The 141,276-nt window shown below is 34.0% G+C and overlaps 3 protein-coding genes across 5 annotated transcripts; all 3 read left to right on the top strand.

The window, feature by feature from the left end:
- The first annotated feature begins 8,602 nt into the window (after positions 1-8,602).
- On the top strand, positions 8,603-84,093 carry LOC134848603 (serine-rich adhesin for platelets-like). The gene is made up of 17 exons (XM_063866122.1): positions 8,603-9,756; positions 35,623-35,856; positions 44,885-45,343; positions 52,730-52,909; positions 54,171-54,256; positions 54,741-54,827; positions 57,433-57,699; positions 58,264-58,315; positions 58,513-58,638; positions 59,159-59,963; positions 64,208-64,479; positions 64,649-64,842; positions 74,334-74,449; positions 75,548-75,760; positions 78,631-78,824; positions 79,918-80,272; positions 81,167-84,093. The coding sequence occupies exons 1-17, from the start codon at positions 9,697-9,699 to the stop codon at positions 84,091-84,093; spliced, it is 6,627 nt and encodes a 2,208-aa protein (XP_063722192.1). The 5' UTR covers positions 8,603-9,696.
- On the top strand, positions 23,616-24,835 carry LOC134848123 (co-chaperone protein HscB homolog). The gene has a single exon (XM_063865471.1). It carries the CDS (start codon positions 23,956-23,958, stop codon positions 24,805-24,807), a length of 852 nt encoding a protein of 283 aa, XP_063721541.1. The 5' UTR covers positions 23,616-23,955; the 3' UTR covers positions 24,808-24,835.
- A 15,230-nt stretch (positions 84,094-99,323) lies between the features above and the next one.
- Positions 99,324-107,312, top strand: LOC134848166 (uncharacterized). Of its 3 annotated transcripts, none has more exons than XM_063865526.1 (3): positions 99,324-99,532; positions 103,437-103,731; positions 106,497-107,312. In XM_063865526.1, exons 2-3 carry the CDS (start codon positions 103,502-103,504, stop codon positions 107,236-107,238), a joined length of 972 nt encoding a protein of 323 aa, XP_063721596.1. In that variant the 5' UTR covers positions 99,324-99,532; positions 103,437-103,501; the 3' UTR covers positions 107,239-107,312. The 3 variants fall into 3 exon arrangements, with proteins under 3 accessions (XP_063721596.1, XP_063721597.1, XP_063721598.1); XM_063865527.1 differs by having other exon boundaries at positions 103,490-103,731; XM_063865528.1 differs by having other exon boundaries at positions 103,494-103,731.
- The last annotated feature ends 33,964 nt before the right edge of the window (positions 107,313-141,276 follow it).

Genomic DNA, 141,276 nt, shown 5'->3' on the forward strand with positions numbered 1-141,276 from the left:
ATATAATTTCCAAAAAATTTTAAATTTTATAGGTTGATCAAGTTGACCTCCCCCTCAATACTAGAATAAAGAGGCTTCTTTAGAAAAATTTGGTGTTCTATTGCTAACGGTAGGAATTCCATACTAATTTGAATCCCAAATACCGCACTATGCTTCGCTCAGCCAAAAAGGGATGTCAAATAGTACCAAATGGTTCCCGTTCATGAATAAGCGCACAATTTCAGCAATGGAAGGTGCCAGATAAATTGTAAAAATTGTTTCAAAATCAAACACAGACTTCGCTTGTGTTAAAATCAATTATCTTTTACATTTCTGACCAGTAGTAGATTTAGAAGGGTAGGCCATTTGACCGCCAAAAGGATTCAACCGTTTGACCCGGGCGAGGGACTTTGTTTTAAACTGTGTTAAAGTTTTTCCAGTTTTGTGGCTTAGAGCGACAGTTTTCGACTCTTGGGATGACCTAGGGATCCTTGCAAAACCAACTGGATGAAAAAAAGCATGAAAAATTAGTTTTTTTTGCGTAAACAATTTAATTGTTGAATTGATTGTTCAACAATATCTCATGTTTTGCTTAAAAATAAATTTAAAGAAAGTAGCAGAAAAAGGGACTTTTTGAAAAAAAAACTTGTTTTTTTTTACGTTTAAAACATGTTTTATTAATAATTGGATAAAAAACGTTTTAAACCCCCCGCCCTGCGTTTGACCGCCTAAAGGGGATTTATTCAGTGGTCGAAAAGTCGACCCTCCGAAATCTGCTACGGCTCAGAAATGTAAAAGACAGTTGATTCTAACACACGCGGAGTGCATCTAGCACCTTCTATTGAGTTGTTTTTTGTGCCCTTTTTCATATTTTCTGCGCCTACTGTTCAAAGTGGCAGTTTGTGATAAAAAGGCATGCGTTCAGAAAATTGAAGAAGCAGTAATTTTCAAGATCATTAAATCAATTTACTTGAAAAATGTTTCGATTTCTTTTTGAAAGGTTCCGACGATTGATATTTTATGAGCTTATCTGATAAAATATTAATATTAAAATTGCTAGGGTCATGAAATGAGTTATTTTTCTGAGCTTTGAAAGAAGCGGAACATCTATACTTGGGGTGGTTTTTTATTCAGTCATTTTTCGGCGATCATAATAATATTTGTTTTCAAAAAATGTTTCAACTTCATTGAGGGTGTTAGCTCTCTGAATTCAAAAGTAAAAAAAATTGCTAATTTGTCCGTGCTCTGAATTAATTTATGCGCGCCGTGAAGATTTTATTTATGATGCTGAAAGCGAAACGCAATTTTCTATGCGTCGCGAACTATTCCGCTCTACAAAATCGTTCCAAATTAAATTGGGACAGCAAGCTTAAATTCCGTATGAATTACTGTTCTGGTCCGTCAATTTTTGTTTTGCTGAAAGAATTGCCATATTTGAATCAAAAACTTGCTTCAATTTGAGTAAGAAAAGTTTCTATGCTTTAATTTTTGACCGCCCACGGTATGCGTAAATAGTTATATGGAAATATTGCGCACATTAATTATCCTAATTTGATACTATCCAACTCTCATTTTTTCTCAAAAAATGCTGCTGCTGTAATATGTTTAAAGTTTTGAGCTCAAAACTTCAATGTCCTTCAGATGGCATGTAAAATTTAGTCATAAATTTTCACTGAAAAAGTCGAGTTTTGTCTGGCTACAAAAACCGAGCACAAATTTTCGACTTTGTTCGACTAACGAAAATGAGAATTCCGGTCTAAGCAGTGCATTAACTCCTATTTTCTCGATTACAAAAACCTCAAAGAAACGCACGGATAGTTCATTCTTTATTCGTGTTGTCTAAATGTCGAACCTTCTTATCAAGCAAAAAATCGACATTTTTGCCAAGCCCAAATATTTCAAAAAAACTATCACAACTTCCTTGTCAACATGGCAGTTTCCAAATTCTGTTTTTCAAGATCCTGTACTTGGTTTCTAGATCTTGCCTGATTTATGTGATCTGAAACTACTTATTTGTAAACATCCTCTGTTATAGTAGTATTTGTAACCTTTTATAAAAGGAATTGAAGTCTATTTTGTTGTTGTTGTTGTTGTTGTTGTTGTTGAATGAATCAGGGGCCTACATAGGGTTTTCGCAATCAGACGCGTACATAAGATCTCTGTTGAACTCTCCGTTGACTTTGAGCTCGCAAGAATTAGTAAGCAGACCCTAATTTGTCTAAAGTTTTTCATAGGTTTCAATAATAAAAACAAGACAAAAATGCAGTTTGCGTAATATTGTATTGAATTTTGTGTAAAATAGTGAGTTTTTAAAAAGTTTGTTTTTAAAAAACTTTCTCAACTACTTTCTAAACAAATGACTTGTTCAAAAAATATTAAGTTTTCTGCCAAATTAACTGCGTGAAAATAGTGTCAATTACCCAGTTGGTTTTCGCGGTTACGTCATACAATGTCTTTAAAGTACAAATTTTAAGTTAAATTGAGTTTCATTCATTTCACTCGTGCTGTTTTCAGAAAAAAATTTGATTTTTTTCGCTTCATTTTCTTTTGAAAACGCTAATAGTTTTTTCTTGTTTACCAAATTTTTAGCGGAATCAAAATGGAAGTTGCGGTCAAAAATTTTACTTTGGAGTGAAAGATGATAGGAGCATGTAATTTATTTTATTTCAAAAAATCAGTAGTTTGTTTTACGATTACTGGATCTTCTCAATAGTATTTTGGCTAAAGTAAATTTTTTTGGTGTATTACTATTTTTGGAGTCCTGCTATATTATGTTTGACCCAGTGGAAACATTTTATATTTCATACTCTTTTTCTAATGCTCGGTAATGGTTTCCTAATATTTGTGACTTTGAGCAATTTAATCGGCCGAAAAAGTGCGTTTTAGATAATTTAATTTTTTTCACGTGTTTTATTTTTGTTCTGAATGATTTGCGACGTCAAAAGGAATAATTTTAGGTTAATTAATTAGGTTCAAGCTTCGTTGATCGAAAAAGGATATTCCCAACAATTTGGCAATAACTATATTTTTTGCTACTCATTATATAAAATAAAAGAAAGCAGAACTGGTTGGAAAACTGATAGAATTCGGGTTTCGAAAGTGGATTTTAATGTTTAGTTTCTCGGCGGAATATGAAAATTACCTGTTGATCTAATTTTCTCAAATTGGGCTAGTTTTACAAAGATAGTGTTAATTATGAAATATTTTTTCGAAGACGCTTAGCATACTGGCAGGGCGTTCACTTCGTGATTGTCAGATCGTGTAATCGTTCCCCTGCCATGGCAATGATATTGTGTTAGGAAGAGTTCTCACTTGACCTCTAGCTTCATTTACCACAGCCTGGACAAGTTCGGGTGCAATTATGGTTCCACATGAAAGTTCTAGGCTAAAAAAAAACGACCTTTAGTCGCTAAAAAAGCGTCACTCAACAAAAAGAATTCAGCCTGGAATGTGGGGAACCTCTGCGAAATTTAGGGAGCAATGAAATTTAGGGAGCTTCAGCATTAAATTTTGAAAGTTAGTTTCAAAAACAGTCATTTTTTCTGTTTTACTTGATTTCATTGACACTTTTTCGGAACTATGGAATTCGCTCCTGCTTCCTGAGTGCAATGACATTTTAGACGGCTTTTCATTTAAGGGTAAGATATGAATGAAAAACTTATCTCGGTGCCTTGAATCGAATCTTTGTGATGAACTTTGCACTACTTTTGTGACGTATACAAACGAATACTGTGTATATTGAACAAACATCAGGAAACACAAGGTCATTGTGAGTTTAGTCCAACATCAAAACTTTCATTCATTCTCTTTTCTCTTGTATTTACATTCAAAGGCCTGCTTTCAACCTGAATCAAGTTTCGAGTTTTTGGTCAATCACATTATTTTATCTCGAAAAGACATTTGGATGGATCGTTTTCTGACTGGCCTAAGTTTTATGTCGGCTGTGTCAAACTAGCATCAAAGTCCACAATTGAAGATATTTCGATGCTACCAAGTAGAATTTTCCTAAGGAAGATGTTAGATTGAATTGAACTCACGTAGTTCATTGAATTCTTGCGAAATATGGTGTTTGTCAGTTCTAGATATGAAATCGCGGTGAACAATTATGAAGATATTTTGTTTGAGTGAATGTTGATTTGTGGCATGTTCGAATTGTGACCTTTAAAACATGCGAACTGATCACATTGGGAACATAAAACATCGAAGCAACGTCCTTAAAATCATGTAAAACAAGTTTTGAAAATTGTTCTGTATTGTGCTGAAAAAAGATAATTTTATCCGTAGGCATTTGCACTTAAAAAGCCAAAAAAACACGTGACGGTTAGACTTTTTCAGAAATAAAAACAAAAAACGCTATATTTTTTGCTATACATTTGTTTTGCTTTTGATGCTCTTGATACAGTTGGAATTTATTATGGTTTGACCTGGAAAATTTTAGACTGAAATCACTTATTTTAATGACATAATAATCTGTTCAGATTTTTCAATCATAGTGCACGCATTTTTTAATACAAAAGATTTTCTAAAAGTAAACTAGCTTTAATTTGTATTCAAGTTGATTAAATCTTTTCAAGATAGCATTGGCAAATATTACATTCAAGTCTTTTGTGATTTGCATTATACACCTGCGGCTGAAAAGTCATTTGCTCACTTTTTTGTTGGTACGTAGTCTGAACTAGCGAGGGGAATTAATTGCATGCTTGGTAATATCTTTTTAATGGCTTTTCTAATCACTGAAGACTGAAGGTTCTGTTGACGGACTCAGAGGAGTAATTGCTCATCTTTTATGCATAGATTCTAATCACTTCGTGAAATCAAGGCAGGGGTGAAAAGAAAACGGTTTCCTTTTAGTTGAGAAATTTAAGTAGAACTGCTTCTTTTAGTTCAAAATCTGTATTTGTGGCTTTTTTATTACTAGTTAACCTAGAAGTATAATAAAGGCTGTGTAAAAAGGCTACTTTCCTAGTTTTCTAAAGCCTGATTGTACTTGAATTTTTTTAAAAGCAAAATTAGTTTATCATCAGAATTTTTTGTCATTGAGATTCCTTAGTGAAATAACTAATTTTCAGTTTTATTTGACCTAATACATGAATCAGCGCTGCATTTGCTTCTAATTTATTTGTAATTGGTTTTGCGTGGCACCTCCATATCACTTATCGGACTTTAATTGAGATCATGTGACTATTCAAAGTTCCATAAATTCACGAAATTTTGTCGCAAGGTAAACCATGCTTAGATTTTGAGCTCAAAGCGTCCAATTTCGTAGACTGTTCAAAAATCGCATTAAAATTTCAGTTAAAAATTCGGCATTGCCTGGAAAAACGGCAAGACGGCAATTCGTAACAGGTGACAGTTCATAACAAGCAGCAATTGGTTCCAAGGCATATGCAAGTAGAACACGTTTGCTCCTTTTCGTTCCGCTGCGCTGACATCCGGCACGAGAGGAACACTAAGTGTGAATCGGTGTTCCCCGCTTAAACTATTGTTACAAATCGTTGCTTTTTACGAATTGTCGCCCTTTATAAATTGTGATCTGTTACAAAGTATCGCTTCACAGTAACAAACAGCACTATACACAAACGTCTTTTTACCATTATATCCCTCCACCAAATTTAAGCCCCTCTGATGTTGTGCTTTCAAGAAAAACAGACCAGCGCGAAAAAGACATGCGCCACAGACCAGCGTTTAAAAAATAATTTAACTGCGACCGTAGCGGCGACCAAAGCCAATGTAGCTCAGACTGATTTGACGAAAACATTTGTTGTTTTTTTTGACAAATAAAAATGGGGAGGAACTTTGTATTCGGGTTTGTTTTAGTTTTTCTTTCTTTTTTTGTTTTCCAAGCAATATTAGATACCACAGATAAACATAGGAATGGGCCGAGTGATAAATCATTTTAAGATTCTTTCAGTCGGTATTCAAATGACATTTCAAAAAAATTCAAAAATTAGTCCCCGAGTCGAGAAAAACTGGTCCGAAAATTTGAGATTTCGTCAATTTCGATTAGTAACGCAATCGAGTAACGTTTGTTATATGGATTTTTATTGTTTTTTAAAGAAATTTAGGATAAAAAACTTGTTTTTAAAATGAAAAAAAAAAACTAGTTTTGGATGTTTTATTGCGCTTGTTTGGCGAAAAAAAAATTTAAAAATAATTTATAACTGTGCAAAAATTTAGAAAACTTTTTTTAAACTTTTTGTTTATTATTGTTTTTTGGTGACAAATGTTGTCAGTCATATCTAATTTACTAATTTTCTACGCTTTCGTATAGTTATCGAATAACTACCTACTAAAAAGCACACTAATTGAAGAAAAGTAAAAAAAATAACATATTTACATTTTTTTAATGAATATGGTCGGAACATTCTGTGCTACTTGCACAACAACCGGATCAAGTTAACATCCTCCCACCCCAACCCCCCCCCCCCCCCCCATCCCCCCAAGATAAGTCCAAGTTAAGATCTTCCACCCCATTTTTTAATTCGCGTCAAATTTGCTAAGCGCTGCATGTAAAATGCTGGATTCTGATTGGCTGAGAACCAAGTCAACAATCCTTCCCCCAAACGGCCTTAGGGGGGGGGGGGGAGGGGGAGGATGTTAACTTGGTCCCAACAACCGGCTATTCTTGCGTTAGTTTTGATTATATCAATGGTTGAAAAAAAACATGCGTATGGCAGTATTGCCGAAATTATCTTGGAATAGGTGCGATTGTAACGATTGAAACGAATGGGGCAAAAAATTTCAGCAATGACAATTTTTAGTAGGTTTATTGAGGAAATTTTCTGCAGAACGGAACTAGAAATGAACGGAACTAGAACGGTACTAGACATTCAAACCATAGCGAACGAAACTCGATGTTTCCAGTTTCTGTCTGCGACTTTAACCTTGCTTAGACTATGAAACTTCGGCCAAGGAATTAACTTCGGTGCGAATTTGAAAGTTAGCCGCGGACCTCGACGCGGCTAGTTAGAGGACAGTCGAAACAAAAAAGGGGGCACATTACGGTCCTTCGCACATGAGAGATTCCCCTTTATACAAGCTGACTCGTTTTGTGTTAATGAACGAGGTGAAATATCCCCTGTAAATGGCGTCTGTTTCTGTTGGCTATGCCTTAATACATTTTCAATAAATGCATCGCAACTTTTGTTGCACTCTGAAAAACTTTATTTCTCTCCCTCAATCGATTCGGTTGGTGAAGAGAGTGTTAGCTTGGTCCTAAGTATTTTAAAGGTTGGATTGTAGTAGATGCAACGATTTCGCTGCTGTCCCATTAAATCGCGTGACCATTTCACATGTAAAATGTAAATGTAATTTTGGCCTTTTGAGTGCACGTAGCACGTAAAATAATACTATTTGCTTGAATGAAATGAAGCCGTCAAAGAGAGAATTAAATTGGAGTTACGCAACTATGTGCATGTATTTCCCTCGTTAACCAATCAGGAACGAGTGTTTGAGACGATATAGTTACGTAAGTTGCCACGCTTACAAATTGTTACTATTTATAGAAAATGAATCGCATTTTCTCTACTCTACACGTTTTATCCTCTCGTCGTAAAACACTAATTGCTTATTCTCGGCGGGTCTAGGACAACAGGCCGACGGGACTTCAAGCCGAAGGGACTTCAGGCCGAAAATTAAACCTTACAAGCACCTCAAATCATTATTTTGTCATCTGTAAAACGTTGCTTGTCAAAATCGTAGGCTAGTTTGCTGCATAATAAGCGTCATTTATGACAATGAATTACTTAGGATTGGCATTAGTTAATAATATCAGCCGTTTTTTTGAAATGCATAAATTATAAACAAGAAAATTACCTTCAACTGTGTTTTATTTTTCAACTTTCCTTAACATCATTTGGAGGTTTAAATCTTATAAAAACGCTTATAATTACCGAATAAAGATCATGAAATTGAGAAATTCTTCAAAAAAGTTTCAAATTAACCTTATTTCATGACTTAATGTGAAAATTTTCGGCTTGAAGTCCCTAATTTTACGATTCGGCTTGAAGTCCCGTCGGCTTGATGTCCGGCACCCAGGGTCTAGGACAACAGGCCGACGGGACTGCAAGCCGAAGGGACTTCAGGCCGAAAATTAAATAACGCTTATAATTACCGAATAAAGATCATGAAATTGAGAAATTCTTCAAAAAAGTTTCAAATTAACCTTATTTCATGACTTAATGAGAAAATTTTCGGCTTGAAGTCCCTAATTTTACGATTCGGCTTGAAGTCCCGTCGGCTTGATGTCCGGCACCCATTCTCGGCTACGCAAATAAAACATCGGCGTGAACTCTCGGACGTGATTGCAGGAAATTCAGACAACGAATTAAACTATGCGCATTTTGACCGCTTGATGTCGTCGCGAGTAAGTTATTACGCCAAGCCAAATTTACCTGAAAATAAAATGGAAAATGCATGAAAATCAAAAATAGCTGAAATTTGAATTGGAAATTGCAGCAGGAAATAAGTAGCTAGCACAGACCAACCAACTATTGTAGCTTGACATTTTGGGGGACCACGGACCACCACACACACAGCGGGATTGGGGGGATTTTATTATTGCTGCGTTGTTGTAAAACCGAAAAGGGAATTGGAATTGAAAACACATGGAACTGGGAATAAGAAAAATGTAAAATACTGCAGCAAAGGAGGCCGTTCATTGACAAATTCATGTGCTCTCTCTCTCTCTGTTTCCCTGCAATATTTTATTTTATAGCTATTGCTCCATGTATAAATTTTGCATTTAGTAGAGCTCCTCTCTCAGCAAGAGAGCTTAACATAATAATAATAATAGCTAGCAAGATATTTTATATCCTTTGCTATTTCTGCTTGCTAGCTTGTTTTGTTACTACATAACATACAGTTTAGAATTCAACCATTTCATTTACGCATTCGCTTCGCAGGCATTTGCTCTACTAACTAAACTGTACAAAGAAAGCGTTCTCTACTTCTTTCTCTCTTTCTATCTGAGACGAGCTAAAATTGAAAATACATGCACACACAACGCAAAATATTCTCGCGATTTTCGCTTAGTTCAGACTCGAATCTTATGTACAATTGTTCAGTTTATGACGTGTTTTTGCAAATCAGAAAAAGCTACTGAAAAAGTCAGTTTAATCGACTGTTTTTTGTCTTAAAATGGCCATTTAATCATTGGTAATAACAAAGAGCAACTCATTTTGTAGTTATGACATTTTCGGCAATAATTATGACCGACATAGTTTGAGGCTAGGATAACCTAAACCGCAGACTAATCTAAAGTTCACTGTTCTATTATCTTTTTCTCTGTTTCAGTCGATTCACATCGTCATGCAAATCTCGACATGAATTTCAAAACTTTCTTACCGATTCTTGACTGATTCGTTGGCCTCAATTTATACTCCTTCCTCCTTAGCAGCTGTTGGTTACAACGATTTCTTTTCGGATATTTTGATAAAGATTTTCTCGCCAGTCGTCAATTCAATATATGGTATCGCAATATTATTTTAATTTCAAATGAAGTCAAGCTTTTACCTTCTGGACTTTTCAGTTACTTGATTTTGCGCCCCGAAAAGTAAAAAAAACGCCCAGACGAACCCTTAGAAAGACTAGCAGTGTTGTCTGACCCCTGACCTCCTATAGCCCTGAGTGTTGGTCACGTGATTCCATTCGACGCGGCTCAACGAAGACGATTCAACCACGTCACCCCGACCCCTCGCTCCTCCGCCTTGGGACGCTATGTTATCCTCCCCCCTTCGGATGTCAGTAATCAGCCCAAGTAGCGCCCCCAACCCAAAGGTCAGTTTACTACAACACCGCATTTATTATAGTGAATTAGTTATTTTCAGTGCTTCCTTATCTTTCGCTGATATCACTTTATCTATTTCTGCATTAACTAATGCAACTTTTGTGCAGTCCTCATCGTACCTATTGTTGAAATTGCTGAGTTGAATACGGTTATGGGTTTTCGGAGGTTATTTTTGACATTTCTTTTTATGACGAATGGCCAAAACAAAGATTTCCATATGTACCAAGAATTTATATGCCTGACTAATCGCTCAGTTGGGGGAAGGGGGGGGGGGTCGATTTCGTGTATGAATAGATTATATAACAGCCAATTTGACTCCTGATTGTCTCTATGATAGGATTTCCTGCCTGAAACGCCTAAATAAACCCTCATAATTTGTTTCCATGGCAAGAAAGCTATATCCCACCTTCAGTTTAAAAATTTACGGTAAATTTACGATTCTGCAAAGAAAATCCAAAAAGTTAGCCATACTGAAAGCACTTAACCTAAAATCATATGTCATGAAATCACGATGGCTGGCCAGAATCATGACAGCTCCGTCGTAAAACATTTTTCCCTTATAATTTCTTCGTGATGGAGTTCATGAAGATTCCGATACTGTGATGATGGTAATAATAAAGTTATAAAGATAATGAAGATTGTGATGTTAATGTCATTACATTCAGTGCCGTGCCGTAGTTGCACTAGATTTTATCTTTTGAAATGTCCCTGAAACTAATGGAATATCTAAAATAGCAGCCTTTTGGCTCAGAAAGAAGGCGTTTAGTTCCTTGCTTGATTTGGCTAGCGACGAGCCCAATCTTTCACGATCTTCGGGGGCTTGTTGCGGAGAGGAACTCGAAGACCAACTTTTTTCTGATGCTTCTAACTTGTTGGGTGAAGTGAAATTATTATGAGAATACGTAAAGACAGGATTGTTCGCAACACAAGCGAATCTCAAGAGTTCGTTGAGTCAGAAGCACGCGCGGATCTTAGTGTTTCTTGAGAGATAGAATTTCCAAAAAATTTTAAATTTTATAGGTTGATCAAGTTGACCTCCCCCTCAATACTAGAATAACGAGGCTTCTTTAGAAAAATTTGGTGTTCTATTGCTAACGGTAGGAATTCCATACTAATTTGAATCACAAATACCGCACTATGCTTCGGTCAGCCAAAAAGGGATGTCAAATAGTACCAAAGGGTCCCCTTTTATGAATAAGCGCACAATTTCAGCAATGGAAGGTGCCAGATAAATTGTAAAAATTGTTTCAAAATCAAACACAGACGTCTCTTGTGTTAAAACTAATTGTCTCTTACATTTCTGACCAGTAGTAGATTTAAAAGGGTAGACCCTTTGACCGCCAAAAAACTGTTCAAAACAGAGTAAAACATGTTCTAAACAAAATGACACACATAACAAAGTTTTTCCAGTTTTGTGGCTTATAGCGACAGTTTTCGACTCTTGGGATGACCTACGGATCCTTGCAAAACCAACTGGATGAAAAAAAGCATGAAAAATTAGTTTTTTTTTGCGTAAACAATTAAATTGTTGAATTGATTGTTTAACAATATCTCATGTTTTGCTCAAAAGTAAATTTAAAGAAAGTAGCAGAAAAAGGTAGCAGTAGGACTTTTTGAGAAAAAACTTGTTTTTTACGTTTAAAACATGTTTTTTTTTAATAATTGGATAAAAAACTTTTTAAACCCCCCACCCTGCGTTTGACCGCCTAAAGGGGATTTATTCATGGTCGAAAAGTCGACCCTCCGAAATCTGCTACGGCTCAGAAATGTAAAAGACAGTTGATTCTAACACACGCGGAGTCCATCTAGCACCTTCCATTGAGTTGTTTTTTGTGCCCTTTTTCATATTTTCTGCGCCTACTGTTCAAAGTGGCAGTTTGTGATAAAAAGGCATGCGTTCAGAAAATAGAAGAAGCAGTAATTTTCAAGAGCAGTAACTCAATTTACTTGAAAAATGTTTCGATTTCTTTTTAAAAGGTTTCGACGTTTGATATTTTATGAGCTTATCTGATAAAATATTAATATTAAAATTGCTAGGGTCATGAAACGAGTTATTTTTCTGAGCTTTGAAAAAAGCGGAACATCTATACTTGGGGTGGTTTTTTATTCAGTCATTTTTCGGCGATCATAATAATATTTTTTATCAAAAATTGTTTCAACTTCATTGAAGATGTTAGCTCTCTGGATTCAAAAGTAAAAAAATTGCTAATTTGTCTGTGCTCTGAATTAATTTATGCGCGCCGTGAAGATTTTATTTAAGACGCTGAAAGCGAAACGCAATTTTCTATGCGTCGCGAACTATTTCGCTCTACAAAATCGTTCCAAATTGAATTGGGGCAGCAAGCTAAAATTCCGTATGAATTACCGTTCTGGTCCGTCAAAAACCTCAAAAAAACGCACGGATAGTTCATTCTTTATTCGTGTTGTCCGAATGCCGAACCTTCTTATCAAGCAAAAAATCGACATTTTGCCAAGCCCAAACATTTCAAAAAAACTATCACAAACTTCTTTGTCAACATGGCAGTTTCCAAATTCTGTTTTTCAAGATCCTGTACTTGGTTTCTAGCTCTTGCCTGATTTATGTGATCTGAAATTACTTATTTGTAAACATCCTCTGTTATAGTGGTATTTGTAACCTTTTATAAAAGGAATTGAAGTCTATTTTTTTGTTGTTGTTGTTGAATGAATCAGGGGCCATCATTCATAGGGTTTTCGCAATCAGACGCATACATATGATCTCTGTTGAACTCTCCGTTGACTTTGAGCTCGCAAGAATTAGTAAGCAGACCCTAATTTGTACAAAGTTTTTGATAGGTTTGAATAATAAAAACAAGACAAAAATGCAGTTTGCATAATATTTTATTGAAAATTGTGTAAAATAGTTGAGTTTTTAAAAAGTTTTTAAAAAACTACTTTCTAAATAAATGACTTGTTCAAAAAATATTAAGTTTTCTGCCAAATTAACTGCGTGAAAATAGTGTCAATTACCCAGTTGGTTTTCGCGGTTACGTCATACAATGTCTTTCAAATGCAAATTTTAAGTTAAATTGAGTTTCATTCATTTCACTCGTGCTGTTTTCAGAAAAAATTTGATTAAATTTTTCGCTTTATTTTCTATTAAAAACGCTAATAGTTTTTTCTTGTTTAACAAATTTTTAGCGGAATCAAAATGGAAGTTGTGGTCTAAAATTTTACTTTGGAGTGAAATATGATAGGAGCATGTTAATTATTTTATTTCAAAAAATCAGTAGTTTGTTTTACGATTACTGAATCTTCTCAATAGTATTTTGGCTAAAGTAATTTTTTTTTGGTGTATTACTATTTTTCGAGTCCTGCTATATTATGTTTGACCCAGTAGAAGCATTTTATATTTCATACTCTTTTTCTAATGCTCGGTAATGGTTTCCTAATATTTGTGACTTTGAGCAATTTAATCGGCCGAAAAAGTGCGTTTTAGATAATTTAAATTTTTCACGTGATTTGTTTTTGTTCTGAATGACTTGCGACGTCAAAAGATTAATTTTGACGTCGCAAATAATAATTTTAGGTTAATTAATTAGGTTCAAGTTTCGTTGATCGAAAAAGGATATTCCAAACAATTTGGCATTAACTATATTTTTTGCTACTCATAATATAAAATAAAGAAAGCAGAACTGGTTGGAAAACCTGATCGACTTCGGGTTTCAATGTTTAGTTTCTCGGCGGAATATAAAAATTACCGGTTGATCTAATTTTCTCAAATTGGGCTAGTTTTACTAAGAAATTGTTAATAATAAAATATTTTTCGAAGACGCTTAGCATACTGGCAGGGCGTTCAATTCTTGAGTGTTAGATCGTGTAATCGATCCCCTGCCATGGCAATGACATTGTGTTAGGAAGAGTGCTCACTTGACCTCTAGCTTCAAGTCTGCCACAGCAATTTCGGGTGCACATGAAAGTTCTAGACTAAAAAAACGACCTTTAGTCGCTAAAAAAGCGTCACTCAACAAAATGAATTCAGCCTGGAATGTGGGGAACCTCTGCGAAATTTAGGGAGCAATGAAATTTAGGGAGCTGCAGCATTATATTTTTTCTTCGAATTTTGAAAGTTAGTTTCAAAAACAGTCATTTTTTCTGTTTTACTTGATTTCATTGGCACTTTTTCGGAACTATGGAATTCGCTCCTGCTTCCTGAGTGCAATGAAATTTTAGACGGCTTTTCATTTAAGGGTAAGATATGAATGAAAAACTTATCTCGGTGCCTTGAATCGAATCTTTGTGATGAACTTTGCACTAATTTTGTGACGTATACAAACGAATACTGTGTATATTGAACAAACATCAGGAAACACAAGGTCATTGTGAGTTTAGTCCAACATCAAAACTTTCATTCATTCTCTTTTCTCTTGTATTTGCATTCAAAGGCCTGCTTTCAACCTGAATCAAGTTTCGAATTTTTGGTCAATCACATTATTGTATGTCGTATTTTATCTCGAAAAGACATTTGGTTGGATCGTTTTCTGACTGGCCTAAGTTTCGTGTCGGCTGTGTCAAACTAGCATCAAAGTCCACAATTGAAGATATTTCGATGCTACCAAGTAGAATTTTCCTAAGGAAGATGTTAGATTCAATTGAACTCACGTAGTTCATTGAATTCTTGCGAAATATGGTGTTTGTCAGTTCTAGATATGAAATCGCGGTGAACAATTATGAAGATATTTTGTTTGAGTGAATGTTGATATGTGGCATGTTCGAATTGTGACCTTTTAAACATGTGAACTGATCACATTGGTAACATAAAACATCGAAGCAACGTCTTTAAAATCATCTAAAACAAGTTTTGAAAATTGTTATGTATTGTGCTGAAAAAAGAAAATTTTATCCGTAGGCATTTTCACTTAAAAAGCCAAAAAAACACGTGACGGCTAGACTTTTCAGAAATAAAAACAAAAAACGCTTCATTTTTTTTGCTATACATTTTTTTTTGCTTTTGATGCTCTTGATACAGTTGGAATTTATTATGGTTTGACCTGGAAAATTTTAGACTGAAATCACTTATTTTAATGACATAATAATCTTTTCAGATTTTTCAATCATAGTGCACGCATTTTTTAATACAAAAGATTTTCTAAAAGTAAACTAGCTTTAATTTGTATTCAAGTTGATTAAATCTTTTCAAGATAGCATTGGCAAATATTACATTCAAGTCTTTTGTGATTTGCATTATACACCTGCGGCTGAAAAGTCATTTGCTCACTTTTTTGTTGGTACGTAGTCTGAACTAGCGAGGGGAATTAATTGCATGCTTGGTAATATCTTTTTAATGGCTTTTCTAATCACTGAAGACTCTGTTGACGGACTCAGAGGAGTAATTGCTCATCTTTTATGCATAGATTCTAATCACTTCGTGAAATCAAGGCAGGGGTGAAAAGAAAACGGTTTCCTTTTAGTTGAGAAATTTAAGTAGAACTGCTTCTTTTAGTTCAAAATCTGTATTTGTGGCTTTTTTATTACTAGTTAACCTAGAAGTATAATAAAGGCTGTGTAAAAAGGCTACTTTCCTAGTTTTGTAAAGCCTGATTGTACTTGATTTTTTTTAAAGCAAAATTAGTTTATCTTCAGAATTTTTTGTCATTGAGATTCTTTAGTGAAATAACTAATTTTCAATTTTATTTGACCTAATACATGAATCAGCGCTGCATTTGCTTCTAAAAAGCAGATAACCATTTGTATGTAGAGTTGACCTAATTATCCCAGAAATCTAGCCCCAATACCTTAGCAATTGAGGCCATTGCTACCTACAAAGTGTAAACCTAGACTCAGCGTTATCCTAATTGGGCAAATGGCATGTTCGAATTCGTTCGTAATGTTTCTGTAGGCTGTTTGTATTTGTGTCTCGTGTTCGTTCCTTCGTGTTTACTTTCAGGCCAATGTATTGTAAATTCGCAACAATTTGTGCTGTAATCCGTTTCTGTTGGGTTTATAAGGGTTACATCAAAGTATGTTTACGTGGCCAATGTTTGGAAACCCAATATGGTTGTGTTTTATTATCACGTCGAGAAATAGCTCATAAAATTGAACAGCTTAGTTTTTTTATTGAACGGGTCTTTGGCCCCTTTTTGAAGAATAATATGCAATAAAAAGTTTAAACAACGCATTCAGTTAGTTTGAACTTAATTTCGTTAGAATTGAAGAGCTTTTGGTTTGAAAAATGTGGGAGGAAAAAATAAACAGAACCATGGCTTCAATCAAATTTTGATTTTAGCAGGAGTTTTTGATTACTATTTTTGTAGAAATCGGTACGTGTTACTTTCCTACTAAAATAGTTAAAAGATTTTAATTGAACTCATTTGAAAAATTCCCCAATTTTTTATTAGAAAAAGAGTTTTTGATTGCTATTTCCAGAAATCGATACATGTTTTTTCCTACTAAAATAGTTAAAAGATTTTAATTAAACTCATTTGAAAAGTTCCCCAATTTGTTATTAGAAAAATCGGAAAAACAGACATCTACTTGTAATTTAACTTCAAAATAGTTTTTCAATTGAAATACTACCAACTGAATGAGATAATTTACTGAGAACATCATTAAGCATCATTAAATGTCAATGAAGGAAGTGAGTTTCCGATGATGCAGTTCGTGTAATTTGTAAGGAAAAGTTTTTGTGCATTCTAGCTCATCTTTCTGTTTATGCAAATGTGCCCAAACTAAGTTCCAATATTTTAGGTCGTTTTTCAGGAAAGAGTTAAAATTTGTTTGCGCTTATATTTATGTTTTTGCAGTTTGACATTTGATTTCTCTATAACTTCACATCGTTTTCTTTTAGCTAAGAGAAAGCAAGTTACGCTCTCGAAAAATTATTCAGTCAACTTGCGACTTTTATAGTGAAGCTATTTTCACCTGTGATCATCTTGTGTAAATTTATGAGGTTTCGAAAATTATAGTTTGGCCAATTTGAGATAATTAAAGCGCGAAATATTGCGTTCTTATAACACGCGTAAACGGCGGGTTAATGCGATGTTTACGTTAGCGTGTGAGTGAATTAAATGAGGAAAAAATGAATTTTTTTTTCGATTAATTTGTCAAATTTTTAAACAAAAAACATTTCAATGGCCCTTGAAGAGCACTCAGATCATTCAGAAGTTCGCTCTAATATATAAGCAGTCTTGATTTTCATTACGACATTATCTATCCTGAAATTTTCTTCAAATTGAAAGTGGGTCTTCCACATTCTTTCCTTACAGCTTAGTGAAAAAAATTTAGCCTTTTTATACTACATCCCATTTTATAATATGAAGGGGATGGGGAAGAGGTATACTCACTGTATTAAAAAACTGATTTGATTTTTCTAAAGTGGGTTTGTTCCATCAATAACATGTCAACACACAAAATAAGTAAACTGAGTGATTTGTGCAAAGTTTGATATGATGTGTTGTACGTTTTCTTTTGTTAAACATTAGAAGTGTTTAGGGTACGAAAAACGTGCATGACTTCTGGTTTCCAGATTGACTTCAATTTTCTGAATTTCCATTGGAATATAAAATTACCTATTGATTCAATTTTCTCTAAATAGGATAACTTTATGAAAAAAGTGACAACCAGAATTCTTGGTGATATTTGTTATTCGAAGCTGATATTTGTTATTCGAAGTTCAAAAATTTTCAATGAAGTTCAAATCTTTCACACTTCTTCAACTGTCTGTTGGCTATGTTTTAGTTAAAATTTTTCTGAGGCTAATTTTAATCTTTTTCCAAACATCTTTTTTTTTAAAAAAAAATAGATAGCATCAAATTGGGGAAAAGAGTAAAAACAGAAATGTAATCAAATATGAAAAAAATGAAGAAATAAAATTCTATTTTTCTTTCGCGTATTTTCCGTTTGAAAATACTTCAAACAAAAACAGCACTAGTTTGATGATTGGTCCCGCCTATTTTCTAAAAAGAAAACCCAGCACGGGATTCGAACCTAGGCATTGGGTTGCGTAACCGGATTCGTACCTGCTAGACTAACTTGGCAACTTTCGGCAGCATCATAGAGAAAATAAGATGCTTACTGTTTGAATTAACCACATACTGAACCTCTGTTTTTATCAGGGACGACAGCATTCTTAAGGGACCAAACAAGTAAATTAGTACCCAATAATTGCATACTGTTCATGGTAAGTGTGCATTTAGCTAAACTTGAGCTCTCGGTCAATCATCTTATCATGTATTGCGTGCTGAGACGGTTGTTTGGAGTCGGTTTTACTGACTAGCTTCAAGGACAAGATTACAATAAGCGGTGTGCATAAAAGTGTTATCAGCTGAGGTGATTAGGGGATTGAGCTAATTTTACGGTCCAACTCCGAACTCGGTTTATATTTGCTCGCAGTCCTAGTTGTAAATTCCGCAGGTAAACACAAATTCTTATTCTCCTAGGACTAAAATAGGACCTATTTGCTGTTTCAGGTTGAATTCAGAAGTAGCTAGCAGTCCAATTACATGTTTTGTCACGCTATCTGATATTTTCGGTTGTTGGGTTTCCAAACCACCAAACACAATTATTTGAGCAAAATCAACTTATTTTGAATTAGACATGGAGGCTTAAAATAGGAAAAGAACTTAAAAAATCTAATAAAAGACTGATCTTGAGTGAATTTTCATTAGACTGAATTGGTTTTTTAATAAGCAATGAAAACCATTTATTTTCCTCTGAAGATGTTATTAGTTTGGTTATCTCGTGGTTTGTAGATTTAGTTTTTGTTCCAAGATAAGCTTTTTTTAATGAAGGTAAATGTGAACAAGTGATCTAATTTAGGCGCTCATAGCAAAACCGAATTGAACGGCAGTAGCCAGTTTTGCAAAATCGTACATTTTTCCTACCAGAGAATCATGAGAGAAAATGCAACGAATTTTTCTGAAATTTTTGGCTTTCATCTTGACTTGAGTTTGTTTCGTTGGAAAAAATCTTTGAACAAAGGAAAATGATCAAAATTTTAAAAACTGAAATAGTTCATAGTTATTTTTCCTTCCCACACTAATTTATTAATTAGTGATATACTTTGGATATAGCACGCTTCTATTCATAATAGAAAGATGTCTGCGCGAGGATTAAATAAAACTCATCAGAAGTTTCGCTTACTTGGAAATGTATCTGTGATGTAATTTACGCTTCTGTGTTCTGAGATGTTTTCCACGCATACCATACCGCTCGATAGTTGTTTTGGGGCAGAGATTTAAATGAGTACTTTAGGAGGAAAAATAGTGGGTTCAAAGCTTGCATGGAACCCGTGCTTGTCCAAAATGTTCAGTAAAACTCCATCGTATCTTAAATTCGTCTGTCAATAACTCGTCATGTTTAGGCTATAAAACTTTTGCATGTTTCAGCTATATCATATGGCGACATTTTTTAATTTTAACCCATATAGCGGCTTTTGCAACAGAGCTCTGCATGCAGTTTCAAGCGTTATAGCTAAAAAACTAAGTGGGGTTTTGCTACTATTGACTTCGTATTGCATTGGTTTTGCTGAACTATATCTAGAAAAATGATACTATTGGTCTCTAAATGTTTTTGACTTTTTGTCTGTCACATATCTAGATTTTAGGGCTCCAAGATCGAACGTGAACTCTGAGGCTCACGAACAACCATTTGTTAGAAATGATTTTAAAAGTTTCAAATTTTTTTCCAAAACATATTTTTTTTTTGCAGAAAACTCCTTTTTATGTTGAAATTTCGGTTAAAATCATGAGACTGCCTCGTTCTCTAGATTCATTTTAGAGGTTTTTTAGGTTCATCTAGAGACTCTAGATCGATGAATGAAGGTTTTTCATTTTCTAAAGATTAAAAAAGTTTATGTGCATTTATTATATGTTTTAATGCGTCTGTCACTATCTCTAAATGTGTTAGCTATCAAATTTTTCCATGTTAATTCTGTTCCATATGGCCGACAACTTTAAACTAAAGATCGGTTTTTATCTCAGAGCTTTGCATGCGTGTTCAAGCACTAAAGCAAAACCAGACTGCTCCTCTTATACCTGGGCGAAGCCCAGATTATTCTGACTGCACTTTGTATGGCCAATTTAAAAGTTTTTCAGTAAAAAAATTGACAATATAATTGAATTTTTTCAAAGTTTATCCCCCTATACACTAATATAATCTACAAAGGGATGTATTTAGCGTCTTGTTTCCTAATAGTACGACCAAATGACTTAATGACTTGCCTCCATTCAATTTGGAATGCATTAATCCCCCGCTGACGCATGTTGTAAGAGCGCAATATATCGCGCGTTTATTTTTTCAAATAATCAAATTTCAAACCCTCTTAACTTTACAAAAAATTATCACAGGATATTTTTTAAATTTGAGCTCAAGAAATCAATATCTTTAAGGTGGTATAAAAATTCTGTCAAAAATGCTTGGTTAATTAATGCTAAAATAGTCTGTTAAGTCTGGTTAAAATTGACTGAATAAAAAAACACCCTAAGCTTAAAGATTGCGAACTTTGTTCGAAAGTTGGAATAATAATTGTGTACGAATTTTTCTGTTCTTGGCATGATTTCGTTTTTTTGCCGGTTACTAAACAAAATTGCAGGGCTCCAAGTTTCTTTTGTTCATTTCCTTTGTTAAAAGTAAAGCAAACTCCACCATCGCGCAGCAAAAATGCAAAGCTCACGAAAAAGCTAATGATTTCTAGTTTCGAAAAAGGTTTTTAATTTTCGGATTTCCCAGCCATGCATGAACTAATCTTAAAATTCAAAGAGCTTGAAATGGATGTATTTTTATCTTCGAAATTTGAAAGTTGAAAAACGTTCCAAAGTTTTGATCAATTTATTTTCCGGTTTCCTTGTTTCTTTTACAATTTTTCAACCATCTATTAGCTATTTACTAAAGTGTGCTTCAAAAGACAAGTCATATCTGCTTTAAAATAGTTCTTCTGATGGCAATTCGAGTTATCGACTTATTTGGCGGACATAATCGTTTCACTGTTATTGAACAAGACTGCTCGTACCAGGACAAAGCCCTGAATGTTCCCACCGACTGCCCATTAATTGGCCTCGAGTCGTTTTTGGTATATGAACTTTTGACAATTACAAGTTTTAGGCTGATAATATCAAAGTGTTATCAAAGAGTGATTTATAGAATAAATAAGACCAAATAGCTTGCCTCAATTCAATTTGGAACGATAATGAGTGCGGATAATTTGCCACGCATAAATAATTTGCGCATTGAAACAAATTATCAAAATACTTATCCAGAAGCAAAGCCGCACTTTAGTCAAGTGCAAGCATACTAGCTTGGCAAACACCAGATTTCCGGATCGATGCCCATGCGCAGTCAACTTTTCTAAAATTGGTCATAAAAAACAACCCCTTTTATAAACCAATCTTTGAAAGTCGGAACAATTAGCAGTATATTCTTTACCTATTGGATGCTCAGTTGCTACTGCGTGTGCCTCAAGTATAAAAAGTTGCGTTCCTGAAAGTAACATTTTTTTTACAATGTTGCCAAATATGAAGATGCTGCTTTGAAAAGATTCAACTGTTTCCTATAATTTCTATAGCCCAATTGATAGAAAGTAACAATAAGATTAACATTCTTCTAAAGATTTGAATTGAAAATGTTTGTAAAGAATTGCATTAAACTAAAATTGAATAGATTTTGAAAACAAGTTGAACTCGCTGAATACCCCTAGTTTTTGCTGTTTTTATTAGTTTTTCTATTTCCACGAAGATGGATAATACGCGCGATTCTCATGCAAATGTTGAACTAATATCGCTAAAAGTAATCAGCTTCCAATGATGGTTTTTTCTTGACTTATCTTCGTTGGTTTGTTTTCGCCCTCGAAGTACCTTTCAAGTCTAAATGAAAAATAAAGCCTTCTTTTTCTATGAGCTCTTTATCTTTTTCTTATTACATTTTTTTAGATTACTACCAACTTTCCTTGTACGGTTCTTCATATTCATACGCTTCCTTCTATATGCAATAAAAGGTGATTCTGCTGTATGGAATTTCATTCAACCTAACCGGATATTGCTCCATTTTTGCTAACATGCGCCCGAAATTTTTAAGTATGACGTTGTTTGACCCAGTTTATAACTTGAATTTTTTACTACCCAGCTCTGCAAATTTTTGTGCGAAAATCTTGCTCCTTGAGTTGTTCGAAAAAAATCCCCCCGAGAATTCATGTTTTTGGTTATGTTATCGCTGCTAAGACTTGAAAACTGTTTAAGCCTAACCAGAAATCGAATAACTACTTCAATAATAGAAGATTAACGCTTCTCACTGGATTTTATCTCTTTTTGACCTCAGTTGCTCTTAGCATCCAGTGAAAATCCAGCTCAGTTCTTTTAAGTTACTTGCTTCAAGGGGTTATCCTTTACCCTTTTTATCGATTACGTCACTATAAACCTATTCGCAAGCCACCGAGCAAAAATTTTAGCTGCAAATCCGAATCGCTCTGTTTTTTTTTTTCCATTTCCTACCGTCTCTAATTTCCATTAGTCCATTTCCCTCCTTTTCCTTTTAGTCGTCTTCAGTTTTTAATGTGCTTTTTTTGCTTTGATGTTTTGTAGCGCTCCTCTATTTCATAATTAAGTTTGATTTTATCGATAATATAGCGTTGTTTAGCTTTTTTGACATTTCTATGATAGCGATACATGTGTTTCAAATTTTGGTACTCACCTGAAAACAGTCAATTAGGATTTTTATGGGATTTTTTATGGCATAGTTATTATGGTTTTACAAGTAGTACAGCGTAGTATTTCAGTACAATTTTTTTTGATACTTTAAATGATTTTTTTTGCTCCGACTCCGAGCACACTCTAAGTGTGCTAATAACGTAGGGATAAGGCGGACTAGTTTTTCACGATAATTTGTGTACCTCGAAGAATCCTCTATTAGTTTTTCAACAATATAATTAAATATTTAATGATGTATGATTTGAAGTTTGATATGTTTTTCCTGACATCACATGTCTTATTTAAAAATCGAAACTTTCAAAATTAAAAAAAAAAATCAAAAAAAGGTAGCATGTTTTTCTCTCTAAATGTTCGGAAATTTGAAAAAATGGTCAAAAAATTTTGTGCATTTTGCTCAGCAACCATATACTCCTGTTAGTCTTGTTCAATTTTGCGCTGAATTTTTCATTTCAATTCATTAACGAAGCGTGAAGGCCACGCCATAGCGTGTCCCTCATGAAGTTGGTTCATACTGTCAAGAATCCATCTATGGTTCTTGTTCTGCATTTTGAGCCAAAGGCGGCGTTCATTCAAACGCAACCAAGTATTGAGTTTTATCGGATAAGAACTGCAAATATGCTTTTATTTTTTCCCATTCAATTCTTTTCAGCTCAGTCATATTAATTCAAATGGCAAAGATAGATCCCCTTTATTATTTGTTTCCACCTGCTTGGCAGATTGCATAACGATTTTTATTTTTTTTCCATTTGGCATCGGCAATGAGATCTCATCGATATGACATGCTGTTTCAAGCATCACTGAATCTATTAATCGCAAATCGATCCCCCTTCTTTCTTTGATGATAAACAGCGAAGAGCTCAGACTGAATTTTTAATGTTCAACTGCAGTCGCTGCTGCTCAAAAACCGCAAACTAGAACTTGATAGGAAGTGTCTTGTAGCTTGAAGTTTTTGTTCCATCGCTGGTCATGCTGAAAACTTCCATACAATATTTTTATAAGTTCATTTAAAAAACAAGTTCATAAAAAAAATTCGTGAACGAAGTTCGGTGAAGTTATTAAAGGAATGAAGATGTGAAGTAATATTAGCGAAATCGTCAAGATATTTTTCGTCTTAAACTATTTATGTATTAAATTCGACATTCAAACCCGGGACTTGGAAGTTTATTTTAAGTGTTGGTGTGCGGCCAAGTAAAGCAGTTTAGACATATCTAAGCTGAAGATAATTGGCCTAAACTAACCAAGTTACTAGCCCTTTTAGACCATGTTTAACAGTGGCGATTACAACCTGGAACAAATCATGCGTGAAATGTTTGTTTTTATGCTCTTTGACAGAAATGTTGACTAGCTTTTTCGTTAGAACATGGTTTTCATTATGTATTTGGTTCAGGTTTTTGAGAAGTACCCTTCATTTAAACTTCCTTAAGTTTTTGGAAAGCCTTCAGAAAATAAGAAAAATTTGTAAAAGTAGTCTAAGTTTTAATTTTCCTATTGTTACAACTTCAAGTAAAACTTTCAGTATTTCATGATAAAACGATGGCAATCATTTTAAGTCGAAGGCCGCTCATTATGAGCATCATGCTTCGAAATCTGTCTTCGAAAAGTACAACCGTATTACAATATGAAAGTCGTGGTATTGTGTCGAGTTGCTTGGAATGTGTGGCACTAAAGGGATGGAAATTCCGAACAATCTCGGCCCGAGAGTTGAATCTGAGTTCTATAAAAAACGAAAGTGAGCGAATTCAACGACATTCGAACAGTCTTTGCTGGAGCTGTAATTCAAAAGGAAAAAATTTATTTTTCTGCGAGAATTGCGGAACTGTGTTACAATTATCAGTTGTCACCTTGGACTCAAAACAATCGAATCACCAGGGATCTTTGCCGACCTACTTTGATCTTTTTAACTTAGAAGCTTCTTTTGAAGTTGACCCTGGAAAAGTTAAGGAAAACTATCGCCAGTTGCAAACTAAACTCCACCCAGACAAATTTTCAAACAGAAGTTCCAAAGAGCAGGACTTTTCTCAAGAGATCTCTAGTCTGTTGAACAATGCATTAAATGTGATCCTATCTCCATACCTGCGCGCGAAGTATCTATTGAAAGTTCTTTACGATGAAGATGTTCAAGACGAAGCGAGCAGCGCTGACAAGGAAATACCACAATCGGCTGATTTTTTAATGACAATTATGGAATGGAACGAAATTCTGGAGGAAAAAGACGGCCGCGATTTGAAATCACTTCAAAAAAAATTAGAAAAAAGCAGAAATGAAATTTTGAATAATTTGAAGCTAGCATTCACTTCGAATAACATAAAAGATGCCAAAGAGAATTTAGCGAAGTTGAAATATTTTGACAACCTATCAGAGAAACTGAAGTTTAAAATTGAATGATTCGTAATTAAGTTTTTCTGAATTTGAAACTGGTTATGATTTTTGTTCTTCGTTATACACTTCAGTTACTGTCAAAAATGAGACCTGGTTTGCCATATGAATCATAATGGTATTGCCATATGAAATGAGTTGAGATGAACATTTTCATAGTTATTTCCTTACAGAAATGTCACATTTACATGTACTTTGCTTCCTGTCGTAAGATGTGACAGGTTTTAATTTCTATTAGCTATATTCGCTATTCATTTTTTCAAATGTTCTCATATTTTCCTCATGTTGTATCGTTTCCTGCAAATATGGTATAGTAGTCATAATTGCCATTTAGCTGCAAATTATCTGAAGCTTCAGTGAGCAGTATTTAGCTGAGCTCAAGAAAGCGGAAAATTTGCAGGAAATAAGGAAAAGTAGTAGGAGTTCAAGATTTAATTGTAATATTACCTCTAATTAGCTTTAAAAAAGGAAGTGAATTGACAGATGATGGATAAGATGGTAGAAATGATGATGATTATGGGTTTACTGCTTGATAATATACCAGGGAAATGAAAACTAGGTCACGTTTGCTAACTAGTTCACGTTGCACACCTATTTCAACAAAATACGGAGAGTTTATTAATTCGCTTTGGCCAGGGGCTCTTTTCAATATATTTATGCTAACTGTATTGTACACGGAAAAGTAAATGGGGCTAATGGTATACCGTTTGTTTATTGTTAACGCCAGTTTTCAGTAGGTGCGTAGCGTTCCTTTTCTGAACGTCAAATTTTTATGGGCCGTATAGTATGAAGACTATGAAGTATGAAGAAAGGTATAGTACCTTGTGAATGTACCGTCCAAATGTGTTTCTGTATTTGCTTTTGCTATCTCTGTATGTTAAGGCGGTCTAGGTAGTAGTTGCGTATGCTGCATTGCATGGGCTTATTGACTTGGAACAAACTAGCAACTGAGCCGAGCCATTAAGGGAGAATTGAAATTGAAGGTGAAGGGGAAAGGAGAAAAGGAAAGGGAAAGACAGAAGGGGAATTGGAAGACAGAGTAATTCCATTTGCTTCCTCTGTTTTTTCTCTCTTTCTAGCTCTTCCTCCTCTCAGTTATAATAATAGCTGACAAGATCTTCTTTTTTTGTCCCTGACCTCTATCCAAATTTTAATGATTTTTTAATGACAATTATGGAATGGAACGAAATTCTGGAGGAAAAAGACGGCCGCGATTTGAAATCACTTCAAAAAAAATTAGAAAAAAGCAGAAATGAAATTTTGAATAATTTGAAGCTAGCATTCACTTCGAATAACATAAAAGATGCCAAAGAGAATTTAGCGAAGTTGAAATATTTTGACAACCTATCAGAGAAACTGAAGTTTAAAATTGAATGATTCGTAATTAAGTTTTTCTGAATTTGAAACTGGTTATGATTTTTGTTCTTTGTTATACACTTCAGTTACTGTCAAAAATGAGACCTGGTTTGCCATATGAATCATAATGGTATTGCCATATGAAATGAGTTGAGATGAACATTTTCATAGTTATTTCCTTACAGAAATGTCACATTTACATGTACTTTGCTTCCTGTCGTAAGATGTGACAGGTTTTAATTTCTATTAGCTATATTCGCTATTCATTTTTTCAAATGTTCTCATATTTTCCTCATGTTGTATCGTTTCCTGCAAATATGGTATAGTAGTCATAATTGCCATTTAGCTGCAAATTATCTGAAGCTTCAGTGAGCAGTATTTAGCTGAGCTCAAGAAAGCGGAAAATTTGCAGGAAATAAGGAAAAGTAGTAGGAGTTCAAGATTTAATTGTAATATTACCTCTAATTAGCTTTAAAAAAGGAAGTGAATTGACAGATGATGGATAAGATGGTAGAAATGATGATGATTATGGGTTTACTGCTTGATAATATACCAGGGAAATGAAAACTAGGTCACGTTTGCTAACTAGTTCACGTTGCACACCTATTTCAACAAAATACGGAGAGTTTATTAATTCGCTTTGGCCAGGGGCTCTTTTCAATATATTTATGCTAACTGTATTGTACACGGAAAAGTAAATGGGGCTAATGGTATACCGTTTGTTTATTGTTAACGCCAGTTTTCAGTAGGTGCGTAGCGTTCCTTTTCTGAACGTCAAATTTTTATGGGCCGTATAGTATGAAGACTATGAAGTATGAAGAAAGGTATAGTACCTTGTGAATGTACCGTCCAAATGTGTTTCTGTATTTGCTTTTGCTATCTCTGTATGTTAAGGCGGTCTAGGTAGTAGTTGCGTATGCTGCATTGCATGGGCTTATTGACTTGGAACAAACTAGCAACTGAGCCGAGCCATTAAGGGAGAATTGAAATTGAAGGTGAAGGGGAAAGGAGAAAAGGAAAGGGAAAGACAGAAGGGGAATTGGAAGACAGAGTAATTCCATTTGCTTCCTCTGTTTTTTCTCTCTTTCTAGCTCTTCCTCCTCTCAGTTATAATAATAGCTGACAAGATCTTCTTTTTTTGTCCCTGACCTCTATCCAAATTCATGCTTTGGTCCAAAACTAACTAATTCGAATTAGTTAAAAATAAGGAAAACAAAACTGCTCGTATCAGAGCCAAACTGCCAATGTTATGACCGTTATTTGATCTTGCTTTGACTTGGTTTTAGCGTAAATGATAAAGGCACCTCCCAGAACTTCTGAGTCTCCCTTGATTTTGTTCTCTAAATTGTTTAAGTTGTCTAGATGTGATGTATTTGGAGCATCGACTTTGCAACTCCTTGCTGATTACGCGTCGTATAGAAATTTTAAAACAGTGCGCTCTAAAAATCGCTATCAAATTTGGGAGTTTTCGATTGTCTTTCAACGAAAATGGAGAGAAAAAATTCAAAAGTATATATTTGAATAAATTCCACCAGAAAGTGCTCTCTTTTTTAAATTGTCTAGTTATGATGTCATCGAATAACAAAGTCGCAGTACATTGCTGATTCTGCGTTGTGCATAGAAAGTCTCAAACAGAGTGCGCATTAAACAGCCTCCTTCCATTCGGGCAGTTTGCAAATATCTTTTAACGAAATATGGTGAAAGAGCCATTTCAAAAAAATACATGAATAAGTTCGATTGAAAATTATTCTTTCATTCATGGAAACTTGTCTGGAAAAATATCAGTAGACTAAATTGTTCTTCAGTGCAATCCTATGAAATTTTTTTTAAAACCACACCACTCTAAAGGGGTGGAAAGGAATTTTGCCGTAGGGTTTGTTGTTTTCCGCCCAATTTTAGTTACCTCAAGAACAACTTGTACGAGGTCATCATCGTACTAGTCTTCATAATTGTCTATTATTTTTTTAAAGAAAAATTCTGAAGAGTTGTTCACTCTCAAAGTTTGTTCATTCTCTTCACTTTTGTATACTTCAAAAATTTAACTTAGTTTCCTACGCTCTCCGATTACAAAAGTGCATGATTTGGCGTTGAAAACATAGACTTAAGGTTCTGAAACTGGATTTAAATTTCTAGGTTTTCCAGCGAATTGGAAAAATTATGTATAAGCTCGGTTTTCTATTAGTCGGTTAGTTTTACGGAAAGAAGTACTGATCCTAAAAACTACTTGAACATTAAACAGCTTCAACGTGATGTATCTTTTTTCTTCGAAGCTCGAAAAATGATTTAGCTTTGTTTCGGATCCCAAACAAATTCAAAGATTTTGTCTTAGTGTCGAAAAAATCTAGTCTGAATTGTTTTATTTTAAAGACTGTCTCTTCAGTTTTTTTCCAATGCTTTTGCTATTATTAATTGATCATTCCGGCTCATTAATAGATAAGTTTCCTATTTGTGACTAAAAAACAAACGTCAATAAAAAGTATACGATTTAGAAAAAAAATTACTTCGACTTTTTGTTGTATAACTTTGCATCTTTAGAGAATTCTGTGCTATTGTACAGCATCAGACTATCTTTGATTAAATAAATTACAGGTTTTTTTCTGGCAATGATGTAGTCTACCAGAAAGTATGCCATTTAAGAAGTAAAAAGCCATCATTTAGTTCATAAACTGAAAATAGATTTTGACTCAATTTTTACGCCTATGCTGTGTTTTTAGCCATAAAATTAGTTCATTTGTTTTTTTTTTAGTTTCAAGGCTGAAAATTACGTAAACAGCACTCTCCAAATACGAACGTGGAAATGGCGCGAAAAAAATTGTGAACGATTTCTAGTTTCGAAAGGGAATTTAATTTTTAGATTTCCAGCGGAATAAAACTTCACTTATTGATCCAGTTTTTTCAAGTTGAGTTATTGTTAACAAAAAAAGCGCCAATTGTAAATTGTTCTAGCAACTCAACGAGCTGAAAGGGCATCTATTTTTTTCTTTGAAATCTGAAAGTTGAAATTTTTTCATAAAATTTTGTGTTTTTTTTCTGTTTACCCGCGTTTATTACTCTTTTTCAAATCTCAATTGGCTATGTTTTGAAATGTCATTTAAAATGTGAGAATTTTCTAAAAATGAAATATTTTTATTATTGAACGCTATTAGATCTTATTCAAAGCGAAATCAAAAATGGCATTAAAAAGTCTTTTGAAAAAACAAGTCATTTTTTGTTTGTTTGCTTGCGTTCATTGACAATTTTCCAGCGGTTTATTGGCGCTGTTTTTAGAAACTGCTCCTAAAAACGAAAAATACCTTCAGAAGTGGTTGGAACAATATTAAGGTTAATCAGTATTAACAAGATCCATGAAATTTACAATGTTCAGAAAATTACAAAGCTCCAAACAATTTACTTTTCTATTAACTATTACTTTTCTATTAATCTATTAACGTTGGTCAACAAAACCCAGGGTGTATCAGGGCAAAACCCTGAATGTTCAGACTGTCCTTTAACTTGTTTCGAATAGTTTTTTTAAATTAGATTTTGATAAACTATAAATTTTGTACTGCCAATATCAATCAAAAGGTGCTAAATTTTGAGTCCAGTTTATATGACCAATTAGTATGCCTTATTTCAGTTTGGAACGATTATGACTGTGGGATAGTTCGCCACGAATAAATAAAAGGGCGCATTAAAATTAGGAAGTAAAAAACTACAAGTTGCCAACGGCACGTAGACTAGTGCAAGCAGACCCGCCCGTGAATCCGCCGAAGATTAAAGAGTCGATCACCAAGCTAAGCTGTCAAAACTTTCTTTAAAACTGGTCTGAATAAGAAACCACCCTGCCATATCTTCTTCTTTTTCTTAAAAACTGAAAAAAATTTCTGATTAATAATTTAATTTTAAGGTTATTTTAGCGTTACCTTTTAAAAGATATGTGAAATTTTTCCTTTTTATCATGATTTAAAAAAAAAATTTCCTTCAATTTTGTGGTCAATTTCAACTGTGTGACTTTTGTTTTGTTTTGAGCTACCTCAGTAGAATTTCTTTAAGCGCTTCTACCCGCCCAGGGGAGAAATTGTGAATTGAACTCGTTGCTGTTGTTTTGGGGCAAATTGCGAAGGTCGCCACGTGATCGTCAATGGCTGGCCGCTCTTTTGCCCAACTGCTTCCCTGGAGCAATTTCCTTCCCTTTCATTTCTAATTCCTCTGCCCTATGTGGCCAACCGACCGCCACCAACCAACTGTCTAATTTCATTGGCTGCTTGTTAATTCAAGTTACATGTTCTCCCACTGAATTTAGAGTAAACGTGAATGAATTCTTGCAAATGCCTCGAAAAAGGATTGAGCAGAATGACTGAAAGGACTTTTTTGACTAAAAGGACTCATACACTTTTTCTTCAGTTTTGGCTGAAACAAATTTTAAATAGCTGACAAAAATAGCTTTTGAAATTTTTGTGAAGTTCGAATTTTTTGGTTGCCAACTAGGTAAAAACGGCATAACGCTGAATTTTCTATTTGAATTTGTAATATCTATTCCATATTTTTGTGTGTTCTGTTCTGCTAAATGGACCCCCACTGTTGTCGAAACTGCAGTGCCGTGTTTTGAAGGGCCGCCTAGTCTTGCTCTGTTTCAAAACAGAGCTAGTCGAATGAAAATGACAAGCCAGGGTAGGTACGGTTTGAAACGAAGTTGGGTTGGAAGGAAATGGAAATTGAGCAAGGGTAGGATAAATACGAAGGAAATTTCGTTCCACTACCTAGGCTTGATCGAGCCAAAAGGTGACCATTTTGAAAGCAGTGGAGCAGATTTAGACTGTAAGAGGAAACTGGCTGCAAAATTTCTACCTGCTTTTTCATGCGTTTCTAAAACAATTCGTTGTGCTCTAAAATTTTCGTTGTGCTTCTTTTTTTTCTTCGGTTTTATCAAATATCTTAATTTATTTATGAATTCTTTTAACTTGAATTCATTGACCAAATAAACAGCAGAGATCTCCATGCCTGGTCTTTTCATGGTCCAAATGGTGTGAATTGTTCTCTAGCAAGAGCAGTTAGCTTACATGTTTATATTATTCACCATTTCCTTTACGCTTTCTTTGCCCCAAATATGAGCTTAGAAAATTGCGCCCAAAGCCCGACCCATTATTACTCTGGGGACCAGAATTGCAATTTAGATGAAATCAACTGTGAAATTATAATTTTGCAGTCAAGCGAGTTTTCTCTTTGCATATTCTGAACGGGTTCTGCCTTTCTGTTATTTTCGAGGTTTGACTTGCTGCCTCTGCTGTTGAGAAAAATATTTCAGGCGATATGTTATGCAGTTCGGACTAAAATTTCCGTTAGAAGTTGTAACCTCCGGTAATCAGACAAGACAATTTGCTGTTTCTACATGTAATTTGCACGTTACAGTCATTCACTAAACAAAAAGTAATCTTAATATTTTAAAGTCGTCATGATGCTTATTATGGTTTTAAAAATTGGTAACAGCACTTCTCTAGACTTCGCTTTTTTTTCTGTCATTTTGTGGCTTTAAGCTAATTAGTAAGATAATTTAACGGTTGGAGGGAATTGTTTATAAAGATTTTTGTTGGCTTCCCAGTTAGCTTCCTAAATAAAAACATGCTTGCTTGTTACGACAGACGGTAAGATAAAGGAATATATTAGCTTTTTTTATAATGCTAATTTTATTAGTTCTACCATTTTAGCTTCTATGAAAACACTCTAAGAGCAATAATTGTTACCGGAAATTGAATCCTTGACGCCAGGATTGGCCAAAACGTTGTTTCCTAATAAACTTTTTAAAAATATTTAAAACATGTTTTAAACACCTTTTACGAGACAATCGAGTTTTTGCATGAGAAAATGAAATTCAGAATCACTATTTTACTGAATTAATTAATGAAGTAGCTGAAACGTGAGCGATTCCTGGTTTTAAAAGTGGAATCCAATTTTTAGATTTACAGCGGAATTGAAAGTTTACCTATTGATCCACTTTTCTCATATTTAAGGGCATATTTTTTTTCTTGAAAGTTCGAATATTGACGTTTTTTCTAATAAACACGTCAGTTTTTTGTCTGTTTCCTTGCGCTCATTACTCTTGTCTAAATCTCAGTTGGTTGTGTTCATTTTTCAGAAAAAAGTATTGGAAGTTGTTCACGGTCAAAGTTAGGTTTTCGCGGACTGATTTTTGATTTTTTTTTAAAATTGATTTCAAATTCATTTAGTAAAATGAAGGCAAAATACGCTCTCCAGCAGTGTTGACCATTTATATTACAATAAATTATTGCTACAATTTAAATTATTGACAAAAAAAAGTCTGAGAATTTAAATTCTTTCAAATTTATATGTCAGAACCAAAAATAATCAGTCTCTCTTTTAGATTACACATCTTCAGCTGATTTTTTCTATCTTCGGTTAAGAATGAAGCTTTTGAAAAACCACGCTCAGCGCATGCTGGTGATGGTAAAATACTGGGAACTTTTCTAGCGACTTCGGCTAACTCTTTGTACACTGCCCTGTTTCTGCGGAAAAAATCATAAGCAGTCATCTCAACATCAACCGTTTCTCTGAATTCCTTCAATTCTGACTCAATACTATGCGGAAAGACAATTCAGATGCGACGTGAAAACTATTTTCAGATGCGACGTGAAAACTAACGTTTTCAAAATCTTGATCGAACATATCAGTGGATATATTGACCTCCTGAATGATAGTTTGGACATTTTCATTAGTTTGACTGGAGAACTGCATCATATTGGCTGTAAAGTGTCTTACAGTACGCATGATATGCTTTCGAGCAAGCTAGCCGCACTATTAAACACGCCAGCTCATTCCTGGTTGGCTGACGATTGTTTAATTGATGTAAACATTACCCGCATGTCAGTGCATATAAGGCCATAAATTGTTCATGATTTTCAGTTTCAAATTGTATTTTAATTTTAAGATTTCCCAGCAAAATAAAAAAACTGTTTTGATGAAGAAGTGCCAGTCATAAAGATTCTTTAAATTCAAAATGCTTTACTGTGAAATATGTCTCTTTGAAATTCGGAAGTGTAAAACTGTTTCCTCGAGCTCATTGACAAATTGACAATGTCTGTTGGCTATGCTTGTTTCAGTTTTCCCTCCCAATAGAAGAGAAACGTTATCCATTGATCGGGTTAAAAGTTTTTTTATTCATACTAATGTAGACCAATTGGACAAAAATGTTGGTAGAGAAATGACCTAAAACAAAAAAATCAAAATTTTTTTTTAAAATTCAATTTTTTTAAATTTATTTTGCAGAAAATTTTTTAATTTTTCTGAAACTTCTGGTTCTCAAAACGGAATTTAAAAACTCCATTTTTGATTTGCTTACAACTAATTTTTTTTATTTTACTTAATTACAACTAAGTTTTTAGGCAATAATTTTGGCTCAGTTAAGCTGTTGTAAGCCTGCTCGCTCTGGCTTTATTCGCTCGAAGTAAGACGAAAAATCAAAAAATTCAAACCGATTTTTCTCGACACTGGGGAATTTTTTAAGGTGGTTCGAATCATTAAGGTAAGGGCTTGAATCTGATACATCACTCAACCCAGTCCGATGATTATTTATGGTACCTAGTTTTGCGTGGAAAAAAAAAGAAAAAAAAGAAACACCCGAATACAAAGTTCCTCCCCATTTTCAGTAGTCGGAACAAAAGTTTGAAAAAGTTTATCCCCTGCTAAAATATTTTTGATTGCTTTATGCACGTTTGGCTAAGTTCTGAATTTTGAATTAAAGGTTGTGATCAGGGGCTGGTCGACCTTGTTCTGGACGAAATTGATCTTCCGAGCTCTCAGACGACACCGACACTTTTACGAAAAAATTTATGGGGTCGGATTGCAGTTTACCGGACTGCTGGCAAATGCTAAATTGCTTTTCTTGCTTTTTTGGGTGCTGTTAACTACAAAATTGGTTATTTTTTTTGCGGGCCTATAATTTGTATGAGTATTAGTTTAATTAGGCACCGAAAGAGCCTTGAGATCATTATTTGGGTTGGTTAGCCAAAATTGGTGTCTTAAAATAGTATCAAAGAGGGTTCCTTTGGGTGGCACGGGTGTCGAATGTCTGAGTGAAGGATGCGTCCCTCTAAACCAGCCCTTGCAGCGAATCTCTACGGATTCGAAAACTGTCCTTTCTGATGGCCTTCTTACATTTTTGTAGCATCGTACCCTTTGAAACCTTCTTACATTTTTGAAATTCAGATGACCTAGCTAGTCAGAATATTTTTGGTATGGTGATCGCCTTGTGAATATTATTATGTTTTTACCGTATTTGTGCTTGCGGGTAATGTATTTTTGTCTTTTGGCTTTTGTTGCAAAAGAAAAACTTTCATTTCGTTTTCATGAAAAGGTAGCATTGGTAGCCATTGTGTTTTTAAAGGTATTTGTATGCGCGTTTGTGTAAAGGGGCATTTCTGATTAAGTCTTGCTTTCTCCAGCATGAGGGCTGAATGCAATCTAAATTTAATCTCGTCTTTGCTGTTCTTTAAGTCCAATCTGTCCCCATTTAAAGGTCTCATTTCTCATTCAGTTTCCAATTTCTCCGTACCTTCCTCCTCAAATCCGTTTTCGCCTTTTTGTTAAATTACAATTCTATTCTTATATTACGTTTAAACTGAAAAAAGAATTGAAAAAGCATGCGGTGCCTTTTGTTTGTGACTATTCCCTTAGTAATTTAGTTCCACGTCATTCCGTTTTTTTTCTGTGTCAAAAACGAATCAATTTCGTCATTTTTGTCTCAGTTCAATTGGTATAACAAATGTGAAAAAAAAACAATTAGCTTAAAATCGAACCAGTGTTTTGCTAATTTTTGGATCAAATGCATGTGAAATAGAAAATAACCGCAGTTAGTGTCATAATTTTTTTTGTATTGCCATATTTTTTGCATTGCCAATCCAAATATGACATCAGCGCGAGGCTTCAAAGGCAATGTGGGCGCCAATGTTTTTCCTGCGGCAGGAAACGCGCCAGATTGCTACACTGCGCAAACAAATGTTGCATATTTTCCTCATTTTTTTTGCGGTACTAAAAAACATGCTGCGCAACAAAAAAATGAAAGAAACAATTTTAATTTAGATAAATATTTTATTTTTCTACCACTCGTTATTTTCAAATAGATATGCCAAAAAACTCAATGTCAAAAAAACTAGGCTGAATTTTTCCGTTTTTTTTTTCAAAATGAATATAGATTTTTTAAAGATTCTAAAAATAATAATTTTGGCAACAGCAAGTGGCGACTCTTATTGTTGATCCATAATTTTGTTCGAAATACCGAAATTTAAATTTTATGACTTGGATTTTTGTAAAGTTGGAAATTTTTTGTCAAATCTTGTCTAAACTTGTATAATCACAGCTCTCATTGAATCAATTATCAATTTTTTGAATTATCGCTGCTAAATTTGGTCGCTTCTCAAGAGCGTGAACTTCCGTTGAAAAAAAATTGGATCATGAACTGTGCTGTTTTTTTTTCAGGAGAATGGACCCTCCAGCGCCATGACTAATCACTCGGTAGGGATGTCCTCCTCGCTTCCCTCGCCCATAGCGACAGGGGGCCATTCACAAACCCATAGTGCATCCATGTCCTCTCTTTCTTCATCGTCGAGCAGTAGTCATGAGACGAAAAGCAAAGTGATTTCCAACAAGCTGGCTAGTTTAGAAACTGATATTAACCAGTACGAGAGCAAGATCGCAAGACTCATGAAAAAGGTTAGATAAAAATTGAGTTTCGATTAAAAATTGAATTTCGAAGCAGTCGATAAAAAACACATTTTCAAAAAATGAATTTGCATTTCCCATTAAAACAAGATGTGGTTACCATCATATGTGATGTAAATCAAAAATCCAATTTAAAAAATGGATTTCCAGACTGCTAGCTTTAAGAATGAAGTAACCGTGTTGTTCGAAAAAACGAAAAAAAAAACATTCAGTCTGAAACAATCGCTTCTCCGTTTCAGCTCAATTGCCTCAAATTGAATCTTTACTTTTTGAACCCATCATTTCAAGTTTGAGACCTAAAACAAATTTGTTGGCATGGCTTTGATGGTGCGTGCGATAAGATCGTTTTGTGATGGGCATATCGGACATTGATTTGTGACGCAACGAATGACCTTTAACCACCAGTCACTCTTCATTCATTCATTTTTGAACAACTCTTCTATTTTTGTTCAGACTTGTTTTTTATCGTTCAAAGCGCTGCTGCGTGACTAATTTATAAAGTCGTTAGACGTTTTTATGTGCCTCTAGGGGACTTGTCAAGCTCAGATTAGAATTGAACCGAAGATGGATGGAAAATTGACTGCTCCATCCTTTGTTCTGCTCGCTGCCCTCCCCCATTCCCTCTCCCTCCACCAAGAAGCCATCCCTTGGTTGCATTTCTAAAGCATCCATGCAAGCAGATTTTTGTGACATCTCATTCCTGTTTTTTTGACCTATTAGGAAAAGAACGTTTAGGCAAGATGTGACTAAATTTTCAAAAGAGGTTCGACAGAGTTTGCCTATGCTTATTTTAGCGGCAGAAAAAAATGCTGAGGATATCTGCTTCGCATTAAATAATCTTTGGCAGTCAGTTAAAGAAGGGTCAAATAAAATTCTTCTTTTCATACATTTTTTGTAAATTTAAGATGCGGGGGGGGGGGCAGTATAATGGGCAGCATACAAAAAAAACAACCTTTCATCCATTTTTTCTGAGTTTTAAATTTAAGACGTAATTTTTTCTATAAAAATGAAACAAAAATTGAAAAATTCAATTGTTTATTTATTTCCATCAGTTTTTGAAGACATGGTTATTCATTCACACATCAATTCAACTTTTTTGAATAAATCAATACATGTGATTTAATCAATGAAAAGATTTGCTCAATTTAATCTCAAAATTGGTTTCACTTTTAACTAACGCCTTTTTGCGGTTGATTTGTTTTGTGCAACCACGTTGAATGGTAATTACAGTAGAGTTATAGATGTATTACTCAATTGAAAAGATAACACAACCAAGGTTGGAAGTCTTTTAAAACATATATCATATATTCAAACAAGGCAAAAAAAATGTTTTAAAACAGAAATCATAAAGCTGTTTTCTTTTTCAAAATTGTTACAGCTTTTAAACTTATTGTACCGCTCGATCTCTATGGGGTGGAATTCGAAATAGCGTTGGTTGATATTGCTATAGCTCTCGTTTCAGTGTTCCCAACTCAGCTAGAAAAGTGGTTCTTAACGACAGGAATGACTTTTGGAAAATTTGGCTGAAAAATGCGGAAAACTAGCATTTCTTTACCGCGAACTGAACAAATTGTGAAAAAAAAAATTCTTTTTTTTTCACAACCCTGACCACAACAGCAAATTTTTGCTGAAAACATTCAAATATATTCTTTAATACATATTTGCTTGCTTTCACGTGTTTTGCCTTCGCATGGGAAAGGAATTTCGATTACGTCTCAAATGGCATAATTCCCGAATGGCATAAAAATGAAAAAATTCCCAAATGACATAAACTTCATACAACAGTTGCATTAAAAAAAGTCGAGAACAAATTTTTGATGAACAAAATGAGAAAATTGGTCAAGTTGTCAATTAAAATGTCGATTGACTTTTTATCTTGAAAAAATTGCAGAATTTTTTTTATCAAAAGCGAAAAGCATAAGCTTTCGGTTGTTGATCAGCTTCTTTTGGTAACCTTTTCCGCTTAACATCTGTTTGGAAGCAATTAATTCCATGTTCTTCACATGTTTTGGTTCCTGGGCAAAATAACGAATCTTGCCAGGAACTGATCAAAAACGTTTGACTTACAATGAAAACTTACAATTTGCCATTTGAGAAATGTTTCTTTTTTGTGCCATTCGGGAATTATGCCGTTTGGGAAGTTACCGGAATTTCTATTGTATTAGAGGTTAAATAATTGATTAAAAAGGCAGTTTGCGTAGGATCAAAATTAATCAAATCCAGCTCTGCATGGCCTTTTTCAGATTGTTTTGCTATTTCATTTCAACAATTGGATGTTTAAAAAAAACGAAGCATGTTGGTTGGATTTTTGACATTTTGAATACAGGCGTGGTTTTTTTTAGTTAATAGACATGCCACATAAAATTTTGCTTAATTTTTTTACGTTGGTTAGAAAGGAAATTTAATGTTAATGCAATCAAAAAGGAAATTTAGTTATTTTTTATTCACATTCAACCACGGTTATTTATTCACAACAAATCACGGTAAATTAGATAAATGGCATCTGAATGTTTTGAATGTAATTTTTTCAGTGTGCTTTTGAGTGATTTTATCGGCAGTTAATTTTAATCTTTCAAATAACAAAGACAAACACAGCTCCCGAATACCAAAAAAGCAAACAGCGCGAAAAAACATAATTGACTTTCATTTTCAAAAGTGTATATAATAAAAGAATTGCCTATCGATCTGTTTTTTAACTTGAGAGCCCAAGGTATTTATCTCAAATTAGGCTTGTATTTATCAACGAAACTGTCTAATATAAAGGTGCTTTGAAAAACAAAGAGTTATAAGATGATATATTTTTTCTTGAAACTCAACTTCAAAAATGGAACAATCTTTCTTTTTTGGTTTTTCTCAGGTCTATGACATGTTTACAACTGTCCGTTGGCTAGGTGTTAGTGTAGATAAACTATTTAGATATGTATTTAGGCAGTCTGCTTTTTTTTCAGGAATAATCATAAAAGTTGTCCACGTTAAATTTCATTTTGACGCGGTTTGACTTTTCTTTGATTTCTTGTTAAGTTCTTTTTAAATAATTTGCCCAAAGGAGGTGAAATACGCTGTGCAAAAAGAAATATGCAAATGGCGCAAAAACCCAGGGTTAATTTAAGGTATAAAAATGAATCTTAATTTTTCAGAAATCTCAGCTGAAAAAAAAAATATTTGTTGATTTCGTGTTCTTTATTTGGATCTTGAGCGTTTCTGAAGTTTAACAGAGCTTAAGATAATTTTTGGGCTTTTTGTTTTCTGTCACTTTTTCAACTATCTTAATTTTTTGATCACGCTCAAATTTGACTTTACATTTCTTTGAAGTTAAATTCTTATTCAGTTAATACAAACGTGATTGACTTCCAATTTCAAAATGGATTTTAGTTTTATTACCTCTTGAAATTAACAGAGCTTTAACGTGATATTTTTTCCGAAGTTCAGATTTTTCAAAAATAGTTAATTATTTTTTTTCGGTTTTATGTAATTTCATTAACACTTTTTCAGATGGTTTGTCTGCTATGATTTTCAGTTTGAAAGAGCTGCATCATGATTTAATTTGATGCAGTATTCTATAAAAATGGGTTTTCTTGATAGCTGTTGGTTTTGTGTATCATAATTTCTTTTGAGGTAGTGAATGTTGAATTTTGTGATTTTGAAAAAAATCAAGCTCCAAATCATTTTTTGACCATTTAGCTTTGAGTTGCTTGTGAACCACGCTTCTCAAGTTTTGTTTTACACTCGAAATGATCTCCCATAACAAATTGGAGGCCAAAAGTTGCGCTCAACTTCAGTTTCAAAATGAATTTTGATTTGAATTTTTTTTTTTGCAGAATTCAAATTGTATCTGTTTTGATCCATTTTTGTCAACACTGAGACAGAAATTGTTTCTCATTCTTCGTTAGGTGTTCTCTGCCCGAAAAGCCTCCATCATGTCCTAAAGATGTTACGGCGACTCTAGACACTCGACACAATTAAAAGAGGCAGCAACCGTTAAAAACTCACTTCCAAGAAAATTAAATATACCTGATATACAAGCCTACGACTGGCGAGTTTCATGGCCCGATTGAGTTGCAATTATGCATTTGTAGTATAAAAATTTTACCGTATACGCTACGTTATGGAATTTATGCCAATAGCAATGTCTTCAAAGCACACCCCCTGCTACAAGAGGTCATCAGGGACTGTTTTTTGGGATCATTGCCTGAAGAAGGCATTTTCATGTAAAAAGTCTGAGGTATGTGTTTTGAGACATGTGATTTGGATGGAGTTCAGTTTATTTATTGTTTATGAAGTATGCTTTTGGTAATATTAGATGCAGGGTAGAGGCCTGGTCAGTACATTGTTCCTTTGTCTGTCTTTTCCCTCGGGACTTTTCACTTTTTGCAGAAATTTATATTCTGAGTTGATCCTGTAACATAATTCCATATTATGTTAGCACTGTTGCATAAACAGTTTTTTTCTTTAAAACAAAATGGATTTGTTTTTCTTTCTAATTTCGAGCGCAATAATAAACAATTGTATAGAGAACGTTTCTTCAGATTGTGTTAATTGTGTCAGTAATTTGTCAATTGTTGAAGTTTGTGGAAATGCCTGAATGTAATATATTTGTCAAATTTTGAAAAATTTTATCATATTTTGTTTTCTTGAGTCTATTTACATTTTTCTAGCTGTTTTTGGCATTGTTTTTTTTTAACATGAAATTTGTCGTAAAATTTATCTTAAGTGTAAAAGAATAAAGTCATTTTGACTTATAGGTGTTGTGTGAATATAAAGTGTAAAAGAAGTAATTTTGACTTAAATAGGTGAATTCAATTCAATTTCATTTGGTAAAAGTCGACAAAGTAGGCGCTGTTCAGGTACGAATGCAGAGATGGCGCGAAAAAACGTGATCGATTTCAAGTTTTGACAGTGGATTTCCCAACTTGACAGCAATTTCTCATTGCTGTCTGGATTAATTTTGAGAAAAAAGTTTTAATCATGAACAGTTTTTGAAATTCAAAGAGCTTTAACCTGATACATTTTTTCTTCGAAAGTTGAAAATGTTTATAAGTTTTCAGTCAACTTTTCGGTTTTCTTTGTTCTTTTGTCTTTTTTGCAATCTTCTGTTGCTGCCTCGAAAAAGTTCAATCACTAAAAGTAGCTCACAAAAACCAAATTTGTTCTTACGGCAATTCTCAAGTCGGATTATTAAGTAGCACGTATACAGCGCGGTCAAAAGTTCAACTTCTTTAAATCAACTATCGCATTTGAAGGCTGAGCTTTTCAAAAACATTAATTTTTTTAAAAGCGCGCGTCGCTTTTTTTGACTTTTTATACTTGACCTGGTTTTTAAGGAAACTATAATTTAGAAATTGATTCTGCGGCTTTTGATCTGTTGGGCCTTGCTTGTGTGTTGATCCAATCCGTGGTACAAGGTATTGTTTGCTTTCCAGTTCCATGCAACCGCGGTTGCATTTGCATTGCTTTATTGCTATTCAATTCCTAGTGGTAACATTTTGCATCTCGATTGGAACTCTCAGGTCTGATTCCAAATTTTTAAAATTCTCTTTCCGTTTGCATCATCGAGGCGCTTCATGGCCAATGGTAACAACTGGTGCCTCGTGCTAGTCTTGTTGGTTCAGCATTGGCACCAGTATTATTAAAGTAGCATTGCATTAATATTCTATTCTATATATGCTCTCGCGTTCCAACTGTGAACAAAGCGAGTTTGAAGCACGTGATAAAAATAAATTGCATAAAATTGAACCATTAAATATGTTATTAAAGTTCAATATGAAGAATGTCAAATGTGCGATTCGCTGTTTGCTTTTGCTTTTCTGTTTGCAAAACGTCATGTTGAATGGAAATAGTAAATGCAATTTTGTTGAATTACAAGCTGAATTTCATAATCATGCGTTTCATTTTAAGTCCCGTTCAGATTTTTGGACTTTTATCAGTGATTTTTGCAAGATTGTGATTTTGCAAGATTAAGATTTTTCAGCTGATTTTTGGCTCTTTTCAGCTCCGCTCCCCTATTTTCAATTTTTTTTCTTTTCATAGTTGTTTTACGTGTTTTTGGACAGAAGGGGGACCCCGTTCCCGGCCCTGGGACTCGTTTGGGGTTTTCGGATCTTGTTCTTTTCCCCCAAACTTGTTCTACAAGTAAAATTTTGTTCACATTATCGGATTGTTACAAAATTGGTATGCGGACTAATTAGGCTATGACAAACATATTTGGTCTTCATACTTAACCTTGTAAAAGCCCTCGTTACAACATAAAATTGATGCATATGTGAGGTGGGGGAAAGGAAAAGAGCAAAGGTTTCTTGTTTCGGTTCTCGTTTCCCGAGAAACAAGACAAGTTTTTTTTCGAGGCTAAGAAATTTAGCTACTTTAACGGGTTCAGTTCATAGTTCTTGTACTTAAGTGTAGTGGGAGCATTTTTGCAGTTAAAAAGATGTATCGAGTTATTTTACCCGATGTTACAATGTGATAATTACAATGTATAACTGTCCTTTTTCATTTTTGTGCGAATTCTCAATGTATTTTCTTCAGCGCTAAATCACCCATAAATGCGGAAACGTCTTTTATTAACCCGAAAATGTGGAAATTTTCTTAAATTACTCCCAAATGCGAAGCGCGGATTTGGCTCTATTTCCTTTCCCTACATGCAAAATTTTAAGTAAAATTTTTTTTTCACGTTTTTTATAAGAATTGGCAAGCGGACTATTTGATCCTCATATTTAACCTTGCAAAACCCCTTGTTACCCAATAATGGTGCTACTGCGAAAGGAGAAGGAAAAGGTGGGAGGGAAAGGAAAAATGGTGTCCTCAAATTTTCAAAACAGGTTTTCAAAATGATTAAATTGGTCATGATTTTGTTCAGCGAGTCCTTAAATTAGTTTAAAAAACACTTTTGATTGTTTTTTCTTCCTCTGTTTCCTTGCTCACCTCTTTTTGAACATAATGATTTTTCTTTTTTTTGGTCTTTTTTTTTACCAAGGGCTGGTTTTTCACGCTTAAATTTACATATTTGTGTTTGTACTTTTTTAAGAGTCGATGAACGTAGTGAAGACTCTTACATAGGTCTTGGTGATTTTTCTGGTTGTTTTTTTAGGAAAAATTCTTAAAAGTTGATCACGCTAGCATTTCAATTTTTTTGCGGTTTAATTTTGATTTTTTTTTCAATTTTAGTTCATTTCCTTTGTAAATGTCACAAAAACAGCAAAAATGTAAATGTCACAATAAATGTGAGCGTCTTTTGACTTCGAAAGTGGATTTCAATTTTCAGAATTCCCAGCGAAATAAAAACATTTGATCCAGTTTTCTCAAATTGAGTTGATTTACTCAAAAAAAGTGTCTAGCAAAAACTATCTTGAAATTCAAAGAGCTCTAAGGCCATCTATATATTTTTTGAACTTCGGAATTCAGTTTTTTTGTTTAGCTCCATTTTTTTTTACTTTTTCCAACTGTTTCCTGCAGCTATGTTTTCAAATTTACCTTAAAATTAATTTGCGGAAAATAAAAATGATGACGTTATCCAATGACAAAAGTGAAAAGGGTATGAAATTTGATTGGCGTTTATTTAAAGTTTGTTGATTCATATTTGTTGATTTATTTTTTTTGGAATCCTCATCGAAATAAAAAAGATTTATTGCTCCAGTTTTTCAGTTTTATGGTTGATTTCACAATAAAATATTAAAACAAAACGTTGTGCTTATGTTATGTTTGACTCGAAAGAGGAATTCAGTGTCTTCTCTAAAATAGAGGAATGTAATTTTTGTGTTTCGAAGTTGTATAGACAATTCGAATGATGTTGTTGTTATAGCTACACCAAGTTTCAAGAGAATGCAGAGGCATATATGTATGAGAGATAGAGATAAAAAGAGATTCAGGAAATTTTCGTTAATATCTGGCCAGGGTGATGTCGTCTCGTCAAGTCTGTCGCCGTTGTTTTACCGGGGTCGCTAGGGGCAAAATGACGTATAACGGGAACCTTTTGTCACACTGTCACCACCTGTATAGTTGAAATTGTGGTAGTCGGCTCTGTGTTCTTGGTAGCAACTTAAAAAAAAACTGTCTGGAGAGTATTTCAACATGTATTTTGGCCGGAAGCATTTTTGTTTGATGCGTCATTATTGTCTGATGTCGCTCATTCAGGAGCATCCCGTAGTTGATCGCAGTGCCAGTTTTTGCCAGTTAGTGTCACGGAGTAAAATAGTCTAAATGCCAAATGGGATCTGCATAGTTCAGGGCACAGTGAACAGGGCATAGTTCTGTAAATTGTCTTGTTAAAAGTTATGAACGTAGTGAATACTTTTATATAGGTCTTGGTGATTTTTTGATAGTTTTTTTTTCAGGTAAAAAACATTCAAATTTGTTCACGCTCAAATTTGATTTTTTTTTGCAGAAGTTGATTCCTAGAGGTTAATTGGTGGGTTTAAACCATCCAAAATAAAACATCGATTGAATGAAGAGTTTTGAGTTTGAAGTTATTTTAATTGTGATTGAAACTTCATGGAAATCACTGCTTATTTTTCAGTCTGCATGACACTGTTCAAAAAATTAAATTGGAGATGCGTCCTCATTTTTCAATTGAACGCATAGTAAAAAAATTAAGTGATTGTCGTGAGGATTTTCAAGCTACAGAAATTAAAATGAACAATGTCGGTGAAATGTTAAATTTTTTCAGCTCAAAAGTGCAGAAAAATTTCAGGGTATCAGAAATCTAGGGTATCAAAAAATCTTAGGGTATCTGAAATCTAGTCATTTTTATTAGCAGTCGGACACTCTTCTTTTCCATTTATGCTCCATGCCGAACTGTAATAAAATGAATACAGAGTCATTTTAATGAGTTTTTATTAAGTGGTGTTTGATTTGTACTGTAGTTATATTGTAAGATTAAAACAGTGTCAAGGTCATATAACTCTGAAATATAAATTTACTATGTGCAAATCTCTTTGACCTGACAGTGCAATGGCAGTTTGAAGCAGATCAAATATAGTTGATTTATTGCTTATATCCATCCAAAAATGTTATATTTTCATTTCAGCGAGAGGAACGTACACGTCACGCTTCTGCTAATAGTTCACAGCAGCAGCAGTTCATCAACCATAATAACAACATAAACAAAGCAACCTTGATCCAAATGGGAGCAGGAGTTCTTCCTCCGAATCATCTGAATTCGATCAAATCCTCACCTTCAGATGAGGTCAAAACTGAAAACAGCCAGAGTTTAACAGAGGTCAAATTGTCTCAAAGCTTACCCTCGAGCCAAGATAAATACGAATCAGTTACCATCACGGACGCATCATCGCGGTTATTACAACTACCTACAGTTGAACACGACACAGTACAATTATCGTGCACTTGTTTCGCACACACGGCAGAGGGTGAAGGCTGTCCCCGAAAAGCATCTTGCACGCGCACGGAAAACGTGCGAGACCTGGCGGAGACGAACAAGAAATTAACCGAGCAAGATTTCATATTCAAAATCTACAGTCAGAATCGGGTATGTTTTTGTATACCATTTCATTTCATTCCTCTGGCTAAATTTAAGTGTCGTATACCCAGTATGTTATCCGGTAGTTTTTTTTTACATGCGTGCATAAATTGCATAAATACATGCGTTATACCTTACTTTTAAGAATATTTCAAAAAATTCAGTACAGTCCGCTTGTCATTAGTTTATTTTTCATAAAATGATGAACGAAGTGAATTTTCACCACCTATTTTGGCCGCTTGGATCTTTTGTTTGTTCTTTGTGAGGAAAAAAGTCGGGAAATTTGTGCAATTTGTGCAGTTCACAATTAGCGGAATGGAATATTAATCATGTTTTCCATTAACAAAAGGGTAAAAGGCACAAAAACATGATTTTTTTTCCAGTTTAAAAATGAATTCTAATTTTTAGGTATCAAAGAACGAAATGAAGACACTTTGATTTTTCCTTTTTTCCAGGAAATAGCGGGAAAAATGCGATTGATTTTAGTTTCAAAAGTAGATTTAATTTCTACATTTCTCATTGGAAAAAACTCAATGAACCAGAGTTTTAAAATATGCTTAATTTTATCCAAAAAAAAGTCTATCATAAAAAAATCTATCATTTTTATGTCCGTCACTGAAATCATGTTTTTGTTCCATATATATGAAAAATACGATGTTGTTTTTGATGTTAAAATTTACTTTTGTATATTCTCAGAAGTTTTTAATCTATGCGAACTTCACTTTTATCGGAGTATATATAATACTATTTTTTGTAATTCAGAGACATGAAGCATCAAGGTTACGCTATTGGATGCATTTGGATGTTTCAAATTTTTATGGTAGGCGAGTTTTGTGCTAGTTGAGCGGTCGCTAAAAAATTTTCGTATAAGAACAAAAATTTTTTATTTTTATAATTTTTAATTCGAGTACCGTTATCATGTCAAGGCATTTCTGGGGTTTTATCTGTTCACGTCGTATTTACCAGAACATCTCAGATAGCATTTAAAAAAATTTCTTGTGATCCTAAAGGCTCTGTCGGATAGCAATCATTAGGTGCATATTCTCAAGGTAATTTTTTTTCAAAGCAAAATTACCCATAAATGCGGAGTTTAACTAATAAACGTAAAAGACAGAAGTGGTTTTCACTGATATATGTCTTGATCGTTTTTTTCCGATTCTTTTGTTTTTTCTTCTGGAAAACGTCAAATGCTCTAATAACTACAGAATTGCATTTATTTACCTAAAATACATTTTATGAATGCACCTTAGGTATATACGCGCTTTTGAGTTCAATTCATTTTCATCTCCTAAAAGTTAAATAAATTAAGATAGCTAAAATGGCGTAATTAAAACGTGATTGATTCTAATTTCGAAAGTAGATATTACTTTTTAGGTTTCCCAGCATTTCGCAGAATATAAAACTACATATTGATAAAGTTTTTTCAAATTGAGTGTAAAAAAAGTTAATTATATCAATCATAAATTTTACGTTAAATTCAAAGAGCTTGAAAGAGGTTTAGTTTTGAAATTCGTAAAAATCAATTTTTTTGCTGTTTCCTTTTAACTCTTTCGTTTTTTTCCGCTTCCAATTTTGATCACAGTGAAGTTTGATTTTTCGCGATTTGGTTTTTTGAATTGTTCTCACGTTCAGTTCAAATTCGTTTTGGAAAAGACAGACAAATTTTGCTCTCAACTAACGATAAAAGAAATGGTGCAAAAAACCTGAGTCATTTTGTTTCTAAGGTTTGCTAGCGGAATAAACAAAATCAAATGATCCAGTTTTCCCAAATTTGGATGATTTTATAAAAAAAATTATAAAAAACAAAAATTTCAAAGAGCTTTAAGTAATATATATTCGTCAATTCGGTACACGTTTTTTAAAATAAATACACTCTCTTTACGTTTGCTCAGGATATTTCAGCTTTTTGAAAAATATTTTGGGAAATCTTTTGCGCTTGGCAGGGCTTTGTGGATTACATGGCACTTTCCTTTGGGCTGAGAACACCCAGGGATTTGTGCCAACTCCGCGGAAATAAGCCTCTTTTTATGACTGCCGTTCAGAATTAATGGGCTGCCCTTTGAGAGATAAAGAAGCTTTGATGTGTTACGATTATTGTCTCCGTTATCACACGTTTGTGTTCAGCTCGGCCAGGCGGGCTTAATAGGAAAGTTATCGACATACTTGGATTTTCTTTGTTTTTCAATTTTCATTTTTTTTTGCTACACATGCTTTGGAATTTTTATTAAACATTATTTGGATTCCAATTTTTTCTGAAATTCAAAATGGTGACTAGAAAATGAAAAAAAAACTGGAAAAAATGATGAAAAAAAATTGTGCATCATAAAATGACTTGAATCATTAAAGCACTTTAATCATAAATTGGCTTGAAAACGCGAAGGTTGGACCGTCACAGTTAAACAGTTAACAAAATCATCACCATGATCAACTTAAGCAGTCCTGAAGGAATGTTACCAAAAAAGTTATTAAAAATCGTTGGGTTGTGAAGTTTTTTTCATGGACATGTGAATAATTGAATGCATGTCGCAGCATATGTTCTTTGAAGGCGATTGTCTCAATTTCCTTTTTCTTTGCACACACTCGCAAACGCAGTTAGATTCCATTGAGTTATAAGACACAGATTGGCGACCGGATTTCCCAAAGTCTAACCGGGACACCGATAATGAAATGTATCTAAAATTAGCACCATGATAAACTCCGCCACAGCTATTTTTAATTCATGCTGTAGTCGTAAACTTGATATCTACTATAGCTTGAAACCGGGGTTGAAAGTTTCATGATTGATTTTGAATGACGTTTCGAGTCACCAAGGTTCTACCCGCTACTTGAGAAAGGTTCACCAATTCAGTTCATATGAGGTGAAATTTTGAATGTTTTGATTTCTGTCCATAGTTGGCTTGTCGTGTGTCATTAATGTGTTCGTTTGTCATTTAGAACTGAATTTTTCTCGGTTTACAAAAGTTATATAAGGTGCTTTTAAACTTTGGTGACAGAAAAGAAAACACGCCACGAGGTACGCCGAAGATTTATATTTGCAAATGAATCGACGCAAGATTAAATTAAAACGACGCGAAATATGATAAATATGATACGAATTTTGAACACAGTTTGGTATATACAAGTCGCTGTAGTAATATTACGTCTTATCTCGACTCGCCAAGACTACGTTTGAGGCTACTAGATTCAATTTGGTGGAACATTTTGCTTGGTGAGCTAGAACACAATAGCAGAGAGTTCTTAAGTGCATTTGAGTGGTCTGAATCGCCAACTGAGAAACGTGCCTGAACAACAATCGAAACGAAGCCTGAAACATGAGCAAATGCAGTCGAGGTCATGAACAGATTGATTAAGCTCTGTAGTTGTAATGGTACTTTGCTGACTACTGATCTGTGTTTGTTCAGTTTTCATGCTATTTTTTCTCAATTTTATGAACACATTAGCAGTAAATCTTGAAAAATGGCAAAAAAATGACAAGCAATGAGTAAAGAACAGCATGTTTTAAACGCAAAATGTTTTTTTTTTAACGTTGAAGTCGACTGGACAAAATGCTCGCCTAAAATTGAATCGCTTCAAGTATAGAATGCGTTTCAAGCCCTGAATTGCGTTTCAATGAAGATAACACAATTATGAAGGCTGTTACTTTCAGTGAAACTGCAAAAATTTTGTTTTCTCATTCCATCCATATTACACTATCATCTCAAAGCAAAGTGCTTCAGCATTATTAAGTTCAAAAGAACAAATTGGTTGTCACTTATATCGATCTTGACCATTTTTTATTTACGAAAAATTTCTTTAAATTTGTTCACGCTCAAGTTCGATTTTTCACGTTTGGATTTTTGATGTTTCTTAAGTTCAATTTGTCTCCTCTGTTTAAATAAAGGCAAACTCAACTATCGAACAGCCCAGGTGTAAAGGTCGCAAAAACGTGATTGACTTCTTATTTCGAAAATGGATTTTAATTATCAGATTTCCCAGCGAAATATAAATTTTACGTATTGATCCTGTTTTCTCTAATTGGGTTAATTTTATCAATAAGGTGCCAATCATAAATTGTTCTAGAAAATCCAAGAGATTTAAGGCCATCTATCTTTTTTCTTTAAAACTCGAAATTTGAAGTTTTTCAAAAAACTAAATATATAGGACTTTTTCAAGTAAAAGCATGTTTAACAAAATCACCCTCAAGATGACCAAAGTATACGAGTCAACAAAAACTTTTAAAAAATGGGCTTTATTTTTATGAATGTTATCGGAATAGGAAAATTACTTATTGATCCAGTTTTATCGAGATGGGAGAACTTTAAGAAAAGTACCCATTACCACTTCTGAAAACTTGATTTGACTTGATTTTTTTGCTTTCGAAAGTTGAAAAAGGCTAAGAATTTTTCAATCAAATTTGTTTTTTTTCCTTGTTCGTTTAAGTTTTTCCAACCATCTGTTGGCTCTGTTTTCTTATATAGTTCGTATTTTTTTTCAGTAGCTGAGCTTGAGATCAAAGAGGGTTGTATTAAAAATTTCTGGGAAAGAAAGTTGTTACGTTTTCCTGTTTTCTCAAATTCGTTTAAATTGAGCAAAATTGTATCGAAAACTCAGCCTTCTTGATTTCGAAATTGATTTTATGTTATTTGAGTTAAGTTTGCAACGGCTTATTCAAAGAATTAAAAATGCAACAAAATTATGCCTATAAAGGTGAAAATCAAATGAGAAATTATTTATTATTTGACGTTAAAATTATGACTGACAAAAATAGTCTCTTCAACTTAACTGAAAATTTGTATTGATAGTTTGAGAAAAAATTATTGGCTAGATTTAGCTATATAGGCAAGTTTATATCATTTAGCTTATCTGTCGCTTAGCAAACTATACTATTTCAGAGAAAAAAATGCTTAGCATGCTTATACGGGCGTTTATATTTGGTAACAAAAAAGTTGAGTGTTTGAATTGATTCAATATTTCCAAAATAGTTTGTTTTTGATATCAAGTTTTAAAATGGGACATATTTTTCCACTGGGTTATTTTGTTTAGATTAATAAAAAATGGCAAGTGATATAACTTGTACCACCACCCCTCAGTCCTGAGCAAAAGTGTTCAAAAACTTTGAGTTTGCCACACTTAAAAATATATTACGGAACAGAGTTCGAAAAAAATTGCTGTGCTAAGTGAGAGGTGTGCTTGTCGCTCCACTCGAATAATTTTTTTAATAGAATTTAATTTAAATTCTGCCCCAGGTATATCTCTGAAATCTCTATGACGTATAATCAGTTATTTAATTTCAGGAAGCTAATTTTTACCAGCTTTTTGAGTAGTCTGAACTCCTTTTGATAATTTTATGATAATTTTTTTGACTTCCTCTTTTGACCTAATGTATAAAAATAGTATTCATGCGATTAGCAAGCGTTATCAAGCGCAACTTAGAATTTTTGCGCTAAAAATTTGTCGAACAGAATCAATGAATGGTTGCTTGCAGTAGAAGCGTACTGTAAATTGACAATTGCTGACTCTCAATTTCTGGAAACAGCAAACTACTGGTTGCTATTACAGTATAGTCTTGATATTGCAGTGCTTTTTCGAACCTGTTTTTGATTTTTTCTTGAAAACTTAGATTACCACTGATTGTTAGTTTGTTTTTTATTTAAGCAAGTTTTTTTTAATTGTTCAAAGTTTTTTTTTGGTTTGTTCCTTTAATTTTTCAAAATTGTTTATAATGTTAATTCGGCGTATAGGTTTTTTTTAAAACTATCATATCGTCTCATTCGCCTTATATCGTGTCTTTTGTAGGGTTTAATTAGAGTTTAAGGCGCTGGCAAATTTTCGCTGTTTGAAGAAGCACAAAATTCAATTATTCAAGTGTTTTCAACTCTCTTGTTTTTGCTTTGGAAGAAGCTTCAGCTATCGAATGCTCAAAAGTTAAAAACTAAATCGGAAAAAAATGAAAAATTTTGAAATTTTTTTTTGTTATTAGGTGTCAATGAAAGTAGTAAGTTAAAGGCACTTATCTAATTATTGATTATTTTCAGGAATGAGTCCTTTTCAATTTTGTGACTTTTGGCAGTTTGACTTCCGATTTTTTATTAAGTTCAATTCAAATTCATTTACTAAAAAAAGGAAGGCAAATTACGCTCGCCAATTACGGAAGCGGAGAATGCACTATAATGCGAATGTTTTTAAGGTTCGAAAGTGGAATTTTTGTATAAGAGTTTCCTATGGAATAAAAAATTAACATACTGATACAGTTTTCTCTAATTGCGCTCGTTTTATGAAAAAAGAGTAGGCCGGAAAAGATTCTCGAAATTGTTATTGACTGTTGTTAATAATATAGTTTTGTAGTTTTCATTTAATATTATGTTTTTCTGAGAAAGCGTGTTTTTTTTGGGTTTGGAAAACCTTTATTAGAACTATCTATTTTCATAATCAACAATGTTGTAACACCTTTGTCTATTTGCATAGTTACATTAGTTTTTTAATTTAACATCGTCGATTTCTATTTCTTCTACCCTCTCTATCACATCTAGTTCTCTTCTATCACTTCTTCTATCACTTCTTCTATCACATCTAGTTCTCGAATTTAACAGTCAAGTAAAGGTTTTTGAAAGTACTGAATAATCAAGCTAAAAGTCATTACTATGACAAATGTGCCGGACATTAGGAATCTTAAGTTGCATTTGGTTAAAACTATTTAAAAAAATCTTAATTCAAAATATATGCTTAGTTTGAAATGCACTGTTCAAAAATGTTCAAATAGCACTGTTCAAAAATTTCTGTGGTGCTTGTTCAGCAACCGACCTTTCTTGTTAGCTTGAAAAATAGTCGTATGTTTTAATGGATTTCGAAATTTGTTCTATTGGTGAACGTTTTCAGTTATAACGCAGAGCTTGATAAAAGCTGATTTTATTTACAGTACTCCTTGAAAACAATTAATTATGACTATTGAGCAGTATGGTTCTATCTTTATTGATTAAAATAATTTACGAAAGTTTTACATAGAATTCATGCGACAAATTAAAAATGACATGTATCTCGAGAAGTCACCTTGAAAACATGATTTTATACGCGATTATTCAGTTTTAATTTTCAATGCGCTTAATGGAATCCCGAACTTAATTCCGTTTTGCTACAATTTTATGAAAAAAGTATTATGAAAAAACCAAGTGCGGGTTTAGGGGGGCTAAATTGAATGATTAAATTTCGTTTTTTTTTATGTATATATTTTTAAAAAGCCCGATTGAACAAATAAAATGTAGAAAATTCGCATCCCTACATCAGGCCTTCTTATCGTTTTTCTAATTGTTTTTTTTTCTATTTTAGAACCTCAGTCTAGAACCAAAAATTAAAACCCCACTCAGGAAGAATGAAATATAGTTGAACATGTTTTTTTTAAAAATTTTGTACACTTTGTAGAAGAACGCAGATTTCTGGCACCGGATGTTGGGAGACAGTGGTCCCTGTCTGGCAGAGATTCCCAAGTACGCACAGCCCTGTGAAGCCCCTGCATATCAAGCAAACAGGAACAAATTTCACCTATTCAAGAGCAAATTGGTCGAGAGCATCAGTCGGCAGAAGAAAACACTGCACGAAGCGGTAAGTCAAATGGCAGTATTACAGGGTGGCTATTGTATCAGTGCGTTTAGTGCCAAACAACCACTATCAGCGCCAAAAAATTTCCACCCCATTGTTTAAGAGTCGATGAACGTAGTTCAGACTCTTATTTAGGTCGTGATTATTTTTTTTCAGGAAGTCTTAAAATTTGATCACGCTCAATTTTGATTTTTCGCGGTTTGACTTATGATTTCTTATTCAGTTCACATTCTTTCTTTTTTTTAGAAGGAAGGCAAACTCCACTATCGATCAGCGAAAGTTAAAATGTTACGGAAAACGACATCGACTTATAGTTTCAAAAATGGAATTTAATTTCCAAATTTTCCCGCGAAATAAAAATTTTACCTTTTGATCCAGTTTTCTCAAAAGGATTTAGTTTTATCAAAAATTACAATCATAACTTCTTCTAGAAATTCAAAGAGTTTATAGGCCATCTATTTATTTCTTGGAACTTCGGAAGTTGCGATTTATTCAAAAAAACAAGTCAGTATTAAGTATTTTTTTCTGTTTACTTGCGTTCATTGACTCTTTTCCAACTGTCTGTTGGCTGTGTTCATCAAAAATTAAAGCAGGTTTACACAGTGATGTTTTTTCAGTATAAAATGTGCTCTGAGAAAAATCCGGGGAACGCTTCAGTTGTTTTGCTGCAAAGTTATGAGATGATGTATTTTCGAAATATTACCTGTTTTTGCACGATCGTAGCGAAGCTAGTGTTGCTGCCTTTAGCTTTTAGTTTGTAACCAAAAAAAAAGTTGCATATAGTTCTTAAACAGGGGCACAACAGCGGTTCGCCGTGATGAGCTGTACAGCTCTTGTGTTGGTCCTTTCCCCCGTGGATAAATGGTCTTAATTTACTAATTCCAATATGTTTCATGCAAAGTTTAAATTGTTGTGCATTTTACAGCTCCTAAATCGTTGCCGCTTTCTCGCTCGTGTTGCGAAGTTGCAACTTTGCCTCTGTGTGAATTGGGCTGTTAGTTATGTCACATGGAAAAAATGTTTTTTTTTCTTAATTATCAGTACCTGAATTTATTTTGGTCATGCGAAATTCAGTGTCGCCAGTGCCAGCAATTTTTGACACTGTCCGTGGCCACACTCTATAACAAACACCTAACATTGTAAATCCACTCGTGTGCTAAATTATGCTTATTAGTGTAGGAAAAGGAAAAGGAGCCGAAACCAAATACCATGCTCGACCTTAATTGGGTATAGTTGGTTGAAATAAGGTTGATGTTTTGTCTAGGATCAGAACTGGGCTGAGCAATATGACAGCAGTTACACGCAATGGAGCAGCAAAGTTCAATCTCAGAAAAACAGCGCCAAGAGAAGGTGATTTTCCTTTAAATACTCCCCAGCGTTTCAATATCCCTTCCCCCCTCCCATTTAATCGAACTGTCAAAAGGGGATTTTGAGAAAATCTAATTTAACGCAAGCACCTCCTTAAACTAAATTTACCGTCATTCATTTGCAATCTAATATTAGATCGATTCGGGTATATTTTCAAGTTGACATGTTTGACACGTGCTAGGTCGCAATGCAACTGCAAATATTAAATTGCAATGACCAAATATCAAATAAGTAGATAGAGTATGTTTGTTCCGCTGAATTTGTCGAATATTTGGTTCAATGCTACCATAGTTTGTTTGCTGCAAAAGTTGTTAGTTTAATAATTTTTAATACTATTTGGGTAAACATCGCTGAATTATATTTGGCAACTTTGTGTTGATATTTGTTGGTAAATAGATGTTTTTGTATGCGAAGTACAATAACTGTTTGGTAGTGTTTGTGACGGCTTTGTTGTTGTTTGTTTTAGAGCGAAGGACGCTAAGAACCGCGAATTCTTCGAGAAGATTTTTCCAGACCTGAAAAAGCGACGGGAACAGGACGAACGAATTGCACGGTTAGTTTTATCATAAAGACTTATCATATGTTTGCTCTACTTTCAGCTAAAAAAGCTTTACTATTTTATCCCATGAGTTGTACAAGCCGAGCAACTAAAGAATTTTGAACGAACCAGGAAAACAGACTATTTCGGAATCTTGTAAAAACAAAATTGGCTGGCTGCTTAGTAATTTCTTCTTTCGAGAATTTCTATTTAGCCGTCCGAAATCTTCAGTTTGTTTTCAAGTGTCAATGAACAAAATGAAGACCTTTGTTCGGGCCGATTGATTGTTTGCTCGTTTTTTTTTCAGGAAAAAAGTTTAAAACGTGCTTACGCTCAAATGTATTTTTTCGAAGTTTGATTTTTGATTTTTTATTAAAAGTTCAATTCAAATTTATTTGCTAAAAAAGGTAAACTTTGCCCTCAAATAAAAAAGTGCGCATGACGCTAAAAACGCTGCATGAGTTTTAGTTTCAAAAATTGATTTCACTTTTCATGAAATATAAAATTTACCGATTGATACAGTTTTTTTCCCAAATTCTGCGAGGTGATCAGAAACTGCTTGTAGTTTAACGAGCTTTAAAGCCATATTTTTCCGACTTTTAAAGAAAGGATAGATATTTGTGTTCAATGTGCTTTTTAAGCGTCGACGAATGTAGTGAAGAGTTTTATATAGGTCTTGGTTATTTTTTTGTTTTTTTTTTCAGAAATTTTTTTAAAATGTTCTAATACCTACCGATGTGCATTCATACATATTAATGCATACACAAATGCACTTAAGTAATTATGGACACTTTTGGAGTTTAGTTTAAATTTGTCTAGAGAAAGTTAAATAAATTGCACTCTCCAAATACGAACGGGGAAATGGCGCGAAAAAAGTGAACGACCTCTTGTTTCGAAAGTGAAATTTAATTTTTAGATTTTTCAGCGCAATATGAACTTAATCTATTGATCCAGTTTTCTCAAATTGAGTTAGTTTTTTAAGAGTCATGAACGTATTGAATACTCCTGCATTTTTTTTCAGGAAAATTTCTTAAAATTTGTCACGCTCAAGTTTGATTTTTCGCTGATTGACTTTTAGTTTCTATTTCAGTTCAGTTCATATATTTTGTTAAAAGGAGGGCAAGCTCCACCGTCGAACAGCGAAGGTGTAAAATCCACCAAAAACGTGAACGAGTTTTAGTTTTGAAAATTGAATTTAACTTTCAGATTTTCCAGCGAAATAAAATTTTACCTATTGATCCAGTTTTCTCAAGCTGGTTTAGTTTTATCAAAAGTTTTCAATCATAAGTTATTCTAGAAATTCAATTGAGATTTGTTTAAGTTGAAATATAAGACGGAAGTTGAGGTTTATTAAAAAAAACATTAATGTTTTCTGTTTACTTTCGTTCAATTACTCTTTTCCAACTATATGTTGGCTATGTTTTGTCGAACGTTTTTTTGTACCGTCTGAAAATAAATGGCATCCGGAAATCAGATTTTTAGCCAGATGTAGACTCGAGACAATGAACGCGAATTTTAAATCGCACTGTGAACGCCTAAGCAGCGCTTTAAACCGGCGCAGAAGTTGTTCCATATTGAATGAAGGCGAGCTATGTGGATTTTTTTAATACGCGGCTGGACGCTTTTGCATCACTTTGTGGGGCTAATTTTTGATAGAAAATATCTGAAAAAAAACAACTTTTTTTTCATTGAACTTTCATCAGTTTTTAAATTCTTTGAATGGATTTTTCCGAAAACTATTCCAAATAAGTCTGGTATGGAAGTCTGGTTTTCTGTGAATATTCTTTAAAAAATAAAAAAAATCCATCCTTTTTTTTTAACTTTTCTTGAGTTCATCGACAATTTTTTTGTGTTTATTGGCTATGTGTTGATGGAAGTGACTTCTCACTTATTTAGCTCGTGTGGTTTTTGATTGCTTTAATCAAGAAAAGTCTGTAAAATGTTCAAGCTCAAACGCATGTTTTGGCCTTTTCAAATTCACTTCATTTTCTTTGAAAAGACGGAAAGCATTTCATGCTCTCTCGAAACGAAAGTGCAAATAGTCTTAAAATTGTGCTGGGATTTGAGTTTTGAGAATTGCTAGCGGAGTAAAAAAATAAAACACTGAAGAATTTTTTGGAAACTTATTTTTATTTTTTTGTAGTTTTTTTCTTTGCAAGTTGCAGCTGTTAAGTTTAATGGCTGCTTGCATTCTCGAACTTGTGTTAGCTTGCCTGTTGTTCTGTTACCCTTGATGATATATGAAAACCAGCCGAAAAAAATGCTGGTTACGCAATAATTATGTAACACTTGCGCAAAAATTACCTAAAGTAAAGCAAATTTCAACTCAAATGACGTAACGTTGGGCTAGTTTATAAACTCCGCGGTGGTATATAAACCAGCCAGTATAAACCAGCCGAATTATCAACCAGCCGAAAATACATAAGTGTTATATAGTAGTTGTGTAGCAATTATGTAACAGTTACGAAAGTTATGCAAATTTCATTCATATGATGTAACTTTTCGGCTGGATTATATACTCTGCGCATTTTCGGTAGGTTTATACTTCGACTGATTTTTTCACACTCATTTTGCGTGGTTTACATTCTAGTTTTTCCTTGTTCACCTTTGATGTGTTTAGGATGGGCACTCGAGGTAGTGGAAAAAGCGAGTTCGAGATAGAAGAAATAGCTTCCAGTCTCCGCCAACAGGAGTTGAGTGAATCCGAAATGCACCGCAACGCAGTCGTTCCTCCCCTCTGTGTGAACAGATTAGGCACCAATCGAAGTCGGCTGCTGTTCAAGTACTTGGATTGCAACCGCTTCGTGGAGGACCCTTTGTCGTTGCACAAACACACCCAAAACATATCTTCCTGGAGTCCCCAGCAGCAAAAGCTTTTCAGAGACAAGTAAAAAAAAATTTCTAACTAGCTTCATTCTTTTTTTTTCAATTTTTTTTTGAAATTTGTATTTTTGATTGTAGTTGGGTTCCTCGCACGAAATGAAATTTTATGATAAATATCAGTTACAATAAAATTATGTTCAAGTTTGGTTGATGTTTTGACATTTTGAAAACGACATGCGGATTAAATAGACTTTCACACCCGCACCTGCAATTTAATTCAAATCACATAAAAACTTGTTTGGATTCAGTTCAAGTAGCCTTAATCAACACGCAAACGAAAGCGAAGTGTAACACATGTCGGAAGTCTAATGAAGTTGACCTTCTTCTGATTGGCAGTTTTCATTCAGTTAATATTTCTTTAATTCTACAACTTGCAGATCACTTTTATTTAATTATGATGGTTAATAATAACTTTTTAATTGTACATACTGTTTTGACATTTGAGATGGCCAACATCAAATAAGCCCTGTTTGCGGTTTAACTTTTAGATTATTGACGTAACTTAAGCTTATGATCGCAACGATGGAATAGTTAAACATACAATCTGCATCAGTTTGGTATATTTCAGGTATCTCGTCCACCCAAAGAACTTCGCGGCTATTTCCAATTCTGTCGGAAAGGTAAGACTGATCAAATCAATTTTCTTTATTCTTGCTTCTACGATATAATCTTATTTCGGAAACAGGTGACGTATTTATGCAGGCATAAATGCAATCTTTTGTGTGATATTTCATATTTTTTTAAATTTAATTTCTTCCTAGATTTAGAATTTTGTATTACTCACCTAGTCGTTTTTTTATTATTGGTTTCCTTTTAGCCCATCGAAGAATGTGTAAAGTTCTACTATCTGAAAAAACCGACCGAGAATTACAAGAAACAGCTTCGCAGCAACTCCATCAAAAGAAAGCGAGATCCGAAAATTAAAAGCAAAACAGGCTCTCAGGTTTGTTAGATATGATTGTTCTGGAGTGCGGTATGTATTTAGACAACTGCGTATTCATACTAGTCAGTAAGCAGACAAATACTATTTTAGCCTATCAGAATCGAGATGAGCAAGCAATTTTACGAAAAAAAATATTATCCATTTATTTTTCTTTGTCTCGATTCTGATTGGTTAATATTGCATTTTTCTGCTTACTGGCGAGTATAAATACGCTGTTATCTTAATACTACTACGTAACCGATTCTTCTTTACGTTTTCGGAATTTTTGAACATAACTTATCAAAAAATATGAAACCTGTGTTCTGAAATTAAAAATTGGAAATTAGTTGGAAAGGAATTTTTGTTTTATTTCAGTAGAATTGACAATTAATTAATTCTCTTTTAAGTGCCAATGAACGAAGAGCTTCAAGATGTTATATTTTGAGACACGATTTTTTCAAAATCATTTAAATCTTATGTGTCCTTTTTTATTGATATTTTTTCAATGTCTGATGGCTATATTTATCTGAGATGTTTTTAGTTTGCACCTCAATCCTCTGAGACCGCGAGGTCCATATCACCCATTTTCGCCTCCGCCTCATCCCACTCCTCCGCAACTGCACCACCCTCAACGACAACATCAACTTCGGATCTTTCCACCAGTGCTACTGCTACTACATCGTCTCCCGCAGTCGCCGCGGTTGCCGCCGCTGACGATTCCAAGACCCTCCCGGGTAAAGCGTCCTCCTCGACAAATTCAGAGGACTCAAGCTCAACGTTTGCTGCCGATGTCAAAAGCAGCACACAAGGCACAACTACTTGTTATAGTACTGATAGTTCCGCCGCAACTTCAAAAACAGCGATACTAGCTACGAATGATTCAACGAGCAACGTCGAAATCACTGCCACGTCTAGTTATAGTAGCTCACTTGCAAAAGCTCAAATCATGAGCGAAATTGATTCGAAAACCTTGCCGTCAGTTGAATCCGGCAAGACCTCTACTCAATTGAATATAGTATCGGAGCCCAAGGTACATGCAAATGATAAGGAAAATCAGCAACAAATGTCAGCATCTAATCCGCTGCTCCAAAACATGACTTGGTCCTCGGGTGGAATTGGTGGTTCGCGTGAAGATGTTTTCACACGAGTCGTGAATTACGCACAAATGGATCTGGCACGGAACTCGATCGGGTTCACATCTGTGGGGACGAGTAATCAAAGCAGCACGAGCACCCATAGTTACTCATTGGCCAGTGCAAAGCAAGAGGAAGCGAATTCGAGTAGTTTCTTCTCGCAGCACATGTCGACAGGTGTGGCGGGTCCAATTGAACAACTTTCAAGAGCAGGTGAGATCTTTGGTCCAATGATACTAAGTTATACCACACGTTTAAAATCTTAGACTACAGCACGGATTTAAATTACCAGGACAGAATGAACCAGGCTCGAAAATTTTAAATTGGGTTAGTTAAGACAAAAAGTGAAGAGAACAAAATTTGCTTAGAATTTCACCAGAAATATTATGATGCAATTTGTTTTGCGAAATTCGGGGCTAAAATTTTCCCCCAAAAATGGGGTCATTTTGGCTTTTTTTAATCAATCAAAATTTACACTAAATCTAATTAGTCAACTGATAATCAAGCTATATCAAAGTGAGCTTCTTATACAGCCCAACAAAGTTTTAGAAAAGTATGACATCCAAAAATCTTTATAAATGAATACATTTTTGTTTGATAAACAAAAAGTGTCACTTTTTACTACATAAAATTCCAATTCTTTGCTTGAAAACAAAATTAAACGTTTTTAATACGTTGCTTAATTTTAAACGATGCTCATCAATTGACCCATTAGATTAAGCTTAATTTTTGATTGAACTAAAAGAAGCCAAAAAGATCCATATTTGGGGCAAAATTTTGGCCCCGAATCTTGCGAACACAATTGCACCATAATGATTCTGGTGAAATTCGAAGCAACTTTGGTTCTCAACATTTTTTCCTACTAATGTCAACCCAATTTGAGAAAAACCCATTTTAAAATGTCAAGTTTTGTTCATTTTGTGCGGATCATTTAAATCAGCACTGTATTCTCTCATCGATGCATTGATATGTCAGATTGAAACTGCAATAGTCTTGTCTCAAACTCCAAAATGGAGTTCCGAAAAGGGTTTTGGTGCCGGCAAAAAGGCTTAAATATTGTTTGGCACAACTCAGTTTTCAATCAGCTGCAATTTAGTTCAATCTCGTTCAATTTAGTTCAAGCTCGTGCCCCATCTCATCCAGTATTTCAAATGTATAGCTTTTTCTCTACCAGTTATTAAGAGTCGATGAACGTGATAAAAATTTTATATAGATCATGATGATTTTTTCAGGATAATTCTTGAAATTTGTTCAGGTCGAGTTTGATTGCGGTTTTCGATTCGAAAGGAAGGCAAACTCCACTATCGAACAACAAAAGTGTAAAGGTCATGAAAACGGATTCGATTTTTAGTTTCGAAAATGGATTTTAATTTCGAGTTTCCTGCGGAATGAAAAATTTACCTATTGATCCAGTTTTCTCAAATTGGATTGAATTTATCAAAAAACTTGTCAACAAAGAATTTAAGGCCATCTATTTTGTTTTGTTGAAATTTGAAAGTTGAGATTATTTCAAAAAACAAGTCAGTGTTTTTTTACTTGCGTAACTTGACTCTTACGCAACGTATTTACTTGCGTTCATTGACTCTTTTTAAACTTTCTGTTGGCTATGTTAGAGTGTATCTTAGCAAAGTAGAACACTTTAATTAAGTCGTGTTTTTCGGGAAAGTTTTAAAAAGTTGTTCTGGCTCTTTGATTTTTTAACGATTTGAATTCCGATTTCTTTTCAAGTTCATTGCAAATTTATGTACTCAATGGAAGGAAAACTACGCTCTTCAAGACCGGAAGCTTACATAAAGCGAATGGATTTAAGTTTCAAAAGTGAATTTCAATTTTTAAATGTCAAAAAAACGCAGTGAAGACTTGCTTTTATAATTCGTGTTGATTTTTTCTCTTTTGTTAACGAGAAATTCTTAAATTTGATCACTCTCAAATTCAATTTGATCACGCTGTTTGATCTTTGATTTCTTGTTAAATTCAATTGCTAAAAGGAAAGAAATATACCCGCTCGAATTACGAAAACGCAAAGAACTCACAAAACAACGCGAAAGGCCTTGTTTTAAATGAATAATGAAAAATGTTTTTGAAATTTGAGGAGCTCTGGAGTGATAAGTTTTAATTTGACTCGATGGTTAAAGTTGAAGAAATATACGCTGTGTTCCTCGATATCTTTAACTATTGACAGCTGTCTGCTATCTGTATTCAAAACAACGAATTTGAAAAGATACTAAGTTTTAAAAAAAACTGAGGTTAGCGGTGATGCAACTCGTTCAAATTCTTTTTCTTATTAAATTTGAAACAAAGTTATCAGTTTTTCAACCTTTTAAAGCTTTGATAATTGCAATTCAGACCAAAGATATATAACAAAATGAGTGATATGATGTTTGTTGCGCAGTTTTGACTACGCCAATGAGAGTTCATATAGGGTGTCATTTTAAAGACTTGTGTGTGGTGGTTTGGATTGCAAAATGATTATTATAATTTGTTTTATTGTTGAGTAAAAACGGCGTGAATGAAGTTGGTTTTCAGCGGGAGATGCATAAAATTACTTGCTCTCAGAATTCACCTCACGGTGATGTTGCATGGTTTTTACCATATTTTGCCAAAAAGTCGAAAAGTATTTGAAATTTTTTTTGAAAAATTGAAAATTAATAAAAACTTTTTAGGCTTTTTGCTACCTGTGCTTTTCTACCAACTTTTTTAAACTTATGAAGTTATTTTTTGTCTTGATCCTTTTTACTTTTTTCTTTTAGTCGTGTATTAATGTTTAATAGTCGAATAACGTAGTTCAGACTCATAAGGATCGCGATGGTTTTTTTCGCAGAAAAAGTATTGAAAATTGTACAGGCTCAAATTTACTTTTTCGCTGTTTGATTTTAGATTTTTTAGGCTCAATTCATTTCCGTTACTAAAAGGAAGGCAAGCTCCACTATCGTGATTGACTTCTAGTTTTGAACGTGGAGTTCAATTTTCAGATTTGAGCATAAATTTCAAGCATAAATTTTGTCTAGTATTTCAGAGAGCTTTAAAGACATCTTTTTTTCTTTGAAATTCGGAAATTGAGATTTTTTCTTAAAGCAAGTCGTTATTTTTTTTCTGTTCACTTGCGTTCAATGTCTCTTTTCCAAATGTCTGTTGGCTGTTTCTATTTTTCTGAAAATGAAATCCCAGTAGTTCAAATTCGGAAGCTTCTTCTAAATGCTAAATTGTTGATTTGTTTACTCTGCAGCCCTTGACATGTGCCAGTCTCTTCGTTACCTGTCCCTTTACTCTATTTTGTTCCTTTCATTTAGGAAAATAGTTCTTTTCAATTTTCTGCCGCTTTTATTATTCAATTATCCTTTTTACGAATCTCCCTTTTTCGCTTTCCTTTTTTATCATTTTTTTTGTTGTTACCTCGGCTTAAGCTGATTGTTTTAAATGTCACTAGATATATTTAAAGCAACGAAGACGACCAATTGATGTTAACGAACAAAGCTTGTTCGCATTTTGAATTTGTTCTATAAAGAATTTTAGTACTTTACTGTAATTGAAAAAAAAACAGACTAGACATGATAACAATTGGATTGATCTAGAATCTGATTTTATTTCGATTTATCTAGTTCTTATGGGTTCTTCGTCATCTGCATAACATAAACTGGGCTAATGAGTCGCCAATTAATTTCAAAGTAAGATTTGTCAGTTAATTGCTATTTCTTTCTTTCAAATCTAAGTCAATGTGAAGTTTATTTTGAGCTAAATTCACCCCGCTATAATAATCAGAGATAGAGGTTACATGGTTAACATTTAGTTCAAAAATGGGCTGGATTTCAGGAGAAAAGAGACAAAATAATTTGCTAATTTTGATTCCAGTTGTGATCATTTTTGGTATGAATTTTTGGTATGAATTTCGAGTTTCTGTTTTCAGTTATCTTCATCAGAAAAATACTCTTGAAGCATTTCACAAATAGGTTTTAAATTATTTGGATATTCAAGTTCGAATCCTGTATCGCAGAATTTTATTGGAAATCAAATTGGAGGCTGCAGTTTTTCTAACAAATGTCTGTACAAATGGCAGGTTTGTTTCAGAGCAATTTTTTCGGACATTAATTTAAATTCCTGTTTTGTCATCCATGTCTTAATTCAGTTTCGAACATCTGTCTAAATATGTTGCTTTATTCGTAACGTCTTACTTTTGAATGGGAGGCTACAGAGTTTCGGTTCTTTTTCAATTTTTGGATCAGACAAAAAAGAACTGCTGTCTGACCTCAAAGCTGAATTGGGATGAATTGAATTAGGCCTTGCCACTGGTAAGATCGATTTGCCATCTTTTATCATCTGAAAGCAAACTCCATTTAACTGCTAAAACTGTTTCACCCATTTGCTCAGCGGCGTTCTTCCTTAAATTCAGCTTGAGATGACCGAATTATGATGACTGTTTCCTTTTCCATCTAACGTTTTTCTCATTTTTGAAATTTTAGCGGCTGCTCACGAAGACTCCAAGATCTCGCACGTATCGACAGGGTCTATCAGTAATTACCCGAATCTCATCAGTGGCACCGCAACAACTGGCGGCGCTCTACCGAATCGCGCCCCATCCAGTCCGATAATCTCCCACCTGTCGGGAGGATCTGTAGGCCATTCGTACAGAGATCAACAGTTGCACTTGCAGTCGTCGTCAGGAACCAGCGGAGGACATTACCTAAACGTCCTGAGCAGGACTTCGAACTCAGTCTCACCCAGACTTCAACAGGTTCGCATTGTATTTGATTTTGAATGGCAGGAAAAAAAACAATCTGATGTTTAGGTAGTTTAGTGTTATTTTAAGATTATAATTTTGTATCGACGAGTGAAAACAAAATAAGTTATTGTAATTTTGTTGGCAACTATTATCTTTGTCCGATTAAATGATGCTGTTTCAGGTGGGAATAAAAGCCGAATTTGACCGCTCTTCTATTCAGAGCATTTCGCCAGGTGCTTCGGCTATCTTGCAACTTCACCAACAACAGCAGAATCAACAACAACAACAGCAGTTGTTTGGAGAGAACAGAACTCACTATCAGTTGCCAGAAGTGAACTCACCCCCGAATAGAGAAAGAACTTCGCTCAAAAACTGGTCAGTACTTCTGCTCTTGTCGCTTTTAAGAGTAATGAACGTAGTGAAGACTCATATATAGGTCTTGATGATTTTTTTTTTAAAAAGTTTTAAAATTTGTTCACGCTTTATTTTGATTTTTTCGCGGTTTCACTTGTGATTTCTTTGTGAGTTCGTACTGATCCAGTTTTCTCAAATTGTGTTAATTTCATGATAAATTTTGCTAATAATATCTGTTTGAGAAATTCCAAAAGGTTTGAGGCCATCTATTTTTTTCTTCGAAATTCGAAGGCTGAGATTTTTTCGAAAAAGACGTTTTTTTTTCTATTTTTTGTTACGTTCATTACTCTCTTCCAACTGTCAGTTGACTATGTTTATTGTTGTGGTGAGCAGGAAATATGTGAGAGAATTTTGTGGCCGGGAGTTTCTATTGACCCTCAGATTACGCATAAATAACCGTCAGATAGGGTATATTTAATTGAAGCCATTCGAATAATGATTCGCGCTGCAATGAGGATAAAGCGATTATTTTGTTAAGAGTCGATGTACGTAGTTCAGACGCTTATATAGGTTGTTATCTAGGTTTTTAAGAGTACTGAACGTAGTGAGTACAGTGAGTACTCTTATATAGGTCTTGCTGATTTTTTTTTCAGGAAAAAATCGTAAAATTTGTTCACGCTAATTTTGATTTTTTTGCCGTTTGACTTGAGATTTCTTTTTAGGTTCACTGCATTTCCATTGTTAAAAGGAAGGCAAACTCCACTATCGAATAGCAAAAATGTAAAAGGTCACGAAAAACGTGATCGACTTCTAATTTCGAAAATGGAAATCAATTATCAGATTTCCCAGCGAAATAAAAGTTTTACCTTTTGATCCAGTTTTCTCAAATTGGTTTATGTTTAACAAAAAAGTGTCCATCATAAATTGTTCTCCAAATTCAAAGAGTTTTAAGGCCATTTAATTTTTTATTCGAAATTCAAAAGTTTAAGGTTTTTGAAAAAACCTTAAACGCTTGTTTTCAGTTTCCTTGCGTTCATTACTCTTTTCTAATTGTCAGTTGGCTATGTTTTTTTTAGTTTATTTTCTTAGAAAAAATCAAATTGAATTCCAGTTCAGTTATTAATGGTAGACAAATTGCACTCTCCAATTATGAATGGTGAAATTGTGCAAAAATGTGAGCGATTTCTAGTTTAGAATGCGGAATTTAAATTTTATACCTTTCTCCCATTGGAATAAAAGATTTTCCTAGTAACCGGTTTTCTCAAATTGGGCTGATTTTATCAAAAAAGTTCCAATTACAATTCAAAGAGTCAAAATTTAAAGTAATTTTTTTCTGTTTTTTTTGTATCATTGACTCTTTTTCAACTGTCTGTTTGCTATGTTTTGTGTTTTAATTTAATTTAAAGCCAAGAAAGTGGCTGTGTAGTAAGACTGACTTCACTGTATTATAACTGATGAATTAATTTTTGGAATCATTATCAATCCATTACGAAGAAGTTCAATTTTCCGTTCCCTGTATCTACGGAAAAACCAGCGACAATTTGTAACATTAGCTTAAGCGTCAAAAACTGATTCACGCTTATTATACCGCTCGTGTCAAATTTAAGTGCAACGGTGCAAGCGTTTTTTCCTTTGATTGCCATTTCTCAAATTGTTGCTTGTTATAAAATTGTCATCTGTTCGTACACTGCTGATTAGGCTTTGTTAGGCATAGAAGAATTCTGCTGACTGACTCCAGGAGAAAAAATTCAACAAAAGTGAAGTTTGCCTGAAATCTCAATTTCGGTTACCTTGCTTTATATTATTTTACCGACTTTCGAATAATGTGGAATATATGTGCTTGGGGAGTTTTTTTAGACCAATATCTGAAAGACAATTGTAGAGTTGGGATTGAACCTGAAATATTTTTGTTCCCAAACGTTATGTCATGTCGAACGCATCCTAAATGCGTTTTGAGACTACATGGACTGCTTGTTTATCGTTTTGAAAAATTTATCTGTTGCGCTTAAAAGGTTACTATTCAAATTTTAATTTTAGCTAGTGCATATCGACATTCCAAAACTAATAGTTATCAAAAATTTAGGTCAAAAACTATTGGAGACGAATTAACATCTCGTTTTATAACTTATAAACACTAAAAGCTTGGTTCAAAAATAATTGATTTATTCAGCCAATCAGATTCAAGAATGAGCCAAATAATATTGATTTTGGAGTGGATGAAAAGGAACTTTTTCGAGAATGAATTGAGTTTTTTGTTCTCGAAAAGGATTAAAATTGTTCTACGCTCAAATTTTCAGTTGATAGTTTCATTTTTAATTTGAGTAGCTAAATGGAATGTAAATTATACTCTCCAATAACAATAATGCAAATGGCAGAAAAACTCATTAGTTTCGAAATTCGATTGATTTTTTAAGAATTGATGAACGTGTTACGGACTCTTAAATAGGTCGCGATGATTTTTTTAAGGAAAAGTCTTAAAATTTGTTCAGGCTCAAATTTACTTGATTTCTCTAAGTTGAGTTCATTTTCTTTGTTAAAACGAAGGCAAATTCTACTATCGAACAGCAAAAGTGTAATGTTTACAAAAACGTAATCGACTTTTTGTTCCGAAAGTGGAATTTTCTCAAATTATGTTAATTTTATCAAAAAATGCCAATCATAAATTGTTCTAGAAATTCTGAGAGCTTTAAGATAATCTATTTTTTTTTTAATTTCGAGAGTTGATTTTTAATAAAAAAAACTAGTCAGTATGTTTTTTCTGTTTATTTTCGTTCATTGCGTTTTTTCCAACTCTCTGTTGGCTATGTTTATAATTCTTAGTGAAATAAAAAAATACATGTTAATCCTGGTTTTTCAATTGTGGTTTGATTTGTCAAAAAGTCGTCGAAAATATTGAAATGCATAGAATATTAAGATGACATAATTTGTCGTTGTTGCTGAAACATTGTTGGATGCAAAAGTGGATGTTGATGGAACATTTTGTGCTCCTTGCATGGAAACTGGCTATTCTTGTTTGTCTTAAGTAATATTTGTATTTTATTTATCTAAAACTGTACTTCCCAATTTTAATCAGGGTAAACTTTTTTTGTGATTTTGTAAAATTTTTAGTTCAAAAATGACATGATTGGGCATATCTAACATTCTCTTTTTAATTTAAATTTTATTCGTTCTGTAAAAACATCTCGAATTTTTTTGTGACGCAACTGCAATTTATTGTTATATCAGCATTGTCTGGTGTGCTCATTCAAACCACAAAAGGTTTTTGTTATCGATGGTTTATATTACCTCTTTTTTTGTGACGAAATCACCAATATAATCACTCTGATCTTTTGTGGACCAGAGCATGTAGGAGCTTCGTCACATAATCCCTTTCAATTTCTCAAGTTTCTGTACTGTGACCTTTAGCTTTTTGCTGTATCCTTTATATTTTTATTATTTGAAAGTTTATTTGACCGCCAAAATTTATTTGCACCGCTGTTTAGCTTTGACCGAGTCTTTGTTTTGAAAAGTGAACATTTTATTATCAGTATCAGTTCAGTACGCATGATGGTATTTAGACCTCGAAACTGTTAAAACTCCTCCCTGAAATGTGATATAACGTTTATCTTTCGTCTACCAATATTATCCCACTTTCGTCAACGTGATACTAAATCGGCCGAAGCATAAAGCTCTCTGATGCTGCGCAATTGATCCACTTCATAAGCCGCTCAATTTTTCTACGGATTTTTTTGTTCAATTTTTGGAAAAACTGAACAAATTTCTTAGTTTTAGAATGATTAGTTGTGTTCATAAAGCTGATTATGGGATAAATCAAAAGAGATCATTGAAACGAAGTGAAAGTGTTTTTTTGTCGTATCTGCTAAGTTTACTTTCGTCTTTGTGAACTGGGCGTGTCGTGAACTGAAATGCGCCCTGCCCCAGTTTACACAGTGAGTGAAACAGGGGAGATGGTACAAGAAGCGAGGCATTGTTTGTTCACTCAATTTACCTTCTCGGTATTAACCCGAATGCGACATAATTGAAATGAGATCAAAGACACCGAACAAACAAAACAGGCGAACAGAAATACCAGAAGTGAACTGACCCTTAAAGTTACCGTCTCTTCTGAATTGACTCTAAAATTGTTATCACTGACAACTGCAACTATTTCTTGCCAACTAGTTATCTGTTTGCTTGCCATACAAACTGACATTTGTTAGGACTGTTCCGTCTCCCTCAATTACCAAATCAAGTTCAAAACACATCATATGTGACCGCCAAATCATCTCGCCCAATTTAATTTCATCAGGCCAACACTTAAAGCGAAGGCAAATGATTGTTTTTTATTTACCCAACAGACTAATACGTCTGCTCTATTCCAATAGTGCTGTGTATTCCAAGTGACTAATACGTCTTGTCAACTTAATTCTGGCCAAGTGTTTTTTGCTTAAATTATTTACGGAAATGGTTTACCCAGAAGTAAGTTCATAAGTAGTTTCATTTTTTTTTGCAAAATTTTATTCAATTTTTTCAACAAGTGATTTTTGACACGCTTAAAGACAGTTGGAATATCCATTTTTTGCTTTGTATTCATTTTTTGCTTCTGTTTGTATTAGGTTGAAAAGTGTTTAAGTGCCAACGAATGAAGTGAAGATCCTAATTTAGATCGTGTGGTTTTTAATCTATTGTGTTACGCTCAAATTTGTAAAATAGCGGTTTTTTAAATTTATTTTAAAAATAATTTCAACTTCATTTTGCGAATAAGAAGACAAATTGTGTAATAAGTTACTATTTTTTAGTTTTTCAAAAAACGTAATTAATTTTTCAAACTGATACTTTCAAAATCGCTTTCAAATTTTTAGATTTCTTAAAGCAATATTAAAATTCTTCATTGAACCAGTTTTCTTAAATTGAGCCAGTTTTATTAAGAGTCGATGAATGTAGTTTAGACTCTTATATACGTAATTTTTTTTTCAGGAAAAAGTCTTGAAATGCTCTAAGAACTATAGATGTGCTTTCATACATATTAATACATATACAAATGCACTTAGGTATATGTGCACATTTTGAGCTCAATTCATCTGCTGAAAGTTAGACTAATTGCGCTCTTCTACGAACGTGAATGTCGTGCGAAAAAACGTGATCAACTTCTATTTTTGAAATTGGAATTTGTTTTCAGATTTCCCAGAGGAAAATCTTAAAATTTGTTCACGCTCAATTTTGATTTTTCGCGGTTTGACCTGTCATTCGTTCTTTTTAAATTCAGTGCATTTCTATTGTTAAAAGGAAGGCAAACTCCACTATCGCACAGCAGAATTGTAAAGATCACGAAAAAACGTGATCGACTTCTAATTTCGAAAATGAAAATTAATTATCAGATTTCCCAGTGAAATAAAAGTTTTACCTATACATGTAGATCCAGTTTTCTCAATTTGGGTCAATTTTAACAAGCAATTTTTAGGCCATCTAAGTTTTTCTCCGAATTTCGAAAGTTAAAGATTTTTGAAAAAAAAAACACGTATTTTTTTTTCAGTTTCTTTGTGTTCGTTACTTTTTCCAACTGTCAGTTGGCTATGTTTTCTCTTTCTTTGTATTCATTGACTCTTTTCCAACTGTCCGTTGGCTACATTTTCAAAAAACAAGTCAGGTTTTTTCTTGCGTTCATTGACACTTTTCCCACTTTCTGTTGGCTATATTCAAGTTCATTTCTCAATGGGAGCTCAGGTATAATTTTCAAAAGCAAATATGGAAACTGGCGCATTGAAATTTTTAAAATTATTTATTCGAATGACATAAAAAATGGAAAAAAGGGTCGTAAGATTCGGGTTGAAGTTTTGATTTGTTTAATTACGAGTGAGTCGAGTGAGCGATTAGTCGCTATTGAAATAATAGTAAATTTTTTAAGCTTTGAAAAACTTAGTTTACGCCAAGAGAGCTAGTTTTCGCAGCTTCTTTGCCTTCTCCTGTGCAAATAAAAATATTAATTTTTTTTTCCTTTTTTTGTTTTGGTATTTTTCGAATGCAACTTGAAAAACTACTCTAGTTCGAAAAATAATGAATAGTTTTTCAAAGTTTTTTTGCACATTACTGTGATAGGTATTTTTGTGCTACGTGCACTGCAATCGCTACTCTCGGTGCGCTCAGTTTTTTCAGCATTTTTAGTTCCAACATTCTTAGTTGAAGAAAGTTGCAGGGTGTGCGTTGCCAAACTAAGCTGCCCTTAGGCATTAGTAACATCTCTCTGACTCTTCGCTCTAAAATTAATCTGAAAAGCCTAAATTTTACAACGCTTTTTCTCGACTCAGAGCATTTTTCTGGAGTTTTAAAAAATTTTATCACTGCAAATGACGCTCAAAATTTAGATGACATTTTTGTTTTCTCAACGGAATAAAAACAACTATTAATTTCAAATAGGTTTTTTTTGGGATCTCTTCAACTATTCTCCCCCAGGGTACTTAGTGAGGAAATGCCACCCCTTATACAGAGATAATTCATTGGTTAAACATATGTAATTTTTGTACCTAGTAACCAATCTCTCCCCCCCCCCCCCCCCCACCCCCACTTAGCAAAAGGGGAGGAAATAGTTAAAAAGAACTGTTTTTGTTCCTTTTTCTGTCTATATTGCTTGTGTATATTGTTTTCAACTACTGGCTAGGTTTTTACCGCATTTTTTTCTTCTGTTGGTCTTAGATATCCGTGACACTAGATCAATGGACAAGTTTTGGTCATAATTTTAACATTCAGTTGAATGCGTTTTTATCTTGCGCGAACTTTCTTTCGCTGTTGATATTTTTGTTCCGAATTGTTTTTGCTTGTATAGCTGAAGGCTCTTCAACAAAGGAATGTGCATTTGAATTGGTGCGCTTTGAATTTCTTAAAAATCTGTGCACGCTTTTAAAATTTATTTTAACAATTTTTCATTTGCGTTGAACAAATGAAAGGAGAATAAATGAAAGATAATACGTGCACATTAGCGAATGGCGGAGTATTTTCCCTTTTTTCAGTTCATTTTTAAACTTCCTGCCATTATCCCAGATGCTTGGTGGCTTTGTAGACATTAAAAGAGTTTTTAATCTGCATTATTGCGTGAAATACCAATACCAATTTCGATGCCACTTAGTTTGCAGATTTAAAAGAAACAAAAACTAATCTGTCTCCAAATCGATTTTTTTTGTCTGCTTCTTTATATTTGTACAATAATCGGAAGCCTCCGCTTATATTGAAAATTCTTCAATCATTTCTTGTCTCGCTCTGATGTGAATAATTGTAAGTAAAATCTGTGAAAGCTTATCACCCTTTCTCTTCTTTTCGACTAGTGTTTTCTCTCTTTTCACTGCCAGGGGCTGAATTTGTCTCAAATGGTGAACGGAGGAAATGAAATATGTAAACACGGACGATTTAGCCCGGCCTGTTTAAATATGCAGCTCGAATAGATTTTGAAAATTAGATTTTAGGCGAAGTGAAAGATCCGCTGTGGTGAGGAAGAATAACCACTGAAGCTTGGCTTTGTTTGCATTGAATAGTATTTTTCGACTGATTAACTTTTAAATTCTTCTTTTCTTTGGCTTAAATTTGCTTTTGTTCTATTTTTGAGACATCCACTGGTGCTTTTTGTCTGCATTGGAGCGTAAGCACCGTTGCGCCAAGCGGGTAAGCCAAACGACTTCGGGGTTAGTAGGGAAAAGATGGTCTAACTGGAGGTATATAAAAAAAACACTGCAGACGGGTAAATTCAACAGCCCGTGGAATTGGAGTAGAATTTTTTCTTTCGTATTTTAAGAACGTTGAGCGCGGAGATTATTTTCAGGTGAAGGAGGAAAAGAGGCTATCAATTTTTAAGTTCAAATCTCCCTTTCCACCAAGTGTCATTTTCGGTCTTCCGTCCCTTTCTACAGCCCACAGAGCGACGAAGCGTAGCGCGTGGGCTGAATCTTATCATGTGTGTGTGTGTGTTATTTCAAACTGCAATTGGAGGAGCTGCCTTTACCTCTTGCATAATACATCACTGTCATTTATATCAGACAGGGAAGCTCCCCGTCCGCCGCGACATTACCTGACATAAAAGCAAGATTAGAATGTTGCTTTTTAGCTTAATACCTGCCATTTGTTCCCCTGAACTGAATTGTACAAACGTTTTTTAGCACTTTACTTTTTTCGATCAAGTTTGAAAAATCCATCATCATCATCATAATCGAATTTTCATCGTTTTTTTGCCTAATTTTTGCATTAAATCAACTGATTGACTGCGTTCCACTAGAAGGAACATCAAAAACGTTGCTCACCTTTGAAGTCTATTTTTCAAACTTCATTATTCTAATTAGCTGTGCGGAAAAATTACATCGGAGCACCATTTAACTTCCTTGTTTCCCATTTTTGCCTCGGCTCCTGTAAGGAACGTTAGTCTTTGAACTAGTTCAGTCATCTGTTTCAGACTACAATTGATACGTAATACCATCATCTGAGACCGAAGAAAAAAACAGATTGTGTTAAGCTCTGAAAAACAAAGAGGCTTGAATAAACCAATAAACGCGCGGCGTGTTATCGAGATTGTCAGAAGTTTACTTTCAGATAATTTTTGCTGTTATTTGTTATAATTAGTATGACTGAGCGACGTTCTTGTGCCTTTTCGCCTGACGAAGTTATTATTTGCAGCAGTATTTTTTTTTCATTATTTTATCGCTTTTTGGTTCCGTTGTTTTTCATGATTGTTATTTGCCCACTGAAGTGGAAAAAAGTCTGACTTTGGTAAGTTGCTTATTATTTTTTATTATTTTCATACGAGACTGGTTTTTATTACTTTTTCTCCATAAAATTCCAGACCGATCAACCCTCTGATTTAGTGAAGCTTGAAAGTCTTGATTGAGATTGAATATTGCTACCCGTAGCCGACAGGCCTTATTTTTTGGCCGAGTAATTAATTTGATAATATTAACTATGATTGTTAATCTTTTTTGGGAAAGTAAACAGAAGCCTTTGGCCTTTTGTGGACATAATTGGAACATGTTTTCTTGACTAAAATTGACCCTCGTATATCGAAACTTAATCTTATTAAAGTTAAATCATACAGCTTGCAGTACGTTGATATTACTCACGCGAAATTAAATAAACTTCACTTCAAGGTACTTTATGGAAATTGATTTTTTTTCATTACCCCAAAACCAGAGAAGCACTGAACATTAATTGTCTCAATCAATGAATTTTGGATGCTTCAACTTAAAGTCAATCAAGGTTGCTATATAAATGCATTTTTAGCATTTTTGATTTCGCATCCCGGGCAGAGACTTTAAGTGTATCACAACAACACACAGCAAAAGACGACTCGCAAAATTTAAGGAAAGCGACAACTCTCGAGGTTTAAAGACTAATTTATAACTTGAAAGTTCAAGGTTCAGGTCGCCGGTGGGCTAAAAAAAATTAACGCGCGAAAAAGAACTTCTTTTAGCGCACTGTTTGTCAGTATTCTAATTGTTTCTACTTGGTTCGATTCTATATTGAATTGTTGGAGGTTAAACAAGGCTATGATGATGTTTCAGTTGTCCTGTACCTCTATGCACGCATAACAAGAACAGACATCGAAAGCTCAAGTGTCTCCACACAAAGTTCGACTCCCTCTCCCACGAACAGCGACAAGCACTACAAACTGAGCTAGGTTAGTAAGCGTTCGAAAAATCACAGGCATCTTTTCACAATCCACCCTCTTTGCTCCACCCTACACGGTACTCAGTAATGAATATCCACATCTCTTCAGTACCAGTTAAACGGTTAAGATTGTGGAATTGATTTAATTCATAAATATGGTGTCGATTATCAATTTTCCTGCGGCAGTTGGCGAAGGAGTGAAGTTAAAGTAAATCATAATTTTGTGATTTTTTTCGAAAAGTAGAAATTGTTTTGATGATTTTTTGAGAAAAAAAAATTATCGGTGTTCAAGGAAATTAACTTAATCTCAAGTCATCAAAAAGTTCTTAAAAAGAATGCTTCCAGTCATCCAAGATCATCATTTGGCGGGACCTCATTCCGATATCAAGGCTCTAGTGTATACGATCTTGTTATCTTAATCAATAAGAAACTAGGGTAGGGCTACAATAAATTAAAACCTCGTGTCAAAATAGGTATTAAAATCAAAATTTATGCTACTGTTTTTAGCAGATGCTATTTAGTTCATTTTAATTATGTATCGGCGGAAATTTGGTTCAGAATCTTGGAAATAATCATATCATAGTTGATAACATCTGCAAGCATTTGATTGTGATACCAACGTTTTTATGAAACCGAATGAAGGTGTTAAAACAGCGAAACTTGTTAAAACCCTAATTTCATAATTATTATTAAAAAGCAGAAAGTTTTTTCACACGGTCAAATCGCAAGCTCTCGACATCACTTTTCTGAATTCAAATTATATTACTTATTTATTCGGTTTTCTCGAATTTACTTAAATGAACTCGTCTCAAGAATTTTGAGTTTAAAAACTATAATACTTATTCATTCGGTTTTCTCGAATTTACTTTGCTGAACTCGTTTAAGTGTTTAAAAATTGCCGATGAATGGGTTCAGCACTGGCTGATCTCTTATTGAGACTTCACTAGATACGCAGCTAAGTGGCTTTTCGGTGTTCTTACTAGATGTTATTTTTAAAAAGTGTTAATTAAATTTGTAAATGATAGGAGAAATTGTTCCCCTCTTGAAAACTAATTTTTTAATGCAACTCTTGTGGCTTTTTATGCATTGATTTTTTTTTATAAAATAGGAATCACAGAAGGAGTAACGAAGGCCTGTGCTCATTGCTACAATAGAATAACCCAGCTGCTAGACCCAGAACACGTCATAGGCTCATCGAGCTCACAGGAGTCGCACCAACAGTCAAACTCATACCAACACCAACATCCACAGTCGGGAAGCACCTCGGTGTCGCCAAACTCATCGGCCAAGGGTGCAGCTCAAGCGTTTTCAGCTGAAGAAGGTGAGTCTTAGAACAAATAGTGGTCGGATTTAAATTGTTTATAAACGAAGTGAACTCTCATTTATTTTGGTCAAGTGGTTTTTCTGTTTTTTTTTTCGTGGAAATTGAAGCATGATTGTAAGTGAGATTTTAGATTTCTCGGTGATAAAAAATTACGCATTGTTCCAATTTTCTCGAAAAAAAGTCAATCATCTTGAAATTGTAAGCTACAAAAAATGGATAGTTTTTTATAGTTTTTTAACGGAATGCATTTTGCGTTCCAAATGTTATGTTAATAGACTTGGAATTGAGAAGGTTTTCGGTGATTTTTGAAATAAAATAGGCGACTAGATAGACATGATGAAGTTGAACGGATATAGGGATGGCCTGATTTTGCGGCCGGAAAAATTAAAAACGTGGTATTGTTTTCTTACAAAGATATTGGCTGCTTTTAAGAGATGAGGCGCTGGTTTCATGGTCATTTTACATGTATTGGATAGGTGGTCATTGAAATTCATTTTATGATAGATTTCATGATCTTAAAAACAAACATGACACGATTATATTCTGGCAAGTTAAAACGTTGGTATGAAGAAGAACCTCAAAACCTGTAGAAAACATCTACATCTACAAATTAGCTTCGCGGATAAAGGCTCAAAACTACAGCTGTGTTTCTAAGCTCCAAATTGAATTGAATTTAAGCAGGGAAACTATTTTTTCAAAGGTAGTATTATCTGACGTGAACAAAGGTTACATGGCTAATAAGCATTTCAAATTTCCTTTTAAGAGCTATGTTTCACTGTAAGCAGACGTATATCCTGACGAATTCAATTCCAACCAGGACATCACTTTTTTGCGCTTCCTTTCAAAACCAAGTAGCAACTGAAAATACTCGAACATCGAGGCTAGTATTAAAAATTTAATCAGCCAATTTCGCAGGAAGTAAATTATTGAGCGAATATTAATTGCTTTGCATTAAAAGCAGACATATCGCTGTTCCTGCTAGTTTTTTTTGGGAAAGCCTGATTTCCGCTAAAAGGAAATGTAATTCTTTAAATTGTTGAACTTTTCTTGATGCTGTGAAGATAATTTTTCGGCGATATCAGCTATTATTATAGATTAGTTTCATCTGAAGTACATGCTGCCATGGATGATTTCTAAAAATAATGGTGGAAATTTCAACAAAGGTTAATTAACATAGAGCATAAAATTTAATCTTTTTCCCAGTTTTTAATCGAATTTTTGAACTGAAATATTAAATGTCAATGAATCAATATTCTCTTATTTAGTTCGTGTGTTTTTTCGGCGGTCATTTTTTATTTGTGAGGCTCAAATTAACCTTTCTTTTTCAACTTACTTTTTGATTTATTCAGAAATGGAGGTTAAATTAACGCTCTAATAAAATATAAGTAGAAATGGTGCAAAAATATTAACTGGCTGTTTTTTTTTTCGAAAAAGCATTTTATTTTTTTGAACAATTTTTTCTCCAGGAAAAAACCCAAGTTTTGTTACTGGTCAAATTTGCCTTTTAATTTCATTTCAAATTGATTTGTTCTACGGAAGGCACATTACGCTCTTCAATAACGAAGTGTAAACAGCACTTGAAATATGATTGAATTTTTGCTTCAAAAGTAAAAAATATAGTTAAGATTTCATTAGCGGAAAACTAAATTACTTAATGATTCATTTTTTTTCAAATGAGAAAGACGAGAAAGATCTTGTAAAATTAGAAAGATTCAAGACCTTTATACTATTATCTTTTTTCATAGCAAATGCTTAAAAATCAATAGTTTTTAGTATTTTTGATCTTTTAAAAATTTAGCTATCTGTTTGCTATGTCTAGATATCCCAGCGAGAGTTAAAGAAAAATGGCTCTTAATCCAGTTTTATCCAAGATTTTAATCACTTGCTGATTACCCTAACGAGCATGCAAGAAATAGTGTATTATTGCGAATCTTACTTTTTTCCAACCTAGCTCGCAAATTAATGTGTTCATGAAAAGTGTTCAGGTATTTGGTGGAACTTTTGCTATAATCACGATCTGTTACCTTGACAAATTCATAACATACGTTCTTTGTTTTTTTGTGGTTAATGTTTGTGATTTATTAAGCGTCCGCGGCTGAGTGGTTAGTGCGTGAGACTCATAATCTCTAGATCACAGATCGAATCCGAGACATAGCCGAATTTTTTTTTAACTAAGTCGAGGCTTATTTCTATTTTTTCTTATTGCACTTTATAGAACTGCTGTTTTTCGTGTTCTCGCTTGTGTTTGCGAAGGACAGCTTCGCCTCTTTGTATATTGTAGAACTACGGTTGGAACACATTTAATAAAAAAAATCAATGCAAAAAAATCAATTTTTAAAAGAAGAGAACATGTTTTTTTAAGTGTGTGCATCTATAATGATCTAGTGATGCATTGTAAAATCATCTTACTGCTAAAGGTAGTTTGCTAAAAAGCAGGCAAATTGCGCTCTCCAATTACGAAATGGAAATGGAGTGCAACAACATGATCGATTTCTAGTTTCGAAAGTGAATTTTAATTTGAAGTTTTTTCAGCGGAGTAAGAAATATACCCATTGATCCAGGTTTCTTAAATTGGGTTAAGTTTAAGATAAAAGTGCCAATCTTAGCGCCAGTTATCGAAATTTAAAGAGCTTTAACCTGATATATTTTTAAATTTGAAAATTTCCAAACTTTCTAGTCAACTTTTTTTCGGGTTGTTTGAGTTCTTTTATCCATCCTTCTGTTAGCTATATAATTCATATTTTGGCGACGTGCGATGGGCAGAGAAATGAAAATTCTTCACTGCCGATTAACTAACTGACTGAGTATAGGGTCAAACTCATGATGATAATGATTGATTCTGACGATGAAGTTTTGTTGTATTTCAGCGGCGGCCAGTGGCAGTGTAGCGTGGACTAGCGAGGAAGAAGAAAGGTACCGGAGTGTGTTGAAGAACCACGGCCTCGACTGGGAGAGACTGGGAGCTGCCATACCCTCCAAGACAGACAGACAACTCAGGCACTTCTACCTAGAGAACAGCCACAAGTTACACCACCTAGTTTCAGAGTGGACCAAAACCACGGTATGCAACACTACATCTATAGTATAAATAAGTAGCTAATACATTTATAATATAAATAAGTAGCTAATACATTTATAATATAAATAGGTAGCTAATACATTTATAATATAAATAAGTAGCTAATACATTTATAATATAAAAATATATAAAACATTTATAATATAAACAAGTAGCTAAAACATTGAACAGACAAAACTAATTTGAAAAAGCAATATGCCAATTTGAGCAATTTTTTTGGTATGCAACTTTGAGTTTTTAGTTGTCATTGAGTCTTACTAACTGACTGAAAAGTTAGTTTTTGCATGCAAAAGGTTTCTAAAATAGGTCATTTGCTCTTTATTTTAATTAATGTTTCTAATGCATTTTTTGCTATTCTCTATAAGTTCATTAAAAAGAACCTGCATTTTGGAAATTTTTTGTTTGCAAGAGCTAATTTTTGAGACAGTTAATGTCTTAAGGTTGTCGCAAACTTCAAATTTACATGCAAAACATAGTCAAAACGGTTATTGGCACTTTTTAATGAAATTATTATATGTTGAAAAATACATGTACTGGCCCAAGATTGTGACATATGTAGTGTCTAGGACAAAATTGCTAAAATGCTGCTGCGGGGATTTTTCCGAAAAACTGTCTGTAAATCGACTTGGGAAGAGTGAAATTCACTGCGCTTTGTGAGTTTTTTTTGTCAGCTTTGTTAGGGGTGTCAATTGTAAAAGCAATCTAAATGAATAATTCTAAAAATATATTGTCTTGATGTTTCTTCGGAAGTTTCCATTAAGCAGTATAAAGGTAGAAATACTGGATGAGAATCAAAAGACTAGTTTTTTTAACATAAGAAAAACCGTCTTCGGGTAACACTTTGGCCTTAGATTCGTCTGGTTGTCATAAAAAGCCGGGTTTTGTATTACTAATTATCATTTTTAAGCCGCTAATTGACATCATTCTTCGTCATAAGTTTAAGCATGATCAATTCATGCAACCCGTCTGGGAAGAAACAAATTGTCTCTTCACATTTTTGAAGAATTGGGTTTTTCTGTCTTGGATTGTGAGTGAAATTTGACATATTTATGAATGTATTTTTTATCGATTTCAGGTCGCAAGTAGACGAAACAGGATCGGTAGTAGCTCTAACGCAACAAGAGGTTCCCATTCGGCCTCGGGAAGAAACGGAACGGGATCCACGGTTGAATCAGGAGGAGCTACCAACCATCAGGCAGGTTCCGACGATACAGACTATTTAACAGACGATGCGGACGACCCGCAGCAACTGAGCTCCGCCAATACAACGACCGCAACTGAAGGCGGCGGTAATTCTCCCGCACAAATGAAGAGTCACATTATGAGGAAGTACACGTTGGCAGACGGATCCCCTGTCGCCGCAGTTCCCAACAACAACAATATCGGCATAGTCAGCTCAAGTGTCTCCACACAACCAGTGTTTTCTAAAGGTATAATCTTTCAATTGAACTTGAATTCTCCTTTATTATGTTCCGGAGATATCTATTGTAGGAAATTATTATCGGCGGCTACCGATAAGTTTTACGTTTTTTAAATTATCGACACAAAAAACCGTCTTTGGAAAACCAAGCTAAAAATTCAAAAGTATGGTTTTGCTGAATGTCAAAATGTCTCAAAAATTTGGCCTTGACTTTTTTCTAATGTAAGATTCTGTAGAACGGGCGGATTTATGATTTTCTCGAGGGGTGCAGATTTTCAAAAAAAAAAAAATTCGAAAATTTTGTTGACCTCTTTTTAGGCGAACAAATTTGATATTCGGAGCTCTCCCAAATCACTATAAAGACCTTATTTTTACCAAATTTTGTGCGCCTCGGCCACAGGCAAATTTTTGGAAAAAAAACAGGTCAAAAAGGCGATTTTAGGCACTTTTTGGAAAATTTTGACCATAAATGGCGTTTTTTCGGCGCGCTCCCCCCTCGAAATAACTATATTTTGGCGCCCAAGGCGCCTTTAGAAAAATTTTAGGGTCAGTCAGCCAAAAATGGATATGGTAAAATAGTACAAAGGAGGTTTCCAATGGGTCGGCAGGGGTCCGATCCCTACAAAGGAAGCAAACGCCCCCGCCCCCTCCTAAATCCGCTACTGTTCTTGTGTACTTGATTCGAAGTATTTGATATTTTCACGACAAATCAGTTCAAATGATATTCATTTCAGCCTGTCTAGGCTACTACATTTTAGCCACTGTGAATTTTAAGTCTGACGTCAGTCTTAAGATGATGCTGTACATTGTGAAACTGTTTGTTAGGCGTGAATAAAAGTTGGTATGATTGATTTACCAGAAAGTATATTTGTCCAGTCATTAAGTGCATGCCTTAATGTTTCAGCTTTCGCCAATAATTCAGCCGCTTCAAATTCTGTCGGGGATAACAGTAAACAACTCACTATAGATGACATAATCAGTAAAGGAATAAACAGCAAAGTGAGCCCAGAAGATATGGACTTGACAGGAACTCCCATCTTAAAGCTATTCAGTGACTTGAATCCCAACTACAATGTGAAACACAATCATAATTTATTCCAGCGACATGTACCGTCTGATTGTCAACAGCTTCAGATGCATTCGCAGCGCAACCTAGGAGGCTCGTCGTCGCCCCCCGCCGCTTTGAAAGGGGGATGTATCGGAGGTCAAAAGCAAACAGCTCTTGACATGATGAAGTCTCAGATAAGAAGCAACTTGGCCAATGGGGAGGCGATTGAAGGTCCGATTTCAAAGCAGCTCAGAATAGATTTACAGCACAGTGGGACAAATCTGTCTGCGATTTCGCCTTCAAGCGGAGGCTCCACGCGCAACCCTCTGGACAAAACGAGTCCGATATCACCAACGCCGTTGAACAGTCACAGCCGGCCGAGCTCAAAGGGAACTTCAAACGCACCGCCGGCTCCGCCCCCGCTTCTTCACATCCCATCGCAACTATCCGCCGCCGCCGCCGCCGCCGCCGCGCACCATGATCGCAAATCGCCCTTAGTGAACAAGCAGGAGAAAATGCAACAGCTGGTTAATAACTACACAAATAACACAGCAGTGACGTTAGGCGGATCCATATCTCAGGGTATCCCAGTGCCATATCCCTCGCTCATGTCGGAAATGACACCAGAACAACAGGTGCTGGCAGTAGCCGCGCGTCAGCTCCACTCCTCAACTGGAATGATGCAGCTGAATGGACTAAATGGCAGCAATCCTCTCTTGATCACAAATGACCTTCTGAGACTGCGAGAACAACGAGCGGGCGCTCTCGACATACCGAGCACTACTACCAGCGGCGGCGGCATTGGAGCTTCGATTAAGTCCCTGACTAATGAACTATTGGCTACTGATTACATGACATCGCAAAATATGGACGCAGCTCATAAAAACAAGCATAGGACATCTCCCCCAAATGGTGCTTTGTCATCCAATGCACCGCCTCCATCCTCCACGTCCATGAATGTTTCGGGGCGAAGGGCAGAGAGCATACAAGCAGCGCAAAATGCCGCTACTCAGAACGCAAATGGAGCGCTAGCCGTAGCGGCTGCACTCCAAAACCTCCCAAATTTGCCTCCTCAGGCACTTTTAGATCCCCAATTATCCGCGTATATTCTTCAGAATCAGCAAATTCAACAACAGTTGCAGCAACTTTACCTCCCGCACCAAAATGCAAACAAGCAGCTGTTTGTTCCCCAAGCGCCCTCAAATCACCCAATAAACTGGCCGCTTCTATCATCAGTGGGGGTGGGAGGAGCTGCGCCTCCTTGGCCGTACCCTGGAACCGTCCCAGGGGCTCCCCCTCCGCCCACCACATCTTCATCGTTAAGACCACCAACTGGGTCGCATGCTCCAGCGTTTCAACATCTCGCTGCAGCTGTAAGTCAGGCATCTTTTACTAATGGGTCAGTATCGGCTGCTGATTACGCTAGACACTTGGAACTATCAGACCCGATGATACTTCAGAAACTGGCAGAATACCAGCATCTAGATCAACTTCTCAAATTGCACCCAGGGTTTGCTGGAAAAGAGCACCAGCTAACTGCAGATGTATTGTACAACCTGCATTCTTCAGTTGGAGCGAATTCCGGAAACTCGGCAGCTGCTCAGGCTGCAGCCCAGGAAGCGAATCGTCTGGCTCAACATCAGTCTGTGAATTACTTCAAAGCAAATCCGGCAGTTGTAGCATCAAAAGCAAATGCGATGGCCGCTAATGAACGAGAGAAGAGTAAAGTGCTTCTCCAACAGAGTTTGATTCAAGCAGGACACTCGAACGCAACGGCTGCGGCAGTTGCAAACAGTTACCTCAACAAGAGAAGCGTTAATGAGATGCAGGGAACTACACCTCTCACGTTGCCAAGCTCAATGAATTCAGGCAACAAGATGCACGAATCTCGACAGCCCAGCTCAGTTTTCAGTTCCAGCTTACAACGGGTTCCACCGGCGACAACAGGTGCCGCCGTGTCTTCCGCGCCGCCGGTCAATAAGGTTCCAAAACTGTCTCCTTCTGAAGTTCGAGAACATCAAAGGGCGATCGAAGAACACAATCACTCGCTTGAACAGATGCACAGGAAGAGGGCGATCTCTCCGTCTTCTGGGAAGGGCTATGGTGCCTCAATGGCAAAGAAAATGATGTCGCAATCTGAGCATCAAGGAGGCATGGATGCCAACGTCCCTAGATCGACAAACTCAAATAGTAGATTACAGTATAACTCCTCTACAACTTCATCTGGTGCTAACTCTAATATGACTCATCCAAGCCAGAACCCTTCAATCGTAGTTTCCAGTAATAACCAGGGTCTGGCAAACGGACCATCATCACAGTCGACGTTGTCCGGAGCGCACGCAAGTGCAAACGGAACGAGTGACAATGGAAAAGGCGGAGGAGGTGGAAACAGTAACAGCAACAGCAATTATCAAATGCAGAAACATTTTTCTGACAAATATGTTCCCAAGTATTACAGACCGTCACCGATGTTGAAGCAAAGTAGCAAAAAAGACGAGCATCAAAACGGGTCAAACGGTGCCCAAATTATGGGAGCCAATTCAACATCATCAGGCGCTGTAAATGTAAAGAAGCAGCCACAATTACCATCTGTGTCGAAAGAAAACGGCTGTTACACTCAGTCTAAAGATAATTCAAAAGAGAACAAAGACACAAATCAGCAACCGGCTGTCAACACGAAGCATCACAACGTTTCTAGAAGCTCCCCAGTTTCAGTACCAAGTAGTTCAGCTACCACAGCTGCCCACCCTAAACCATTGGTGCATGAAGTCTCGAAAAGTTGATGATCGGAACATTCTGACCATGCGGAAGCAGCCATTTTATCCATTTTAAGCCCCAAAAAGATTTTCCATGTTATATCGTTGTCGGTTGTATTACCGTAACATTGATGTTAAATGTTTATTATTATACGTTTGCCAGTAGTTGCAGCCGATGTTATATTCTTTTTACGACCTTAACTGGAGACTTTTTATGTCGGAGTGGAAGAAAATTCGGTAGTCGTTGTTTTCCGTTTTCTTCATGACGAATTGTAACAAATAGACGTTATAACAGCCCCTCTTGGAGTGACTCATGCTAACTTAACTTACATTTCGTTTCCTTACCATTACAGCTTGATATATTTCGTCGGTTGCTGGTCTTTTACTCAATTTCCTTCGCACGTCGTTGCCCGCCGAAAAAAACATCACTTATCCCCCCAATGTTAATCCTTAAATAGTACGATAAAAAGTCTGTATTCACCATACAACAACTGTTTATGAGTAATGGGATCTTCTATTTGTCTATTCAGCTCTTCGAAATATTTTCGGTAGCTATTGTTGGTTTTGGCTGCGGCTCAAAAATATCGAGGCGAATCTCGAATTGGAGGGCATCAGAATCAATCGATAGCCTATTTTTGACAGGATTTCAATTTACGAATCAGTTAAAGGAAGATGGGCGGGGATTTCGTCCAGGTGACGAAGAACGACGACTTTAGCGACAATAATAAAGACAAATAGCAAAACGATGAATATAAACTTGTAAACAAACTCACCTATGAATGATTGTTTTCGTCTTAGTTATCCTTACTCCTTTCATTTCATTTGTTCAATGTTTGGCTTGACGTTGCATTGCGGCAGCCGTGCCAAATTTGTGTTACACTCCAAGTGCTATGGTCGCTTTTTTACTTTTTGTTTTGTTTCAGCAAAAGTACATCTATTTTTTCCAATAGATTCGATTAAACTAAATTCTTGTTCAAAGTTAGTCAAGTCAGTACAGCAACAATAAAGATCGCGACAAATTTGATCTTAATCCGATTGTAGCTGATCTTTTTTAGCGAAGCAAATCATATATGCGAAAATTTTAAGAATTAGCGAAACCAGTTAACAGCATGAACAACTTTCAACTCGTTTTCTGAAAAAATTAAAACTACATGGCGTTAATAAAAAAAATTATCTGTTTATTGACATTCACTGAAAGAACGGCAAAAAATTAATTGAGAAGAAAAATTTACTTTACCAAGAGGGTCGCTCAGCAAAAAATCTGACCAAATTCTGATACTGGTCAAAAGCAAAGAAGCATCGCTGAGCTAAAAAAAATCCTACAAATATTCAAATAATTTCAATAACTGCAGTCTTACCTTTTGCCTAGTTTTCTACCGCTTCGCAGAATCTTTTGTGAAAATCATAACATCAAATGAGATAGTTGAACATCCAATATTGCACTTGGCTTAGTATACAAAAAAAACTCGAAATTTCGAGTGAAAAGACTCTAATATAGGTCTTGCTGATTTTTTTTTTGCTTTTTTTCAGGAAAAGTCTTAAAAGTCTATAATAACTACAGATGTGCATTCATACATATTGATGCATTTAAGAATGCACTTAGGTATATATGCACTTTTTGAGTTCAATTGAATTTCGTCGGCTGAAATTGACGTAAATAGCACTCTCCAAATACGAACGTGGAAATGGCGCAAAAAAACGTGAACGGAGATGGAACTTAATTTGTAGATTTCTAGCGGAGTGAAAATTTTATCTATTGATCCAGTTTTCTCTAGTTGGGTTCATGTTATCAAAAACGCGCCCATCATAAACTGTTCTAGAAACTCGAAGATCTGAAAGCGCATCTATTTTTTTGTTTGAATATCAAAATTGAGATCTTTTCAAGAAAGTCATTGTTTTTTTGTTTATTTGTGTTCATTAATTTTTTCCAATCTTCGATTGGCTATGTTTATTGCTTGAACTTACTTTTGGTAGAGTTCTAGAATATGATAGTTTTCTCCGTATTTCAAATTTGAAGAAAGGGGAAATTATATACTTAGTAGATAAACAACAGATCTAAATTTGCCGAAAATAATTGCTTTGTTTACTTTAAGAAACGAACAGCAAAAAATTTATTTGACTAGCTTAAATCAAACCTGCATTGTTTCAGACAACCGAAAGCAATTGCACTAAGAAGGGTTTACTGCTAATTTGGTTTATCAAGTTTCATCGATATCCCATCAGTACTTCCCAAGTTATCTATCTCATTATTAACGTCCATCCATATTTTTACGGGAAGAACTAATAACACCGGAAGGAGTCACCGGATAGGTTTTATTCACTAGAAATCTATGTAATCAAGGCCTTGGCTCATTTTTTAGCGTAAAATTTGCCTCAATCCCGAGAATACAAATTATATAGTTGTCTAAGATAGAGCTGAGCTAGAGCCTATTGGTTATTTTTCCCCGAATGTTTTTCCCCGAATGCTCAACCAATGCATTTGCTTCAAATTCTTATACATGACGTCATTTGTCATAACTTGCCTTATGCCTAAGTTTTGACTCCCTGAGTTCATTTGAGTCCGAGAAACAACTTCCGGAAATCGGGATGAACAGTATATACTTAAGACATAGCGCCGGAATCAGAGTTCAAAGGGGCTCAGGATTCTAAACTTGACCATCCCTCAACTGGGTCTGTAACATACCAAAACTTAATCCCATTCCATCCACTTGTTACCGAGTTCTAATAGGGCGAGTTGCACTTCTATGAACTGTTACTATCTGGGCCAGAGCGGTTCGAAGGATACGAGATCTTGCATGAGTCAAACCATCCCGAGTATCCGTCCTATGAGTTCAAACTATTTTCGAACTTTTTTGGACTGAACACCCGTTTGTTTGCTTTCTACCTATCGTTGTGTTTATTCAATACCAAGCTACCTACTACTTATTACTTTAACTATACTCTTAGTATTTTCCAAGGTTATGCTCTCTCAATCTAATTTTAAGTTTCGCGAAAAAGTATAAGGATTACCGGTCTTAGAGGTTTGATATCGAAAACAAGTTAAACAAGTTGTGATACCACTAACTGTGAAAGAAAAAACAGTAATCACCGCGGAACATCTTCAAGTAGATTTGACATGTCTGATTTTTTTTCTTGTCAGAGAGTTATAAGCTGATTGAGATGTCAACAAGGATCGTACTGGTCATATAAGCCAAAAATATGGACACCAGAACCGATCATTTGGCAACGCAGCAACATATTCAACGGCCATCATAACGACCACAACAAGAAATTAAATACGTTAACCTGGTTCCCGTAAAAAATCAGAGATCTCTGGGAATCGACAAAAGCCATCGAATCCAACACTACAGAACAACAGACCAGCACTAATGGCTTCGATGTGCAATCTGTCGATCGAATGTTTTCAAAATGCTCAACGCCAGTCGATCATGGTTTTCACCATACTGGTCAGAACAGCTCAACAGAATCAATCCTTTTCAAACGACCTAAAAGGTTTCAAAAATACTAATAAAAAGATTCCAAAACTCAACGGTAACCCATAGGACCCTTCAACTCTACATCTGCTATGTCTTCTCTACAATCAGTCCACTCGGCGGGAAATGTTCATGTTTGATAAAATACACATCGCAAAACCGAACCACGATTGCCGGCATATCACAAGAAAGAAAAGACTGAAAGCCCCTGTTGCCAGTCCGGATAATGTTTGCAATTTGTTGAGATAGGTTTTAATCATCCGCTAGATCAAACATCTACAGACGAGCAGTTAAACAAAGCAATCATTCTGATGGAGTTTAATTTGCTAGCAAATCAACTTGCTTTGGAAGGCGGACATAACAATGCCAAAAATTACTTTAAAACTGAAACACAACTGAGATCTCTGGAATGACGATGAAAGAATGACAACTTCATAATGAAAATTTTGTGAGATAATCGCAATATTTATGCATCCGACACTTTTACAAAAAAGGTACCCGCGACACCATCCGGTTATAATTACCAGAAACAAGGTAAAAGTTACAGTCTAAAAAGTGCTGTAGTTCAAAAGCGTTGCGTTGTTCTCCTGTTTTGAGACACGAACGCCTCTTTTTAACAAAACAGTTGATTGTTTATTGAGGCTCAGATTTAAACAAATGGCAGTTTGATTGTTTATTTAGGCTCATAGACAAACAATTGAGCTTTAAATTGAAAATCAAAGCGTACAGCGAACCTTATAACCCAGAATCTAAGAAGTTAGCAAGTATCAAAGGTTTTACTTTCTTTAGCCAAATTCGCGCTGCATAAAACAACCAACAATTTTTGCCACAAAAAGTCCAAGTTACTATAAATACTTCATAACAGCTCCAACTTGGATAACTTGATTCATTCCTTCGACAAACTGATAAAGGCCCAGAATGCTTTCAAATTGGTTTTCAGTAGAAAGCAATTCAAATTAATCACATATGTCAGGTGATACAATCTTGCTTGATGTGCTTTGACAGCTGTCATAAGCATACGGTTTTCGAACCGAGCTCATAACAAAGCCTCATTTATGAAAAGAAGATTCAACTTGCATCACTTAATCTAGAAAGCCTTACCAAGCTAGAATAGCACGCTGCTGATGTTGGAGCATTTCCCTGTGAGCTCTTTATTGAGGAAGCTCGACTCACGTTGAACTCTGCGATTTTGTGCTCCAGTGGAACAAAAGTATTTGTATAAATACTGCGGAAAAACAAATCCAAATTTTCATTGTTTAAAAAACTCATATATAACGCCCAAAACAACCTACTATACCAGATAAGTGGAATCCAGCCGCCTACACTACAAGAGATATCCCTCTGCAGAATGTTGAAAAGTTATGGTTGAAGCAAATTCATCAAAAAAAATTTTTGTGCCGTCACTCTCAAGGAAGATTAAATCATTTGTTTGAGTGTTTTTTTTTTCAAATGTTTGGCAGCTTAGAAAAGAATCCGTATCTGTTTTTGAAAGCTGCTTTCGATTTTTATATTTATTGCGCAGAAAAAAAAACATTTGGAATGGCGGTTTATTTCCCTGTTTTGTTGTTCATTTTCATTTGGACTTGTTGGACTAGTGCAAAAAATAGAATACATTTTTGATTTCTTTTTAAATTTTTTTTTCATTTTTTCAGTTTTTTTTATAGCATTTGTAGTTTTCCATCCCTATGTTATCAATCTTGATATAATTTCTTAAACATACCCCGCAGAACAAATGATCCTAATTTGAAGACTACAGAAAATTTTTATTGTACTTTTCGACAACTGTGGTCGCAAAATTCTTTGCTACTTGCACAGCAACCGGCAATCCTTGTATTGCGGCTACCCCAAGGCTCAACAACCAACAAAGGCGCCGAAAGCTTTCAATTTAGTTTTCAAAAAAACGATTCAAACTAATCACAATATCACGTGATACAAAAGTGCTTGATTTATTTTCGCAGCTGGCATATGCATACGGTTTTCGAACCGAGCTCACAACAAATCCTCTCTTTTGATACGAAAAATGAAGTAGCACCACTTAAGCAAGAAAGCATATCCGAGCTAGAATTTCAGGCTGCTGACGTTTGTGCAAGTCCTTGTGAGCTATTCATTGAGGAAGCTCGACTCACATTGAGCCAGTAGTGTTTTTTCTGCTCAAGTAGTACGACAGTACTTGCATGGATCAATACAGCAGAAAAACAAGTCCAATTTTTCAATGTTTAAAAAAAACTACATATATAACGCTCAACAGGGCAATGTTATACCAAGTAAATGGAATCTAGCTGCGTACACTACAAGAGATATTCCCCTACAATATGTTGAAAAAAATTGGTTGCAACAACCAGTGTTTATACTTTAATCGAAATGTGATTGGCCTTAGTTTTTGTGTCAACATGGCACTGCTACACAATAGATCAACTCCAATCCTCAATTCTATTGGGACTCAAATAAACCCATCAAATTTGTTTCTTGAAGCAAATTCATCAAAACTGTTTCTTGTGCCATCGTTCTCAAGGAAATTTATAAAATAATTTTTTGATTGCTCTGTTTTCCAGTGGTTTGAACGCTGAAAAAAAACCGTATCTGTTTCTGAAAACTTTACTCGACTATATTTTATAATGCGCTGAAAAATTTTATTTAGAATGGCGGTAACTAATAATCGGAGTTGGGTTAGTGATATCTCCTATTAAAAACCCTTCCGTTGCAAATTGAACAACACTAGCAAACTTTCAAAAATTTTCAGTGTTGGGAAAAACTGGTTTGAGAATTTAGCGGAGTTTCAGTCCTTTTTTGGTCGAGCAACGTTCGCTATATATGAAAGTTGAGCGCTTAGGATTGAAAAGGTGGATTTTTCAAAAAACAGAAAACGGTGATTGGAAGCTTCATCAAGCGCCTCTTAGTCCATAAAAAATTTCACTTGAATTGAAGTTGGTAGTGCAAAAACATAAAATAAACTTTAGATTTCTTTTTTTTTTCATTTTTTCAGTTGTAATTTTTGATGGCATTTTTAGTTGTTTATGCCTAAGTTACCAATCCTCTAGGCATTGGTATAATTTTTCTACCAAACCTTTTAGAAGACTCGACTCTACTTTGGATACCAAAAAAAAAATTCATTTAGTTTTATACGATTATTTTTGGAACATTCTGTGCTACTTGCACAGCAACCGGCTATCTTTGTTTTGATATAGTGTTAGAAAACTCGTCACCATAAAAAACGAGTCTTTCTTCTAATTTTTGAATCTGACAAATGCACAAAGCTTGTGCATCATTGCTGATCAAATGTGATTCCATACTTGTTTGAGACCAGTTCCTCGTTTAAGTTGCGACAATGACTATTTAGCTCTTAAACCGATTCAGTTTTTGTTTTTATTTCATGTACGTGCGACTGCCAAACGTAGAAGTTAACTGATTTTGAAATTCAACAGCAGCAGTTGCAGTATGCTCTTGGCTTGAAACAGTAACTCAAAAATTTTGTTGTCAGACTGATAAAAGTTTCAAAAAAGATTGAGGAAATGCTGATTCTCATTTTTAAATGAGATACTGTTTATTCTAATTATTCATATAAGTCATAACGGTATTGAATTGCCAATCCGTTATGATTTATATGAATAATTAGAATAAACAGTATCTCGTTTAAAAATGAAAATCAGCATTTCCTCAATCTTTTTTGAAACTTTTAAACCAAGAGCCTACTGCAACTGCTGCTGTTGAGTAGCAAAATCAGTTAAGTTCTACGTTTGGAAGTAATTTGACCACCTGTAGAGTTCCAGTATATACCGCTTAATATTGGAACGTTGTAGCTGATTCCTGGAGTAAGATAATTTACCCCAAATTTTTCAAACTTCTTCAAAACACCAAGAATATTTCGCCCAGAAAAGGGTTGTTTTAGGAGCATTTGATTGTTGAAAAAAGCTAGGTGAAAAAACCAAAAATTTCACTTAAATCTCAGTTTAGTTGCATATGATTCGTAGACCACAATTTCCCACTGCATTATTATCATTAAGTGACATCATTAAATAACATCTATTAAGTGCTAATCTTTTTCAATACTGAAAGTTTGAATGATACGAATAACTGTTTCCTCAAAGTAATTTTTGTTTTGAAACACTTATTGGCCTCAAAAAAAAATTTTTGGTCGCTGTTAAAAACTCAAAATTCAGGTAATTTTTTTCTAAACATTTCTTCTAAATCCGGGTGTTTTTCAGGAGGTCTTTTAACTACTGTTTAGAGACGGGAATGCATCTGCTCACAAACAAAATTGGTTAGTTACTGAGTTTCAGAGAGAAACTAGTTGCAGTATCTGTTGATTTAGAAGGCATGTTCATGCAGTTGAGCTCAATAAAGGACAATTAAACCGTACAATGATTCCTATGGCCGGCAAATTAGGCAATTAGTTAGTATGCGACAAGTGTTTGGAGCTAAAAATAATCTTTTATAACCATTATCTGCGCTTTATAGAATAGCCATCAATTTCTGCGACAAAAAGTCATCATACAGTAATTTGTACATAAGAGCTTCTACAAGGATGACTTATTTTCTTCGGCAATCTTCTAGAGGCTCAACAGTCAACGAGTGCCCCAAAAGCTTTTACGGTTGTACTCCGTAGAGAAGGGTTCATTTTAACCAAGTATTTATCGTGTGATCCAGACGTGCTTAATTTCCTCGCTAAAATTAAAACTGATTTTGGGAGTTAAGTGGACCAAATTCAACATTCAGCCAGAATTCAGAGAAAACCTCATGGCTAAAAAAATGGTCACTACGTGAAATCTTTGATCAGTTAGGTTTGATAGCACCATTTATAATAACTCCATCTGTAAAGCAGCATCTGTGAAGTTTTAGCGGTGCTGTCTAAGTTAGGATCAAGGAATTCCTCCGAAATACATCTCTTTTATCAAAAAAAGGGCCAAACAGTGTTAACAGTATAAAAAATTTTGTACTACCGAGATTCATAGGCTAGTTTGAGAAACAAAGCAATATAACAAGTTTTTACCACAAAAACATAACCAAACAAAGGTTTGCTGGCTGCTGAGATTGGAGCACAAATTTGTGCGTTTTTTAGGATAACTCGGCTCAATTCAAATAGTACCATATTACCTGCATGGATCAATAGAGCAGAAAAAGAAAACACGCCATTTTTGAAAGAATTATTGAAATACTGTACATATCTAAGGCCCACCAAGGGTGTTAAATACCAGGTAAGAGGAATCCAGATAAGAGGAATTACGCTACAAACATAGTTTGGTTGCAACAAACATAGTTAATGCATTAATCAAAAAAAGATCAGCCCGAGGTTTTGTATCACGATGACACAGCTACACAACCGGTACTTTCTAAGCCTTAAACACTCACTAGAAACCCAGATACATATTGAGGCATGTTCGCCAACACTGTTTCTTGAGCCACCATTTTCGAGGAAAATGATTTATTTTTTTAGTTAATCTATTTTACTTTGTAGCTGCACGCAATCAATTAATGACTCAGAAACGAAAGCTTGACAACAATGAAACAGCAACCAAGCTTCAGTTCAACCTACATCAATAGCAGATAGTTCACCCGCCTGCTACTCATTTTGATGATTGTGGTGGGAGAGAGGGGAGACACTCGTCTCTACGAACTAACCAACTTTTTTCCAAACTAAGGATCTAACAGACTCTCCGAAGAGTTTTTTGATTTGTGACGAAAGTGAAGCCCTGATTAAATTGAGACCATTTTCTCAGCTAAACTGCTACAACGGGTTTCCTACGCTCGTGTGGCTAAAACCCACTCTCAGCCAAATAACAACAAACTAATCAATAATCAATTGACGTGTTTGCTCTATTCTTGATCAAAAGAACCAAGCAGAACGTTTTAAAGAGAAAAATGACCTCCTGTGGATCCTAGAAACTTTTGGCTAGAAGGCAATTGATTTTTGGCTTTGAATGTCGACATGTTTACCGGTTCTGCTGGCAGCGCGTGCTCATGCGTATTTCAAACTAACCAGCATTGGGAAAATTTACCAAGTCCGCAGTGAAACGCCGAAGCCGAATCGAACAAAGATTTCAAGGCTCCAAATTAGTTAATTAAACTCTAACCTTTTTGATCTCCGAGAATATTTACCTCCCAGGGGACTTTGAACGCATCGCGTTCAACAGAAACACAATCAACAGAATCGCATATGATATGAATTGCATTATACATAATTTTTACAATGGTGGGTAACTCACTAGATGATTTATAGATCTAATTATAATTTATGATAAAATCATAATTTACGATAAAATCCAAGTTGATGATAAAATCAGATTGTTGACCCAAATAGACAAATAAAACTATTTGCTCACAAACACAGACAAGACTACTCGTATCAGGGCGAAGCACTGAATGTTCCGACTGCCTTTTAAAGCTTTATGGAGCATTAATAATACTAAAAATTTCAATTTTTAGAAAAGAAAATTTTCATTTTATTTTTTTACATTTAATTTTTTTTTCAAAAAATCATCTCCCCACAAGCCATATAAAGCACAAAAGGATAGATTTTGCTCCTTGTAATAAAACAATTATGGCAAATAAGCTTCTTTCAACCAATTTGGAACGATTTTAAGACGGATTAACTCTCCGCTTACGCGTTAATAGCGCGAAATATATCGCGCGTTAATTGTCCCAAATTGGCCAAAATGGCAATCTTTAAACCCCCATAACTTAATGAAAAATAATCACAGGTGAAATTTTTTTTCAAATTTGAGCTAAAGACAACAATACCTTTTGAATGATATAAAAAAACTTCCGTCAAAAATGGCCAGTTTAAAAGTCGAAATTTGTCTGAAGAAAAAAAAACTCACCCCGAGCACAAATATTCCGTTACTTTCGTATCGAAAGTCGGAACAATAACTAGGAAGAGTAACTTTTCAAATGCAAATGAAAAATTTAAACGCCAAACGTCAAAACTTTTACGTTTTGTGTGATCCGGACAAAAATGACAGCACTACATGCCTGTTTTTGAGAGCAACAAAAATATATAATCTTAAAAACCAAAAATCTATTTCAAGCAAATGACCCTCTCATTACAAAAACAGATTTTTTTCAATTTCAATTCCGGATACAATTTTTTGCAATCAAACGTCAAATTCTGGTCCATATTGAGTGATTGATGCAAAAATGGCAGCACCAAGTCCTGTGTTTTTATCCTAATTAGAAGAAAAAATATCTAACTCTCCAAACAGCAAAATTAGCGATGCGCGCTTGGTTTATTAATCAAATACGGTATAAATATTTTTTAGCCTGATAAGTGTTTCAAGACAAACATAGTTTTGTGGAAAAGTTATTCTCCTATTTATTATTCAATAATGGTTGAGAATAAGATATACCCATAAAGCAATCTTTTATACAACTATAAAACATTCTTTAACACATACAACTAACTTGAACTTTATTTGAAACGGTTAATTTTTTCACCATGCTTTTTTGCAGCCAAAAAATTTGTCGCTCAAGCGTTGTTAATGTTATATAGATGCAAATGAAATGAGTTTGCAGAAAAAACTTCGTCAATATCAAACTAAACCAATTTCATTTTAAAGTACTTTTAAACTCCATTTTAAAATCAACTTGAATACCGACTAGAGCTACAGGCCAATTTGTGTTACAAACCCACTATCAAAATTATTTGAAAGTTTGCTTTTGATAGAATATTCTAGAACAATTTGTTAAAAGTGTCTACCATCTCGGATTTATGGAAGAAATTTTGTGACAGAAGCCGTTATGTCTGTCTTTTGCCAAACTAATTTGCAAAAAAAAATTAAGAAACACAAGTAAAATTTAGTTTTGATCTTGTTAAAACTTGATCTTGCCTTTTTTTGAGAAAAATTGTGTGCATTTTGTCACAACTCATGAAAAAAACACTTGAAAAGTTGAAGAATACTATTTGCGAATTTTGTCAAAGTTACTGAAAAATACTCACCACAATTACTGGAAAAAAAATCTGCGAACTATACCGTTATCTCTGTCTTTTGCCAAACTAATTTGTGAAAACAATGAAGAAAAACAAGTATTTTTTTACTTGGTCTTAGTTTGATCTTAATCTTGTTAAAACTTGATTTTGGCCTTTTTGGTCTTAATCTTGTTTGGTCTTAATCTTGTTAAAACTTGATCTTTTGCTTTTTTTGATAAAAACTGTATGCGTTTTGTCAAAACTCATGAAAATCATTCTTGAAAAATTGATGAATAGTTTTTGCAAATGGCGCCAAAATCACTGAAATTTATGCTTGAAGTTGCATGTATAGTTTTTGTAAAAATGCGTTCAGATTTCTGAATGTCATTCTTGAAAAGAGACTAACAGTTTTAAAGCTTAAAGCATCGTTTTCAATCGAATTTTGAAAAAAAGACTGAAAACAATAGCTTAAGCTTTAAAATAGTTAACCATTGCGTACCACATAGTAAAGTTTTATTTAAAACCACTGGTTTTGGTTCTCGATGACAATGTTTTTGACGACAAAAATTAAAATAAGCAGAAGAAGCTTGACTTCAACGCAATTTGCTGTTGATGACGAACAATATTCTTTTATAAAGGAAACTCAAAACATGTTAAGAAACAGCAGCTCAAAAACAACTGAAAAACTGAAAGCTCTTGAAAAAAATAAAACAGAGCTCATTGATTTTTGGAGAAGAAATTACTTTAGACCTTTTAACTTCTAAATTTGATATGTTTGCTTATGGACTTGCAGGGTGTCTTGGATTATTAGTTGAAAAATAAACTTCGTTGAAAAAAATTTCAATCTTTCACGTTTTTCGCACTGTGTCAGAAATTAACAGGTTAAGCGAACAAACTAAACAAGGAATAAATTTTGCTATCTTTCTAGAAGATGAAATCAATCCCAAAGCTTACCTCTTAAGACTAAAAGTTTAACAACCTAACTATTCATGACTCACATATACGAGCAAAATTAGAAATGGCACGAAAAAGTACGAGTCAAACTAAATGACATAACGTAAGTATGTAATACAGCATTTACGAAAATTAATTATTTTAAAATAGGTATAATTTTTGAGAATTTTCTAGTGAAGAAATACTTTGTCAGCAATAAACATAACAAACAGAAAATCAAACACTTAAAATTGCGAAACGTTAATTGCAAACAGAATTTCAGGCTGAACTGTTTTAATTTTGGTATAAACACCCATGAGAAAATTCCCATTGAGTGTTGTTCCAACTTTCGATACGAAAGTAATGGAATATTTGTGCTCGGGGTGGGTTTTTTTTCTTCAGACAAATTTCGACTTTTTAACTAGCCATTTTTGACAAAAAAATTTTATCATTCAAAAGGTATTGTTGTCCTGAGCTTTAATTTGAAAAGATATTTCATCTGTGATCATTTTTTGTAAAGTTATGGGGGTTTAAAGATTGCCAATTTGGCCAATTTTGGACAATTATAATTCGCGCTATTAACGCGTAAGCGGAGATTTAATCCGTCTTATAAATCGTTCCAAATTGGTTGAACGAAGCTTATTTGCCATAATTGGTTTGTTACAAGGAGCGAAATCTATCCTTTTGTACTGTATATGGCGTGCGGGGGGATGATTTTCAAAACACAAAATCAAATTTTAGAAAAAAAAAATTTCGTTTTATTTTAATACATTTTATTTTTATAGGTTATTACTGCTCCTTAAACATTAAAAGGCAGTCGGAACATTCAGGGCTTCGCCCTGATACGAGCAGTCTTGTTTCATTAGCTTACAACCAGAAAACTGTTCAATTAATACAGCGATTGATTATTTACATGTATGCTGAACTGTAACATGGATTTTCTAATTAAAAATAAGTATAATGTTTAGTTTCATGAATTGATTAAAATCAAAATGAATACTAAATTAAGCCAATTTTTTGTACTTTTCTTAAATGTTCATTCAATATTATATCTAAAACACTTCAACCGGCTGCTGTGCAACTAGCTCAGAATGTTTAATTCACGGTTTTTTTTAGTTAAAAATAGATAAAAACATACATGACTGCTCGTATCAGGGCGAAGACCTGAATGTTCCGACTGCCTTTTAAGGTTTATGGAGCAGCAGTAATAACATAAAAAATTAAATGAAATAAAATAAAATGATTTTTTTTTCTCTAAAATTCGAAATTTTTTATGAAAATCATCCCCCCACACGCCATATAAAGTACAAAAAGATAGATTTCGTTCCTTGTAACAAATCAATTATGGCAAATTACCTTCGTTCAACCAACTTGGAACGATTTATAAGACGGATTAAATCTCCTTTTACGCGTTAATAGCGCGAATTATATGGCGCGATAATTGTCCCAAATTGGTCAAAATGGCCAAAATGGCAATCTTTAAACCCTCATAACCTTACTAAAAATGATCACAGGTGAAATATCTTTTCAAATTTAAGCTCAGGACAACAATGGCTTTCGAATGATAAAAAAAGTTCCGTCAAAAATGGCTAGTTAAAAAGTCGAAATTTGTCTGAAGAAAAAAAAAATCCACCCCGAGCACAAATATTCCGTTACTTTCGTATCGAAAGTCGGAATAAAAGTATATTTATGTTTTTAGATAAGGCTTTCATGCTTCTAGATAATAACATAAAACTATATTTAATTGAAAATTGAAAGAAAAGCTTTTCGATATTTTCTCTCAAAAAAACTATAATTTTTTTTCCAAAGTATAGTGTTATTTCAGTTGAGAGTTACTGATTTAGGTAAAACAATGCAAGAGTGAGAAATCCTATCAGCTAAAACGATCAAAGAAGAGAAGAATTAAACTGAAGATGCCATACATTCAGAATTGTTCACTTAACTTATTCAGACAATCGACAACTTTCAGAAAAAATTTTCTCGACTTTCTCGCTGAGACGACTTTTTTGAAAGTTTGCTAGAATTCGAATCAGAACTAAAAGGACTGTGATATGTTAAACTCCACAACTTTACCAGAGGTAGTAAAAAAAGGCTAGAAAAAAAGACAAAAACGGTGTTTTGGTTTTAGCTTCACATAAAACCATACAAGACTGCTCGTATCAGGGCGAAGCCCTGAATGTTCCGACTGCCTTTTAAGGTTTATTGAGCAGCAGTAATACATAAAAAAATGAAATGAAATAAAATAAAATGAATTTTTTTATCTTCTTAAATTTGAAATTTTTTATGAAAATCATCCCCCCACACGCCATATAAAGTACAAAAAGATAGATTTCGTTCCTTGTAACAAATCAATTATGGCAAATAAGCTTCGTTCAACCAATTTGGAACGATTTATAAGACGGATTAAATCTCCGCTTACGCGTTAATAGCGCGAAATTGTATTGCGCGTTAATTGTCCCAAATTGGTCAATATGGCCAAAATGGCAATCTTTAAACCCTCATAACTTTACGAAAAATGATCACAGGTGAAATATCTTTTCAAATTTAAGCTCAGGACAACAATACCTTTTGAATGATATAAAAAAATTCCGTCAAAAATGGCTAGATAAAAAGTCGAAATTTGTCTGAAGAAAAAAAAACCCACCCCGAGCACAAATATTCCGTTACTTTCGTATCGAAAGTCGGAACAATAAACAAAACTGTTCATAACCTTCTTTGATCTTTCTGGATAAAGCTGACTGCTTTTTTGATCGTCTAATGTTTGAAGATATTTTCACCGGTTTCGTTGATTTTAACTTCGAAGCATTTGTTGTTTAGTCTTACCAAAAACAAAAACCAAATTTTCTGTTTTGCGGGCAAATGTCACAGCTTTAGTCACCATTTGATGTAACTTGTTAGTTTATTTACTCGTGTGCAGGAAACTGTAATCCAAACAAGGTAATAACCAATAAGTTGGTTGTTTGCATCTGGTTTGCACATTTTGCTTCAGAGAGGATTGTTTATGATGTATATCTTGAATTTGATGACAATATGCATTCGCGTCATACTTTCCTGCAGCATTGATTGAAGTTTACGAATCGCTATTTTTTCTTCCAAAATTTGGATCTTATACTATAACTTTCCTTTTTTGAGAGAGTTTTTGTAGGAGGTTGCTACTAAGGTAAGTTAATTTACAAACAAAATCATTATTGATTTTTTATAATCATTTAGAACATTAGTCTTTTATAGGGTAAGTTTTTAGCGAGGGGAGTTTTTAGCCCTATTATATCTTCTTGTAATGAAAATTGAATCTTCTATTAAATCTTTTTGTAATTATTTCAATATATGAGATTTTTTGATATCATAGGGACTATATTTTATCTCTGTTTTGGAATCCACAGCTAAACTTCAGAGTGCACGGCAGGGACGGTTCTAAGAGAAGGGAGGGGGGGGGCGCTCTTTGCCTCTCAGGATTTGACCCCCTCACCAACTAAAAGATCCCACATGTTGTATTTTTTATGACGTCCAGTTTTGGCCAACCAACCCTGAAAATTTTGAAAAAAGCCCTTTAGCGCCAATCTATACTGATTTCTCCAATTTTTGACTCCAATTTTTGGTCAAGACATTTCCAAAACGGCATTTTTGACCTTTTTTCAGAAATAATTGCCTGCTGAGCAAAAAATTTCGGGAATGCTCGGAGAATCAATGATTTCCGAGACAAAAAACATCCGTAATAAGCCATTACAGATGTAAAATTCAGACCATGAAATCGATGATACCATCAATAAAATTGACAAACTGGGGGAATTGATAAAAGAGGCGGATTTCGTTCATTTACCAAGTAATTTACCCATGGGTTATTGGTTAACCATGGGTTCAACCATTGGAATCAAACCTTAAGCCCCCTTAACCTTCAACCACTGCCGGCGTTGAACGTAGGGGGGGGGGGGGGGGGGGGGGGTTGGCCGAATGACAATTTTTTTAAAAGGAAAATTAAATGAAATATTAAACTGCCATGAATTGAGGATTGAAAATGTGGAAAAATTGGACATATTAAAAATCTATTTAAAAAAATGTGAGAAATAAGAAATTATGAAACGTAATACATAGCAACTGCACTAAGCAGGAAATGAGAAAAATTGAAAACAAAATTGTAAATTTTATCAATAACCTCTCAGAAAATTTATTATGAACGATTGTCATTGATTGTAACAGGTCATATCAACAAAAAAAACGTTAGGATTAAAATCCATTTTAAATTCATTATAATTGATTGTTTTGTAATTTTGTAGATGCTGATTATAAGATTAAAAAATAATTGTTAACGAATCATGGGAAATCGGTGCGGTGTGGTTCCCATAATCAAAGCAAAATTTTGAAACTATTAATGAAGTAGATTGTTAAATTTTTGCTTAATGGCAATTTTTGAGAAGATTTACATTAAATGTTTATTTCAATTTTACCTTTGTTTCTTAAATGTCCTCGTTTTTTTGGGTAACTGATTTCTCTGAATAGTAATTTGATAAAATCGTCCCGTGCTCATAGTTGCTAACAAAAAAAAATAACTTTTTAGAACCTGTTTTTTTCCCACTCTTTTCGAATTGATTTTTCAGTAAAAAAAAATTACAGCTTTCAGTACACAAACTTTGAGTTGCAACAAGTCTGCTTAAAGATGATCATATTCAACAACCGATCGGCCAATCTATCAAATGTTTTCTCCTGAAACACAATTTTACATTCTAGTTTTTGTTACAATTGAGCTAATGATAATTTTCCGTAATAATTAGGTATAACAAGTCATAATCATTGTAAGAAAATAATCAAAATCATAATCGAAATAATTATAATAATAATCACAATCAAAATAATCATTTTAGTAAACATAATAGTAGTTGTAATAATAATAATCATAAAAATAATCGGCATAATGATAAAAACTGTTGAACAGGAATTGATCTAGGAATAACAGATAGAAAAATAGGATCATAATAGCAGATAAAAAATGTATGTATTGGCGAAGGCGCCTTCAGAAACATTTTTGGGCCAGCCATCCAAAAACGAAGGTCGAGGAAAAAAAGGGCCGTCGGAAACCCCCTTCCCCTAAATCCGCTACTGATAATGATCATAAATTCAAAAATAATCATAATAATCATAATATAAATAATCATAATGATCATAAAAATCATAAAAATCATAATAACCATAATAGTCATATTTTTAAAAATCATAACAATCTTAATAATCATAAAAACAGTTGTAATTTAGAAAAATCATAATAATCATATTAATAAAAATCATTATATTAATCATAACCATAATAATCATAGAATTATCGATAATGATAGGATTAATAGTAATTATAATAATAATATGATTAATAATAATCATATAATACTTAAAAAAGCTGCTCGTTTCAGGGCAAAAACTTGAATTTTCCGCCATCGTTTTGATTTCTGTGGAGTAATTTGAAATCAAAAATTATTGAAATTTTGAAATTTTTTTTATTTGAAGTCCAATTTGGAACGAAGTCTAATACAGACTAATTTGGAACGAAGTCTAATACAGTCTAAATCTACGCTTACGCGTTAATAGCAAGACAAATATCGTAAGTCAATTGTCCCAAATTGGCCAAACATTGAAACCTCCATAACTTTAGAAATAATGATCACATGGGATATATTTTTTAATTTGAACTCAAGACAACAATAAATTTCAAATGATGTAAAAAATTCGTCAACAATTACTTGTTAAAAATTTAAAGTTTGTCTGGAGATAAAAAACCACCCCGAGCACAAAATTTCTGTCATTTTCTTCAAAAGCCGGAAGAATAAAATTAATCATAATAAAATGTTTCGAAAAAAATTTCATCACGTTCGAACTGAATTGACCTAAAGTGAATCAAGCCTCAGGAATCAAGCAAACAAACTCAAGCATACAAGAGTTTTTTTGATCCGACTTTCGGTAGGAAAGTAACGGAATATTTGTGCTCGGGGTGGGTTTTTTTTTCTTCAGACAAATTTCGACTTTTAACTAGCCATTTTTGACGGAATTTTTTTATATCATTCAAAAGGTATTGTTGTCCTGAGCTTAAATTTGAAAAGATATTTCACCTGTGATCATTTTTCGTAGAGTTATGAGGGTTTAAAGATTGCCATTTTGGCCATTTTGACCAATTTGGGACAATTAACGCGCGATATAATTCGCGCTATTAACGCGTAAGCAGAGATTTAATCCGTCTTATAAATCGTTCCAAATTGGTTGAACGAAGCTTATTTGCCATAATTGATTTGTTACAAGGAACAAAATCTCTCTTTTTGTACTTTATATGGCGTGTGGGGGGATGATTTTCACAAAAAATTTCAAATTTTAGAAAAAATTTTCATTTTATTTTATTTCATTAATTTTTTTAATGCTTTTACTGCTGCTCCATAAACCTTAAAAGGCAGTCGGAACATTCAGGGCTTCGCCTTGATACGAGCAGTGTTGTTTGTTTTTAGTATTGATCCATTTTCACGGTTATTGTTCTGACTTTCGAAGAAAGTGCACAATATCTATGCTTGGTGTACTTTTTTATTCATTCAATTTTCGATTTGTTAACTAAGCGCTTTAGACGGAAATTTTGTATGCCATCAGAGAGATATTGTTATCCTAAGCTCAAATTTAAAAAGATATTTCACCTGATAATGTTTTCCTTAAAGTTACGGGCTTTTGAAAGTTGCTAGTTTGGCCAATTTGGGATAATTAAAGTGCGATCGATATATAGCGTACTTGTAACACGCGTAAGAAGCAAATTAATGCGTTCAAAGTCGCATTGAAGCCAGCAATATAATCCTATTATCACAATACGAGACGCTTAACACACCCTTAGTATTTTTGTATTTTACATAGCGTGTGGAGGGATAAAATTTCAAGTCTCATTTGCCATTAGAAATGATTTCTCAAATCACAGAAACTTTTTTTTGCATTTATCTTGAACACTACGACTGTTTAACAACTGGAATCGAGCTAATTGACAATTTTTTGCTTAATGCGAAATTTCCTGAAGGGTAATATTTCATTTAGTGTGGAAGAGTCTGGTTTTTTAGGTATCGATATCGGTGACAAAATTAGTGAGTTTCACTAATCATCATTTACATAGGTAGACAGGATCATGTGTTTGTGTGGCAGTCAGAAAACATGGCTGATTGGGTGGTGGATTATTCACTCAATGGCCGCAGTCATGTTGATCTTCGCCTATGCCGACAGCGACTGGCTAGTTAGAGTGCACTGGAACGAGAAGATGATGAAAGAGTGGCCAAAAAATGTGGAAGTTGGCTACCTGAAGAACGATAGTGGAGCCGAGATTATTACATACCACGCTGCCAAACTGAATTTACATTGGTAGGTTCGGTGGAATAAAATCTATAATAAAATTGTATAAAATTGGAACAGACGTAAATTAATTTTAAATCATCGGCCAAATTTGACCAGTTTTCATGCAAATTTTAAATTTCCTACAACTTGGAGACAAATTTTTGTCTGAAAAATTAGCTTCTGTATGCAAAAACTGTCTGAAAATGGTCATTTGCTCTTAATTCTATTAAGTCTGTTCAATTTTTTGGCAGCTCTCGATAGCAAAATTTAAAATTCAGGTCCGGATAAGCAATTGAGAAGAGCAAATGACCCCTTTCAGAAATTTTTTGCTTGCAAAAGCAAACTTTTCAAACGGAAAGTATGTCTCAAGCACGATTTGACTGACAATCGAACCATTTATGCGAAGCTGACAGATTACTTTTTGCGATGGATTTTATCTGGGTCATTTTTCGCAGCTATCTATATATGAAACAGGTAAAGTAAAAAACCAGCTACCATTAAAGCAAATAATAATGGGAAATTACATAATGAATAATTTTTTAAGTGAAACTTGAACTTAATACATCTTTCCGAATAATTTGTTCAATTTACATAGCAAACCTGTCAAATTAAATAGGTTCCTCAGACTCAAAATCAGTCCATATTGAACTAAATCAAGCTATTTGGTGATAATGATTTGCTTTACGACTCAAAATACTACACCTATGCGACCTATGAAACGATTTTGATTGTCAGAGGATGATAAACAAACATGATCAAAAATTTCAAAATTTTTCCTCTATCAAAACTTTTTAACATGAATTATTCGAGATATTCAATGCTTTTAGCGTCGGAGCAGCAAGCCACGATGCTAAAATTTGATACTTGATTTACTAAAAAAAATAATTAGTGATCACGTTAACGATTTCTCCTTAACAATTTTGTAACGATCTCTATCTGATTAACTTGGTCGAAAATATCAACATAATATCAAATATCAATCACAGACTATAATTTTAAGAAGTTCTTGCTGATATCAATTTTGTAAAGATATGGAGGTTACAGAAGTGACCTGATTGTATCATGCTTTATTTCGAATTATCTTTCGTCCTAAAGCGAGGATGCAAAAAATGCGCTCAAAATGATTCCGTATCTTATTGATTCAAAAAAAGCTATAATTGGTCGTATAATGCGTTACTCGTACGGAAATAAAATTTCGGTTAACTAAAAACTCATTTTTTTGGTCCGACATTGCTTAAGAAACTAGCGAAGGATTGAATGAACTGTGTTTTTCTATCCAATTTTGGCTCAAAGAAAATTTGCTGAGGGTCTATTGTGGTATCATGTTCACAATTCCTTCCTATTGTGATTTTTCCAAAAAAATTGCCTGCTTATTTCCTTTTTTTTCAGACTCAAACAAATGAAAAGGGAATGAATGAGAAGCTTACATGGTGAGCAGTTTGCGGAAACCTATTGCGAAGTTAATTAGAGAAAACTTACCTCAGTCGATTTTGCATTTTTTTCTCTAATCAAATACAGTGCTGATTTAAATTATCCGGACAAACCGCAAAACTAGAAATTTTAAATTTTTTTTTCAAATTGGGTTACTTTAGACAAAAATGATGGAGACAAAAACTATCTTAGAATTTCAGCAATTAGTATGGTGCTATTTGTTTTTGCAAGCCCAAAGTTTTACTCCAAAGAAGGATTATTTTTTGGCCTTTTTAGTCCACCAAAAATTACACTATAATTACCGGTTCAATTACTGCCAAAAACTATAGCAAAGTGAGTCTCCTACGTAGCCGGACAAAAATTAAGCAGGAGTCTCCAAAATTTTTTGGAATGAATTTAATATAATTTTGTTTGATAACCAAATGTTAATTTTACTATGTAAAACACTGTCGTTTATTTGAAAACATTTTTTAAACGTTTTTTTAACGTTCTTTGGAGACAATACTCTATTGAAAAATGTTGGGCTCACGTAAAAAGTTTTCTTTGCAATGGTTTTTGGCAGCAGTTTTTGACCCGGTAGTTGTAGCGGAATCATTGATTGACTGAAAAAACCAAAATTAATCTTTTTTGGGGTAAAACTTTGGGCCCTAGTTTTGCAAAACAATTGCATTTAATTAATTTTGGAAAATTTTTGAGCAAATTTTGTTCCTATGATTTTTTAAAATCAACTAAATTTCCGAAAATCTCATTTTAAAGTTTCAAGTTTCGTGCATTTCGTCCGGATAATTTAAACCAACACTGTTCCGTTTCCCTAACTAAAATTACATTAACAAATTAGCATAAAATTTACTTCTTCATTTGTAGAAGAATTTTGTAATTTTTTTGACAATTTTTGTTCAATAATTACTCTACCTGGATTTTTTGTGGTCAGAAGATTCTGTGCTTCGTGTTTATACTGGGAAAATTATAACAAGTGTGATATAATATTTAAGCATTCTAGGCCATGATTCATGCCCGTGATTCAGGGAATGTTTTTTTCTAATTCTTGCAATTTTGCATCTATTTGAGTAGCCCTCGAAAAAAAATTGTTCGATATTTTAAATAAACTTTCTTTATTCTTGAAATAATTGCCCTCGGGATAATATGTGCTCATTGCACAGCAACTGTCTCTGCTTGTTCGTTTTGGTTTTATTTTGGCTGACCCGACAAAAAAGTTGGGTCAGCGACTAAGTTTTCAATTAATACTAAATAATAGACAACATCGAGCATAAAAAATATAATTTTTCGATCTGTATTTCCCAAAAATAATTTTTTTTCTTAGAACTTTAGAAAAAAGCTTTACAAAGTTTGGTTATTTGTAGGAAAACGGAATGGATGAACGACCCTAAGGATCCAAAGATGCAGTTCAGAGACTGGAATCTCCTCTTCACAGAGCCAGACAGTCCCTTTTGGCTAATTGCACTGGTCGCCATGCTGGGCGCCATTCCTCTGTCTCTCATGCTGGCTTTCCTTCTTTTCCCATTGATTTTGTTCTTCGCCGGATGTTCCAACTGCTCAATTAGACTACATCGCAAACTGAACAAAATCTACAAGCCTTTCAGAATAGTGTGTCAGATTCTGAGTTTCTTGCTTGTCGTCTTGATGGCTACAATTGTATTCTGCTTCGGATATGGAGTTGAAAACGAGCTTACAACCGGTCAGGTTTACATGGATTATTTATTCTATTGCGGCCACCCGAAGCCATTCCATCCCGACCTTTGTTCGTTTGGGTTCGGTTATTGGAATATGTGTATTGCGCTTTTAATCCAACTAATAGCTGCTCTTCTCTCATTGGCTGAATGCTGCATAAACTTCCAGCCAATCAAAGCCGACAATAGACCGGAAAGCATTTTTGAAAACCTAAACATGGACGATCCTCGAGTCCAGTTCGTGTTGGAGCGACTTCGCGACATGAGAAACCGAATGTCGACTGTGAACATGTCAGTAAGACATTCAATGCGACGACAGTCGACGAGACGAGGAACTGTGCTTGGAAAAAATTGGAGGCCTCCGAGTCATGAAATGACAGACGCATGTGATGATTTGACGGGATCAAAAGTTTAGATTTGCAAACTATTATAGTTCATTAAACTTTTATTGTCCAACTTTTTTTAGAATATTGAGAAAACTTTTGAGACTACCGGATATCTTTTTTTTGGCTTTTCGTTGCAATTTTTTGTTCCGTTCTTAGTTTAGTTTCCGTTTTTGCTCAATCGAAAAAAGAAATTCGACGCTAAAAATTTTCGAGAATTTGAACAGAAAATTAGAACCGTAAAACATGAATGAGTTGGACAATAATTGGTATTAACAAAAAGTATTTGAAAGTAAAAAAAACAATAATGAGACAGTTTTGACAGTTTCGATCGTGATTGTTTCGATCTTCCAGAAGCTGCTAGGTAGGCAACTGCGAATCATAAGAAAAGATTATTTCTTGATGGTTATTTGTAACTACGATTGGCTCTGACATTTGTGACTAGCAAATTGATTAATCCCAGATCTTCATTGAGTTTTTTGTAATTCCGAAGCATTTTTGAGTTTGTGAGCTAATCCAGCAAGACTTATTAAATAGTAGCAAGGGTTCTTGCAAAACAAGATAGAAACTGCAAAAAAGTCACCTACACACTATTAATAGCATAAAACAGAAAATTATTTTGGCCAAGTTATTCAAGAAAATGAAAGTGATTCGTATTTAACTTGAAAGCACCACTCAATTCGTGGACAGAATGTTTTAATAATGGGGCAGAATATTTAAACACGGCGGTATGTTTTAGTTATGGCAGACAAAATTTTGGCGGCCAGTGAAATTTTTCGTTAATCTCCAGAGTTAAAAATAAACACCAATGGTTTTATGTAGGTCAAAATTTATTGAGCAGAATATAAGCCGACTAAATCCGGTTTTTCCATGGCAATTTGACATATTTCGTCGATCACTCTTGCATGGAGATATAAATGGCATATTCGGTTTGTTTGCCGATGTGAGTTAGATTCGAGGTGTAACTCATAGAGTAATTTCGGATAGGGTACACCGTCTGCTCGTCACGCTATCTTATTTTCGGCCGGATAGATTCGTGCAACTCCTTAGTCTAAAACAGATCCTAATCTTACTCTTATATCTACTAGTCTCAGGGTGTTTAACTAGTCTCTGCTAGGCTCAATAGATCTAGAGTATACTGGCTTATTGCGATTTCTAAAGTTCTCTGGGAGAGGTAACTAATTTCTAAATTAAATTCAAACCTCTCTGGTGCTGAAATTACAAGTAATTTCAGCACTTACAAATAAGTGGGTTGTTAGTTAGATGGATCTTGATTGGTTAATATTAAATATTTTATAGAGATAAAATATCCAATGTATAACCAAAGAATAAATATAGTTTATATCTGGTTCCAGATGGCTTGATTGAAAAAATGAAATGTTTCGGCGATCATTCGTTTATGAACGGGAATTTCGCGGAAAGTGAGGTCAAAATAGATACGTTGATTCAAAAACTTTAAACTGCGAATAACTTCAGAGAAAAACAAGAAACGCAGAATGTTCTGACCATAGTCTTTAAAAGTACAAATGAATTTTTTCGAATTAGTGTCGCTATTTCTGCGTGGTGCAATAAAAAGATCTAAACGAAAACTAGACCAAAAACAGTAGAAAAATGATTAGAAAAACTAAAAACAAATCGTAAAAAAATGAAAAAAAATTGAAAAAATTTTTCAGTTTTTTTTCAGGTACTTTTTGAATTTTGAAGTTTTTGATATACAAATGGTTCTGAAAACTTCAAAACAAACTTACTTGTTGAAACTAAAATTTCACGGCTCAGATTAAGCATAAATAAGCTATTGTAAGCATGCACGCTCACCTTATTAGGTTGAAATTAGACCAAAAATGAAAATTTTCAAACTGTTTTTGTTCCGACTTTCGATACGAAAGTAACGGAATATTTGTGCTCGGGGTGGGTTTTTTTCTTCAGACAAATTTCGACTTTTTAACTAGCCATTTTTGACGGAATTTTTTAAATATCTTACAAAAGGTATTGTTGTCCTGAGCTTAAATTTGAAAAGATATTTCACCTGTGATCATTTTTCGTAAAGTTATGAGGGTTTAAGGTTTGCCATTTTGGCCATTTTGACCAATTTGGGACAATTAACGCGCGATATAACTCGCGCTATTAACGCGTAAGCGGAGATTTAATCCGTCTTATAAATCGCTCCTAGTTGGTTGAAAGAAGCTTGTTTGCCATAATTGATGTGTTACAAGGAACGAAAACTATCTTTTTGTGTACTTTATATGGCGTGTGGGGGGATGATTTTCATAAAAAATTTCAAAATTAAAAAAAAAAATTTCATTTTATTTTACTTCATATAACGTTTTTATGTTATTACTGCTGCTACATAAACCTTCAAAAGCAGTCGGAACTCTCAGGGCTTTGCCCTGATACGAGCAGGCTTGTTTTATTTTATATTCTACTTCAAAATCAAACTCTTATAGTGAAGATCATTACACTTCTAGGGATACCTTGAAGAATTTTAGGGATACCTTGATTTTTTGATACGGATGCATGTAGACTGTCTACCAACACTGAAAATTTTTCGCCTTAACCTCGTTAATCTATTTTCATCTAATATCAAAAGAAAAAAGTTGTGTTAACAGAAAAAACTGCATAAATGAACTACTTTGACTTTCTGTAACCCATGTCTTGAAGAAGATTTGTATTTGTGGGTCCTCCTCAAGATCCAATTTAAAGTCAGTGACAGTCATGTTTTTCACCAAATATATAGAAAACAATCTATAAAATATATCAAAAATGATGCTGAGACTTTGAAACAAACAAATTTACAGGTAATAGGTTTCCTAAAAAACTTTAAAAAAACTACAATTTATTTTAATGATTTAGCAATTGATAATTTTATTTTGATAATGATATATGATTTATGATTTAAATTATATATGACTAACATGATTTTTCAATTGATATGATTTTATCTTTGATATTTTTGGGAAGCAAATAATTGAAGTGGTGAGGTGTTCGAGATGACTTTCTGTTCACAAGCATAGCGCAGTATTGAATGGGGTTTCGACGGGAGATGAAAAAAAAACATTTTCTCAGACAGTTTCCATTCACATAACAACAGGGATATTTTGGTTTTTCTAGCATAGTTAGGTCCGTTAAAAATAAGAATCACTTGAATGTCGTTTATTATTATCACAGGGTATATAAATTGATAGGATTTATTGAAAAAACAATTCAAATTTGGTAAAAGTTAGTTATCCCTGTTTCTCTATTGTTTGCTGAGGAATACGTTGACGGCCAAATCAAGTGCAAAGGAAGCAAATTTTTGTTATCTGGAAAACCGCAGATTGCTTCAAATTTTGACCAACTCATTTCCAAAATTTTTTTTAGATAACAGTTCAAACAAGCAGTAATTTCGTTTGAAGAAAATTTTTTATTCAATGCTTCAAAAATTTAATTAGAGAAATGAAAATGTTACTCCGTTTTAATTTTAAAGAATAGAACTAGTGATCAAAGGAACTTAATCTTAATCATGCACAGAGAATTTATGTTGTGGAAACCCGCAATAAGTCTTAGTAGGTTTTATTTTTAATAACATACTAGTTTGCAGACTTTCTCTGAGTTGCAGTTTTTGTATGATTTGCTAATTATATTAGGTTTTGAATGTCCTTGAAAGTTGAATCACAGACAATTGAAACTACATGTTAGTTGGGTAGGCTATTGATTTGAATTCGTGCTAAGTTTGTTCATAATAACTTAATAGTTTTATAATTTGTTTATAATAGCATACACTTGAAAAAGTGATTTCCAAAGAATTAATTCCATGATAAAACCAGTAAATGTCATAAAACAATGTTCAATTTAGGTAAGCAGATTGTTGGGGGTGAGTTCAAGGGAATTTGAAAAGAGAGCTGAATTTAATCTTCATTTAATTTCAATTTTAAGAAAATGTTTCGAAGAAATTGGTTTCTGCTCCTACCCGAGCCTCCGCTCAATCCCTCCGGGGATAAGCTGGCCTTACTACCCACAAATTTTTACAATCATGGAAGAATTATGTTAGTGGCAAGTACTTTTTATTGTATTAGGCTGCGCGCCTTCTTTTCTCACTGCCCCTTTAGCTGTATCGTTCGCACTCCCAATCCCAAGGAACTCCAATTGCAATTAAGCTTAATGAAATACAAATCCATTTAAAAAGTGCTGCAAAATTGCCAGAAAAATCTAGTATTCTAACCAAAAAATGTCCGAGATCAATAAGCAGTTCTTTGCATTTTGTATGAGTTGCTACTTGTATTAGATTTTGATTGTCCTTGAAAGTTGAACCACAGACAATTGAAACGACATGTTAGTTGGGCTATTGAATTGAGTTTGTGCTTAGTTTTTTTCATAATAACTTGATAGTTTGATAATATGTTTATAATAACTTACCACTGAAAAAGTGATTGCCGAAGAATTATTTCCATGATAAAACCAGTAAGTGTCATGAAACAATGTTTAATTTAGGTAAAGAGATTGTTGGGGGGTGAGTTCAAAGGGATTTGAAAAGATATCTGAATTTAATCTTCATTTATTTTCAATTTTAGTAAAAGGTTTTGAAGAAATTATATTTTTGATCCTACCCGAGCCAACGCTCAATCCTTCCAGGGATAGGCTGGCTTTACTACCCACAAGTATTTACAATCATGAAAGGGTTATGTTAGTGGCAAGTGCTTTTTATTGTTTTAGTTTGCGCACCTTGTTTGCCCCTGTGGCTGTATCGTTAGGAATTCCAATTGCAATTAAGCGTAATGAAATGTAAATCTAACTAAAAAGTGCTCCAATTAGGCAAAAAAAATCCAGTAATCTAAAAAATAAAAGTCCCAGATCAATAAGCAGTTCTGTGCAGTTTTTGTATGAGTTGCTAATTATATTAGGTTTTGAATGTCCTTGAAAGTTGAACCACAGACAATTGAAACGACATATTAGTTGAGTAGGCTATTGAATTGAACTTTTGCTAAGTTTGTTTATAATAACTTAATAGTTTTATAATTTTTTTTATAATAACATACACTTGAAAAAATGATTGCCAAAGAATTAACTCCTGATAAAACCAGTAAACGTCATGAAACGTTTTTCAATTTAGGTAAGTAGATTGATGGGGGGTGAGTTCAAGGGGATTTGAAAAGAGAGCTGAATTTAATCTTCATTTAATTTCAATTTTAGAAAAATGTTTCGAAGAAATTGGTTTTTTGCTCCTACCCGAGCCCGCGCTCAATCCCCCTAGGGATAAGCTGGCTTTACTACCCACTACTTTTTACAATCATGAAAGGGTTATGTTAGTGGCAAGTACTTTTTATTGTTTTAGGTTGCGCGCCTTCTTTTCTCACTGCCCCTATGGCTGTGTCAATCGCACTCCCGTTCCCAAGGAATTCCAATTGCAATTAAGCTTAATGAAATATAAATCCAATTCAAAAGTGCTCCAAAGTTGCCAAAAGAATCTAGTAACTTAACCAAAAAAGGTCCGAGATCAATAAACAGTTTTTTGCAGTTTTTGTATGAGTTGCTAATTATACTAGGTTTTGAATGTCCTTGAAAGTTGAATCACAGACAATTGAAACGAAATATTAGTTGAGTAGGCTATTGAATTGAACTTTTGCTAAGTTTGTTTATAATAAATTAATAGTTTTATAATTTTTTTTTATAATAACATACACTTGAAAAAATGATTGCCAAAAAATTAATTCCATGATAAAACCAGTAAACGTCATGAAACATTTTTCAATTTAGGTAAGTAGACTGTTGGGGGGTGAGTTCAAGGGGATTTGAAAAGAGAGCTGAATTTAATCTTCATTTAATTTCAATTTTAGAAAAATGTTTCGAAGAAATTGGTTGTTTGCTCCTACCCGAGCCCGCGCTCAATCCCCCTAGGGATAAGCTGGCTTTACTACCCACTACTTTTTACAATCATGAAAGGATTATGTAAGTGGCAAGTACTTTTTATTGTATTAGGTTGCGCGCCTTCTTTTCTCACTGCCCCTGTGGCTGTGTCAATCGCACTCCCGTTCCCAAGGAATTCCAGTTGCAATTAAGCTTAATGAAATATAAATCCAATTCGATACTGCTCCAAAGTTGCCAAAATAATCTAGTAAATTAACCAAAAAAGGTCCGAGATCAATAAACAGTTCTTTGCAGTTTTTGTATGAGTTGCTAATTATATTAGGTTTTGAATGTCCTTGAAAGTTGAATCACAGACAATTGAAACGGCATCTTAGTTGGGTAGGCTATTGATTTGAATTCGTGCTAAGTTTGTTCATAATAACTTACTAGTTTTATAATTTGTTTATAATAGCATACACTTGAAAAAGTGATTTCCAAAGAATTAATTCCATGATAAAACCAGTAAACGTCATGAAACTTTGTTCAATGTAGTTAAGTAGATTGTTGGGGGATGAGTTCAAGGGGATTTGAAAAGAGAGCTGAATTTAATCTTCATTTAATTTCAATTTTAGAAAAATGTTTCGAAGAAATTGGTTTTTTGCTCCTACCCGAGCCCCCGCTCAATCCCCCAGGGATAAGCTGGCTTTACTACCCACTACTTTTTACAATCATGAAAGGATTATGTTAGTGACAAGTACTTTTTTTTGTATTAGGTTGCGCGCCTTCTTTTCTCACTGCCCCTGTGGCTGTGTCAATCGCACTCCCGTTCCCAAGGAATTCCAATTACAATTAAGCTTAATGAAATATAAATCCAATTCGAAAGTGCTCCAAAGTTGCCAAAAAAATCTAGTAATCTAACCAATAAAGGTCCGAGATCAATAAGCAGTTCTTTGCAGTTTTAGTATGAGTTGCTAATTATATAAAGTTTTGATTGTCCTTGAAAGTTGAACCACAGATAATTGAAACGACATATTAGTTGTGTAGGCTTTTGAATTGAATTTGTGCTAAGTTTGTTCATAATAACTTAATAGTTTTATAATTTGTTTATAATAACATACACTTGAGAAATTGATTGCCAAAGATTTAATTCCATGATAAAACCAGTAAATGTCATGAAACATTGTTCAATTTAGGCAAGTAGATTGTTTGGGGTGAGTTCAGGGGGATTTGAAAAGAGAGCTGAAGGTGGGGACTATTTGGCTAAGGTAAAAAACCAGTACTAGCCGTCTAGTGGGTCTCGGATTATCAATTTAAACTTCCCGCAACAATGTCTATAATTAAGAGCATCAGTGATTTTTCAACAAAAAGAGCCCAATCTCACAACGATATCAATTCTACTGCCAAAAAGTTTCAGAAAAAATTTCTGGAGTAGCAGCGAGCTAAAATTGTAATTTATTTTTCATATGGTAACCAGCCTGTACATAAACCCAATGAAGCTCACATAAGGGTTTTAGATTTCGCAAAAACTTGTCTCCTCTAAGATCTTAAAGAAGGAACATGTGTTATTGCTTTTGGAAAACAACAAAGTAAAAGAACAAAGAATAAACGAAAGACTTATTACAAAGATTCGGACCAAAAGAATTAGAAATTTTTGTTCAAAAAGTCTCTTAAAAGATTTTGTACGGAAAAGATTAAAACTTTTATTGTGAAAGTGTTTTTAATAAAGCCGACCCATATGGTAACGTGCTCGGGAATGAAAAAAAAACTAGAGAATACAGATCTCTTGGGTGCTTTCGAAGCTTTGGTCAACGTTACCAATGAAATGGCGCATTAATTGTTAAAATGGTCACTCTATACAGGAGCAGCAGCTAAAGAAATGTTCAAGGACACTTTTTCACATAAAAAAACAGGAGGAGAGCCCAAAACGAGAATTTAAAGGACAGTTTCTTGAACTTCATTAGTGTTATTGCTTTTGTTTTTCTTGAACTTCATTCTGTTATTGTTTTTGTACAATGGATAGAGAAGGAAACATCCCGCAATCAGCCAAAAGTAATTTGGTTCCAACCAAATAGATTTACACAAAAAGGCATCATGTATTTTCGATTCATAAGCAGATCCTGCTGATCAAAAGCAGCTCTCTTATGTTATCACGTGAAAAACTTCCAAACGCTATTGTCAACTCTGAGTGAATTCCCGGGTTGACCAAAACTTCTTACCATACAATTTTCATATATGAAAAACTTCTTGTCATACAATTTCATACAATTCCATACGTACAGAAAATTGTATGAAAACTCTATGATAAGCATTTTTCCATATATGAAAATTGGATGATAGGTGTTTTACCATAAACCAAAAATTTTGATTTTTTCTTTCTGAATTTAGTTTCTGAAAAATTTTCGGTTGTGTTTGCAACCGAACACAAGTGACAAAGACCTTGGTTACTCATAACACCAAAGGTTGGACGGTCTTGCATTTACAATGCGTAGAAAACGACCTGAATTTGGCTGTCTTTCACGATTAATATAACAAAAGTAACAAACTTTTCTTTATTGGCAAAATTTTTTAATGAGGATTATTTCAAATTTGTGAATTTTCAAATTATCAGACATTGATCAAGGCATACATTAATACCCCATACAAAAGAAATAGGAATTTTCAGCGTTTTTGAAAAAAAAACAATTAAGTGAAAAGAAAATAAAAGCCAATTTTATCGTATCCAGGACTACGTTATGCACACAAAATATTAAATTTTGCATGCAAAAATTTTTTTTCGAAAAATGTTTGTTTGCGTACGAAATTCGATTTGCGGTTAAAAAAACATAAAATTTTTTGGGCCAAATTTGCAAAATTACTTTTGTGTCGCCATCAAAAAAAAAGCCAGTCATACAATTTCCATATATGGGAATTGTATGTAAACACTTTTTTCAAAAAACGAAAACCTCAGTTTTTTATCACCAGACTGTTTGATTAGAATCAAACAGCCACAGAAATAAGTTTATACCAGTTTTCAACCATTTTTAGAAATTGTATGAAAATTGTATGACAAGCATTTTTCCACACACTTGATGTATGGAATTGTATGATAAGCATTTTCGGTGTATGTAGGTCAACCCGGGTTAGCAGTATCCTATGGAAAGAGAAAAAGAACACCAAGAAAACCAAAATAGAAAATATGGCGAGCTAAATAATAATGGAACCTGATCTAAACTACATTTTTTTATTGGATAAATTAGATATTTTACCACTGTAAAATATTTAATTTTAACCAATCATAATCCATCCAACTAACAACCCACTTATTTGTAAGTGCTGAAATTACTTGTAATTTCAGCACCAGAGAGATTTGAATTTAACTTGGAAATTAGTTACCTCTCAGAGAGAACTTCAGCAGTTGCAAAAAGCCAGTATACTCTAGATCTATTGAGCCTAGCAGAGACTAGTTAAACACCCTGAGACTAGTAGATATAAGAGTAAGATTAGGATCGGTATTAGACTAAGAAGTTGCACGAATCTATCCGGCCGAAAATAAGATAGCGTGAGGAGCATACGGTGTACCCTATCCGAAATTACTCTATGGGTTAACCACATCGGTCTTAATTCATCTGGTGCGACCATAAGTCTCAAATAAGACCTTAATAGCTTAGGATTAACCAAATATAGATTAGAAATTAGACAAAACATTTTCAAAATGTTACGCGACAATAACTTAATTGAAATGTCTCTACGACTCAATAGATCAGAGCCGCTATTCCGCACAATACGAGAACTACCCGGTATTGGAAAAAGACCTCGGACAAGAGACGACATACGACTACATAGAAACTTACCATTTAGTTTCATGGTTGTACGGCAAAAGCCAATTCAAACTTTTTTATTTAGAATCTTATTAGCAATGGATTTAGATTTTCATTTGCAAACATAAAATTTTGAAGTAAATCTTCATGATTATTTCAGGTGCTAAACAAAATTATTAATGTACAATAACGATTGATAAAAAGATCTCAGATCGTTCAGTTAATTTCTGCAGTATTATAGAAAACATATTTGAAAATAAAAATAAAAATTAGTAGCATGACAATAAATAGTTAGTAATCATAAACCATCCTGTTGTTCCAGCTTCATCACCTAAACATAACAGCAATCATGAGCTCACTAACATCATTTAAAAACTAAACTTTTTATTAAATAAATCTAAATCATCTTAGACTTAAATTCACGTAATTTTAAATTAGATCATCAAGGTTTATCCTTGGATCTTTATAAATTTTAAATGTCAATAATTTTAAAATCTGATCATCAAGGCCTATCCTTGGATCAAAAAGAACAATTATGTTCTCCCCCACCCAATTAGCAAGTGTTTAACGACCTCAAACGTCGATTCACTATCCAACTTTTCCAAAAGACCCAGGACTAATAGAAAATTTTAAATAAAACTAACCATTCAAATTAGGCTAAACAGTGAAGAACATCGGTTATTCATCATTCACCTGAACCCTCCTCTCACCAGACCGAGGATAGATTTTAGACTTAGTAAGTTTAAAATAGTATCTAACGAACTACTTGTGTTCTAATTATACCTGAACCTTGTGGATCGATTTACTATTCTCCAACCCTTGAACACAATCACTACCCCTAAGTAAGATTAAGTAAGTTAACACCTCAACTTAGACTAGCCACGAGAAAGTAAAAAATCATTCTCCGGAATCGATATACTTTTCTCTCCAACCCTGAATAAAAAACCCAGGTTAAGCTAACCAAAAATTGTAAGGACTAACAGTCTAGGAAAATAAAAAATCACTAATAAATTCATGCATCCCTTATCCTAAACCTTATGTCATTCAAAAATTTAGGAAATAAACAAACAATCGTTTTACTAAATTGTGAAATAGACAACCAAAAATACGATCTTGTAATAACTCCACCTACACAAACAGTTGAATTCATTCGAACAAAACGACAAACAATAAAAAGAAAAATTATAACCAAACAAAGACAAATTACACGAAAAAGATTTTCGAAAAATAGAAACGCTTCTGAATCAGAAGCCAACAGTTTAGACGAACTATACAAATTAAAAGAATCAATAAATAAAAATTGCCCCATCCATGATCAATTACATTTTTCCGACTCAGAAACAACTTCAAATTCATCAAAAAGAGGAAAAAGAAGAACAAAAAAGCAATACAAACACAAACCAGTACACCTATATAATTGGAATCAACCAATTAGACACATCGATAGCTATATACTAACAGCCATCAAACGAAAAAATGAGCCACACTCAAAGTGACGATAGTCCAGATGACGAAGAAGTTTACCCCTTTCTTATAGTTTCACCCGATGATAGAGGACAACATGATTTTTGCAAGAACTTACTCGTAAATTTGTTTGAACCAGGAATCAGTCCATGCAAAGCAGAATTCCCGGATGTAAAAATCAAAAGACAAATTATAGAACATTATTTGAAAGACATATGTAATTTAACACAACAATACGGAATCTATACCATAGAATTCAGCACACCACAAACAGCTCATGGTAAATATGTAATTCAAACAGACGATATTGAATTAGAATTTTCAAAAGTATTCATAGAATATATCAAAAGGATACAATATCATAATTCGCAAAGAGCAAACTCCATATTCACTAACGAAGTTTTTGCAATAATATATAGTTCAATATCTATATTAGAAAAAACAGAAGTTCAAAGTATATCACGAACCGAAACATCCAATTATACAAAAGTACGAACTGAAATCACAGTATTTTCAACATTTCTACATATAATCCGCGAAAATTTTACCAAAGATGATGTTTCACAAAACACTAAACATCATTTGCAAAAGATTTTAGCATGGTTTTTAATAGATTATTTCACCCACAATTTAGATTTAATTTCACAAGCAAGACAAAATGTCAGAACTCAAAATACCAATGACGACACTGTCCTTGCAGAACAATCAGATTACGTTTGGGACCCTGAATGGTCTCATCCAGCATTTCTAAATATTCCACAAGATATCTCGAGTCAAGCAATAAGTACAATACCTTTCCACAGAGATTATGTAAAATTAATACCATTAACGATTGACGCAACACCATTAAACTATAATACATTTTTACCTGATACACGAAATAACAGCTTAAATTCAACAGTCATACGTAATGAAAATCTCAATGGAACCTGAAATAAAGAAGAACAACCAAAAGGTAACACCTTCATTAACTCTGTTATCATTCTAGCAAAAGGTGAATCACTAAAAATAGTTTTAGACGCTAGATACCTCAATTCACTAATTGACAAATCAAAATGCAATTGGCCTATTGAACCTATACAAGTTATCTTAACAAAGATAAATGGTAAATATTTCACAACCGCAGTTATGAATAGTGCTTATAATCAAATGCCACTAGTTGAACAATCCCGACGTTTAACACAATTTGTTATTGGAAATCAACAATATGAATTTAATCGCTTATTCTATGGAATATTCATAGGACTAGCAGCTTTTTCAGCTTTTATAAGTAAAATTTTATTTTTAGAACACTAATACTCAAGAAAAATGCAATCACATACTTAGATGATGTTTTCATGCAATCACAAACTAAAGAAGAAATGTTTAAAATTTTAGAACATTATCATAAAATACTTCAGAACGAAAATCTGAAGGCAGCCCCCAATAAATCACACTTCTTTCTAACACGCGTTAAATTTTTAGGACATAATATAGAACGAGAAACTATCACTCCATTAAAATCACGCATTGATGCAATTCAAAAACTTTAATCACCTACAAATAAAAAGAAAATCCAAGAATTCCTCGGAATGTTGATTTTCTTAAGTAAATATGCTTACAAGATGCAATTATACTTGAGACCCTTTTATAACATCCTCAGACAAAAAAATAATTTTGAATGGACCACTGAACATCAAACACGATTTGAAGAAATTGAAAAGCTTTTGACAGAACAAATTTCAAACACAATTCCAGATCCAAATCAACCATTCTATGCAATGTGTAATGCTTCAAATTTTGGCATCGGTGCAGCATTGCTACAATCACATAGTGGAACAAATAAAATGAATCTTATATCAGCAAATTCACGATTATTCACACAAGCAGAGCTACGACTCTCAACTCTAATGAGAGAACGTACAGCTATAATTTATACACTTACAGAATATGAATTTCTGATACTTGGATCAAAACACCCAACAGTTTTATTCACAGATCGCAAACCAATTACATTTCTCTTTACACAAAAATCAAATCCAAATCATAGAGTGTATAGATTTCAACTAATTCTAATGAAACTTCCAAACTTACATATAGTTTGGCCAGCAGGAAAACACCTTGCGTTACCAGATACATTAAGTCGAAATACGCCACCCGAATTACTTACACGAAAAACTACAGTTGAAATACCACAAAATATTAATTTTTATCTCGCAAAAGATGAAACATCACCCCGACTAGAATGCAAATATGCAGTAAAAACTGACATTGATCAATAACAAATAAATAATCTACAACATTTTCCACTCTACTTAGATTGCCAAAATATTCACTACGAAGTTGATTTACTAGGCACATCTACTTTTAAACCAATTCCATAGTCACAATGGATAAAAAATAATACTCAACAAAAAAAATAAAACAACAATCGCATAAAAAAGACCTTTTTCCATTATTTGAAAAAGAAAATTTGACCAATAAAACAAATGTATCAAGACCACAAACAAATGATTCAAAACACAAAATTCCCTCATCAAAACTAGAAATTGACAATATTTTTCTCCCCCCAACAGATAAAATTACACTTGAGTTTTTAACACAATATAAAAAACTCGACCCAGTAATTAGACAACTAAAATCATGGCACAAATACAAAACTAAGCCCGTAAAAGCAGATACAACAATTTTAGGAAATAAAACACTCCTCCGATATTTCCGAAAATCTAATAACACAACAATTAATGAAAATACAGATCTTTTAGAATATCAATTAAATGATTCTAAAGTTCCCTGTCTTCCTTTAAGTATGATATTAATAGCTTTTAACATCTCCCATGCACAAAATACAAAAGGACACTCCGGATCAGAAAAAAACATACTCGAACTTAACACAAAATTTTTATTTCCCAAATGCACCAATTTGGATAAAAGTATTATGTAATTCATTCGATACAAAAGGACCAATTTTACCATCCTCTGAAGGAAATTCCTACATTATGGTCATTGTTGATGCATACACACATTATGTAGCACTCAACCCAGTACCACATTGTAATGCTTACGATGCTTACACAACACTTTACGAACATTGGATAGCTAAATCCGGATTACCCGAAATCATAGTTACAGACAACGGTACAGAATTCATAAATAATGAAATCATCACACTATGCCACTTATATAACATCAAACATAAACCACGAACATCTCATGCACCTTGGACAAACGGTTTAGTTGAAGGTATGAACCGTTCATTACAAGAATATCTCAGATGTATCATAATTGGAAATGATACAAGATACACAGAATGGTCAGCAGTTGTAAAATTATTTCCCTTAGCATATAATTCACAAATCACGACAACTTTAGGAATGTCACCATACGAAATGGTTTTTAATCAAAAGCCACGAAAACCAATTATGTTTACAGCAAATGCCCATAAAAATGCACAAGGTTATTGCCAACCAAATAAAGATTCAATTTGTTATAACCTACCTTTACACACGCACGATGAAGATCATTTTCATCACCCACAAATTCTTAAATTAGCCTCCAGCACACACACCGAATGGATTTTAAATAGAGATAAAATACACAATGAAATTTACCAAAAAGTAACAAAGAAATTGTTACAAAGTCAAAATTTTAACGACCAAATTAATTCACGCTTAACATCAGCCACAGATTTAAAAATTGGAACATTTGTCTTAATACCTAACTTTAATACGCGAAAAGGAATCTCTAAAAAATTACAACCCCTTCGAAAAGGACCATACCAAATAATTGCCAAACCCACTGACGTAACGTATAAACTCACAGATTCAAATAAAAAATAAATTGTTCAATATCGTAACAATCTATTGCCCTACTACCCAAAAGAATACGCACTACGCGAATTAGCTCAATTATATTCTTTCACAGGTTTAAAAATTATTCAAAATCATCCACACACAGAAAAAGAAATAGACGAACAAGACAACGCTCATCATGAAAATCAAAATCAAAAACAAACCAAAGCTCAAAACAATCAAAAACTGCCAGACCCAAAAAAACCTCAAAAAGAAAGAAAAAACAGGAAAATGATAGAAAAAATTTCACCACAAGAACAAATAGAAAAATCAGAACATAGAGAATCATCGCGACTTAGAAATCAACCCTGTAAAAATTACAAAACATTCATTCCACAATCTAAAATAATAAAGAAAGTTGAATTTCAAAAACAACTTTGATTTTAAAAATTAATAATTTTTGCACCTCTGGATCAATTTGAAGTTTCATTTTTCAAGATAACATGCTGACAAATACGCAACAATTTTAGTTCAGATTCAGCCAATAGGATTCACTCAAATCCGTCACCTTCTATATCTCTAACACCAACCTATTAGCCGATAGATATTAAACTCCAGGCATATCTATAACTATAACTTTACAACCTCCAGGTCAAAAATAAGCAACTCGCTAAAATTTTACAACTAAAATAAATACCACCATAATATTACAACCCTCCCCTATCTAATAACGCAAAGATCAACAATATTTTCCCAACTCAGACCTCAAAACCCTCCAACCAAAAATAGCGAAATAGCCTAAAGTAAAAAAGGACCATTATCATTTGGCCTAATGTACAATTATTTCAAAAATACCCCAGATTCCGCGACAAATGAAAATAAAGCAAAGAGTACCTCCCAAACACCATCAAATTAACCCCCAACAATTTTTCACAAAACTCAACCCACTTGTCAAAAAACCAATAAATAACCCGACCACACTTAAATCTCGCCCCAAACAACAAAAAAAATATTCGACGAAGAAATCATTTCTTAATTGCTCTTCTCTCAATCAGTCAATATCTTAAAAAATACAATCTTAAATCGTTTCATAAAATTTTTCAAACTTTTCAAACTTTTAGTCATATTTTTAAACGATACTTTTGAAGCTTTTATAATCATTTTAATAACCTTTTGCAATAATTTTTTAATTTTCTACTACCTATTTGAAATATATCTCCAACTTTTTCAAATCATTGACCTCATTCACAGGTACGATAATTCAAAGTCTATTTAAATGATACGAACAATTTTTAGTAGAACAGATATTTTTATACTATTTGTAATTTTCATCACATTTTTATCATCCCTAATAATGGAAATGTGCAAATGTGTAAAAACGGCAATAGTCCCATTCGCCTTAGCAACAATCTTTTTAATTCTTTTCATCGAAGAATATTACAATAAACATAAATCTTCCCACTAGAAAAAATCAATCGGACACATTTCAAAAATTGCTAACCAACAATCACAAAATCAGTCTTCACCGACATCATCCCAAGAAAACCCAGCAATACCCACAACTACCAAAAACCCCCAAACATCCACACGAATTTCTTTTCAAGATAACCCATAAACTTTTGAAGAACAAAACGCTCGCTTATCCGAACCATTAGAACCAGTTCAGCGACAGGCACCACTAAGTGAACCAACATATAATCTATACCCCGCATTACCACAAGACTTAAACAGAATAAGACACATTAGTCAAAATCAAAATTTAGTTGAAATAAATAGACAGATTATACATCCACGAAGAAATAGAAATTTTCAAACCCCTAGAGTTCATTTTGATATACCCCAGTCACCAAAACCAACATCTTCAGAAAATTCAAGTAGTACATTGCCAGAAACTCCCACACTCCTTTCACAACATAGCAACTCAAGTATACCCTCAGATTACTTAGTTTCAACACCAACATCTGAACAAATACGTGAAAATCCGTTTAACCCCCCCCCCCCAATCCCACCGCAGGACCACCATATTGGGCAACACACTCATATGCACAAGGTGAACCAAACATAGTAAATGAACCAATAGTTGTTTCTACGGATACAACACCATCATCACTACCAGAAACATTATCACTACCGTCAACACCATCATTAAGTCAAATTTCACCGACGCTTTTCCCTTTAAATTATCCAAATAACCTCGACGCTAGATATCGAGAACAATCATCATCAAATATCCCTTTACGACTAGATTGGAACACATTCGTAGCACCTCCACCATTATTTGGACAACATCAATAAAGTAACCGACTCCACAGTTGGGCACTCAATAGACTACAATATAGACAAGATATCCACGAAGATATTCGTGAACACAATATTCAAACACTCCAACAAAATAGTCTCCAATTGAAATTCGAAATCACGATCAAACTTAATAATATTGTTCAACATCCTTACCCTTTTATCCAACAAATATAACAGCTCAATCGCTACCACCACCATTTATAACAACTGAAGTATTATATAAATACGATAGATATACCAAAAACACAATTGGTTATATAACATTTTATAAACCATACTCAGGATTATCATACACATGTATATTCTAAAATTATTAACATTTCAACACACTTTTTTTCTAATTATTTCCGACCAAAATACAAATCCTTCTCCTCGCACAGGACCCCAGGATTTATTAGTAACACACTATGATTGTGCAGAAAACGAACAAAAAACACTACACAAATATGCAATAAATCAAGTATTGCAATGCGAAACAGAACCACAAGCTATAGAAACTACAAATGTAATCGCAACATTGTATTCAAAAGCCTGAGCAACAACAGTCACAGGATATAAAGTTACAGCAACATTTTCCGAAAAGAAAGTAAACTGTTCACGTGTTTCCAACGGAAATAAGAACCGACTTGATCACGAGTCATTTTTATCAAAGTAATATAGAACGACTTTTACATCTAAATCCCGATGATTGTAAAAACGAATTACTCAGACTGAACATCACAAGAAATAAAAACACAGACAGAAAAATAGTAAATTTCCTGGTCTTTGCCGATTCTGTACATCAAGCAGAACTTGAACGATATCAAGGACATATAAAATTAGACGAAAAATACCCATATAAAGGCGCACACGGAAGATTAACTTATGACATACACGATAAACACTGGATACCACACATTAGAAAAATGAGCCTTCAAATTGCAAAGCAGACACAAAAAATAAAGGATATCAAGAAATAATGTTTTTTGATTGGAAAATACAACTCGAAAAAGTACAACTCACACGAGATTTATCTGATAACACAATGATCTATCAAGGAATTAGATTACCTTGCAAAAATGATCAAGGTTATTGTGAATCTACGACAAGGACCCAAGCAACAATCGTTTGGTTTCCCGAAGATACATGCACAACATTTCAAGTAGCAAAAATACACGCTCGAATGATAAAATTTCATGAAAAAAGTTTTAAAGAATCGATTCCATACGAACAAGTAAACCCATCCCGAAAACAAAGTAATGATTTTAGAAATATCCATGATATAGAAAAAAAAATAGCTTGTTTTCAAACCTATCAAGAAACAGAAATTGCATGTAAAAACAGAAATTCACTTTATAAGACACAATACTCTGAAATACTTGTCGAATATGAAAAAGGTTTCGACATGACCACTGGAAAAATAAAATTTAACCCTTATGCCACAAGTCATCCTATCAATGAAGGAACATCATACGTCCCAGTTAACTTTCTGAAAAGCACAGGTCAACCTGGTGGAAAACTAAAACCAAATGACAGTAAAAGCACACGTTTACAAGAATTATCACTAATGAATAGCACCTATTTTGGTAATATTCATTATGATATCCACTTAGAAAAGAAGCTAGACTACACAATTAGTAGAATTTTTCAATAATTGTCACTTTCTGAATTAGAAACACTTCATTAACTATGCGAATTGGAAAGAACACAAATCCTACAATCACTCGCACTAGCAGTACTGAAAACACCTTACGCAGGATACTGATTATCAGGAAACAAATCAAATTTTCTAGATTACGAAGGAAATATTTTATGGTTTTATACTTGGACTAAAAAAATATCACCATTATATGTTTTTGAAGACAAACGTCGTTATGAAAGAATCCCCATATTCTATAAAAATAAAGTACATTTTGTCGACACACTTTCAAGACGAACATATTTTTGGGATACCGCAGTCCCATGTGGATCAAAAAATAGCCACAATGTAGTACAATTAAATCGTGATGAAGATAAATACCATCTACTTAAACCATACCCTACATTAATGCAATCACTCAAAAAATTTTCACCCGAAAGCATCAGAGCTATTGCTCGTAATCCAAATATTGATTTACAATCAATTGGAATATATTATAAATCTGATATTCAACATCACATTAGAACACAACAATTTCAGGAGTTATTGACACAACTGGACACGATACAACGACAATCAATTGACCAAAATTTAAGAAAACTTGCCGAAACTGCAGGATTCGCAGACATTTATACACAAGATTATAGCGGATATTTTAAAGACATTAAAGACTACATATATTTAAACGGTAAAAAATACAGACCACAAAGATATTTCACCTATAAATAGTTTCAGTTGTGTCACCTTAAAGAACGAAGTTCTAGCTTTTCTAGGATGGCCCTATTACATCTTAGAAAAATTAACTATCTTATACGCCATGTTTAATTTTATAGGATTTCTTTTCTCACTGTTAAAAGGAATCTATAACACATGCGCTATACACACACAAGTAAACCGACAAGCAAGTGTAGCACATATACTATTTGCAGGATTTTTTGGAATATTTTCATCATCCATAAACAAAATACTTCTAGACGCACAAATCAAAGAATATAATACAAAACTAGCCACAAGACCAAATACATATGACGAAGAACACAATAACGTAGATACAACACCTACAGCACCACAAGTTCCAGCCCTACCACAAAATCATCCCTTATACCTAGTTCCCAGAAATTTTCGAAATTTAGCAATCGCAAATAATCCAAATTTTCGACCACATTCAATACACAGCCCTATCCAACATATAACGACAAATCATTTACAAAATGATAGTACATACGAACAAATTATAGAACAACCCCACACCACCACCTTTCAATCTCAAAATAATCATTTTTTACCACACGATGAGCCGACAAGTTGGATCCCTCCATCGCTCAAATTTCCATCCAGCCAACCTCCAAACTCAAATCCCAATAATCCCTTTTTTTGCTTTCCCACTACCCGATTTTCCGATTATTATTATATACCATCAAGCACGAATTCTGATACTAACTCAGATATTTCAGTTTTTCATTCTTTCTCACAATTTAATAACTCTAATGTAGAAACCCCCGACGAATTTGCAGACTCCGAACCATTTCCCTCTACCTATACCCAGACCAACTCCTCAGTTTTTTCAAAACCCCCTTTTCAACCAATCCCATCCAATCATCCACTCCCATCCGTATCCACTCCTTCTTATGCTTCCCAAGTGACCCCAACCTATTCTCCACTTCATTCCGACAGATCATATAATAATTCCCCAGATACCCCCCAAGTTTCCCAGGAGCTTGATAATTTTATTACTTTACAACAGCAATTAATACACCCCAACACCCTCACAATACATCAACTCTCATCCACAATATAATCCTCAAATCCACCTACACCCACACCATCCTCAGCTTACACTCCATCATTAGCACAATCATCCACATCCACCAAAACACCTACTAGCACTCACCGAGCTTATCGCACTTTTAAACGAAACTTTCCAAATCACCCATTCCCAACCAAACCCGGAACAGCCCGCAAATATATCAATCACCCGGAACATACCAACACGAAAAAGTTTCTTGAAATCACCTTATACGTTATAAATCACCCGCAATATACGTTAAATACAACTAACAATACTAACGACACACGCAATTTAGTTGATGAGCACGTTTTAATGCCAACACTTCATTGGACAGCTTATTATAATTTTACTAACTCCCTTTGCCAACCATTAGCTACTACTCATGACAGAATTGAAAAGAACAAAAACATGTTATATAGACTCACCACAACACTAACATCTCGACATTTTAGTTACGTTGGATATAGAAAATTATTAAAAACATTCACTGCACCCCGAGCTAATGAATTTGCAATAGAATACTACGATCATATTATCATACGCCCTAATCAAGATCCATTTTTAGATGAAAACCGCTTCGCAAACCCGCAACTAACAGAAAAATTTTTCATCAAAACATTATACGTATTCACACTTAACATTTTTGAAAGAAAGCAGGATCACATTATTTCAGAATCACGAGTTGATATTCAAGCATACATGAGCTTCTATGATAAACTTGAGTTATGTTCACTAACCTTTCACTTCCTTTCACCACAGGAACGCAATTTGCACTGTTCCCACGATTTTATGCTACGCACTAAACAAACGCACACATATACATACTATCGTTTTATACAAAATCATTTTGATTTACACACCCCATCAAGAAAACTTCACCATCGTTTTCAGTTTCTTAACTCAAAATACACGTCACCATTCTTCCTTAATTTTACATATTGCATTAAAGATACTAACTTCCACGGCATCCTGAGCATCCACGTATGAGACAGCAGTACTAACCTTTTCAATATTTTCATTCATTCGCACAAGAATTCCATCCAAACTCGCACAGCTCGCCCAGGAAGAATTGTTTAATTATTGATTTTAAGTTTCAAGCTTTCACTATCAACAACTCTAACACACGATAACAAGTTTCAAACTTTCCTTTAACCCGGTTGGAAAGGAATTATACACTAAACCAAACTAACCAACGCAGCTTACTAAACACCACAAATCATAAAATAACAGCATGACTAAGAAAAGAAAACCAACGGTACCCAAACCGGACTAACCCAGTTTAAAACTGGATAATTTATTCTTTTGAAGACTATTATAAAAACTAAGAAAGAAATAAAAAACACAAAAAAGTAGCAAGACAAACCCATACCAAAAACAATTTGATTTTTGAAAAAAGGACACAACCAAAGTAACATAAGAAATTTTATCATAAACAGGACCTCTCAAAGAAACAGCATGCAGTCATACTCCCACTCCTGGCCTAACCCACCAGAGAGGACGTCCTGAGCATGCTCTATAGCCGGCCTAAACCACCGCGCTACATCCACGCTTTGTGACCACACTTCTATTTTAATAAGATGTACTCAAGGGTGAGTAACTCTTCAAAATAACCGAACTAAAACAAAACGCTTTTGTGAAAACGACTATTTAAATTCATGATTTAAAACCCGAATTAACATAATTTTATAAAATATAAATCATACTTTGCAGTATATAGATCATACACAACAACAAAGACGAACATCCAAAGGCTAGATGATCCCATCACACTCGAATAAAAGAATGGCTAAACACAACCGACATGCTGTCCACAATCACGACTCAAATGATTTAGAGTACGACTTGACTTCGCAGAAAAGGACTTCATTGAACTAGACCAATGACCACCTCGATGTTCAAGTATACGTACAGATCCGAGTTAAAAGGCATCCCTTCCACAGACGATCTTCACGCCATTTCCAGACGAGGCTGCTCACAAAACAATTCTCTACTAATACAGAAAAACTTGACATAGCAAACCATTTTGAAATCGGATTGATTTCATTGGGGATCACAGTCGTTGTCGAATGACAAAGTAATTTTTTCCTGTCCCTAATTCCAGCGTCTTGGAACGTTCTTCTTCAAGAGGAACCGGATAAGAAAATGATGTTCGCCAAATACCAACGTTCATCATCCATCCTTCAAATTGCAGAGAAGAAAGATAGTTCTAAAAAACTCTGTAAACCCCGGATGGGTGGAACCTGATCTAAACTACATTTTATTATTGGATAAATTAGATATTTTACCACTGTAAAATATTTAATATTAACCAATCATAATCCATCCAACTAACAACCCACTTAATTGTAAGTGCTGAAATTACTTGTAATTTCAGCGCCAGAGAGATTTGAATTTAACTTAGAAATTAGTTACCTCTCCAAGAGAACTTCAGCGGTTGCAATAAGTCAGTACACTCTAGATCTATTGAGCCTAGCAGAGACTAGTTAAACACCCTGAGACTAGTAGATATAAGAGTAAGATTAGGATCGGTATTAGAATAAGAAGTTGCACGAATCTATCCGGCTGAAAATAAGATAGCGTGACGAGCAGACGGTGTAACCTATCCGAAATTACTCTATGAGTTAACCACATCGGTCCTAACTCAATAAGAACCAAGGCGCAAGAAAATGAATTTAATGGAATCATCATCAATCAAAAGAACACCTTATTTTTTTGGAGCAGTTAAAACAGAACGCAAGGCATTAAAAACGTACCACATCAATCAGCTCAATCAAAATTAGCTTTCAATAAGTTCAAAAGAATCTTTACAAAAAGATGTTTTTAATACACTATTTAGTGCGTAGCCGTGTTGTTTTGTGGAGAGTCCTCCGCTATACAAGTAAAAACTGATACACCAAGAAGCTGGAACAAATCTATATCAAACCAAAAACTCAACATGATATGAGCAAAAGCCAGAAGACCCGAATGCTTCTGAAGGCCCTTGGTAGAAGAGAGGCTATCTGGATGGAATAGAGAGAAGATACCAAGAAAAAGTTGAGTTGCGCTCATACGAACTACGAGGTGAAGAAAAAATTAGAAGCTCCAATAAAAAGCCCATGTCTGCAATCGGAGAAAACACTAATAAGAACAAGACTGCTCGTATCAGGGCGGAGCCCTGAATGTTCCGACTGCCTTTTAAGGTTTTATGGAGCAGTAATAACATCAAAAACTAAATGTAATAAAATAAATAATTTTTTTTTCTAAAATTTGAAAATATTTATGAAAATCATCACCCCACACGCCAAATAAAGTACAAAAGGATAAATTTTGCTCCTTGTAACAAATCAATTATGGCAAATAAGCTTCTTTCAACCAATTTGGAACGATTTTAAGACGGATTCACTCTCCGCTTACGCGTTAATACGCGAAATATAGCGCGAGTTAATTGTCCCAAATTGGCCAAAATGGCAATCTTTAAACCCCCATAACTTTATAAAAAATGATCACAGGTAAAATATATTTTCAAATTTGGGCTCAGGACAACAATAGCTTTCGAATGATGACAAAAAATTCCGTCAAAAATGGCTAGTTAAAATTTCGAAATTTGTCTGAAGAAAAAAAAACCCACCCCGAGCACAAATATTCCGTTACTTTCGTATCGAAAGTCGGAACAATAAGACGCATAAGTATGAATTTTGGTTTCGGAACAGCAGCAAAAACTGATTTAGGCGAAAAAGAAAAGTTTCAACTTTATCGCAAAAATTTGATTTATGAATTGAAGTTGAAAAAAAGGCAAGTTTGTTTCTCCTTAGAATAAACTCACAATGAAATTCAGTACGGCTCACTAGTAGGCTCATTTGCTTATCGGTTTTCCCTATTTTAAATTTTTTCGTAAGGTGAATTATGCGAGTCAAACTTTTCTTGAATTAAAAATCAGATTATACATGGCTTACTTACATTACAAAGAGTGTGTAAAATGAGCTGCTATAAACGAGAGAATTAATTGTTCATTGATTACAACGGCTTCACTGAAGAACAAACCGAAACATAACGGAGCAATTAAATATCAAGACAACGAAAAGGCGGGTCTGATCCAGATAGTGAAGTTAATAGGCAATTTGAGAGACAACTAGGCAAACAAAGCAGCAGCAAGGCCCCCAAGCACAAGAAAATTAATATTCGAACTTTGAATCACTATTTATTACAGCTAGTTATTGCAGTTAGTCTTTTTTACGTTCTATTGTTTATCACCTAATTCGTTCTATTGCCCGCCAAAATCCCTTCAGTTTGTTCGCTTTGCTCGTTATTAAGTTCAGTCTAAGTCAGTTCTGTCTCCATGTCATTCACTTTAAACCATACTTGTTGAATGTAACAAAGATAACAAAAATAAAAAAAACATTTATAAAAAGGATATCCTGTTACTATGCAAGTAGCACAGAACTTTTTGTCTAAAGTCTCAAAAAATTTTACAAAATTTTTTTTTAGTAAGTTATTTTTGTCAAGTTTTTTTTGAAAGTTTTGTAAGTCTGCTCGCTCGCTTCGTTAGCTCATATTCAGAAAGTGTAAAGTCTGCTCGCTTGCTTCGTGTGCTCAAATTCAGAAAAAGTAAAGTCCAAAATTTCAACCAGGTTTTTCTCGAAGCTGGGAAATTTTTAGAGTCACAGCAGAAAATGCATATTATAATAAGTCACTAAACCAAGTCCAATGATTGTTTTTGTGGTACCTGGTTTTGCTTGGACAACAAAAAAATAAAACAGACCCAAATACAGAGTTTTTCTAAGAGTTGACGGGCTATTGTTGTCCTGAACTCAACCTTGAAACGATTTGACACCTGTGATTTTTTGTCAAGGGTTGAAATATTGAAAGATTCAAATATTGGTCTAAAAGAAAATCAGAGAAAACTTGGGAAAAACAGACACGCTGGTCTTCATCGTAGGACAGCGAAAAACACCACATAAAGTTTTTAACTTCTGAATTACGGTAATAACTGCCCACATAATGGGCAAACTGCGCATAAAAAGTATAAAACACTTGTTGTTTGATTTGAACTCACATACAAACAACCATCCGATCCTTGTTAACAAAAAAAACCTAATTGGATCGATTCTGAATTGATTTGTGTGGATTCCATTTCAAAAAAGGATGAATCAAATAAGTAAGAAATCTTATTGGTTCAAACTAACCTCATAACAAAACTGGAGAATATTGATTTGTAAGAGATTTTAAATTGTTTGTAAGAGATTTGAAATTGATTTAAAATTATTTAATTCAATTTTCACCTTTTTTTTCCATATCTCTTAAATCAAATTATGATAAAAAGTTTTAAATTATGCACGAATCTATCCGGCCGAAAATAAGATAGCGTGACGAGCAGACGGTGTACCCTATCTGAATTTACTCTATGAGTTTAACCACCTTGGTCATAACTCATCTGGTGCAACCAAAAGTCTCGAATAAGACCTTAAAACCAACTTAGATTAGAACAAACCAAAACATTAGATTAGAATTAGACAAATTTAACAAATTCAAAAAATTTTATTTGACGAAAACTTAGTAGAAATGTCTCTACGACTCAATAGACCAAAGCCATTTTTCCAAACAATACGAGAACTACCCGGTATTGGAAGACGACATCGGACAAGAGACGATATACGACTAGAACGAAATCTACCAATAGATTTCATGCTCTTTCGGCAAAAGCCAACTCAAACTTTTATAATTTGAATTTTACCAGCAGTAAACTTAGATTTTCGTTTACTGGCATAGAATTTTAGAAGCAAGTCTACAACGATCATTAAAGGCGCTAAACCTATCTATTGATTGTACAACAACGATTGATAAAAACATCCCAAGTCGTTCTCTCTAAAAATCTGCAGTAAATTTAAAACACCTTGGAAAAAAATATTTATTAAAATACAAAAAAAAAATTAGTTAGTATAAAAACAAATTCATAGTATATATAAATCATTTCGCCATCCCAGCTTCATCACCTCAAACATAACAGCAAACCTTAAAACTACTAATATCATCAAAACCAAAACTTAATCTTTTTCTTTCACTTAAATTTTTACCTAAATTGTCAGGGCTCATCCTTGTATCCACTTAAACTAGTCTTGTTTAAAGCAATAGATCATCAGGGCCTTCCTTTGATCTTTATTTAAATTTCACTTAAAGTAAATTAAATTATTTTTATATTTAATATTCTGATCATCAAGGCTTATCCTTGGATCAAATAGAACAATTTTGTTCACCCCCTCACAAATTAAAAAGTGTCTAACGACCTCAAACGTCGATTCACTACCCAACCCTTGATCAAGACCCAGGAATAACAGAGCTTTTTCAAAGATCAACCATTCTAATTAAAATAAACAGTGAATTACTTCGGTTACTCATGCTTCACTTGATCCCCCCTCTTAGCTGACCCAGGATAATATTTAAGCTTAGTAAGTTTAAAATAGTATCTAACAAACTACTTGCGTTCTAGTTATACCTGAACTTTGTGGATCAATTTATTATTCTCCAACCCTTGATCACAAATCACTACCCCTAAGTAAGATTAAGTAAGTTAACCCTTAACGTAGACTAACCACGAGAAAAAAATCATTCTCACGAATCGATATATACTTTTCTCTCCAATCCTACAAAACATGACCCAAGTTAAGTAAAACACAAAAAATTAAAACCCAAGTTAAGTAAAACACACAAAAAGAACTAACAGTTTAAGACATTAGAAATCATTAATACCAATCTTGCATCCATCATCTTAAACCTTATGTCAAGAGACAATTTAGGAAATAAACAAACAATTATACTACACAACTGTATAATTAACGACGAAAGATACGACCTTGTAATCACACCACACAGACAAACAATAGGATACATAAGAACAAAACGACAAACTCTCAGGAAGAAAATTATAAGCAAACAAAAACAAATTATTCGAAAACTATTTTCAAAGCGAAGAAATGCAGTCTCCGAATCAGAAACCAGTGAAATACAAGAAGTTTACAAATTAAAAGACTCAACAAACAAAAAGTACCAAATAACAATCAGTTATAATTTTCTGACTCAGAAACAACATCACAGTCATCAATAAATGGAAAACGAAGATTTAAAAAATCATATACAAACAAACCGGTACGCCTATTAAATTGGAATCAACCAATAAAACAAATTGAAAATTACACAATAACAGTCATAAAACACAAAAATGATTCGAAATGAAGAAAATCGAGAAAACTCCATTCTCCCGTTTTTCATAAAACCACTAGCTGAAGATAGAGGACAAGTACAATTTGTCGAAATCTAATCGCAAATTTATTTGAAAAAGGAGATAGCACATATAAAAGAGAAATCCCAGAAGTGAAAATCAAAAGTCAACTCCTTGACCACTATCTAAAAAGAACTTGTAACATTACACAACAAAATGGAATTTACACCATAGAAATCAGTTCACCAATTACATTTCATGGTAGATATCTAATTCAAATAGATGACGTAGATATTGAATTTTCAAAAGTATTCACAGAATACATAAAGAACATACGACATCAAAACTCACAAAGAGCAAATTCAATATTCACCGATGATTTAATTTCAATTATTAATAGCTATGTATCAATATTAGAAAGAACAGAATCTCAACATTTCGACATACAACTGTAAGACATGAAATTGCAACATTTTCTGAATTTGTAAACACAATCCGTGAAAATTTAACAAGGAATGATAACACGCTTTACAAAAATTTTTAGTAGGATTTATAATTGATTATTTTACGCATAATATTGACCTCATTTCACAAGCAAAAAAAATTGTAGACCACAAGATACAAATGATGAAACTGTCTGAGCAGAACAATCAGATTATGTTTGGGACCCAGATTGGTCTCATGTATTATTCGTGAATATACCAACAGATTTATCAAGCCAAACAATTGGCACAATTTCTATTCACAACGATTATGGTAACATATATCCACTCACAGATGACGCAACACCTTTAAACTATAATTCATTCTTTCCCAATAGAGCAGGAAACAATAGTTAAAATTCAACATTTATACAACAAGAAAACCTAAACGAAACAAGAAATCTTACAGAGCAAGATATTCAAACCCCGTCACATTTTGTAAGTGAAGAAATAGTTGAAACAATAGCAACTACAGCACAACAAAATATCTCACCTATTCATCCAAATCTTACAACTCCAAGACCAAAAATACCAACATTACCACAAGTAACGTTTCAATCTACAGTAAGACCCTCTGTTTTTTCAAAATTTACACAAATGGATTATCAAACATTTGGACCAACGACAAAACCAACACAAAAACAAAGAACATTCTATAGAAGTAATTTTGCAGAACATAATTACAACTACGTAAATAGACCACAAACAACCAAATCCTCTAGAACAAATACTCAAAACCACTTATTTTTAAAAAGTCAAAAATTACAACAACCATCATCTAACTCAGTAAATTTTAAGGATTATCCACAAATTCAACAAGATTGAAGTGAAAATTACCCGTGTTTTCAACAAAACAAATATATTACGCAGAGAAAATATACTAGACATCAAACACCTTACTTACAGCTAATTATTTTCCACCAGATGATGAGGAATCTTATAAACAAAATCATCAACGATTTTACCGAAACCAGAGACCTCGTTCTTACAACATAGATCAACCAGAGATTTTTGAACCAAATACACAAGAAGAAATACGACAACCTAGAACAAATCCAACATCCCAGAATAATAATTTTCAGTCACAAAACCCAGTAAATACACAATCCTACCCACCAACTCAAATGCATAATGAAATTCCACTACCGAAATATTTACAATAACATGAAATAACAAAAAGTGAACTTACGAATTTTTCACAAATGCCAAATGCCGTAGAATCACTACAGATGACTATGAATCCATACCTAATGGGTGGATCATCAATATCATTAAATAAGCCACTAATAATATTCACAGGCACAGACCCTGAATACTCTGTAGAAGATTATCTAAACGCAGTCACAGCAAATCTAATTGTGAACATAGGACCTGAACCAGTAAATACGCTACTTCATCAAAACTGGATACATAGATGCACAGCATTAATCCAAACTACACTTGATGGCGCAGCCCAAAAATGATTTTCAGTTTTACCTAAAGATATAAAATCAGATTGGAAAAAGTTCACACAAGAATTGTCGATATTGTTTGACTCTGAAAGAAACAAACAACATCAAAGAGTTTTATGCAATGAAATTCGTAGACTACCAAATGAGACAATTAAACAACTCGCAGTAAGAATTGAAAGATTAGTCCGAAAAGCATATCCACTCAACACTCATGATTAGAAATATACAAAGATGACAAAAATTTCAATGATAACTCTAACACCTCAATTACGAAAAATAGCAATGAAAAAGAGAGCATCACATTCTTCCTCAATTCGAGAACCAGACTTAGACTTTCGAAAATTAGTTGATAAATTTGAACAAGCAGAAATCACTATGAAACTGGAAGAAACAAAAAATCTAAAGCTACAATATGTCAATAATATTCAAACCACTACTACACAAATAAGAGATATACACGACTCAGATGCAGATCTATTCCAAAAAATTATTTAAGTTTTAAATATATATGAGAAAAAACCAAATTTTAAAGTTAAACCATCATTCAAAAAATGGTGTAACTATTGCTGAAGATACGGACACAGCATTGCTGAATGTAGAAAAAAACAGCAGGACAATCAAAACAAACCCAAAAAGTGCAAAAAACCAAACAAATCTTTTCATCAGTACATGGAGAAAGATCAAAATTTACCTAACAAAAACATCCACAGCAGTAATAGTTCTGGAAAACCACTCCCAAACATTTCATTTTTTTCTAAAAATCAATCACCTTATAATTCAAACTACAAAAGACAATCACCGAGCCAAAAAAAATTACGTAATTGCTCACAAAACAAGTATAGTTGATCAAATAGTCGAAACAATTAGTATAGAAACAAGTATTCAAGACCAAATTCAAGCCGACCAGAATTTTCGTTTGAAACCAGTTCCCGCTAACAATCTAGGAATAGACACTATTCCAATGATTCATCAAGAAACTCTTTATTTAATAGAAATAGAAATTATTCCATTAATGGGAATAGAAATTAGTCAAATGATCGAAACCAAAGATATCAAACAATAGATCACGTGATTGTTCTAGTAATAGATCAAATTATCAAAGATCAAATTAATACAACTATTAAAAAAGATCAAGCATTAACTCACAAAATAGAATTTCAAACTATAACAATAGACAAAGAAACTACTCACAATCACAACCACCACATAGGAATAACACACGTTATCCAGATTCCCAAAACAAATATAGAAGCAACACATCAAAACATCAAAGACAAATAAATCAAGTACAAACAACTGAAGAAGTCAAATCAGACCCCCCTAGTATCGATAATTTTGAAAATGACTACAAATCTCTCATATACGAACAACCATTTCATTCCCATATCTATGAAACTGTAAATCTATCTAAATGTTGAAAATATCTATACGAACAACCATTTCATTCCCATATCTATGAAAATGTAAATCTATCTAAATGTTGAAAATGACTACGAACCTCTTATATACGAGCAACCATTTCATCCCCATATCTATGAAAATCAGACAGAGTTTCTTCTAAACTATTACACAAGACCGACAAACAACAACGAAACAATTGAACAATTAGTAGATGGGAAAACAGAAGAAAAACCTGTAGAAACTTCAAGTACAAATCACATCTATCAAAACGTACCAAAAAAACCGCCTAAGAAAAAAGTTTTGGACAATTTCATTCATCTTAGAAAGCCCAAAAAGCAATGAATTTCAACCACTAGATCTCGAAATTGATTTTTTAATAGATTCTGGAGCAGAATCAAACATTATCAACATTCCCACATGAAATGAAATCAAAAATCTACATCCAAATTTAAGAATTCTCAAAACAACAAGTAGACTAGCCACAGCACAAGGCTCAACCTTCACAATTTACGGAAAAATTCGACTTTTCCTTGTTCCTACTAAAACAATGGAACAAAACAAACTCTTGAACAAACCATTCAAGCAAATCTTCCATGTCACAGATATAAAACACAATATCATTGGAATCCCACCCATTTACCACAAATTATATACTAACATAAATGAATCGAACAGCTTAAAGAAATATAGCTATGAGGGTTGGAGTATTTCCTCTAATCTTAGAATTAATTTTTCCTCTATTTACTAAGGTTGACGATTGGATAGGATTCTCGAGTCAATCTTGGTTGAGTCCAGTTCTGTTTGGTCGTCTTGAGGAGTCCTGTCCGTTGTTCTTTGTGCACTGGGTTCTTCTCGATCGTACTTATCTCGATTTACTGTTTATTGAGAAACATATTTTCTGTTTTATTGGGAAAAAAGAGTAGTTTTTCTATTTTTGTAAAAGTGAAAGAGAAAAATATTCATTTTAAAACTGAAGTTGTTAAAGTAGAAGACTTGCTGCTGGCTGTGCAAAGCAAAACACCGAAGATTTCAGGCCAGTCCTTTTGCTTGTAAGCATAAACCGGCGGCTATTCATCGTTAAGTATTCAGATTTCACTTAGTCCTTTTTCTCCCTTCCTCATAAGGGAATTTTCAACTAGATTCTATTTGGTTATTTCAAATCATATATCCTTAATTTATTAGTCCACTTTGATTAAAATTGCAGCCTTTAGTTCAATCTTATTAAAAATTCATAGTACTTTTTCTGATGCATCATATTGCAGGTGCATCTCTGCTTAATCAAAGCAAGGAAAATTCCTGTGCAGCCGGCAATACTGCTAAATTTTTATCCACCTTGTTTCAAGTTATAGTTAAAAGGGACGTGTTAGTAATCGCAGCTCTTTTAAAACACTGAGCATGAAGGAATGAGAAAAATTTGTCAAGTATTTGAAAAATAGTAGTTTTTCAAAACAAGAATTCATAGTCCTAATAAGAATAAATCAGTCAATATCTGATTTAGTGAAAAAAGACTTTAATTTAAATGTCACGCTCCAACTTAGAATTGGGTCAATAAAAAACATTTTAGAAAATGGTCCTTTGTCCGTGTAGTATTTCCAATACTACTGTAGTGAACCGTGATTATGAGGATAAAGGTGTTCGTTCGCGCTCGAGTTTTGCAGAAAGTAGAGTATAATCTACAGAAAAATCAATAATATTGAAAACAAAAATGGAGATTAAAACGTATCTTTTGAAAAAATAATCGAATCTAATGGATTAAAAGACCACTACATTCTTCTAATTTGCCATGTTAATTGATTATATAGACAGCATTTTAGTCAACCAGAATCAATCTTCTATAATCCAATTTTATCCATGAAACTTCGGTCATTACGAGGCCAAACTGTGAACTGGATAGACGCACAGTTTTGCGTCTGAAAGTTCCTGGATTCCATAGACAAACCTTTAAACATGTTCCAAAATGTCTGTGGATTCCACTTTCAAAACTTCCTTGGACTCCCCATTCAAATACCTGTAACGTAAATTTTACACGCAAAACTTGTAAGCGGATTCCGCAAACTGTATGTGGATTCAGGATTTTGTTGTTTACTGAACTTGCATGCGAACAATTAAAAGCTATAGCTTGAGTTCTTATCTATAGCAATGCGGAAATTAAAGGCAACGACCATTGTCAGCGGTGTCCTACAACAAATCTCAAAACATTTGTTAACTAAATTGGTGGATGTAACCTGTTAGTATTTTGGAAAAACAACGCCGAAAAAATTCAATATTTGTATTCATTGGCTTGAGAGTGTTTGGAAACACAACGCAAAGCGTATCGCTAAATTGGGTCAGTATTTGGGATTGCATCAGTATTTGGGATCGAGGTTCAAATCGAAGAAGGTCAGAGTTTGGGATCGGTATGTCAGTATTTGGGATTGCATCATTACTTGGGATTGAGGTTCAGATCGATGTAGGTAAGAATTTGGGATCGGTAGATTAGTATTTGGGATCGGAGTTCAAAAAGTCAGTATTTGGGATCGAAGTTGAGATCGAAGTTAACAGGATTTGAGATTGAAGTTGGGTTGACTGGAAATGAGACCAAACGTTTGGTATTTCAACTGGTAGTTGATCAATGTAGGAATTGAGATTAATTTTTCTGGTGACCAGTAATTAAAAGATAATTTTAAATGCTATAATACACATATAGATATGTTAAAACGGAATCCACAAACAAAATGCGGATCCCACTTACACTTTGTGGCTTTCGCTTACAGTTGCGGAATCCGCAACAGCTCAGTTTAACTACACAAATGTTTTGTTATTTATTTATGGATTCCACAAACTATTCTGGATTCCGCAAGTACTGTTGCGGATTACGCAAATTCGTCTATCTTTGAAGCGATTTTAACACGTACAGTGTTTTAAGTATTTTGTTTGTGGAATCCAAAACAGCGAAGAAGATCAAAGAAAAGTAGCAAAGTTGCGAATTCTGCGACAAATATGATT

Source organism: Symsagittifera roscoffensis, chromosome 6, assembly GCF_963678635.1.
Source record: "Symsagittifera roscoffensis chromosome 6, txSymRosc1.1, whole genome shotgun sequence".
Classification (NCBI taxonomy): Eukaryota; Metazoa; Xenacoelomorpha; order Acoela; family Convolutidae; genus Symsagittifera; species Symsagittifera roscoffensis.

What these genes read in the sequence shown, in the direction of transcription:
- LOC134848123 (XM_063865471.1), top strand. Translation starts at nt 23,956, where the DNA reads ATGGCAATCATTTTAAGTCGAAGGCCGCTCATTATGAGCATCATGCTT.
- LOC134848603 (XM_063866122.1), top strand. Translation starts at nt 9,697, where the DNA reads ATGTTATCCTCCCCCCTTCGGATGTCAGTAATCAGCCCAAGTAGCGCC. An exon ending in TCTCACCCAGACTTCAACAG is followed by an intron (nt 64,480 to 64,648) that starts GTTCGCATTGTA and finishes ATGCTGTTTCAG; the next exon opens with GTGGGAATAAAAGCCGAATT. An exon ending in AGCGTTTTCAGCTGAAGAAG is followed by an intron (nt 75,761 to 78,630) that starts GTGAGTCTTAGA and finishes GTTGTATTTCAG; the next exon opens with CGGCGGCCAGTGGCAGTGTA.
- LOC134848166 (XM_063865526.1), top strand. Translation starts at nt 103,502, where the DNA reads ATGTGTTTGTGTGGCAGTCAGAAAACATGGCTGATTGGGTGGTGGATT. An exon ending in GCCAAACTGAATTTACATTG is followed by an intron (nt 103,732 to 106,496) that starts GTAGGTTCGGTG and finishes GGTTATTTGTAG; the next exon opens with GAAAACGGAATGGATGAACG.